This window comes from Anomaloglossus baeobatrachus, chromosome 10, assembly GCF_048569485.1.
Source record: "Anomaloglossus baeobatrachus isolate aAnoBae1 chromosome 10, aAnoBae1.hap1, whole genome shotgun sequence".
NCBI lineage: Eukaryota > Metazoa > Chordata > Amphibia > Anura > Aromobatidae > Anomaloglossus > Anomaloglossus baeobatrachus.
Window position 1 is genome coordinate 43,543,094 of NC_134362.1, and position 144,179 is coordinate 43,687,272.

A 144,179-nucleotide genomic window follows, 5' to 3' on the forward strand; every position below is an offset into this window, starting at 1 on the left:
CCATGAAAAGCTCCGGTTGATCCGAAACACCCAGGTGGCAAAATAGTGGCCTTAAAATACTACTTTGTGATCAATGCAGTTGATAGAAGTCAGCAACCAACTGATTACCATACTTATCTCATTACAGAACCAATATCACGGATCCGATCTCATCTTTGCAGAATTAGCGTGTTGAGGCGTTGATGGCAGTAAGACCTGACTCGCGATTGTTCTTCCGGCACATCTGAAAGGTCATGGCCATGTGCTTGTTTATCAGGTTCTTCCTCACAAGCTATTTTTTCTTCTATGAACTTCGCTTTAAGCACTTAAAAAAGGAATGTTCCATCTTCAAATAAGGTAAAAGACCCCCCCCAGACATTATATCTCCTCCAATAAACCTTACAATTGGCATGACCAGGTGCAATCTTCCAGGCGTCCTCCTGAGTCCATCACACTTATAAGCAGCTGTATTCCATGCCCCACTCCGTGTTCAAGATACTTGGTGCAACCATCCATTTGACTGTAAAGTTGCAATAAATACCATGAAATCCAAGGTATCGAAACTCCTTCTCTATGGAAAAATTATCTTTATTGATCCCAGCATATACTGAAGAAAAATACAAAAGCAAGCAATGTTTCGGCCAATGCAGGGCCTTCATCAAGCTATTAAAAGTGTAAGCCTGATGAAGGCCCTACATTGGCCGAAACGTTGCGTGTTTTTGTATTTTTCTTTCGTGTATGCTGGGATCAATAAAGATAATTTTTGAAATCAACACCTGTGCTTATTATAGTTACACATCTGGTGTGAACTGTTGCCTAGATTGATGTACAGAACATCACCACTGGACTTTACCAGTGTGATGGACTCAATAAACACCATGAAATCCAAGAGACCAAAACTCTTTCTCTATAGAAAAATTATCTTTATTGATCCAAGGATACACTGAAGAAAAATACAAAAGAAGCAATGTTTCGGCCAATGCAGGGCCTTCATCAAGCCATTAAAAGTGTAAGCCTGATGAAGGCCCTACATTGGCTGAAACGTTGCATGTTTTTGTATTTTTCTTTGGTGTATGCTGGGAATCAATAAAGATAATTTTTTAATTCAACACCTGTGCTTTTTATAGTTACACATCTGGTGTGAACTGTTGCCTAGATTGATGTACAGAGCATCACCATGAAATCCAAGAGACCAAAACTCCTTCTCTATAGAAAAGTTATCTTTATTGATCCCAACATACACCAAAGAAAAATACAAAGCTAAACAACGTTTCGGCCAATGCAGGGCCTTCATCAAGTCTACACTTTTAATGGCTGAGTCAATCACACTTATAAGCAGCTGTATTCCATGCACCACTCAGTGTTCAAGATACTTGGTACAACCATCCATGCTCAAGTTATACATCCCAGCAGGTGTACTTGGGTTCCATCATTTTTTTTATAGGTATAACTGATTTTGAACTATTAGCTACTAATTTGTATTATTTGCATAATAATGTTTTGATTTTTGTAGCTTTCTATGAAGATGTTGCCGTTTACTGGATTTTGATTATCATGTGATGGGGGCATCCGGGAGTTTGTTTGTATTTTATCATGTAATTATACTAACGAAGTGGATATATGCAGAGGTAAACTATGTGGCATCTCACAGACCTGCTGTTGGATGACATTTGTGGAGTTTTTTGTGCCTACGTGAGTGATTATTAAGTGCACCTTTAGGCACCATGTGTCAGGGGCGGACATATCATTGGTGCAACCTGTGCAGCCGCACAAGAGGTTGGGAGCCCATTTCTCCCTCCAAAGCAAGTGACATTGTGAATTTTGTTGAGTTATTGGACTGAGAAGGGCCCATATACTTGTTCTTGCACAGGGGCCCTCTTCTGTCTGTGTCTGCCAGTGCCGTTCGTAAATGTGGTTTTACTGTGAAAAGAAAGTTATGGCAATCCAACGAGGATTAAGCTGCGTTTACACCTTACACAGACACATAAATGTTTCAAAAGAACTCCAGGTTTTGAAACTTGCGCTCTTTATTCATTAAGATTCATCCAAGATCAGCATTGCCCAAGTTTCAGTAGTTATCCACGCGTTTCGGATGTCGCTCCATCCTTAATCATGATAACAAAGAAAAGTAATGGCAGTTTCTGTTCTGGTTTAATAAATATTATATATATATATAAATATATATATACACACAGTCATATGAAAAAGTTTGGGCACCCCTATTAATGTTAACCTTTTTTCTTTATAACAATTTGGGTTTTTGCAACAGCTATTTCAGTTTCATATATCTAATAACTGATGGACTGAGTAATATTTCTGGATTGAAATGAGGTTTATTCTACTAACAGAAAATGAGCAATCTGCATTTAAACAAAATTTTACCGGTGCAAAAGTATGGGCACCTCAACATAAAAGTGACATTAATATTTTGTAGATGCTCCTTTTGCAAAAAATAACAGCCTCTAGTCGCTTCCTGTAGCTTTTAATGAGTTCCTGGATCCTGGATGAAGGTATATTTGACCATTCCTGTTTACAAAACAATTCCAGTTCAGTTAAGTTTGATGGTCGCCAAGCATGGACCGCACGCTTCAAATCATCCCACAGATGTTCATTGATATTCAGGTCTGGGGACTGGGATGGCCTTTCCAGAACATTGTAATTGTTCCTCTGCATGAATGCCTGAGTAGATTTGGAGCGGTGTTTTGGATCATTGACTTGCTGAAATATCCATCCCCTGCGTAACTTCAACTTCGTCACTGATTCTTGCACATTATTATCAAGAATCTGCTGATACTGAGTTGAATCCATGCGACCCTCAACTTTAACAAGATTCCCGGTGACGGCATTGGCCACACAGCCCCAAAGCATGATGGAACCTCCACCAAATTTTACTGTGGGTAGCAAGTGCTTTGCATGGAATGCCGTGTTTTTTTGCCTCCATATATAACGCCTTTTTGTATGACCAAACAACTCAATCTTTGTTTCATCAGTCCACAGGACCTTCTTCCAAAATGTAACTGGCTTGTCCAAATGTGCTTTTGCATATCTCAGGCGACTCTGTTTGTGGCGTGCTTGCAGAAATGGCTTCTTTCGCATCACTCTCCCATACAGCTTCTCCTTGTGCAAAGTGCGCTGTATTGTTGACCGATGCACATTGACACTATCTGCAGCAAGATGATGCTGCAGGTCTTTGGAGGTGGTCTGTGGATTGTCCTTGACTGTTCTCACCATTCTTCTTCTCTGCCTTTCTGATATTTTTCTTGGCCTGCCACTTCTGGGCTTAACAAGAACTGTACCTGTGTTCTTCCATTTCCTTACTATGTTCCTCATAGTGGAAACTGACAGTTTAAATCTCTGAGACAACTTTTTGTATCCTTCCCCTGAACAACTATGTTGAATAATCTTTATTTTCAGATCACTCGAGAGTTGTTTTGAGGAGCCCATGATGTCACTCTTCATAGGAGATTCAATAGGAGAACAACTTGCAAGTGGCCACCTTAAATACCTTTTCTCATGATTTGATACACCTGCCTATGAAGTTCAAAGCTCAATGAGGTTACAAAACCAATTTAGTGCTTTAGTAAGTCAGTAAAAAGTAGTTAGGAGTGTTCAAATCAAGAAATTGATAAGGGTGCCCATACTTTTGCACCAGTCAAATTTTGTTTAAATGCGGATTGCACATTTTCTGTTAGTACAATAAACCTCATTTCAATCCAGAAATATTACTCAGTCCATCAGTTATTAGATATATGAAACTGAAATAGCAAAAACCCAAATTGTTATAAAGAAAAAAGGTTAACATTAATATAGGTGCCCAAACATTTTCATATGACTGTATAGTGTATATAATATACTGTATGTTACACCTATACAACTAAAAGTCCAAAATTAGTATGAAGGAGTGGAAACAAATACATACAGATGGAAAGAGAAAATGAGCACTTTTCATGCTTGATCAAGGCTCCATTATTTTAATCCAAAACGCCACTTGGGTTGATTAACATCCATTTTGTCGCCATTTTTTTTGTATTTGTAAACAAATACACAGATTCAAAGTTTGAAAAAAACACAACCTCAACTGCACCCTTTCTGTTTTCAGAATTCCGCTTCTCTGTTCCAGTCTTTAGAGCAAGAGGAACAGAATTTGTGCAGAGGACGGATCTGGTACATAATGTCTGCACCCAAGTTACCCCATTGATGATCATGGTTTTCGTACCATTGTTCATCATTTTGCCAGCAAACATAGCAATGCGCATTAAAGGGAACCTGTCAGGTCCAATATGCACCCAGAACCACGAGCAGTTCCCCTATCTATAGGATAGGGTATAATTTGTGGATCACTGGAGGTCTGACTGGTGGAACCTTTCAGTTTTCACGAGAACAGGGAGGGTCTGCTGTCCTTAGGTGAAAGAAGCGGAGGTGTGCATGCGCGGCTTCTGCTCCGTTTACTATCCATGGGACTGACGGAAATTGAATTCAGCAGCCCCTTAGACAATGAATGAGTCAGAGGTCATGGGATCACTAAAACTCCAAGTGGTCGGACCCCAGAGATCAGTAAAATTATCATCAATCCATTGGAAGTCCAAGTAGTTGGACCCCCAGAGATCAGTAAAATTATCATTAATCCATTGGGAGTAAAGTGGTGAAATCCCCAGAGATCAGTAAAATTATCATCAATCCATTGGGAGTCCAAGTAGTTGGACCCCCAGAGATCAGTAAAATTATCATCAATCCATTGGGAGTCCAAGTGGTTGGACCCCCAGAGATCAGTAAAATTATCATCAATTGATTGGGAGTCCAAGTGGTTGGACCCCCAGAGATCAGTAAAATTATCATCAATCCATTGGGAGTCCAAGTGGTTGGACCCCCAGAGATCAGTAAAATTATCATCAATCCATTGGGAGTCCATGTGGTCGGACCCCCAGAGATCAGTAAAATTATCATCAATCCATTGGGAGTCCATGTGGTTGGACCCCCAGAGATCAGTAAAATTATAATCAATCCATTGGGAGTCCAAGTAGTTGGAACCCCAGAGATGAGTAAAATTATCATCGATCCATTGGGAGTCCAAGTGGTCGGATCCCCAGAGATCAGTAACATTATAAAATTATCATCATACATCTTTTTTTTTGGGGGGGGAGAATAACCCTTTAATCCATGATAACTGTCATGGAGCTATAAAAATGTAAAGGATGATCATCACTCCACCCCAATTAACGTGGTGCACGTGGAACAAGATCCAAAGTAGTACTACTAGGGATCGATTAAAAACAGAACCTAAAGATAAAACATGATGGCAATAAAAGATGATTCACCTGGAATGTACATCTCCCCTCTGTCCTCATCGGAGACATCACTCCACTTTCTCTTCCAACTTCCCAAGCTTGACTTCTTCACCAAAAATGCCCGGGGCATTTTGCCTATTTTCTATTTCTGGAGATGATGGATTCTAATTTTCTTGAAATATCATTAAGTGTAATGTTTTCCGAAAGCAAATAAAAAAATTGATGGGCATAGAATAAAATATCGGGACAAATTAGCAAAGATTATTATTAGGGTTGCCCAGGAATCTCATTCAAGACGGTATCCGGTTGAAAATGTAGGGTCTTCTTTGGCCAGAGTTTCTTGATGATCGTAGAACTTCACCGTGTCTATGTCCAAAGATGGAGAACCGACTCAAGAAAATGACAAGTCCATGGATGACAGATTTGAAGTCTCTCTGTATGACCTGAAAATAAGACTATGGAGTTTTAAAGAGTCGTGAAGTAACGTATTTGTCCTTTTTTATTTCCAGGAGGTCTACTCAGGTGGGCATCCAAAACACCTGAGAGTCTTCAGAATGATTACTCTTCCAAAGCTGGAATATCCATGGATGAAGCACGAGTGTCTTCTGTAAGGGAACCAGTTGTGAAATAACGGTGGGGGGAGGATCCACTGTATTATTATTTTTTTTCATCATCTTCTTTCAACCTGCTGAACCGGTTTTAGAACCGCTTGGAGTGAGGTGGAAACGCTTCAGGGAGGAGATGAAGATTGGTAAGGTGGGGACATGGCTTCTGGGTGGGAGAAAGAAAGGACCCACACCCTGACCTGCACATACATTGCCACATGAAAATCAGGTAGCTCTTGTTAGGAGTATGTGCATGAGCCTGTTAGAAGGGTGTGTGTATTTTTGTGGTGTGAAAACAGTGACACACAGTTGCGCAGTATTTGTATGTAGGACATGTAACTGTCATTTCTAAATGCTCTATAGTCGTCTGACATAAAGACATGAGCCTGCAGCCCATTCTGGTACCGGTGTCCCATCTATTCCAAAAGTATAAAAGTGCGCCATTCCTCTTCCATATAGAGGCCTGAAGACCACTAAGGCGCATTCAATACTTCCACCCAATTAAATCACCTCGCCCCTTGTTATTTCTCTGCCTGTCCCAATCCCATCCTGGCCCCGATTACCCAGTAACTTTACTAAAAAATATTAACAATGACTTACAAAGCTGTTGAAAACATTTCCCTTCCATTAATATTGAGCAAAAAGATGACGTGACTCATAGCGCTTAGTTTTCCTGTGGAAGATCTAAACCTTTCGGAATGCACACTGACGAAGGTCCACCACAAGACCAAAACGTTTGTGCTGTTCTGGTTTGGATTACCCACAATAAATTCCAATTTTTTTCAACTTGATTTGAGCTCCAAGTTCTAGTTTACTGTGCTATGGGATTGGATCCTACTTGCGCACCCTGTTTCCCCATGTTGGCACTCCATGGCAGCTGGAAAATGGCAGTTCAAACTCTCTCAGCTGTCAGTCAAATTCTGGCATCCTATGCAACACTTATGAGTTCTCGCGACATAATTACGTCTCGGCTCAACACACATCATGAAACCCTGTAATCACAAGAGACATCAAGGATGCCCAGCATTAGAGTGCCAGCTAAGTAAGCCCACACTGCCCTGGTCCGGCTGCCATGGAATATTAACATAGATGCCGGTTCAGGGTCCTACAAATCTTTTAACTCAACTCTACCCTCATCTAATCTCCAGCTATCTCCTCACGTGTAATCAGAAGTTCTCAAAAGACAACCATCTCTGCTCTTCACGCAACCATTTCCAACATTTCTGCCTTGAACTCCACATGCATTGGACCTTGCTATCCTATTACATCAAATACTCCCCTACCGTAGAACATTCAAAAGAAACCTGTAAACCCACATCTTCAGCCGACCTACAGCCTAAAATATCCCTGCTGCCACCACACTGCCATATGAACGAGTTCTTCTCTGACCTACTATTTCCTTCCTTTTCTCTTGTAGATTGTGATTCCTCATGGGCGGGGTCCTTCCTCATGGGCGGGTTCTTCCTCATGGGCAGTGTGACGCCCTGGACTAGCCAGGTAGTTACAGGTAGACCCCCGCATTACACCTGTCCCACAAAAAGGTGTCGTCAGCCAAACTTTAAACCCTAGTCATTCCCCTCAGGGCTGGATGGACACACCAGGGGGCGGAGCCAGGCAGTTGGCCATGCCCACCGAGGAGTTCAGAGAGCATTAGGTGGGAAAAACGTCACTTGTAGTAGTTGTTGTTAGTTAGTCAGTAGTCAGTGGTTAGTAGTGGAAGCAGGCCTGTGCCCAGGTCTGCGGCAGTCTGACAGGTGCCAGGGTTGGAGCCCTGGTACCTTGGCTAGGAGGCAAATGGTGGCCTTATCGTGCAGGAGTTGGGAAGACGGCTCGGTGGAACCGTGGTGGACCGGGACATGGTAGTGGCCCGCCGGTACCAACCCGGGGATCTGACTCGGAACCGGAGCACAAAGGGGGGTACTCAGACCCTGAAACGAGGTCCAGAACCCACTGGACTGAGTTAATTAACTCATTGCGGTCTGGACTATAGGTCCTTTCCCACCCAAGTCCCGACTGAAGACAACAGCCCAACGAGGGGGATAGAAAGCCACCGCACAGGCAGAGAGATCCCACGGGCCAGCGTCTGCGGGCAAAATGGCTCTCCCGACATCTACCAAGCTGGGGAGCAGACTCCTGATGCTGAAGCGCAGGCAGCCCCAGTACACAACACGGTGCAGGAGAAAGGCCAAGACCACCGAACCGGGTGGGGGACCAGACGCAGTTGGCTGCGGGCACCGACCACCATCAACTTGGTTTACCAGAGACTTGTGTGTGTCAATAACTGTGAGTTCAACAGTGCCATCCGGCCGCACACCGCACTGCACCGCCCAGCTCTCCCTAACGGGTCCTGGGGCCATCATCCCTACCCACGGAGGGGGTTAACATCATGCTGCTCTACCATCTCCCCCGGGTGCCCAGTAATCGCAGCGGGGGTGTCCAACTTCACCACAACCTGTGGGTGGCGTCACGAACTCAAACACGGCTCCGGCCGTGCACCTACCTACCCCCCTCCAAAAGCGCCAGCACCCCTTTCAGAGCGAAGTGACCCCGTGTCCGGAGGTTCTCGAGCCACCCACCAACGAGCCCGGATCCGAGCGGCTCGGCTGCAGCCGAGCGCGGGGCGGTACAGCAGGGTCCTTCCTCATGGGCAGGGTCCTTACTCATGAGCGGGGTCCTTTCTCTTGGCCAGGTGTCGCGGGCGGAGGGGCCACACTCGCTATGCTCGGGTCCGCGGCTGCTGCTGCTGCTCGGTGGCTCGAGCGGTGGGCCAGACCCAGGGACTCGAGCAGCGCTCCTCGCCCACGAGTGAAAAGGGGGTGGTTTGTTTGGGGAGATACAGTGCCTACAAGTAGTATTCAACCCCCTGCAGATTTAGCAGGTTTACACATTCGGAATTAACTTGGCATTGTGATATTTGGACTGTAGATCAGCCTGGAAGTGTGAAATGCACTGCAGCTAAAAAGAATGTTATTTCTTTTTTTATTCTTTTTTAAATTGTGAAAGGTTTATTCAGAGGGTCATTTATTATTCAACCCCTCAAACCACAAGAATTCTGTTTGGTTCCCCTAAAGTATTAAGAAGTATTTCAGGCACAAAGAACAATGAGCTTCACATGTTTGGATTAATTATCTCTTTTTCCAGCCTTTTCTGACTAATTAAGACCCTCCCCAAACTTGTGAACAGCACTCATTCTTGGTCAACATGGGAAAGACAAAGGAGCATTCCAAGGCCATCAGAGACAAGATCGTGGAGGGTCACAAGGCTGGCAAGGGGTACAAAATCCTTTCCAAGGAGTTGGGCCTACCTGTCTCCACTGTTGGGAGCATCATCCGGAAGTGGAAGGCTTATGGAACTACTGTTAGCCTTCCACGGCCTGGACAGCCTTTGAACGTTTCCACCCGTGCCGAGGCCAGGCTTGTCCGAAGAGTCAAGGCTAACCCAAGGACAACAAGGAAGGAGCCCAGGGAAGATCTCATGGCAGTGGGGACATTGGTTTCAGTCAATACCATAAGTAACGTACTCCACCGCAATGGTCTCCGTTCCAGACGAGCCCGTAAGGTACCTTTACTTTCAAAGCGTCATGTCAAGGCTCCTCTACAGTTTGCTCATGATCACTTGGAGGACTCTGAGACAGACTGGTTCAAGGTTCTCTGGTCTGATGAGACCAAGATCAAGATCTTTGGTGCCAACCACACACGTGATGTTTGGAGACTGGATGGCACTGCATACGACCCCAAGAATACCATCCCTACAGTCAAGCATGGTGGTGGCAGCATCATGCTGTGGGGCTGTTTCTCAGCCAAGGGGCCTGGCCATCTGGTCCGCATCCATGGGAAGATGGATAGCACGGCCTACCTGGAGATTTTGGCCAAGAACCTCCGCTCCTCCATCAAGGATCTTAAGATGGGTCGTCATTTCATCTTCCAACAAGACAACGACCCAAAGCACACAGCCAAGAAAACCAAGGCCTGGTTCAAGAGGGAAAAAATCAAGGTGTTGCAGTGGCCTAGTCAGTTTCCTGACCTTAACCCAATTGAAAACTTGTGGAAGGAGCTCAAGATTAAAGTCCACATGAGACACCAAAGAACCTAGATAACTTGGAGAAGATCTGCATGGAGGAGTGGGCCAAGATAACTCCAGAGACCTGTGCCGGCCTGATCAGATCTTATAAAAGACGATTATTAGCTGTAATTGCAAACAAGGGTTATTCCACAAATTATTAAACCTAGGGGTTGAATAATAATTGACCCACACTTTTATGTTGAAAATTTATTAAAATTTAACTGAGCAACATAACTTGTTGGTTTGTAAGATTTATGCATCTGTTAATAAATCCTGCTCTTGTTTGAAGTTTGCAGGCTCTAACTTATTTGCATCTTATCAAACCTGCTAAATCTGCAGGGGGTTGAATACTACTTGTAGACACTGTAGTTCGTGACGCCACCCACGGGTCGTGGTGATGATGGGCACCACCGCTGCTGGTGACGGGGATCCCGGGAGCGATGGCAGGGAGCAGCTAGGATGTTGTCCCCTCCGTGGGTATGTGTTGGTAATCCCGGGTCCCGGTTGTGGAACGGGGAGGCTGGATGGCTGGGTTGCAGGGGCAGCGCGGCGCGGTGCCGGATGGCACTGTGGTACTCACTCAGACACAGATGCACAGAGTCTCTGGTAAACCAAACGGCTGGATGGACGGGTCCCGCAGCCGGCTGCGGTGTTTGCGCTCTCCCCGGACAGTGTGATGGTGGCTGTCTTTCCCTGCACCTTGTTAGAATGTTCTGACTCCTGTGGTTGCCTACAGGTAGTCCGCTCCCCGGCGTATAGGTACCGGAGGAGCTCGTTTGCCGGCAGGCTCTGGCCCTTGGATCTCTAGCCTATGGCGGTGGCTGTGTATCCTCACGGTGTGGACTGTTGCCTTTTGTCGGGTCTTGGTTGTTAGGAAACCCCTGGGGTTCCGGTAACTTTTGGATTTGACTGTTGTAGGCGGCTCCAAGCCTAGTCGGGGTCCGATGGCCCTGCCTTTGTGCTTAGCTTTACTCCGCTCCCCAGCTCGGTACCGGCAGGCAACCGCCCGACCCCGGTCCTACGGTTCCACAGAGATCCACTAACTCCTGCAGACGGCCACCACCGTCTGCCAACCTTGCTGTTTGTGTCTGGGCCCCTACCCAGACACCGACAGTTTCTGACCTCTCACTTTCAACTCCAAACTGAATCTGTCTCTTTTCCCGCCTCCAGGCCTGTGAACTCCTCGGTGGGTGGGGCCAACCGCCTGGCTCCGCCCCATCTGGTGTGGACATCAGACCCTGGAGGGAGGCAACAAGGGTTTTTGTCTGACTGGTGTGACTATCCAGGGGAGGGGGTGTGTTGGTTGTTAGGTCTGTGACTACCTGGCTAGTCCAGGGCGTCACATTCCCCCTTGGTGAAATGCAGACTGTCCGCGGGCTGCCTGTCCATCACCGGTTTTATTTTTCTGAAAAAGATAAATAACAAAGAACAGTATGCATTTTCAAATCTTCCCTTACGGGAGGCATGGCACTTTAACGTTGCAAACATATGTAAAAACACTTTTAATAATAACGGACGGGTTCATGTACTTCCGCTTCCCCACCCAAGCAACCTAAACCTTGATGCTGCCCCTAAGAAATGGGCAGCACCCCTCTTCCCCAGTCCGGAAGCAGGAACTCGGTTCCAGGTCACCCAAGCGGGAACGAGTACGGTGTCTCGCACCCGGCTGTCACTTCAGGGGACCCCACGTCCAGGGGGACCCCTGACCCCCAGAGGGTGGCCACCGGTCCTGGTGGTGGCCGGACCCCAGCCTACTCTGCTGCGGGTCCTTCCTCCAATCTGCCTCTCCGGAGGCGGCAACGGAAAACAGCCCACAACTTATTTACAAAGCCACAAGTTCGTGGTTGGCCTGCAAGTTCTCGGCCTTGTTCATGAGTAGTCTCTCATGTGGGCTGTTTTAAAGTAAACAGACTGATGGTCCCAACGGGGACAACACTTTCCTTCCACAGACGGTATAATCAACTTGTTGGTAATCAGGTTACAAACTCAGATGATTGGTGTTCATTCATTCAATTGAAACAAGGTGCTGAGGGTCCCAACGGGGACAACTGTAGTGCAACGGTGGACCGCTGCCATTATTTGAGGTCGCCGTCGTCGTACACTTCCTCCGGATCAACCTTGGGACTGTACAACGGAGGAGGCGACCGGGGCTGCTCGGTATCACTGCGGCCCACCCTTCTCTGAACGTCCAGGGCGAACCAGCCTCTCTCTCCCAGGTGGCATGTGTAGGTGACTAACTCACCCGCACCTAGGTCACGTTCCGGATGTCCCAGGGGGAGCTGGCTGTGCACATCTCGCCGTGAGAAGAACGCCTCGACCTCCAGGCTTGGCTCATAAATAAACCACCATCCACGCCGGGGGCAGAACTGCCGGACTTGGCCTTCGAAGGTCGGGCCCCGTGCTTCGGGAGGGGCTTTTCGGAGAGCGCCCTTTGCCTTGATAGTGCGTGCCAACGTAGCAGCCTTTTCCTTCTCCCGAGCCTCTATCTCCTGGCCCATCGGGTTCGGCTGCCGCTCCCAACATGGCGGCTCCTTTAGCGCGGGGGTCGGGCCCAGCAGGCACCCCCCGATGCGGGCCACGACCGGCACCATCTGGGTTGGGGAGCACCGCTGTGTCGCGGCCTGCTTTGCTGCCCTGCAGCGGCAACCCTCCGCAGCCTCAGCCGAGGCCTGGAGCTTGGGGGGCGGTCAGTGTCACCTTTCGGGCCTGAGGAGGGCCTTCGTCCACTTCTGTGCTGGCCGGGTGGACTGCCGGGGTTTCTTCAGGTGTGGCCGCCTCCGAGTCGGATGGCTCCCTTTGGGGAGCAGGCACCTTCCAAGGGAGCAGGGTCGGTGCTGGCCGGGCAAGCTGTTGTTCGCGGGCAGCGCCTGCGGGTGGATCTTCGCGGGTGGGGATGATGTCATCTGTTGCCGGGTTCGGGAGCAACGGGCTGACCGGCGGGGTGGCGACGACCAATGCGGGCAGCGGGGGACGCAGCAGGCTGAGCGAGGGCAGACCGGGCCCCTCAGCCGCAGCGACCGGTCCCTCCGGGACACAGGGACGTGGGTCACTCACCTGCTCCTCCAACTCTGCTTCCGCCTCACGGGCCCGCACGGCCACCACCACTTCCACCATTCCAGCTTCCCATTCTGTACGAGGAGCTGGAGTCGGGTCTGCAGCCTGCGGTGAACCAAACGGCTGGATGGACGGGTCCCGCAGCCGGCTGCGGTGTTTGCGCTCTCCCCGGACAGTGTGATGGTGGCTGTGTTTCCCTGCACCTTGTTAGAATGTTCTGACTCCTGTGGTTGCCCACCGGTAGTCCGCTCCCCGGCGTATAGGTACCGGAGGAGCCCGTTTGCCCGCAGGCTCTGGCCCTTGGATCTCTAGCCTATGGCGGTGGCTGTGTATCCTCACGGTGTGGACTGTTGCCTTCTGTCGGGTCTTGGTTGTTAGGAAACCCCTGGGGTTCCGGTAACTTTCGGATTTGACCGTTGTAGGCGGCTCCAAGCCTAGTCGGGGTCCGATAGCCCTGCCTTTGTGCTTAGCTTCACTCCGCTTCCCGGCTCGGTACCGGCGGGCAACCGCCCGACCCCGGTCCTACAGTTCCACAGAGATCCACTAACTCCTGCAGACGGCCACCACCGTCTGCCAACCTTGCTGTTTGTGTCTGGGCCCCTACCCAAACACCGACAGTTTCTGACCTCTCACTTTCAACTCCAAACTGAATCTGTCTCTTTTCCCACCTCCAGGCCTGTGAACTCCTCGGTGGGTGGGGCCAACCGCCTGGCTCCGCCCCAACCGGTGTGGACATCAGACCCTGGAGGGAGGCAACAAGGATTTTTGTCTGACTGGTGTGACTATCCAGGGGAGGGGGTGTGTTGGTTGTTATGTCTGTGACTACCTGGCTAGTCCAGGGCGTCACATTGGCACCATCCTTTCTGTTTATTGTACATGTCTTCTGCCTTAAATTATATACTTATGCTACACATTTGTTTTGTACGTACTCTTTCAATGTTGTCTTTTTTCACATGTACAGAATCCTGAATTAAAAGCACCTTAAAACTAATGATTATATTAAGTCTTACATTCAAAATTCTTATATGCATCAATATACAATTAATTCAACTGTCTACTTGTATGTCACTTATTTGCTAGTGGCAGTGCAGGGTATTGCATCGCTGTCCTTTTGAAGGAATAGGGACAACCCCTCAATATCCTGTATATCGTGACTAACCATACAACTGCAGGTAGATGGCACAATGTAAACACTGAAGAAGCTTAAAACAGCGCCATCCATTAGCTGACCAACAGGGTGCAGAGAGTCACACCCCAAATGGTCTAATATTGATGGAACCTTCTAACAATAGGCTATCAATATTTGAAACCACTTTATGTCTGGGCCATATTACACCTACAGGAGCTTCAATTACCTCTCATCCAACATACAGTACATAGTCATTAATCCTGGGTCCCTTCCAGGTATATATGTCCTTAATCCTGGGCTACTTTCAGGTATACATGTTCCCCATCCAGGGCCCCTTTCTTTTATATATGTCCCCCACATCATGGGTCCATTCCAGGTATATATGACCCACATCCTGGACGCCTTCCTGGTATATATGACCCACATCCTGGACCCTTCAAGACATATATGACCCACATCCTGGACCCCTTCCAGGTATATATGTCCCGCATCTTGGGCCACTTCCTGATATATATGCACCGCATCCTGGGCCCCTTCCAGGTATATATGACCCACATCTCTGACTCCATCCAGGTTTATATGTCCCCCCCTTCCTGGTATATATGTCCCACATCCTGGGCCCCTTCCAGGTATATATGTCCCCTATCCTTTGCTCCTTCCTGGTATATGTTCTCCATCCTGGGTCCTTTTCTAGTATATTGTCCCCTATCCTGGGCCCCTTTGAGGTTTATATTTTTCCCCATATCTGATAGGCCAGCTGCATGTATTGCACCCTAATACCTTTCAGCTGAATGTGTGTCCTCGGACGCACATCCAACTAAAATAGATGCTGGCATCAGCGGGCCTCCTTCCAGCACCAGCTCAGTCACACCCGCTGACTAGGACTGATACTGTCACCAAACAGTTACTACATAATGGTAATATAAGTTCTACGCAGTGCTCTGAAGACGATATATGTGTTTACTGTACAGATACTTACCAACATTCTCGATGGTTGCAGTCAGCAATTTTCCCTTATCTTTTCCATTATGCCCAGACCACCACGACTGTCTTCCAAGAAAAACATATCTATGCAAATTATAACACAGACATCTTTAGTTTATTACTTTTCCAGCATAATCCTCACATTCCCCACCTTTACACAAACCATATAGTACTATAATCATTTCCCTAGACAGTAATAATGCCTCTTATGTGCCTTTATATAGTAATTGTATACCATATAATAACAGTGTCCTCGCTGTGCCCCTACACAATAATATTTCCTCTGCACTTCCTTGTAAAAACTAATGCTCTACTGTGTCTCCTTACAGTTATACAGTATAAAATAATACTAATATCCCCCTCTGCTGCCTTATAATAATTCAGAGAAGTACGGTACATAGAGATAACGGGACCCCATAGCAAAAGTCCTATCTTTACGCATTAGTGTAGTCACAGAAGGACACACTTTTTAAGATAAGAAAAGTAATATGCATTGTGGCACTTACACAGTTATTTTCAACTACTGAAGCCCTTAGTGTTCTCATCCACTATGATACCCCTTTCATGGCCCGCATAGAGTATGATGCCTCAATAAAAGCCCCCATACAGAATTATGTTACCGCATTCCTCCACCTACACAGCATGATGGCCACAGAAACCACACACAGATGTATGGTGACTTCAGTTCTCCACACAGTATGATGGTCACCCCAAACCTCCACATAGTATGATGGTCACCCAAACACCCGCACAGTATGATGGTCACAGCAGCCTCCCACACAGTGTGGTATCCACTATTGCATCCCCACTTACAGTATTATAGTCACTACTGCCCCCTCCACAATATGATGTCCACCCTAGACCCACACACAGTATAATGCTTACTACTGCCGCAACACAGTATGATGGTCCGACACAGCACCGTATATAGTATGATGGTCCCTCACAGCTCCATTTCACTATTATGGTCCCCCTCACAGCCCCCCCATATAATATGATGGTCCACTCACAGCCCCCCATACAGTATAATGGTTGAACCTACACATTATGATGGTCCCTCACAGCCACAATACAGTATTTTGGTCCCCCTCACAGCCCCTATGTAATATGATGGTCCACTCACAGCAATTCATATAGTATAATGATTGAACCCACACATTATGATGGTCCGTCACAGCCCAAATACAGTATTTTGGTATCCTCACAGCCACAATACAGTATTTCCGTCCCCATCACAGCCCCCAATATAATATGATGGTCCACTTACAGCCCTCTGTATAGTATAATGGTTGAACCCACACATTATGACGGTCCCTCATAGCCCAAATACAGTATTTTGGTATCCACACAGTCACAATACAGTATTTCTGCCCCCAATATAATATGATGGTCCACTTACAGCCCTCCGTATAGTATTATGGTTGAACCCACACATTATGATGGTCCCTCACAGCCCAAATACAGTATAATGGTACCCTCACGGCTACAATACAGTATTTTGGTTCCCCTCACACCTATATAGTATGTTGCTCTCATCTATACAGAAGGATAATCCCCACTGATCCAATATAGTATGATGGATCCCCACATCCCCCGATATACTATGATGGGCCTCCATTTTCCCAATTCAGACATCATTGCGTCTTCTGTCAACCCCTGCGTGACGTAGGCCTCAGGCTAGAAGTATAATGTGAAGAAAAAACAAAAAGCCAGCACTAAATGTGCACTTCAGCACCAAAAATTCCAAACTGTACTTATTATAAAAATTTTGAAATTTTTGGCAAAAAATTGCAATTTCTTGAGCTGCCTCGCCACGTCACGGCAAATCTAATTTGGAGCAGTCCTACACTAAAATATTTTTATAAAATGTGCCATACGGCCTCACATATGAATAGTAGAACTGCTCTTAGCAGCACTCACCTGGTCTATTTCAATCTCGTACCCATGACTGAGTCATGGCTGTGGGCGGGACAGGTCCAAGCAAATGCTGCATGAAGTAAATAGCCTGTGGACAGGGCCTGATGACTGAATGTGAACAGCCACCAACCGCCAAAATCTAGACAGGTGGAATACATCCCAAATTGGGGTGCATAGCAAGGTGGGGGTCAGCCACCGACCAATTCAATGAAAAAAAAACAAAAAGCCAGCACTAAATGTGCACTTCAGCACCAACAATTGGCTGACCCCCACCTTGCTATGCACCCCAATTTGGGATGTATTCCACCTGTCTAGATTTTGGCGGTTGGTGACTGTTCACATTCAGTCATCAGGCCCTATCCACAGGCTATTTACTTCATGCAGCATTTGCTTGGACCTGTCCCGCCCACAGCCATGACTCAGTCATAGGTACGGGATTGAAATAGACCAGGTGAGTGCTGCTTAGGGCAGTTCTACTATTGATATGTGAGGCCGTATGGCACATTTTATTAAAATATTTTAGTGTAGGACTGTCCCAAATGAGATTTGCTGTGACGTGGCGGGGTAGCTCAAGAAATTGCAATTTTTTGCCAAAAATCTCAAAATTTTTATAATAAGTACAGTTTGGAATTTTTAGTGCTGGAGTGCACATTTAGTGCTGGCTTTTTGTTTTTTCTTCCTAGAAGTATAATGCGACCTGCGGCAGTATGTGGCTGAGCAAGTGCTGGTGCTCCACTACAGCAATAGTACCGTTATCCTGAACATGTCGATCCTGTTAACAGTGATGCAATTGATGCGGCCCACAGCTGGACCAGCCTATCTGGCATTTGCCAGATTTGCCCGTTAGCCTGTCCAGCCCTTATTCTACCAATAGGACCTGCATCCATCTTGAGAATGGGGCTATTTTCAGTGGAAAGCTGGTCAGAACAAAGGAGAATTCCGACCACCTCTCCTCTGATAGTCTCCGGCCCTGGTCTCGAGAAAGATGAAGTTCCTATTGTTGGGGCCCATATATACTATAGGTTTATCACATTTTTTAATTGCTGATGTATAAAAAATGGATGAAAAATCATCCATTTATTTTGTGGATCAAAATTGGAAGTTTTTTTATTTGATCGTGTGAACTTAGCCTAACAGGTGTTGTTTTATGTTATATTTTATATGATCGCTGTATGTTGTTCAGCGTGTTATCATTATGAAATGCAAGGCAGGACATTTATAATTCGAAGAACAGAATCTCCAGGAACAAGTACAAACTTGGGAATATAATGAGTCACTGCAATAAAACCATATCTCACCTAAAATAATACATCAGATCAAAGTAGTTATCTGTCACCTACTGCCAGAATAAACAGCGGGGCACCTACACTGTATACTAATAGGCAAAACTCAATCACAGCCGGCACCTGGCATCAGAGACAATATGCAATGTCTCTGCCTAATTAACATATTGCCGCATAAAGAAAAAAATATACAGTATATATATATATAATAATACAGTAATAAAAGAAAGTGAGCAGCATTAAAAATATGTTATCGCTAGAGAAGTAACAAAAAATGAAGATTAAGTGTAGAATCATGCATATCTTCAGGGAGGATAGTGTACAAATGGGAAGCGTCAGCATCAGAATTATCATAATTGCATTGGTGCCTTTTTTTAGCTAGTTTTTGGTATTTTTCCATTTGCTTTTTATTTTAATTAGCGCCTTTATTAAAGCTTATTTTATATATTTTTGCCTCTTTTCTTTTGTTTAATTTTTATGTCTGTTTTGAGGTTTCCAGAATGTTTTTTTTGCTGATTCATCAATTGCTACTTTTTAACAGTTGCAAAATTTGATGTTATTTTATGTACACCAGTTATTTTGGGGTCATTTTTGGAAAGCGGTATAGACAAATTTAAAAGGGTTGTTCACTACTTTTACATTGATGGGCTATCTTTAGGAAAGGTCATCAAGGTCTGATCGGCCCAAGTCCAACACCCGGCACTGCCGCCGATCAACTGTTCTCCATGCCAGCGGCTCAGTTCCAGAGCTGTCCTGTCAACTGATAGTTCCCGCGGCCGCGTGCTGCGCATCTTCCACCCATTCAAATCAATAGGAGGTGGATCTGCAGTACCCAGCAGCGGCTGCTATCAGAAGATGGGGCAGCTCCGGAACTGAGCATTTCCAGTGTGCCGCCCCATGCTCGGCAGCAGCCGAGCCGCTCGGATCCGGACCTTCAGTGGGTGGCTCGAGGGTCTCCGGACCCGGGGGTCCTGCGGTCACATCGATCTAAAGGGGTTTGGTGGTTTGGGGACGTAGAGGTACGGCCGGAGCCATGTTTGAGTTTGTGACGCCACCCACGGGATGTGGTGAAGGTGGGCACCACCGCTGCAGTTATGGGGCACCCAGGGGAGATGTTATGCAGCAAGTTGTTAACCCCTCCGTTGGCAGGGATGGTGGCACCGGGACCCGTTGGGGGTGTTTGGCGGTGCAGGGAGATGGGTGGCCGGAGGGCACTGATGTACTCACTATTAGTAAACACACGAGTCTCTGGTAAACCAAGGTGATGGTGGTCGGTGCCCGCAGCCGGCTGCAGTGTGGTCCCCCACCCGGTTGGTGGTCTCTGCCTTTCTGCTGCACCTGTTTGTGATGGTGGACTCCCTTCGCTTGCAACTTCAGGAGTCCGCTCCCCGGCTTGTGGTTGCCTAAGGATCCCTTTGCCAGCAGACGCTGGCCCTTGGGATCTCTCTGCCGTGGCGGTGGCTTTCTATCCCCCTCGTTGGGCTGTTGCCTTCAGTCGGGACAGGACCTATAGTCCTGGCCGCAATCAGTTAATTAGCTAGCCCCCAGTAGCTTCTGGACCTAGATTCAGGGTCTGAGTACCCCCGTTTGTGCTCCATTTTCCGAGTCGGTTCCCTGGGTCGGTACCGGCGGGCCACTACCCTGTCCTGGTCCACCTCTGTTCCACCGAGCTGTCTTCCCGGCTCCTGCAGACAGAGGCCTCCGTCTGCCTCCTAGCCAGCAGTACCAGGGATCCTACCCTGGCACCGGTTCAGTTTACTTCAGGCCTGTCACACACAGGCCTGACCTCCACTTCTGCTCAACACTCAAACTGATCTGAACTTTCCCACCCCAGGCTGTCTGAGACTCCTCGGTGAGCGTCTTCCAACCGCCTGGTTCCGCCCCCTGGTGTGTCCATCAAGCACTGAGGGGGGTGACTAGGGTTTTAATGTTTGTCTGCTGTCACCTTCTTAGGGGACTGGTGTAGTGCGGGGCCCTATCTGTGACTACTTGGCCAAGCCAGGGCGTCACGCCAGCAGTACCAGGAACTGATTGACCAGGGTGTAGGGTGCTGCACCCTGGCCGATCAGACATTGATAACCTATCCCAAGAATACACCATCAATGTAAATGTAGTATACAACGTCTTTAAAGGGAACCTGTCACCACTTTTTTGGCCTATTAGCTGCGGCCACCACCACATTCTAACATGCTGTATATAAGAGCCCGGGGGTATAGCATAAAAAACACTTTAAAATACTTACCTAACGGTCGCGCGGTGGGACTTATGAGTGTCTCCGTTGTCCGGTGCCGGCGCCTCCCCTTTCTGCCATCTTTGTCCTCTTTCTGAAGCCTGTGTGAATGACGCGTCTACGTCATACACACTCATCGGTCCTGCGCAGGCGCACTACAATACTTTGATCTGCCCTTCTCAGGACCTGAATGCTGGCGAGTGTGGATGACGTCGGACCCGTCATGCACCAAGGATAGAGAAGGAGAACAAAGATGGCCAAAAGAGGCGGCACCAGGACCGGACAACGGAGACGCCCTTAAGGCCCACCGCGCGACCGTTAGGTAAGTATTATAAAGTGTTTTTTATGTTATACCTCCAACCTGGGCTCTTATATACAGCATGCTAGAATGCTGTATATAAGGCCCCGGTGGTGATGGCCGCAGCTTATAGGCCGAAAAAGTGGTGACAGGTTCCCTTCAAGGAGCCATTTTTGTTTTGCGCTGTTTTGAAGCATTTGGCATAAAAAACATCAATAAGTGTCACAAGACAAAAAAAAAGAGAAGTGATTTAAACCCCCTCTCACAAATGATGAATCTGGCCTTAAGAATTGAGGAAAGAAGCAGTCACTCATGCAGATATAAGTAAAAGACAATATTGTACCCCTATCACGAGTTAACCAGCCAATTTTCCATCTTTGTACGTTCGTTGTTTCTTCTCCTCCATCCATAACTTCTTTTTTTTTATTTTGACTTAAACCATTCATTTTACCATGTATCAATGTACTGTAAAATGGTAAAAGATAAAATTCCAAGTGCTGTGAAATGACGAATGGAGTTTTTGTGTTTTTGGTTTTACAACATTAATCCTGCGCAAAAAAAAAAAATAAGACCTGTCAATATAATTCTCCAGATCACTATGAATAAGGCAAAACAAAATCTGTAAGGTTTTAACAACATAAAAATGTCAGAACTCTGTACAAAAAAATATAGCTTGTGGTGGCATTTTTTTGAAACTCCTGATTTTTTTGTTCTGACAGTGGAGCAGAATGAAGGCTTAGTTTTTTGTTTTTTTTCTTGGATGCTGAGTTGACATTATTTTTATACCATTGTGAGGTACATTCCATGGTTTGAAAGTTTTAAATTAAATTTTTGAAGGAAGCGCAGCGACCTAAAAAAGTAATTCTGGATTTTACGTATGGTTTAGTTTAACGTATGTCTTAAATAATTACCGTATATATTTTAATAGATAGGACATCTATGGACATGTTGATGCCCTTTATGTTTATTTTGTATTTCTTTTATTTTGAAATGGGGACAATTTAAGCTTTCATATATATTTTTTAAGTATTCACTTTATTTTTTAGATGGCTTAGTGGCCTTCAACCTGTGATCAGTTGATCGTTATTATACATGTTGCAATACCATAGTGTTGCATAGGGGTGTAGCGATCATGGTCGCAGACCGGGCCCTTGTGGGAGAGTGGACCATCAATGCCAGGGTCTATTTCAGCTGGATGTGCATCTGAGGTCGCACATTCAGCTGAAATGCATTGCGGTGCAGAGACCCACCGAGTCCCTGCACTGTAAAACATGCCGCCAGCCAATCTGATGTCTGGCAGTCACTGCTGGCTTCTGCACAGGCTATGGAAGAGGACAACGTGCGTTATGGGAACAGGGAATGAGAATAGAATTGTTTAATTTTTTATGTTTTAAAGAAGAGCGGTAGAATGGGGGACATGTATGTAAAGTGGCTTGCTTGATTGTGACCTTTTTTTTGTGTTTTGCTCTGCATTGCTCTTTTGCAGAGACAATCACCTTTGTTACTTCTGGAGTGCAGTCTGTGAAATTGTGGCACCCCTGAGGCTCTGGTCGCCACAGGGTACTGCACCTCAATTAAGGTGCGGTATCGATCTCAGGTAAGAAGGGGGTTAATCACCGGTGTTCCACATTCACACACTACATATAGCTCAGGAGCCTTCCCACAGACTGGGATGGCTCAAGGTAGGCAGGGGGGTGGCCATACGATCATGGACTTCCCAGTCACTGAAGCCAGTCACCTTGGGGGGCGGGTTCCTCTTAGGGTAGAAGTAGGCACAACACACGCACAACAAGAGCAGACCCGTCAGGACCATAGTTCTGGCAAGGCATCTCTGGAGAACTTGGACTTTACTGGGCCCGGGGGCTTGGAGCGGGAGCTCAGCTAGGGTACCTAACTGAGGATCTGAGGAGGGGGACACCCTAGAAATAGGACTCTCACTCCTTCTCTCTCTCAACACACCGGTGGTGACCCCTTACCGGATCTGGGATTGACCGGAGCCCATCACGGCAGTGACCAGTGTGAACGGGCTGGCAGCTGAAGTTGTGAGTAAAAACTACACCCTGAACCAGCAAAGACTGTGTTGGCTCATCCTTACCAGCGCTGCTGGCCAGCGCTTAGGCGCCAACGGTCATTACAGCCCTCATCGTGCACCCAGGGCCCGCTCCGCCTGTGGGGAGCGATACCATACCGGCTGCCATAACACCTGCCCCGGAGAGGAACCCTGCAGCGGTGGCTCTTTGGCCGCACACCACAGGTGACATCACAACAAACTTTCCCCAATCACCCCGCTTTACCCACTGTTTACTGCACACCTCGGGGCAACGGAATCAGACAAGACCACCCTGTAAAAACGCCAGACCCGACCCGAAAAGGCCCGTGAGGCGCTGCAAAATCTCTGTTTGCAATCCAACTGGACGTTTCTTCCTAATCTCCTCAGAGGGCATATGTTTTCACCAAATGTGCTATGATGGCCTGCAGCATCTCCGGAACTTGTCTGTCATCGAGCACATCTGAGGCTTCAATGGTCGGTCATTACACAGGAAGCTGCCAGCAGCGGATCTTGATTATTTGGCCAAGTGCCCTCAGAGAACCATTAATAACCCCATTGATAGCACTGAGGCTGTAAGTGTGGGGATTTCTGCTTGTGATGCTTATTTTGAATAAATTAAGATGTTTTAAAAATGTTATTTCCATTTTTTCCTCATTTGCATATTATTAACATGTCTATCCATCCTATGATTTCCGTCATTGCACGACTTTTCCTTCTTGATGTTACACTTTCAATGTTAAGGAGTATAAAACAGTGATGTTAGCAAAACTGTATTAAAGCAGCAAAAGCTATTTGTATGAACGCAATACAATCTGCATACAGTGTTAAATAAAACCTTTTGACCTCATTAGGCTGGTGTACTTACACTGAAAATCCATGTCAGAATGTTTTCCTGCCTTATATTCAAATGAACAGGCCTGATCAGGATTTTTGAGTGTATGTAGTACTATGCAAAAAGTTTTAGGTAGGTATGGAAAAAAAATACTACAATTTAAGAATGCTTTAAAAAAATAGTTTATTTTTATCAATTACAAAAAAATGCAAAATTAATGAACAAAAGAGAAAGGTAATTGAAGGCCATAATTGGTGACTGGCCTTTGCCGTTCTTTAATATACTTGGATACAAGTTTTGAAGGAACTCGGCAGGAGGTTGTTCCAAACATCTTGGAAAACTAACCACAGATCTTCTGTAGATATCTGCTTCCTGAATTCCTTCGGTCTCTTCATGTGATCCCACCGAGACTTAATATTGTGAGATCAGGGCTCTGTGGGGGCCGGATCATCACTTCCAAGACGTCTTGCTCTTCTTTGAACTGAAGCAACACACTCCTCTACAGTTTATAATAGTCTCCAGATCTCACCTGCAACAACAAATACACATGGAAAATTAGCATCTCCCAAGAGAGAAACAACCAAGTATCGGGTTTCTTTGTTTGGGATAGCTTGGAAGCCATTAAAAGGGCTTCCACTGAGCAAGCCCCTTCATCTATCAGGTCTGAGAGGAATACTGGCCTTCACATGATGACCCATATACACAGATCTGGACTTACACAAGGCCCCATGTGTTGGATCCACGGAGTGGCTGCTGTCAGGTCTGAGAGGAATACTGGCCTTCACTAGTTGACCCCTATACACAGATCTGGACTTACACGGGGCCCCATGTGTTGGATCCACGGAGTGGCTGCTGTCCGGTCTGAGAGGAATACTGGCCTTCACTAGTTGACCCCTATACACAGATCTGGACTTACACGGGGCCCCATGTGTTGGATCCACAGAGTGGCTGCTGCCAGGTCTGAGAGGAATACTGGCCTTCACTTGTTGACCCCTAAACACAGATCTGGACTTACACGGGGCCCCATGTGTTGGATCCACGGAGTGGCTGCTGTCCGGTCTGAGAGGAATACTGACCTTCACATGTTGACCCCTATACACAGATCTGGACTTACACAGGGCCCCATGTGTTGGATCCACGGAGTGGCTGCTGTCAGGTCTGAGAGGAATACTGACCTTCACATGTTGACCCCTATACACAGATCTGGACTTACACAGGGACCCACGGAGTGGCTGCTGGTCGGTGGAATGGGCTGGCAAAGAAGGGCCATATTAGCTAGCACAAAACCAGACTAGTCAGAAAACAAAACAGACTTGTCACGGAAAGATGAAAACAATCTGAGGTTAACAACTGAATAACACAAAAGATGAGGCAGCAGAAGTATAGAAACAGAACCAAGGTAAGGCATAACCTAAAACTGGCAACTAGAAGCAGGGAGATAGAGGTTTATATAGTGTGAGGCTGCCCAGGACTCACAGAAGGGAGATAAGAAATTTATGCTCAGGAATTAGCCCCAAGCTCTTTGCTTGGATAGCACCACATGTCCCAGATTATCAAACAGGGCTGCTGCATTCCCGCACCGTGTTGCTGACAATCAAGGCGCGGCGCTGCCTGATGACAGATGGAGCAAGCATAGACATGGATGTGACACAGACAAATTTCACTTCAGAATTTAAATTACTCTTCCTTTAAAGACTATGTACGCTGATATTTTATATTGTTCATTTGCTTCCTAAATATAGAGTTAAGCAACTTTCTATATAATCATTATGAATGTTCTACCATTGTACTGACACAGAGTGCTTTTCATTTATCTGAGCTCCTGCTCCGTTATGATGGCTCTTGACTATTCCCCTTTCTGTCAAGTTAGGCACGAGGGAAGCACCAAGAGATCGGTGAAAAGGAAGCCCTATGTCTAAGGAAGGAAGAGATGGTGACCCCTGACCAAGCCTATCACTGGGCCCTGGCTTTCCTCACCACCCTAGATAGGTTCCGCACCTAAGCACCGAGCAGGATACCTGACCCTGGCTGACCCTGAAGCAGGCCCTAGGTAGGGAGTGGATGGGATGAGTGCTTAGTCAACCCCACTAAGCTCTAAAGAAGACACAGGGATAACAAACAGGGGGAAAGTAAACAAGTAACTTATCTCCAGATGACTCAGGGAGAGGTACAGCAAATAACAGCAAAGTTTCTCCAGATGTATACAAGTCAACTGCTTGCACTGAAGACTTGTTAGGGTAATAGACCTATCACCAGCACAGAGTAAAGGAAAATGAGGGTATATGAAGACACCAAGGGAAGTGCTGATGAAAAGCAGCTGAAAGGGCGAGGAACTCTGCAGGTTCCTAAAGGGATAAAAAACAGGCAGAGGAGATACATAGGATACCAAATAGACCAAGCAGGAATAATATAAGGTCAGAGAGCAGTTTGCACACCCAAACGTTGTGACTTTCTATAGCCGGACACCACAGGACAACGTGTGACCTGTGACACTGAGGTGGTTGTACACAGAACTCCAAAGCTCAAGGAAGGCAGAAAGTATCTATGGTTTCAGGGAGGGCAGAGAAAGCAGACTATTGAAAAGGGGAAAGTGCAGGAAGTGGAAATATGGAAAGTACTGGAGTTTAATGAGGACAGCAGTAACCTGGATACACACAGATCTCCCATACAGCCTATATTACTGGTAGAGACTGAGATGTGCCATCCAACCTATATTACTGGAAGAGACCCACAGACCTCACATCCAGCCTATATTACTGGGAGAGACACACAGACCTCACATCCAGCCTATATTACTGGGGAAGACACACAGAGCTCATATCCAGCCTATATTACTGGGAGAGACACACAGACCTCACATCCAGCCTATATTACTGGGAGACACACACAGAGCTCACATCCAGCTTATATTACTGGGAGAGACACAGATCTCACATCCAGCCTATATTACTGGGGAGAGACACACAGAGCTCACATTCAGCACATATTATTGGGAGAGACACAATGAGCTCACATCCAGCCTATAATACTGGGAGAGACACAGATCTCAAATCCAGCCTATATTACTGGGAGGGACACACAGAGCTCACATCCAGCCTATATTACTGGGAGAGACACAGATCTCAAATCCAGCCTATATTACTGGGAGAGATACACCGATCTCACATCCAGCCTATATTACTGGGAGAGACACACAGAGCACACATCCAGCCTATATTACTGGGAGAGACACAGATCTCAAATCCAGCCTATTTTACTGGGAGAGACACAGATCCCACATCCAGCCTATATTACTGGGAGAGACATAGATCTCACAACCAGCCTATATTACTGGGAGAGACACTCCCACAAGAGGAAAATCTGAAACTGGGATCAGGCTAAAAACCTGCATATCAGAGGGTCAGAAACTGATGGAAGCACTGATCTTTGCAAACTTAGTAGTTATCCTTAGTTAATAAATATATATACAGTATATATATAATACTTTTTTTCCTTTAAGCTGCAAATCAGAGTATGTGAAATAAACTGAAGTGTGCAGGGTGTATTTCAAAACATATTGGGCCGAGCTGTTATAATTACAGGGTGGTGATAATTAACAGAATAACTGGTTTCATTTGACTGCTCCTGTATGAACATGAAACTGGGAACAGTTATTAGCTCCTGTTATTGTTTGCGGATAACTAGTATCAGTTACCTGCTCTCCACCCTTTCCGAGTACTAGTTACTCTGACATGTCAAATGCTACTTTGCTCTACCTGCTTCAGCTTTACGGCTCACTCACATCTGCGTTTTAAAAATGGCGAGCGCAATGGTGAAAGCACCAAATTACATTTGCACCAATGTGTTCATCTGCCAGTCTTTCTTTTGATGCAATCGGGCTGAGCAAAAATTGCAGCATATTGAGTATGGCCGAGCATATTGGCGAAGACCCGCCAATGCAAGTCAACGGGTGCAAGAAAAAAAAAAAATCGGACAGCACACGGATCATGCCTGTGGCATTTGATTCTTATGCACACATTTAAAAAGATATATATATATATATATATATATATATATATATATATATATATATATATAATGTGTGTGAGTATATAGTTACAGAGTTATAGATAGATGACAGAAAGATATACATATTACATATTGTAAACTTACACCCGTAGTGCCTTTCATGTGGAACTAAAGGGTGTTTAGCCTGGTTTAAACTAATAAATGAATAATTTAAAAAAAAAATTGATAACCAACCAAGATAAAGCAGACAGCTGGGGGCTGGTATTATCAACCTGGGAAGGTCAATGGTTATTTGGGCCCTTCCCAGCCTAAAAATAGCAGCCTGCAGCCACCCTAAAGTAGTGCATCACAATAGATGCTGCAATTCTGGCACGTTTCTTTGGCTCTTTCCAATTGCCTTGGTGAGGTGGCAATCGCGGTAATGGTTTTTGTGGTTGATGTCAGCTGTGTAGTGTCAGCTGGCATCAAGCCCATGGGTTACTAATGGAGTGGCGTCTATCAGACACCCCCATTACTAACCCAGTATTGAGTGAATGTTTTGAGTACACAGGACAGATACGCAGTGGATTTTCTAAGCAGGAGACCAATATTTTCGATAAGATCATTTAATCCTTCATCAACGCTTTATAGAAAAAATCTGCAGTGGAAATTGACAAGTGCTGTGGAATTTCAATCGGTAGCATGACAATTTATGCAGCAGATTTTCACTGTGGATTCTACCCTTTGCAATATCGGTTGCATTTCCACAATAATAATAGCCACAAAACCCTCACAAATTGGTATGGATTTTGCTGAGGTAGATTTTGTTGCTTTGGACCAGTCTTAAGCGGGCTGCACATGCTGCGACATCGCTAGCCATGTCGCAAGCGATAGCACCCGCCCAGGTCGGTGGCGCGTCATGGGGTGAACGCTGCTGTAGCGAACAATCTCGCTACGGCAACGTCACTCGCAATTACCTCTTCACTGACGTCGCTGTGGCCACCGAACAATCTGTCCTTTAAGGGGGCGGTTCATGTGGAGTCACAGCGACGTCACTAAGCGGCCGCCCAATAGAAGCGGAGGGGCGGAGATGAGTGACCGGAATATCCCGCCCACCTTCTTCCTTCCTCATTGCTGGCGGCCGCAGGTACGATGTTGTTCCTCGTTCCTGCGGTGTCACACATAGCGATGTGTGCTGCCGCAGGAGCAACGAACAACCTGCGTCCTGCAACAGCAACGATATTTGGGATTAGAACGACGCGTCAACGATCAACGATAAGGTGAGTAATTTTGATCGTTATCGGTCGTTCATGCGTTTCACATGCAACGACGTCACTAACGAGGCCGGATGTGCGTCACGAATTCCGTGACCCCGATGACATCTCGTTAGTGATGTCGTTGCGTGTAAAGCCCCCTTTACATGGACATAACCAGAGTCGTACCGACCCACCGTGCAAGCGGAGGATCTCCTGGTAGGCCCCTTAGCCAGGATTGAACCTCCTGCACAAACAACCAGTCTTTGCATCCATATAATAAATGAGGTACTATTATTTGGACACATAGCATTGCCTGCAACTAGCCAGGCTATCTTCCAGAGCACCACCATTTCTACATGCATCGCCTAGTAGACTGATGAAAATTGATTCTTTTTTTTTCATGCACGTCTGAATGGGGCCTGACCCTGACATAATAACAGCATGGGTGAAAAATGGAGACAGATACCTTTCCTGCCATTAAACATGCCACAGACACCGGAATGAAGAAGACGAGATGAGTCAGTTACTTCTAGCGCTATACACACCCTATTAAGAAGGATTTAGTGAGACAGACAGGACTGCCAAAATTTCTCAGGTCTCCACATTAAAGAAGCCCTAAAAGGAGGGGGATGTTTGTAGAATAATTTGTGATATTCGCCCTTTATTAAAGGGATCCATGTTGTCCGATCTGTGGAGCGGAGCAGATTATCATATTGGGTTATAAAAAAAAATCTGAATTCCTTTTTGGTAATTCCAGGTTAAGGAGTCCAGTGGGCGGGTCTACTCTCTGACGTCTATCTCTGTGGGCATACAAGGAGGCAGTCAGTCAAATAGGACCGCCCACTGGACTCCTAAAGGCCCCGTCACATGCAGCAATATCGCTAGCGAGCGTACCCGCCCCCTTCATTTGTGCATCACAGGCAAATAGCTGGCCGTGGCGCACAATATCGTTCGGAGCCGTCACACGGACTTACCTGCCTAACAATGTTGCTGTGGCCGGCGAACCGCCTCCTTTCTAAGGGGGTGGTTCATGCGGCGTCACAGCGACGTCAAGCAGCCGCCCAATAGAAGCGGAGGGGCGGAGATGAGCGGCCGTAACATCCCGCCCACCTCCTTCCTTCCTCATTGCCGGTGGCTGCAGGTAAGCTGTAGTTCGTTGTTCCCGCGGTGTCACATGGAGCGATGTGTGCTGCCTCGGGAACGACGAACAACCTGCGTCCTCAACAATCAACGATTTTTTGAAAAGGAACAACATGTCAATGATGGACGATTTGGTGAGTTTTTTCCATCGTTAATGGTCGCTCATTGGTGTCACACGCAACGACGTCGCTATCGATGCCGGATGTGCATCACAGAATCCGTGACCCTGGCGATATATCGTTAGATACGTCGTTGCGTGTGACGGGGCCTTTAGACTAAAGTGAGTAGCACACAACTATTTATCAATTTGATCAGCTTCCCTTTATGTTTAGCATAAATAAATTAACAGCTAAAAAGTTTTCAGCTCTTAGCACCATGGATCCTCCATCTTTGCTTCCCTCAGTCATATTTGTGATAGACACAACTGAAAGTATATTTTACCATAAAAGATCAAAAATCCAATTATATAATCAATTCCTCTCTCAGAATAGACGTCTAATAAGGTTGGAAAATCAAGAATGATGTTAGTTTATCTTTTGATCAGGGCATTTATTTAGACATTTTTTTTCTTGTAGCTGTTTATCTCTTGACACAACAAAGGCTTGGACATATTAAATTCCATCATGCTCCATCAACATTTTCTCTTTCAGACGTTACGTTGCTGGTTCTCAGGTCCCATTACGCTACTGTGTCTAGTTCTGCTTATTGTGTCTTAGTACCAGCCTCGTGATCCTAATGTGACGCCCTGGCAAAACCAGGTAGTCACACAATAGGCCCCGCATAACACCTTCCCTCACCTAGGTCACATACAGCCGACCTGAAACCCTAGTCACCCCCCTCAGGGCACACCAGTGGGCGGGACCAGGCGGTTAGGGAACGCCCACCTAGGGGTCTAGACAGCTCGGGGCAGGAAAACAGTCAGTTCAAGAAAAGAGTTCTAGTCTGTAGTTCAAGTGGAGAGGAGTGTGGGCTGGGGCTAGGTGTAGCTCCAGCAGAGGAGAAGTCCAAGTTGAGCGGTGCCAGGGTCGGAGCCCTGGTACCTTGCCTAGGTGGCAGACAGTGGTCTCCGTCAACAGAAGACGGGAAGACGGCTCGGCAGATCCGAGGAGGACCGGAGCAGAGTTGAGCCCGCCGGTACCAACACCGGAGACCCGACCGGAAACCGTGCACAGAGGGGGTACTCGGACCCTGAACCAGGACCGGAACCAACGACCTAGCTAATCAACCGATTGAGGGCAGGATTACAGGTCCTGTCCCAACCTAAGTCCCAAAAGCAGACAACCACCCACAGATAGGGATAGGGCAACCGCCAGGGCCCATAGATCCCACGGATCAGCGTCAGCGGGCACGGCTCCTCAGGCACACAGCAAGCCGGGAGCGGACTCCCGTGTTCCACACCGGGAAGTTCAAACACACAACCACAACAAGTGCAGAGGAAGAGACGGCGACCACCAGCCCGGGTGTGGGACCAGAGTACAACCGGCCGCGGCGGCCGGCCACCAGCACCTTGGTTTACTAAAAGACTCGTGTGATTGATTTACTTTTGAGTAACCAAACATCCCCTGCTACGTCCGAGCGTGCAGGCCCCTGCCATCGCCATCCCCTGCACAGAGACACTGGGCCCTGGGGCAACCATCCCTACCCAAGGAGGGGTTAACATCCAGCTGCCATTACATCTCCCCCGGGTACCCCACAACAGCAGTGGTGGTGTCCCACTTCACCACACACCGTGGGTGGCCTCACAAATCAAATACGGTCAAGGCCATACAACTACGTCCCCCTTTTCATTCGGCGTGTCTGCGTCACCCCCGGGTCCAGAGGATCCTTCGGGCCACGCAGCGGGTCCGGATCCGAGCAGCGCTGGCTGCTGGCACGGGGGCGGCACACTAACCTGTGTCTTGTCCTAGAGCTTGTTCGCTGCCACCACCTCCATACTGCCACGTCTGAGCCACCACCTCCGTACTGCCACGTCTGAGCCACCACCTCCGTGCTGACAAATCCGAGTTACCATCTCCATGCTGTCATGTTCGAGCACACCAGTACCGGATGTTAAGAGACTTTTCCAGTCCGTAAGAGCTGACCTCCACTAGTTCCTGGCAGTCGTGCATTATAGGGGTTCGCTACTGGCTTACTCCTCCAGGGGAGTCCGGTGTACGGCCCCGTGCGTCCACTCCCGGAGGCTCGCTGCCCCTTGGCGATCGTAACAGATTAATTTAGATTTTTTACTTATAGTCATTTATCTCTTGGCACAACAAAGGATTGGACATGTTAAAATCCAACATGCTCCATCGACATTTTCCCCTCTAGTCTTAGGGGTTTGTAGACATCGACAGTATCTCCTTCGGGTTCACCATTAATTCCATTATGTCATTTATATTATGCTACCAAAGCCAATTAACCTGTCACGGATGTGTCACGGGTGACAAACGTCATGTGGTTTCTGGCAATAGAAGGTCACAGTGTTTGGCTGCGCATAATGCTCCCTGACTTTCTATTATTCCTGCTGTCAGTATTCATTGTACTAAACAGCTTTCCTGCTGTATTTTCTGCTATTCCCTTTGAGGACCCAGGGGAGATAAACTTCTGTTCAGCTGCTGATTATCAGTATTCCCCTTGTGCTTAAAAACTACCTTCTACTCTGGACTTGTGCTGATGATATTATTTTGTTCATACAAGCTCTAGTTGCAAGCAGGTGGCTTGTACTCCTCCGTTCTATCGTTTCTGAAAACTTTGCTGAACTTCTACCTGAGTCATCTGTGAATGAGTAGTACATGCTTTTCCCCCGTGTGTCCTCCTTGTGTCTTCCTTTAGCGTTTAGTGGGGTTGACGAAGAGCTCATTCATCCTACCTGTTCCCTACTTAGGGCCCAGCACTAGGGATACTTAGGGTCCGGTATCCGGCTCGGTACATAGGAACAGAACCTATCTATGGTGGTGAGGGACTCTAGGGACCAGCAGTAGGTTTGGTCAGGGGTCACCATCTCCTCCTTACCTAGACGCAGGGATTTCCGCTCAATTGGTACTTGCCTGTACCTGGTGTTACACAACTGTAGTGTCGGGATTGTGAACCATACCAATATTTGCTCAAAAGTGGAAATAATTTGGATTAATACTAAAGTGAGAGCCTGGTTTCCCCTGTCGGGTTATTCATGGTTCGAGTACAGACTGGGATATCCAGACCTGGATACAGTCAGGGCCAGAAATATTTGGACAGTGACACAAGTTTTGTTATTTTAGCTGTTTACAAAAACATGTTCAGAAATACAATTATATATATAATATGGGTTGAAAGTGCACACTCCCAGCTGCAATATGAGAGTTTTCACATCCAAATCGGAGAAAGGGTTTAGGAATCATAGCTCTGTAATGCATAGCCTCCTCTTTTTAAAGGGACCAAAAGTAATTGGACAAGGGACTCTAAGGGCTGCAATTAACTCTGAAGGCATCTCCCTCGTTAACCTGTAATCAATTAAGTAGTTAAAAGGTCTGGGGTTGATTACAGGTGTGTGGTTTTGCATTTGGAAGCTGTTGCTGTGACTAGACAACATGCGGTCTAAGGAACTCTCAATTGAGGTGAAGCAGAACATCCTGAGGCTGAAAAAAAAGAAAAAATCCATCAGAGAGATAGCAGACATGCTTGGAGTAGCAAAATCAACAGTCGGGTACATTCTGAGAAAAAAGGAATTGACTGGTGAGCTTGGGAACTCAAAAAGGCCTGGGCGTCCACGGATGACAACAGTGGTGGATGATCGCCGCATACTTTCTTTGGTGAAGAAGAACCCGTTCACAACATCAACTGAAGTCCAGAACACTCTCAGTGAAGTAGGTGTATCTGTCTCTAAGTCAACAGTAAAGAGAAGACTCCATGAAAGTAAATACAAAGGGTTCACATCTAGATGCAAACCATTCATCAATTCCAAAAATAGACAGGCCAGAGTTACATTTGCTGAAAAACACCTCATGAAGCCAGCTCAGTTCTGGAAAAGTATTCTATGGACAGATGAGACAAAGATCAACCTGTACCAGAATAATGGGAAGAAAAAAGTTTGGAGAAGAAAGGGAACGGCACATGATCCAAGGCACACCACATCCTCTGTAAAACATGGTGGAGGCAACGTGATGTCATGGGCATGCATGGCTTTCAATGGCACTGGGTCACTTGTGTTTATTGATGACATAACAGCAGACAAGAGTAGCCGGATGAATTCTGAAGTGTACCGGGATATACTTTCAGCCCAGATTCAGCCAAATGCCGCAAAGTTGATCGGACGGCACTTCATAGTACAGATGGACAATGACCCCAAGCATACAGCCAAAGCTACCCAGCAGTTCATGAGTGCAAAAAAGTGGAACATTCTGCAATGGCCAAGTCAATCACCAGATCTTAACCCAATTGAGCATGCATTTCACTTGCTCAAATCCAGACTTAAGACGGAAAGACCCACAAACAAGCAAGACCTGAAGGCTGCGGCTGTAAAGGCCTGGCAAAGCATTAAGAAGGAGGAAACCCAGCGTTTGGTGATGTCCATGGGTTCCAGACTTAAGGCAGTGATTGCCTCCAAAGGATTCGCAACAAAATATTGAAAATAAAAATATTTTGTTTGGGTTTGGTTTATTTGTCCAATTACTTTTGACCTCCTAAAATGTGGAGTGTTTGTAAAGAAATGTGTACAATTCCTACAATTTCTATCAGATATTTTTGTTCAAACCTTCAAATTAAACGTTACAATCTGCACTTGAATTCTGTTGTAGAGGTTTCATTTCAAATCCAATGTGGTGGCATGCAGAGCCCAACTCGCGAAAATTGTGTCACTGTCCAAATCTTTCTGGACCTAACTGTATATTACGCTCATGGTTTCGGGTTAAGACACCTGGACATTTCGATTCATTCTCAACATTTCGATTCGTTCTTGACATTCCAAGTCATTCTCAACATTCTGATTCATTCTCGACATTCCGATTCATTCTCGACATTCCCATTCATTTTTGACATTCCAATTCATTCTCCACATTCCGATTCATTCCCAACATTCCGATTCATTCTCGACATTCCGATTCATTCTTCACATTTCGATTCATTCTCGACATTTCGATTCATTGTCGACATTTCGATTCATTCTCAACATTCCGATTCATTCTCGACATTCCGATTCATTCTCGACATTCCCATTCATTTTTGACATTCCAATTCATTCTCGACATTCCGATTCGTGCTCGACATTCCGATTCGTGCTCGACATTCCGATTCGTGCTCGACATTCCGATTCGTGCTCGACATTCCGATTCATTCTCGACATTCCGATTCATTCTCGACATTCCGATTCATTCTCGACATTCCGATTAATTCTCGAAATTCCGATTCATTCTCGAAATTCAGATTGATTCTAGACATTCAGATTCATTGTAGACATTCAGATTCATTGTAGACATTCAGATTCATTCTCGGCATTCCGATTCATTCTCGGCATTCCGATTCATTCTCGGACCATGAATGTCGGACGTGTGAATCTGGCCTTAATGTATATACTCTCCATGCATTATATATACCACTACCTTTAAAAAAAAACAACCTGACACAGATTGGTAAGATTATTATGTCATGAAAACTAAAAACATCTCGAGGCGATATGCGGGTGAGAACGGGCTACTCCTATTCTCACACAGATCAGACACGACATTAAGAAAGACGGCTGGGAAAGAAGGATGAGGCAGTGAGCCAGTTACTTCTACATATATGTTATACAATGGAAATGAGGGAGGAGGCAGGTACATATAGAACTGAAAAGCTGAGAGATTTCAGGATAACAAGAAGGTGAGGTTGGTAAGGGTGGGAGCGGTAGCCCAAGGAGGGATAGGTGTGGTAACTTGCGGAGGATGGAGCCGGTAATACCAGGCTCGAGTATTAGGGAGGAAGATATGCATTAAAGGGAAAACAATGGAAGAATAGGAAGAGTCTTAGGGGTACTTTACACGTTGCGACATTGCATCCGAAATATCGTCGGGGTCACGTCGTTACTGACGCACATCCGGCGCCGGTAATGACATCGCAACGTGTAAAGCCTAGATGTGCCGATAAACGATCGCAAAAGCGTTGAAAATCGGTGATCTGTGTAGCGTCGGTCATTTTCATAATGTCGGGTCGACCGCAGGTACGATGTTGTTTGTCGCTCCTGCAGCAGCACACATCGCTGTGTGTAAACCCGCAGGTGCGACAAACATCTACTTACCTGCGTCCCGGCGGCAATGCGGAAGGGAGAAGGTGGGCGGGATGTTATGTCCCGCTCATCTCCGCCCCTCCGCTTCTATTGGCCGGCCGATTAGTGACGTTGCGGTGACGTCACTGTGACGCCGAACGCACCGCCCCCTTGAAGGAGGGATTGTTCGGCAGTCACAGCGACGTCGCAGAGGAGGTATGTGCGTGTGACGCTGCCGTAGCGATAATGTTCGCTACGGCAGCAATCACCACATATCGCATGTGAGATGGGGGCCGGTACTATCACGCTCGGCATCGCTAGCCGATGCTAGCAATGTCACAACGAGCAAAGTACCCCTTAGTATGTTTCTTGCACCTGATGTCAGCGGTCTGGTGGAGTATCTCATAATGATTCACATGGTAAAAGTACGGTCAGGATTCAGTTTTGAAGGAAAGCTCATAATCAATTTCCAAATTATCCGATGACTATGCAAAATTCTTGCCCAAAAGGTTGAAATTATTTTTAAACTTGCTGAAAAAAAAAAAAATCATCATTCTCGACAGCACATATGCTGCCGAGAACTATAAACTGTTTGCAATCGTTCTGCGTGCATCGAAGTGCAGTCGGACTGTCTAAGCAGACTATTAAAGGGAACCTTTCACCAGATTTGGTGACTATAAGCTGAGGCCACCACCGCTGAGCTCTTATATACAGGATTCCAGAATACTGTACATAAAAGCCTAGGCAGCGCGGTAAAATGTGAAAAACACTTTTATAATACTCACCTAAGGGTAGTCCGTTATGATGGGTGTCGCTGCTCTCCGGTCCGGCGCCTCCTCTCTGCTGTAATCTCCGTCCGCCTTCTACCCAGCCCAGTGTGCATGACGCGTCTACGTTATTCACACAGGCCGACACTGCGGTCCTGCTGAGGGCAGATCAAAGTATTGTAATGCGCAGGCGCGAGGAAAGGTTAAAGAATGCCTGCACATGCGCATTACAATACAGTGGAACCTTGGTTTACGAGAACAATCCGTTCTGGGACTGTGCTTGTTAACCAAGTTACTCGTTCAGCAAAGCAAGATTTCCTATAGGAAATCATTGCAATGCAGACAATTCGTTCCACAACTTGTTCAATGTCCCATCCTGGTCCCCTATTGTGCCATTCCACATGTCGCGGGCGGAGGAGGGGACGCCGCGCTCTCCCTACTGCTGCTCGGGTCCGGCTGGCACCGCGGCTGCTGCTGCCGCTGCTCGGTGGCTCGAGCGATGGGTCGGATCCTGGGGACTCGAGCGGCGCTCCTCGCCCGTGAGTGAAAAGGGGATTGGTTTTGGGATTGTTGGGGTGAGTTTATTATTGTCCGTGACACCACCCACGGTTGTGGTGATTTGTTGACACCACCGCTGCTCTGTATGGGGATCCCGGGAAGGATGGTATGGAGCAGCTAGTTGTTGTGTTGCCCCTCCGTGGGTAGGGGTTGGTGATCCCGGGGCCCAGTGATGAGGTGTGTGATGCAGGGCTTGGTGGGCGCAGGGTCGCGGGGGGGGGCAGCGCTGTGCCTTGCGGCACTGTGGTACTCACTCAGCCTGAGACGATGACACAGTTCTCGGTAAAACACTCGGCTAGGAAGACGGTTCCCACGGACGGCTGCACTTGCTTTCCCCTGTAGGTGACGGTGACGGTCACTCTTCCTTGCACCTAATGTTTCTGTGTTGGTAGCGATGGGTTCCCACCGGTAACCCGCTCCCCGGCTTCAATCTGGGCCGGAGGAGCCCTACTTTGCCCGCGGGCGCTGGCCCTGAGAAACTGGTGCCTTGGCGGTGGCGGTGTCTTTCCTCAATGGTTGGACTGTTGCCTTCAATCGGGACTTGGTTGTTAGGAGACAGACGTCCCCTTCACTGACGGATTTGGCAAATTATGGCGACTCCTAGCCTTGCCGGGATCCGAGAGGTCCCTGCCCTGGTGCTGACTGTCCTTTGTATACTGCTCCAGACCGCTGGACCACTACCCGTCCGCGGTCCTTCCAGCAACCTCCGAGCAGTCCCACTCCAGACAATCACCGCCGTCTGCTGACCTTGCTGACACTGTCCAGGCATACAGCCACGGACCAACTTCAGGCTTTACTCCTCTACCACTTCACTTCCTTCTACTTTCACTTCCCTCACTCAACTCTACTCTGGCTTCAACTGCCACCTCTCTCATCTGCCTGGTTCTTCCCGCCTCCAGGGCTGTGAACTCCTCGGTGGGCGGAGCCAACCGCCTGGCCCACCCCCTGGTGTGAACACCAGCCCCTGGAGGAAGGCAACAAGGATTTGGGTTAGCTTCGATGTTCCTAACTGGGGTGTAGGGTGTGGTGGTGTTGTGACCTGTGACCCCTGGCTTGCCCAGGGTGTCACACACACACGCACAAACACGCACAACACACACACATTATGCTCACCTTACCTTCCGTTCCATCGCCGGCCTCCTGGTTCTTGTAGTTCGCATGTACAGGATGTGTATCGGATAACCATCACGACGAGGGAGGAACGTCCGCTGCCAGAGCGCTGACGTCAAAGCAATGAGCCGCTTACCTCTGATTTGTCAGTGCACTACCTTTGAGTAGCGGCTGACAGCGGAAGTTCCTCCCTCGTCGTGATGATTACCCCTGTACCGGCGAACTACAAGAACCGTGAGGCCGGCGATGGAATGGAAGGTAAGGGGAGTATATGTGTGTGTGCGAGCGTGTTTTGTGTGTGTTTGTGCAGACTGTAAGAGCAGGTCAGAGCGTGGTGGAAGTACGGAACCGGAAGTGTGTGCGGTGAGTATTTTGCTCGTACGGCAAAGATTGGTCGTAAAGTGAGTTACAAATTTACAGAAAGCTTTACTCGTTAAGCGGAATACTCCCTAACTGGGTTACTTGTTAACCGAGGTTCCACTGTACTTTGATCTGCCTTGAGAAGGGCAGATATCTAATTAACTCCATAGCACTTTACATACATCAGCAACACTGACCCCATTGGGGCTCACAATCTAAGATCCCTATCAGTATGTCTTTGGCGTGTGGGAGGAAGAACATACAAACCTCTTGCAGATAGTTTCCTTGGTGGGATTTGAACCCCAGTGCTGCATAACTGCAGTGCTAAGTGTACCGCCCCGCGGGCTCGGCTGCGACCGCCGAGCCGCTCGGATCTGTGCTCGTACTGCGGGTGGTGCTCGAGCCTCTCACGGTCCCGGGGGTCACGTCGCTCTGCAAGGGAGTTGGCGCTACACGTGGGGATTTGAGTGAGGAGTCCCACGGCCGGGGCCACGGTGGTTTGGTTTGGGATGTTAGTTTGTGACACCACCCACGGGTCGTGGTGATTGTAGACATCACCGCTGCGGTGAAGGTATAGGGGGCTCCCGGGAGCGGTGTAATGGCGCAGCTTGGTGTTGACCCCTCCGTGGGTAGGGGGTGTTGGTCCCGGGACCCGGTAGGCAAGGGCCGGGGTTCAGGGTGAAGTGTTGCGGTGCAGTGCGGTGCGGTGCCTGATGGCACTGGTGTAATAACTCTGACACAAGACACTGGAGTCTCTGGTAAACCAAACGGAGTGATGAACGGGGCCCGCAGCCGGCTGCAGCTTCTTCCAGACTAGGTAGGTGGTTTCCACCTTTCTCCTGCACCTCTGTGTGTAAATGTTTTGACTCCTATGCCTAGACACCGGTAGTCCGCTCCCTGACTTGTATATGCCGGAGGAGCCTGTTTGCCCGCAGACACTGGCCCTTTGGGTCTCTATGCCTTGGCGGTGGCTTTACCCTGTATGGTTGGGCTGTTGTCTTCTAACGGGACTTGTGTGGGATAGGTCCTTAAGTCCAGTCCGCAATCAGTTGATTCGACTCGGCCCTGTCGGTTCAGGGCTTTGTACTGGGTCTGAGTACCCTGCCTGGTGCTCCGGTATCCAGTTGGCTCCCCGGTTCGGTTCCGGCGGGCCACTACCCTGTCCCGGTCTCTTACGGTTCCACCGGTCGTCTTCCCGATCTTCCCGATCTCCTGCAGGCGGCCACCACCGTCTGCCTCCTTGCCAATGGTGACTGGGCCCCGACACAGCCACCTGGTAGTCTCTTGGCAGCCTGGACAACTTGTCTGCTCTACACCTCCTCCAGACTACTCTCTGCTAGATCTTGAACTTGACTACCTGTTTTCCCGCCTCCAGGCCTGTGAACTCCTCGGTGGGCAGAGCCAACCGCCTGGCTCCGCCCCCCCCTGGTGTGGACATCAAACCTGGAGGGTGGTGAGAAGGCTTTTAGTTTGACTGGTGTTACCTAACCGGGAGTGGTGTGTGGTGTGTGTGTGACTACCTGGGACGACCCGACTAGTCCGGGGCGTCACACTAAGCACTGAGCCACCGTGCCGACCGAGGGACCTTTGGCTTTAGGTTACCACTCATGTGCTACACAATCTTGAAAAAGATACTAGTCTCTGACGGGGTTGTCCAGACATTCCCAAAACTGCAGCCACAAATGGAGAAACAGCGGCAGCATCCAGTACAGATCGACAGTGTAAGGGATGAATACTGTTGTTGGTACTCCGTCTCAAGAAAAGACATTTTATTGAATTCCCCAACTTCCACCACTTAAAGGGCATCTGTCTATAAGATCAAAACTCCTAAGCGGTCTATATGGGCATGTAGGTCATAGGAAGCTGAATAAAATGTTATTTTAATATCTGCAATCCAATGACTTATTCCAGAGAAATCCATGCTTTTTTTCTTAATAAGTAAGTAAGCTGTTAAGATCTATGGGCTCGACATAGATCTCTCCGAGAATCAGCCCCCAGAGCTTATTTTCAATAAAAAGGGGGAGTTACCAATGTGAGACATGTAATGACTGACAGTTTGCTTGCCTGATCTCACTGCAGTGCTGTGTGTGATTACAACTAACAGTATAGAAGAGCCGGGCTTTGTATTATTACAAACACATTTGCAGCTACAGTTGTCCTCTCATAATACTTCAGCTTCCATCCCGAAGATAGCCAGTGTGAGAGGAAGGGCAGTACAGCAGAGCAGACAACAATGTGAGAAGACTGTACAGCTGTGTTTGTAATGTGACAAGTTTCAACTCTGCCTTACTGTGTTACTTATAATCAGGCACAGCTCTGCATCAGAGGTGAAGCACTGTGAAAGGAGGGTAAAATCATCCAGTAATGGCATATCACACACAGTCACAATCCTCCAGCAGTCCTTTTCCAGGCAAATTGGCGTTTCTCAATGGCTCTCCGGGGTGCTGCCTGTAGCCATAGCTTCTCCCCCAGAGGATGAATCTTCCTGGTTGTCTCTTATCCTCAGACAGACTGAATAATCCCGCAGGTAAGCAGAGAGTTTGGGTGGGTCCCAGGCCCCGTCCCCCACACCTAGGGACAAAAGAACTACAGGGGGTGATTATCCTGCAAATAGGACAAATAATACATAGAATGGACATAGCACCACGCCTAAAATACGAACCTACACAAAATGATACACAGCCCACAATATGACACCATCACAAGGGGTAACATACTTATGTTGCGGACGGGGGCCAGACCACTGTAAGGGTACGCTCGGATCCGGGTTCGTTACTGTGGCTCGAGTTTTAGCCGGACTCGGGCTCGTGCAGCCGTCCGTCCTCACAACCGTAGGAAGGGGGTATTTACAGGGGAATAGTTTGTCAGTGACGCCACCCGTGGGTTGCGGTGAGAGTTGGTAGCACCGCCGCTGCCTGGTGATGGGACGCCCGGGGCTGCAGGATAGAATCCCCTCCACGGGTAGGGGAGGTGTAGTCCCGGGGCCCAGGTGAACGGGAGTAATAGCTGCGGAGAGTGTCATGCAGGGTTGGACCGGGGATGGATGGTGTTCTCCCGGTTCCAAAGAATTGCACACAGAGTCCAATGGTAAACCAAATTGCCAGTGACCGGTTGTCTCCGGCGGGTGTATTCGGGTCCCACACCCTGGTGTAGCAAACAGGGGTCCCTTCCTCCTGCATTCAGTGTTTGTGTCTTCAATGGGACAACTCCGCTTGAAATGGGGAAGTCCACTCCCGGTACTTTGTATGTTGGGAGCTGTGGCCCGCAAAATCTGACCCTTGGGATATCTGTGGGTTCTGGCGGACACCCTATCCCCCACGTTGGGCTTCCGTTTCGCTCTCTGGGCTTACTGTGGAACAAGGCCTGAAACCTTGTCCCCGGCTGGTCAATTGACAAGGGGCTTGAAACCTTCCTCGCCCTAGGGTCCAGGCACCCAGACTGTGCACAGCCTCCGGACCGGATTCCCGCTGTCAGCACCGGCGGGCTACAACCCTGCCCCGGTCCACTTAAGGTCTCCCGCCACCGGATCTCTGTCGCCTGTGGTCCTGCTTGCCGTCTGCCACCTAGTCAGTAGTCCGGTAGTCCAGGGGCCCCAACCCCTGACTCCGCTGTCACTCCACACTCCTCCACTGTCAATACTCAAACTCAGACTGTCTTGTTCCCTCCCAGAACACCTCAGGACCCCTAGGTGGGCGCTCCCATCCGCCTGGTCCCACACACTGGTGTGTCCCTATTGTCATGGGGGGTGACTAGGCTTTACTGGCTGGTGTTGTGCACCTGGGTGTGGGTTTTGTGTTGGTATGCCAAGGAGGATGGAGTCTTGTACCTGAGAGATTTATACAACCTCTGTGACAACCTGGTTTTGCCAGGGCGTCACACTTTCCTGTCTTGGGTCTTTGGGAACTTGCAGAGTCACTCCTTCGAAGGGTTAGGACAACTGTGGGGACATTGCGGGCAGCAGCTGCCATGGGGAAGGGTGACCTGCATAATATAGGCACCTGTAGGGGGCACACTATTATGGGGTCCACTATCTGTCCTCCCTGGGCCAAGCAAAGAAAGGTGGGGGACGTCCATAACACCTTAAAAAAAGCAAGAGTGAAAAATAAAAAAGGTCAAAAAGAAATAACTGACGGAAACCCAAAAAACATCATGTCTGCCTACTACAGACAATGGGCTAAAATTGAGCAGAAAAGTATCCAGGCAGCGTGTACAGGTCACCGGGATGGTGGAGCCGACACTTTTTCTTTACCTAGAGTAAGCCTCCTAGTGACAGGGCCTAAACCCGCGGTCCTGTAACCCGAAATGTTTTTCACTATATTCAATGATAAAATGAATAGTGTAACGACAACTTGTCCTGGAACAATACAAGCTTTCGTCCAGCTAATGATGGAGAAATATGAAGAAGTGATCGATTTTTGGAAGAAGGGAGGGGAGAAGGGTGAAACATAAGTGCAAAAAATAAAAATGGCCACGTCCTTTGTGGGTTAACCCCTTCACGACCGATGATGTATATGTATGTCATTGGCTATCTCTCTGCCTTTGATGCGGGCTCACATCCTGAGCCCGCATCTTTCCATGCACATGATGGCTGATTTAACAGTTGTAGGCAGATCAGAGATCCACCCATAACTGTTAACCAGTTAAATCCTGCTGTCAATCTCTGACAGCGCATCTAACACACGCAGACAGGAAGTGCGTCACTGATCCTGTTTATCGGCGCCCCATCACATGATCGCAGGGCACTGATGGGTTGTTATGACAGCTGTGGGTCAGCCAATGGCCCCTGTGTATGTCCTGACGATCCTCCTGTAAACGCCGGCTGCAAGCAACATTCATAGGAGATCATGATTTCTGCTGTACAGAGCGGTGCTGTTGCTGACCCCCCTGCTCTGTACAGCACAAGCGATTGGACGATTGCAGCCTCAAGTCCCCAGAGGGGACTGTTAAATACTAAAAAAAAGTATAAAAAATATTAAAAAAATAAAATAACACAAAACTTCAAATTCCCCACTTTTGTCCCATTAAAAATAAAACAATAAAAAAATATACACATATTTGGTATCGCTGCGTTTACAAATGCCCGATCTATCAAACTATAAAATCAATTAATCTGATCGGTAAAGGGCATATCGATAAAAAAAAATCAAACCACCAGAATTACGTTTTTTTTGGTCGGCGCAACTTTGCACTAAAATGCAATAACAGGCAATCAATTCATCACATCTATCCAAACTGGTATAAATATAACAGTCAGCTCAAGACGCAAAAAATAAGCCATCACTGAGCCTCAGATCCCGAAAAATGAGAACGCTACGGGTCTCGGAAAATGGCGACAAAAGCGCAATTCTTCTTTTTAACAAAACTCTGAATTTTTTTTAACCCCTTAGAGAAAAGTAAACCTATACAAGTTTGGTGTCTACGAACTCGTACTGACTTGAGGCATCACAGCGACACATCCGTTTTACCATATAGTGAACACGGTTGAGAAGAACCAAAAACATTGGCGCAATTGCACTTTATTTGCAATTTCACTGCACTTGTGATTTTTCCCCCGTTTTCCATTACACTATATGGTAAAATGAACGGTGTCATTCAAAAGTACAACTCGTCCCGCAAAAAACACAGCGACACATCCGTTTTACCATATAGTGAACACGGTTGAGAAAAACCCAAAACATTGGCGCAGTTGCACTTTTTTTGCAATTTCACAGCACTTGTGATTTTTCCCCCCCCCCGTTTTCCATTACACTATATGGCAAAATGAACGGTGTCATTCAAAAGTACAACTCGTCCCGCAAAAAACAGACCCTCATACGGCAAGATTGATGGAAAAATAAAAAAAAAGTTATGGCTCTAGGAAGAAGAGGAGTGAAAAATTAAAATGGAAAATCGCACGGGGGTGAAAGGGTTAAATTATTCCTTTTGCAAATGATTCCTTCTGATTTGCTGCCCTGTCTGCGGTAAGACGACAAGTTAAGCACACACTTACCACCAGATGGCGCTATCACAAAAGTAAAAAAAAAACCCCAATGTATTATTACTATTTCACCGCTACAGTAATATGAAATGTTATGTGTAGAAACGGAATACGGCAGCCTCGCATCAATTTGATTAACCATTGATTATTTTACACATACGCATGCGCAGTAGTACACTTCTAAATTGACGTTGAACGGTCCTACGCCCCCGCTTGGCCTGTCTTCCGTAACTGCCTGTCCGTAATAAGAAAAATATTGCTTACCTAAAGAGACAGCTGGTTTGAAGCGTAAATGATTAAAGAAAAACACCGGAAAACGATTTCTTAGCCTTTGAGACAATATTAAGCTGCTTCGTTTAACTCTGTGGGTTTTATTACTTTCAGGCGCGCTAAAGACAGCCCTAGAGCTTTGAGAAAGAGGCGGAGCCGGGGGGGGGAATACTGCCGGAAGAGGCGGGGCCTGCGCTCAAAACAGAAGGAAAGAGGTAGACGGTTCAACATGGCGGAGGTGAGGGCTGCAGCGGTGTGTAGTGCGTAATGGGCTTTATGAATGGCAGGTTTCGGGTTATGGACAGTAGAAATATGAGAGCAGGGCGAGTGTTATATGTAAGCGGTACAGCTATATAGTAGTGTATGAATGAATGCTATAGTACTACGGTATATACACTGCATGTGTGTGTGTGTGTATATATATATACGCGCTATGTAGGGTCACCTATGTATGTCTCATAGATACACCTTAGTATTTTGAGTGTGCAGCTCCGCCGCAGGTTTATGCGTCTCCATGGTAACCGTCTGTAAACAAACCCTTATCTTGTGGTTATGCTGCTAAATGTAAATGAGCAATTAGATGACCCATAAGGGAATATGAGCTCAGGATCTGACCACACTGGGTCCGTTACCGTGGAGACACATCGGTCTGCCTAGATGCTGCTGACAATATGGAGGGAGATTTATTTTTTTCAATAAAACTGTTAATAGGTTTTTTTTTTTGTTTTTTTTATGTATAAAAAAAAATGATGGCCAATGTGCACTCAAAAAGGTTATTTGTAAAGTAATTTTATTTTTTATTTTTTGCTTCTTTCAGGCAGAGATTGTAGAAGGATGCCGACTTCCTGTCCTCCGCAAGAACCAAGACAATGAAGTGGAGTGGCGTAAGTGTCAGCGCACATTTAGGCTTTAGGTTAAAAAAAAAAATAATAATTCTGGGAAAAAGCTATTTAAAATATAGCAAACCTCCTACTTGCACAATAATATTGCTTTTTTGGGGGGGGGGGGGTTCTTACTGGCTCTGGACATCTTTTGAAAAGTGGCGTAACTAAGCGCACAGAAAAGTCATAAGTGGCATAAAATATGACCGGTGACCGATGTAGATTTCTCGCGGTGGCAGGCGGCAATGAATTTGACCCCATTTTATTCCAGCACACACTTAATCATGATTGACGTGCAGAACGTGCTGTGCTGTGTTTTTTTTGCTGTGTATTTTTTGCTGTGTATGTGCACACAATGTCGTCTTAGGTGGTTTCTAGTTGGAATCTGCCTGAAAAATCATATCAGAAAATGAACATGGTGCACAGGAATGTAAAAAATAATAGCATTGCCAAGCTTTGATTAGTCTTTTGTTACTTCTTTTAACCACTTCAAGCACCAGAAACTGTGGAATAAGTTTTTTGTTTTTTTTTTTTAAAAACTATCCTGTTCATTCTTTGCTAGTTATAGTTTGAATGCTATAATAATGATGTGGGGCCGGAGCTGCCTGCTTTTTCCTGAAACTATTTCACCTAGAAAAACCCAAGTGTGTTTGCCAGTGCCTAAAATATCGCATGTGCACATATACTTAGGCAACAATTGGCATGTGTTCTTAGAGGTTGTTCTTGTTAGTTTACACATGGCAAACTTGTTGCAGATATTTCTCTGATTACCGTATTTTTCGGACCATAAGATGCACTTTTTTCCCCCCAAATGTTGGGGGAAAGTTGGGGGTGCGTCTTATGGTCTGACTATAGGGCTGTAGCCGGGAATGAGGGTGCTGCGGTGGAGCGGGCCATCGGGGGCACGAGCAGGCTGTAGCAGTTCCTGCCGTGACCACGTAGGCCCGCTCATTTCATATGCACGCCCATCCTCCCGCCCATCTCTCAGCGCTGAAGCCGTCACTGACAGGTGGGCGGGGGGTGCGCGCATAATTAACAGCCGGCCGTGATCACCCCTGGCTACTACAGCCTGGAGTGATCATGTGCGGCTGTATTCACTGCCCTCCGCGCGGGGAGCAGTGAATAAGTACAGCATACTCACCGGACACTTCCGTGCAGCACCGCGATCTCCTCCAGTCTGCCGGTCAGCTGATCTGTGTAGAAAGCAGTGAGCACAGCGATGACGTCATCGTCCGGCCGCGCTGATAACTCGAGTCCCCGGCTTTTGCGGCCTAGTCTCTTTTTCTTCCCGCCCCCAGCCCTGCCAGTCAGGTGAAGGGCGGGACGCTGTACAGGACGGCAGCACTGAGGGCTGGAGCATGCTTTGCATACTCCACCCCCCTCACTGTGCACAGTGGGGCACCAGTTCCCGCACTTTCTGGGTCACGCCCACGGCTCCCTCCTCTCCTCAGGACGCCGGCAGCCATTCCTGTCAGCTCCCCTGACGCTGCAGAGGGGAGACAAGCTCTGGGGGACCCAGGCAGGGATGCTGGTGGCCACACAACCGCTTTAAGCGGGCGGTAATCAGCACCTGAGGTGCTGGCCCCACTTGTGCTGAAGTGTAATTATAGATTATATGTTTATAGGCTATACTTTACACTGTATGGTGCACGGTGGATTTCTGGCTATATACCCTATTGTGTTGCTCAGGGGAGACAACAGCATGGCACCCACAAGAGGCAGGGGTGCCAAAACACAGGCTTACTATGCTGCCTGCGCCGCATGTACGACCTCGCTACCGGCAGGTTCCACTGACCCTCATTGTGTGCACTGCTCGGCCCCTGTGGCACTTGCTCAGCCAGAGCCTCTGCTAAGGGGGGCCCAGGGGGAACCACCAGCTAACACTGTCCAGGTGACAGGGACGGAGTTTGCAGTTTTTACTGACAGACTTTCTGAAACTATAGCTAAGATTCTAGAAGCTTTGCAGTTCAGACCGGTATCTCAGACCATGGGCACTGTGGAATCATTGCCCCCTGGTTCCCCTCAGTTGGAACAACAATGTTCCCCCGGGGTGTCTCATAGATCCCAGGGTGAGGTCTCTGACACGGACCGCAGCCCCAGACCGCCTAAGCGAGCTCGCTGGGAAATCCCCTCGACCTCATCACATTGTTCAGGGTCTCAGAAGGGGGACTCTCTGTATGATGAAGCGGAGGTAGCTGATCAGGATTCGGATCCTGAGGCCGCTCTCAACCTTGATACTCCTGATGGTGACGCCATAGTGAATGATCTTATCGCGTCCATACATCAAATGTTGGATATTTCTCCCTCGGCTCCTCCAGTGGAGGAGTCAGCCTCTCAGCAGGAGAAATTCCGTTTCAGGTTCCCCAAGCGTACGAGTATGTTTCTGGATCACTCCGACTTCAGAGAGACAGTCCAGAAACACCGAGTTTGTCCAGATAAGCGTTTTTTCCAAGCGCCTTAAGGATACACGTTATCCCTTCCCCCCGGACGTGGTCTAGGGCGGGACTCAGTGTCCCAAGGTGGATCCTCTAATCTCCAGACTGGCGGCTAGATCCATAGTTGCTGTTGAAGATGGGGCTTCACTCAAGGATGCCACTGACAGACAGATGGAGCTCTGGTTGAAATCCATCTATCAAGCTATCGGCGCGTCTTTTGCTCCAGCATTCGCAGCCGTATGGGCACTCCAAGCTATTGCAGCGGGTCAAGCGCAAATTGACGCACTCACACGTACGTCTGCGCCGCAAGTGGCGTCCATAACTTCTCAAACGTCGGCATTTGCGTCCTACGCTATTAATGCTGTCCTGGACTCTGCGAGCCTACGGCGGTTGCAGCCGACAATTCGGTGGCAATACGCAGAGCCTTGTGGCTACGGGAATGGAAGGCAGATTCGGCTTCCAAAAAGTGCTTAACCGGTTTGCCATTTTCTGGCGACCGTTTGTTTGGTGAGAGGCTGGATGAAATCATCAAACAATCCATGGGAAAGGAAACATCCTTACCCCAGGCCAAACCAAAATTACCCCAACAGAGGAGGGGACAGTTGAGGTTTCGGTCCTTTCGGGGTGCGGGCAGGTCCCAATTCTCCTCATACAAAAGGCCTCAGAAGGATCAGAGGAACTCCGATCCATGGCGGTCTAAGTCAGAGACATTCTGTCTCACGGTTACAGAATAGAGTTCGGCTCTCGTCCTCCGACTCGATTTTTCAGAACATCTCCGCCTCCCGAGCGAGCCGATGCTCTTCTGCAGGCGCTGGGAACTCTGAAGACAGAAGGAGTGGTGGTCCCTGTTCCTCTTCAGCAACAGGGTCACGGTTTTTACTCCAGCCTGTTTGTGGTTCCAAAGAAGGACGGGTCTTTCCGTCCTGTCCTGGACCTAAAACTGCTCAACAAACACGTAAAGACCAGGCGGTTCCGGATGGAATCCCTCCACTCCGTCATCGCCTCAATGTCCCAAGGAGATTTCCTTGCATTGATCGATATCAAAGATGCTTATCTCCACGTACCGATTGCTCCAGAGCATCAGCGCTTCCTGCGCTTCGCCATAGGAGACGAACACCTGCAGTTCGTGGCACTGCCGTTCGGCCTGGCGACAGCCCCACGGGTTTTCACCAAGGCCATGGCTGCAGTAGTTGCGGTCCTCCACTCTCAGGGTCACTCAGTGATCCCTTACTTAGACGATCTGCTGGTCAAGGCTCCCTCTCAAGAGGCATGCCAACACAGCCTCACCGCGACTCTGGAGACTCTCCAGAGTTTCGGGTGGATCATCAATTTTCCAAAGTCAAATCTGACACCGGCCCAATCGCTGGCATATCTTGGCATGGAGTTTCATACCCCCTCAGCGATAGTGAAGCTTCCGCTGAACAAGCAGCGCTCACTGCAGACGGGGGTGCAATCTCTCCTTCAAGGTCAATCACACCCCTTGAGGCGCCTCATGCACTTCCTGGGGAAGATGGTGGCAGCAATGGAGGCAGTCCCGTTCGCGCAGTTTCTCCTGCGTCCTCTTCATTGGGACATCCTACGCAAATGGGACAGGAAGCAGACGTCCCTCGACAGGAACGTCTCCCTCTCTCAGGCAACCAAAGCTTCCCTTCGGTGGTGGCTTCATCCCACTTCATTATCGAAGGGGAAATCCTTCCTACCCCCATCCTGGGCGGTGGTCACGACGGACGCGAGTCTGTCAGGGTGGGGAGCAGTTTTTTCTCCACCACAGGGCTCAGGGTACGTGGACTCGGCAAGAGTTCTCACTTCAGATCAATGCTCTGGAGATCAGGGCAGTGTATCTAGCCCTAAAAGCGTTCCAGCAGTGGCTGGAAGGCCAGCAGATCCGAATTCAGTCGGACAACTCCACAGCGGTGGCTTACATCAACCACCAATGAGGAACACGCAGTCGGCAAGCCTTCCAGGAGGTCCGGCGGATTTTGATGTGGGTGGAAGCCACGGCCTCCACCATCTCCGCAGTTCACATCCCGGGCGTGGAAAACTGGGAAGCAGATTTTCTCAGTCGCCAGGGCATGGACGCAGGGGAATGGTCCCTTTACCCGGACGTGTTTCAGGAGATCTGTTGCCGCTGGGGGATGCCGGACGTCGACCTAATGGCGTCCCGGCACAACAACAAGGTCACGGCATTCATGGCACGTTCTCACGATCACAGAGCTCTGGCGGCAGAAGCCTTAGTTCAGGATTGGTCGCAGTTTCAACTCCCTTATGTGTTTCCTCCGCTGGCACTGTTGCCCAGAGTGTTACGCAAGATCAGGACCGACTGCCGCCGCGCCATCCTCGTCGCTCCAGACTGGCCGAGGAGGTCGTGGTACCCGGATTGGTGGCATCTCACGGTCGGCCAACCGTGGGCACTACCAGACCGACCAGACTTGCTGTCTCAAGGGCCGCTTTTCCATCTGAATTCTGCAGCCCTCAACCTGACTGTGTGGCCATTGAGTCCTGGATCTTAGCGTCTTCAGGATTATCTCAAGAGGTCATTGCCACTATGAGACAGGCTAGGAAACCAACGTCCGCCAAGATCTACCACAGGATGTGGAAAATATTCCTGTCATGGTGCTCTGATCAGGGTCTTTCTCCCTGGCCATTTGCCTTGCCCACTTTTCTGTCCTTTCTTCAGTCCGGATTGGAAAAGGGTTTGTCGCTTGGCTCCCTTAAGGGACAAGTCTCTGCGCTCTCTGTGTTTTTTTTTTTTTTTTTTTTTTTTTTCAGAAGCGCTTGGCCAGACTTCCACAGGTACGCACGTTCCTGCAGGGGGTTTGTCACATCGTCCCTCCTTACAAACGTCCGTTGGAACCCTGGGATCTGAACAGGGTGCTGATGGTTCTTCAGAAACCACCGTTCGAGCCAATAAGGGATATTTCTCTCGCACGCCTTTCGCAGAAAGTGGTTTTCCTAGTAGCAGTCACTTCACTTCGGAGAGTGTCTGAGCTAGCAGCATTGTCATGCAAAGCCCCTTTCCTGGTGTTTCACCAGGACAAGGTGGTTCTGCGCCCGGTTCCGGAATTTTTACCTAAGGTGGTATCCCCTTTTCATCTCAATCAGGATATCTCCTTACCCTCTTTTTGCCCTCATCCAATTCACCAATGTGAAAAGGATTTGCACTTGTTAGATCTGGTGAGAGCACTCAAACTCTACATTTCTCGTACGGCGCCCCTGCGCCGCTCGGATGCACTCTTTGTCCTTGTCGCTGGCCAGCGTAAAGGGTCACAGGCTTCCAAATCAACCCTGGCTCGTTGGATCAAGGAACCAATTCTCGAAGCTTACCGTTCTGCTGGGCTTCCGGTTCCCTCAGGGCTGAAGGCCCATTCTACCAGAGCCGTGGGTGCGTCCTGGGCTTTGAGGCACCAGGCTACGGCTCAACAGGTGTGTCAGGCGGCTACCTGGTCGAGCCTGCACACTTTCACGAAACACTATCAGGTGCATACCTATGCTTCGGCGGATGCCAGCCTAGGTAGGCGAGTCCTTCAGGCGGCGGTTGCCCACCTGTAGGACGGAGCCGTTACGGCTCTATTATGAGGTATTATTTACCCACCCAGGGACTGCTTTTGGACGTCCCAATTGTCTGGGTCTCCCAATGGAGCGACACAGAAGAAGGGAATTTCTTTGTCGCTCCTAATTGGGAGACCCAGACAATTGGGTGTATAGCTATGCCTCCGGAGGCCACACAAAGTATTACACTAAAAGTGTAAAGCCCCTCCCCTTCAGCCTATACACCCCCCGTACTGCTACGGGCTCATCAGTTTTTATGCTTTGTGCGAAGGAGGTCAGACATCCACGCATAGCTCCACAGCTTAGTCAGCAGCAGCTGCTGACTATGTCGGATGGAAGAAAAGAGGGCCCATAATAGGGCCCCCAGCATGCTCCCTTCTCACCCCACTCTTGTCGGCGGTGTTGTTAAGGTTGAGGTATCCATTGCGGGTACGGAGGCTGGAGCCCACATGCTGCTTTCCTTCCCCATCCCTCAATTAGGGCTCTGGGTGAAGTGGGATCCCATCGGTCTCCAGGCACAGGAGACCGTGCTCCATCCACAGCTCCTGAGGACCCTGCTGGATAGGAGCCGAGTATCGTTCAGGGACATGGCCCTGCTACTTGGAGGTACCCTGTGTCCCCGTGGGGACCGCGCACAGCAACACTCCAGCATTGCTGGGTGTGCTAGTGCACCGGGGACAGCAGCGCTGGCTGCATTTGTGCCACTATACACTTCAGCATCGCTGAGTGTATTTGTGTAGGGGGACTGCCGCGCTGACCGCCGCTGCCATGGGTATCACTGTGGCGCGACTGGGACTGTTGGTGCGCCGGGGACTTCCGCGCCGACCGCGCTTATACGGCGGCCGCGCTTATAACTCGAGTCCCCGGCTTTTGCGGCCTAGTCGCTCTTTCTTCCCGCCCCCAGCCCTGCCAGTCAGGGGAAGGGCGGGACGCGGTACAGGTCGACAGCACTGAGGGCTGGAGCATGCTTTGCATACTCCACCCCCCTCACTCTGCACAGTGGGGCACCAGTTCCCGCACTTTTCTGGGTCACGCCCACGGCTCCCTCCTCTCCCCAGGACGCTGGCAGCCATTCCTCTCCGCTCTGCTAACGCTGGAGAGGAGAGACAAACTCAAAGAGACCCAGGCAGGAATTCTGGTGCCCACACAACCGCTTTGCGCAGGCGGTAAGCAGCACCTGTGGTGCTGGCCCCACTAGTGCAGAAGTGTATTTATAGTTTATATGATTATAGTCTATACTTTACACTGTATGGTGCACTGTTGATTTGTGGCTATTTACCCTCCTGTATTGCTCAGAGGAGACAACAGCATGTCGTCCACAAATAGCAAGGGTGCCAAGGCACAGACTTACTTGCTGCCTGTGCAGCATGTACGGCTATACTGCCGGCAGGTTCCACTGACCCTCATTGTGTTCAATGCTCGGCCCCTGTGGCACTTTCTCAGCCGGAGCCTCTGCTAGGGGTGGCCCAGGGAGAACCACCTGTTAACACTGTCCAGGTGACAGGGACGGAGTTTGCAGTTTTTACTGAAAGACTTTCTGAGACTATGGCTAAGATATTAGAAGCCTTGCAGTCCAGGCCGGCATCTCAAGCCAGGGGCACTGTGGTATCATTGTCCCCTGGTTCCCCTCAGTTGGAACAGCAATGTCTTCCCGGGGTGTCTCATGGATCCCAGGGTGAGGTCTCTGACACGGACCGCAGCCCCAGACCGACTAAGCGAGCTCGCTATGAAATTCCCTCGACATCATCACAATGTTCAGGGTCTCAGCGAGAGGACTCTCTGTATGATGAAGCGGAGGTAGCTGATCAGGATTCTGATCCTGAAGCCGCTCTCAACCTTGATACTCCTGATGGGGACGCCATAGTGAATGATCTTATTGCGTCCATCAATGAAATGTTGGATATTTCTCCCTCAGCTCCTCCAGTGGAGGAGTCAGCTTCTCAGCAGGAGAAATTCCGTTTCAGGTTTCCCAAGCGTACAAAGAGTATGTTTCTGGACCACTCTGACTTCAGAGAGGCAGTCCAGAAACACCGAGCTTATCCAGATAAGCGTTTTTCCAAGCGCCTTAAGGATACACGTTACCCTTTTCCCCCTGACGTGGTCAAGGGCTGGACTCAGTGTCCCAAGGTGGATCCTCCAATCTCCAGACTGGCGGCTAGATCCATAGTTGCAGTGGAAGATGGAGCTTCACTCAAGGATGCCACTGACAGACAGATGGAGCTCTGGTTGAAATCCATCTATGAAGCTTTCGGCGCGTCTTTTGCTCCAGCATTCGCAGCCGTATGGGCACTCCAAGCTATCTCAGCTGGTCAGGCGCAAATTGACGCACTCACACGTACGTCTGCGCCGCAGGTGGCGTCCATAACCTCTCAAACGTCGGCATTTGCGTCCTACGCTATTAATGCTGTCCTGGACTCTGCGACCCGTACGGCGGTTGCAGCCGCCAATTCGGTGGTAATACGCAGGGCTTTGTGGCTGCGGGAATGGAAGGCAGATTCGGCTTCCAAAAAGTGCTTAACTGGATTGCCATTTTCTGGCGACCGTTTGATTGGTGAGAGATTGGATGAAATCATCAAACAATCCAAGGGAAAGGAAACATCCTTACCCCAGGCCAAACCAAAAACACCCCAACAGAGGAGGGGACAGTCGAGGTTTCGGTCCTTTCGGGGTGCGGGCAGGTCACAATTCTCCTCGTCCAAAAGGCCTCAGAAGGATCAGAGGAACGCCGACGCATGGCGGTCTGAATCATGCCCTAAAAAGACCGCCGGAGGTGCCGCTACCAAGGCGGCTTCCTTATGACTTACGGCCTCCTCACACCGCATCCTCGGTCGGTGGCAGGCTCTCCCGCTTTTGCGACACCTGGCTGCCACAAGTAAAAGACCGTTGGGTGAGAGACATTTTGTCTCACGGTTACAGGATAGAGTTCAGCTCTCGTCCTCCGACTCGATTCTTCAGAACATCTCCGCCTCCCGAGCGAGCCGAGGCTCTTCTGCAGGCGGTGGGCATTCTGAAGGCAGAAGGAGTGGTGGTCCCGGTTCCTCTTCAGCAACAGGGTCACGGTTTCTACTCCAACCTGTTTGTGGTTCCAAAGAAGGACGGGTCCTTCCGTCCTGTTTTGGACCTAAAACTGCTCAACAAACACGTAAGGACCAGGCGGTTCCGGATGGAATCCCTCCGCTCCGTCATCGCCTCAATGTCCCAAGGAGATTTCCTAGCATCGATCGATATCAGGATGCTTATCTCCACGTACCAATTGCTCCAGAGCATCAGCGCTTCTTGCGCGTCGCCATAGGAGACGAACACCTTCAGTTCGCGGCACTGCCGTTCGGCCTGGCGACAGCCCCAAGGGTTTTCACCAAGGTCATGGCTACAGTAGTTGCGGTCCTCCACTCTCAGGGTCACTCAGTGATACCTTACTTAGACGATCTGCTGGTCAAGGCACCCTCTCAAGAGGCATGCCAACACAGCCTCAACGTTACTCTGGAGATTCTCCAGAGTTTCGGGTGGATCATCAATTTTCCAAAGTCAAATCTGACACCGGTCCAATCACTGACATATCTTGGCATGGAGTTTCATACTCTTCCAGCGATAGTGAAGCTTCCGCTGGACAAACAGCGTTCACTACAGACAGGGGTACAATCTCTCCTTCAAGGTCGGTCACACCCCTTGAGGCACCTCATGCACTTCCTGGGGAAGATGGTGGCAGCAATGGAAGCAGTCCCTTTCGCGCAGTTTCACCTGCGTCCTCTTCAATGGGACATCCTACGCAAGTGGGACAGGAGGCCGACGTCCCTAGACAGGAACGTCTCCCTCTCTCAAGCAACCAAAGCTTCCCTTCGGTGGTGGCTTCTTCCCACCTCATTATCGGAAGGGAAATCCTTCCTACCCCCATCCTGGGCGGTGGTCACGACGTACGCGAGCCTGTCAGGGTGGGGTGCAGTTTTTCTCCACCACAGGGCTCAGGGTACGTGGACTCAGCAAGAGTCCTCACTTCAGATCAATGTTCTGGAGATCAGGGCAATGTATCTTGCCCTAAAAGCGTTCCAGCAGTGGCTGGAAGGCAAGCAGATCCGAATTCAGTCGGACAACTCCACAGCGGTGGCTTACATCAACCACCAAGGTGGGACACGCAGTCGGCAAGCCTTCCAGGAAGTCCGGAGGATTCTGCTGTGGGTGGAAGCCACAGCATCCACCATATCCGCAGTTCACATCCCGGGCGTAGAAAACTGGGAAGCAGACTTTCTCAGTCGCCAGGGCATGGACGCAGGGGAATGGTCCCTTCACCCGGACGTGTTTCAGGAGATCTGTTGCCGCTGGGGGATGCCGGACGTCGACCTAATGGCGTCACGGCACAACAACAAGGTCCCAACATTCATGGCTCGATCTCAAGATCACAGAGCTCTGGCGGCAGACGCCTTAGTTCAGGATTGGTCGCAGTTTCAGCTTCCTTATGTGTTTCCTCCTCTGGCTCTGTTGCCCAGAGTGTTACGCAAGATAAGGGCCGACTGCCGCCGCGCCATCCTCGTCGCTCCAGACTGGCCGAGGAGGTCGTGGTACCCGGATCTGTGGCATCTCACGGTCGGCCAACCGTGGGCACTGCCAGACCGACCAGATTTGCTGTCTCAAGGGCCGTTTTTCCATCTGAATTCTGCGGCCCTCAACCTGACTGTGTGGCCATTGAGTCCTGGTTCCTAGCGTCTTCAGGATTATCTCAAGAGGTCATTGCCACTATGAGACAGGCTAGGAAACCAACGTCCGCCAAGATCTACCACAGGACGTGGAAAATATTCCTGTCATGGTGCTCTGCTCAGGCGTTTTCTCCCTGGCCATTTGCCTTGCCCACTTTTCATCTCAATCAGGACATCTCCTTACCCTCGTTTTTTCCTCATCCAGTTCACCAATGTGAAAAGGATTTGCACTTGTTAGATCTGGTGAGAGCACTCAGACTCTACATTTCTCGTACGGCGCCTCTGCGCCGCTCGGATGCACTCTTTGTCCTTGTCGCTGGCCAGCGTAAAGGGACACAAGCTTCCAAATCAACCCTGGCTCGGTGGATCAAGGAACCAATTCTCGAAGCTTACCGTTCCTCGGGGCTTCCGGTTCCCTCAGGACTGAAGGCCCATTCTACCAGGGCCGTGGGAGCGTCCTGGGCCTTGCGACACCAGGCTACGGCTCAGCAGGTGTGTCAGGCAGCTACCTGGTCGAGCCTGCACACTTTCACGAAACACTATCAGGTGCATACCTATGCTTCGGCAGATGCCAGCCTAGGTAGGCGAGTCCTTCAGGCGGCAGTTGCCCACCTGTAGGACGGAGCCGTTACGGCTCTATTATGAGGTATTATTTACCCACCCAGGGACTGCTTTTGGACGTCCCAATTGTCTGGGTCTCCCAATTAGGAGCGACAAAGAAGAAGGGAATTTTGTTTACTTACCCTAAATTCCTTTTCTTCTAGCTCCAATTGGGAGACCCAGCACCCGCCCCTGTTTTTGTATACACATGTTGTTCATGTTAAATGGTTTCAGTTCTCCGATATTCCTTCGGATTGAATTTACTTTAAACCAGTTATAATTTCTTCGGCGCTCCATTGGGAGACCCAGACGATTGACGATTGGGTGTATAGCACTGCCCTCCGGAGGCCACACAAAGCAATTACACTAAAAAGTGTAAGGCCCCTCCCCTTCTGGCTATACACCCCCAGTGGGATCACTGGCTCACCAGTTTTCTGCTTTGTGCGAAGGAGGTCAGACATCCATGCATAAGCTCCACTGTTCAGTCAGCAGTAGCTGCTGACTATATCGGATGGAAGAAAAGAGGGCCCATACTAGGGCCCCCAGCATGCTCCCTTCTCACCCCACTTGCGGTTTGTAAGGTTGAGGTACCTATTGCTGGTACGGAGGCTGGAGCCCACATGCTGTTTTCCTTCCCCATCCCCCTGAGGGGCTCTGAGGAAGTGGGATCTTTCCGGCCACCAAGCCCTGAGGCCGGGCTTCATCCACAGACCCATAGAACCTGCTGGATGTGGAGCGGGAGTGCCGTTCAGGGACAAGGCCCTGCAACTTTCAGGTACTCTGTGTCCCCGTATGGCAGGCCACGCACACTCCAGGCTTGCTGGGTGTGCTAGTGCGCCGGGGACTGTAGCGCTGTGCGCTGGGCTTATAGTCCCTGCAGATTACTGGGGGACTTTACGTGTGGGGACCGCCGCGCCGACCGCCCCTGGAGCGGCGGCGCAGCTGTGACTTGTAGTGCGCCGGGGACGCGCCGACCGCGCTTTTACGGCGGCGGCGTTTCTAACTTTAGTCCCCGGCTTTTGCGGCCTAGCGCCGCTTCGTTCCCGCCCCCCACCCTGTCACTCAGGGACAGGGAGAGACGCTGTTCTATAGCAGCGCCGAGGGCTGGAGCCTTATGTGCATTCTCCAGCCCCCTTTACTAGACACAGTGGGCGCCGGGTTCCCGCTCTTGTCTCGGGCACGCCCTCGGCCCGCCCCTCTCCTCTGGACGCCGGCAGCCATTCCGGCACGCAGAGCGGGAAAACGGAGACACTGAGCTACCAGCAGGATTCCGGCGCCACACACCCGCTTTTGTGCGGGCGGTAAGCGGCAACTAAAGTGCTGACCCACTAATGCCGAAGTGTCCTGTTGTACTTTTGTACGGTCGCTATTCAGGATGCAGACCTAGAAACAGCAGCAAAAGATCAGGGGTGCTAAAGCACAGACTCTATATGCTGCTTGTCTTGCATGTGCTGCAGTGTCATGTGTCCTTTATGCTTGTATGCTTTACATTGCACTGTAAGGGCTATTCTTGGCTGTCTACCCGCCTAGATGGCTAGACAGCGGCAGCAAACAGCAATGGTGCTAAGGCACAAGCTTTCAATGCTGCTTGGATTGCATGTACTGCAGAGTTTATTTTCATGCTTGTACATTCACTGCATGTCGCTATTCTTGGCTAATGCTCCTTGATGACTAGACAACAGCAGCAGAAAAGCAAGGGCGCTAAGGCACAAGCTTTCAATGCTGCTTGGATTGCATGTGCTGCAGTGGTTATTTTCATGCTTGTATGCTATACATTCACTGTATGTCGCTTTTCCTGGCTAATGCTCCTGAATAACTAGACAACGGCAGCAGAAAAGCAAAGGTGCCAAGGCACAGGCTTTCTATGCTCCTTGTACTGCATGTGCTGAAGTGTTTATTGTACTTCATGCTTGTATGCTATACATTGCACTGTACGGTCGCTATTCTTGGCTAATGCTCCTTGATGACTAGACAACAGCAGCAGAAAAGCATGGGTGCCAAGGCACAGGCTTTCTATGCTGCTTGTACTGCATGCGACTGTTCCAGGACCCCCAGTGTGAGCAAATACTCAACGGGGTCTCTGCTACAGGTGGCCAAAAGAACCACCTGTGATCCCTGTCCAGGGACAGGGACGGAGTTGCAGTTTCCGCTGATATATTGTCTGTGGCTATGACTAACATCTTACAGACTTTGCAGTCCAGACAGACCTTGGGCAATGTTGATTCAATGCCCCTGGCCACCCTGATTTCGAAACAAATCATGGCTCCAGGAGGGTCCCATGCATCCCAGGGTGCAGGCTCTGACACGGACGACAGTCCCAGACGGCCTAAGCGAGCTCCCTAAGAACGGCCCTCGACTTCATCACAGTACTCTCTGTATGATGAGGCAGACGTAGCTGTTCAGGACTCTGATCCTGAGACCGCTCTCAATCCGGATACACCGGATGGTGACGCTATAGTGAATAATCTTATAGCGTCCATCAATGGAAGGTTGGGTATTTCTCCCTCAACTCCTCCAGTGGAGGGGTCAGCTTCACAGCAGAAGAAATCCCTATTTCGGTATCTCAAGCGTATATTGAGTACTTTTCTGGTCACTCTGACTCCAGAGAAGCAGTCCAGGAACACCACGCTTATCCCGATAAGCGTTTCTCCAACCGTATTGAAGATACGCGTTGTCTCTTCCCCCCTGACGTGTTCAAGCACTCCAAGGGTGGATCCCCCAATCTCCAGGCTTGCGGCTAGATCTATAGTTGCAGTGGAAGATGGGACTTCACATAAAGATGCCATTGCCAGACAGATAGCCCTATCGGCGGGTCGGTTGCCCCGGCATTCGCAGCCATAGAGGCACTCCAAGCTATTTCAGCTAGTATTGCGCAGAGGGACGCGGTCACATGTACATCTTGGCCGCAGTAGCGTCCTTCACCTCGCAATGTCGGCATTGCGACTCAAGCTGTTTATGCTGTCCTGGACTCTACGAGCCGTACGTCAGTGGCGTCCGCCAACTCCGTGTTGTTACGCTCCTAGTGTTAAGGGATTGGAGCAGATGCTGCTTCCACAAAAGTGCTTAACCAGATTGCCTTTATCTGGTGACAGACTGTTTCGTGAGCGGTTGGATTAAATCATTCAACTGTCCAAGGGTACGGATTCTTCCTTACCCCAGCTATCAAACAAGACCCATCAGGAGAAGGGACAGTCGAGGTTTCGGTCCTTCCCAGGCTCGGGCACGTCCCAATTGCCCTCGTCTAACAGGACTCAAAAGGCTCAGAGGGGCGCAGGTTCCTGGCGGGCTCAATCACGCCCGGAGAAGGCAGCCGGAGGAACCGCTACCAAGGCGGTTTCCTCATGACTTTCAGCCCTCTCTCTCCACGTCCGCGGTCGGTGGCAGACTCCCCCGCTTTAGCGACATTTAACTGCCACAGGTCAATGGCCGGTGGGTGAGACAGTTTGTCGCAAAAACTTCCTCACCGGCCGAGCCGAGGCTCTTCTGCAGGCAGTAGGAGTCGTAATCCCGGTTCCTCCTCAGGAACAAGAGACACTTTTTACTCCGATCTGGTCGGGGTGACAAAATAGGACGACTCCTTCCGTTCCGTTCTGGACCTTAAACTGCTCAACAAGCACGTGAAAACCAGGCGGTTCCGGATGGAATCCCTCCGCTCCGTCATTGCCTCAATGTCTCAAGGAGATTTCCTAGCATCAATAGACATCAGGATGCTTATCTCCACGTGCCGATTGCTCCAGAGCACCGGCGTTTGCTACGATTCGTTATTGAAGACGAGCATCTTCGGTTCGTAGCTCTACCCTTCGGTCTGGCGACAGCCCCACGGGTTTTCACCAAGTTCATGGCAGCAGTGGGACCACTCCCGCACTCTCAGGGTCACCCTGTGATCCCTTACTTAGACCATCTACTTGTCAAGGCACTCTTTTAAGAGGCATGCCAACACAGCCTGAACATGGCGCTGGAGACTTCCCAGAGTTTCGGGTGGGTCCTCAACTTTTCAAAGTTAAACCCAATCGCTGGCATATCTTAGCTTGGGGTTTCACACTCTCTCAGCGATGGTGAAGCTTCCACTGGACAAACAGCGGTCACTACAGACGGGGGTGCAGTCTCTCCTTCAAGGAGACACCTCATCCAGAGGCAGTCCCTTTCACGCAGTTTCATCTGCGTCCACTTCAATAGAACATTCTTCGCTAATGGGAGGGGAAGTCGATGTCCCTACACAGGAACGTCCCCCTTTCTCAGACGATCAAGGACTCTCTTCAGAGGAGTCCACTCTTCAGATCAATTGTCTGGAGCTCTGGGCAGTGCATATGGCCCTGCAAGACTTCCTGCAGTGGCTGGAAGGCAAACAGATCCGAATTCAGTCGGACAATCCACAGCGGTGGCATACATCAACCACCAAGGCGGACTACGCAGTCGGCGAGCCTCCCAGGAAGTCCGCCGGATTCTGCTAGGGGTGGAAGACAGAGCATACACCATATCCGCAGTTCACATCCCGGGCGTAGAAAACTGGGAAGCAGACTTCCTCAGTCACCAGGGCGTGGACGCAGGAGAATGGTCTCTGCACCCGGACGGGTTTCACGAATCGGCACAACAGCAAGGTCCCGGTTTTCATGACGATCAAAGAGCTCTGGCGACAGGCATCTCACGGTCGGTCAACCGTGGGCACTACCAGACCGGCCAGACTTACTGTCCCAAGGGCCGTTTTTCCATCTGAATTCTACGGCCCTGAACCTACTGTGTGGCCATTGCGTCCTAGATCCTAGTGTCCTCAGGATTATCCCACGGGGTCGTTGCCACCATGAGACAGGCTATGAAGTCCACGTCTGCTAAGATCTACCACGGAAGTGGAAGATTTTCTTTTACTGGTGCTCTGTACAAGGAGTGTCCCCCTGGCCATTGGCATTGCCTACTTTTCTTTCCTTCCTGCAATCTGGGTTGGAAAAGGGCTTGTCGCTCGGCTCCCTTAAAGGGCAAGTCTCGGCGCTATTGGTGTTTTTTTCAGAACCGTCTAGCACGACGTCCGCAGGTACGCACGTTCCTGCAGGGGGTTTGGTCATATCGTCCCCCCGTACGAGCGGCCGTTAGATCCATGGGATCTGAACAGGGTACTAGTTGCTCTCCAGAAGCCGCCTTTCGAGTCTCTGACGGATGTTTCACTCTCTCGACTATCACGGAAAGTGGCCTTTCTGGTAGCGATCACGTCTCTTCGGAGAGTGTCTGAGCTAGCAGCGCTGTCATCCAAGGCTCCCTTCCTGGTGGTCCACCAGGACAAGGTAGTGCTGCGCCCCATTCAGGAGTTTCTCCCTAAGGTAGTATCCTCGTTTCATATTAATCAGGATATCTCCTTACCTTCTTTCTGTCCTCATCCGGTTCACCGGTATGAAAAGGATTTACATTTGTTAGATCTGGTGAGAGCACTCAGAATCTACATTTCCCGCACGGCGCCCCTGCGCCGCTCTGATGCACTCTTTGTCCTTGTCGCTGGCCAGCGCAAGGGGTCGCAGGCTTCCAAAGCCACCCTGGCTCGATGGATCAAAGAACCAATTCTTGAAGCCTACCGTTCTGCTGGGCTTCCGGTTCCATCAGGGCTGAAGGCCCATTCTACCAGAGCCGTGGGTGCGTCCTGGGCATTACGACACCAGGCTACGGCTCAACAGGTGTGCCAGGCAGCTACCTGGTCGAGTCTGCACACTTTCACCAAACATTATCCGGTGCATACCTATGCTTCGGCGGATGCCAGCCTAGGTAGAAGAGTCCTGCAGGCGGCAGTTGCCTCCCCGTAGGGGAGGGCTGTCTTTGCAGCTCTAACATGAGGTATTTCTTTACCCACCCAGGGACAGCTTTTGGACGTCCCAATCGTCTGGGTCTCCCAATGGAGCGCCGAAGAAGAAGGGAATTTTGTTACTTACCGTAAATTCCTTTTCTTCTAGCTCCTATTGGGAGACCCAGCACCCGCCCTGTTGTCCTTCGGGATTTTTGGTGGTTTTTCGGGTACACATGTTGTTCATGTTGAATGGTTTTTCAGTTCTCCGACGTTACTTCGGAGTGAATTTGTTTAAACCAGTTATTGGCTTTCCTCCTTCTTGCTTTTGCACTAAAACTGGTGAGCCAGTGATCCCACTGGGGGTGTATAGCCAGAAGGGGAGGGGCCTTACACTTTTTAGTGTAATTGCTTTGTGTGGCCTCCGGAGGCAGTGCTATACACCCAATCGTCAATCGTCTGGGTCTCCCAATAGGAGCTAGAAGAAAAGGAATTTACGGTAAGTAACAAAATTCCCTTCTTTTTCCTCCTTCTGGCTTTTGCACCAAGACTGATGAGCCCGTAGCAGTACGGGGGGTGTATAGGCTGAAGGGGAGGGGCTTTACACTTTTAGTGTAATACTTTGTGTGGCCTCCGGAGGCATAGCTATACACCCAATTGTCTGGGTCTCCCAATTGGAGCTAGAAGAAAAGGAATTTACGGTAAGTAAACAAAATTCCCTTCTTTGTTTACTTACCGTAAATTCCTTTTCTTCTAGCTCCAATTGGGAGACCCAGCACCCGCCCCTGTTTTTTTGTGTACACATGTTGTTCATGTTGAATGGTTTCAGTTCTCCGATATTCCTTCGGATTGAATTTACTTTAAACCAGTTTATAATTTTTTTCCTCCTTCTTGCTTTTGCACCAAAACTGAGGAGCCCGTGGGAGCACGGGGGGTGTATACGCAGAAGGGGAGGGGCTTTACACTTTTGGTGTAATACTTTGTGCGGCCTCCGGAGGCATAGCCTATACACCCAATTGTCTGGGTCTCCCAATTGGAGCTAGAAGAAAAGGAATTTACGGTAAGTAAACAAAATTCCCTTCTTTATTGCGATTACATTTTTTTGTACTTAAGTATATATTAAAGGCAAGAATTTAATCTAAATTGCAAAAGTGGGGAAAATGCAATGCAAAAACGTAGTAGTTCATGGGAACAGGCGGACAATTTTTATGTTTCTGATGAGTAACAACAGAAAAAACCCAACTTTTTAAAATAGTTTAATAAATACTTTTTAAACTATCAGCGACTCCTGCTCTGGTTAAAATAGGACAAACAGTCCAGCGGTACAGACGGCATCACTGGCTCGTGCAGCAGGACCCTATGAATTGCATCTTATTAATGCTATGATCACTATTTGTAGAACAGATCGGCTTTTTCATTGAGAGGTGGCAGCATAGGATTAATATATTTCTGCTTCCGTTTATTTTCAGCACTGGCAGAAATCCTGAGCGTCAAAGACCTGACTGCAAAGAAGCTGTTCTATGTCCATTATATTGACTGTAAGTAGGAAATGCATTGTATAGTAACGAATAGGAATTAAATCCAATCACAATCTACTAAAATGCTTGGAAAAATGGTCATACACCAACCGTCCAATGTATAGGGGGTTCCCGGACTTACCCAGAGGCCGGTGACAAGCAGTGGGAAGCAGCATTCGGTGTGTTAGATTTCAGCGCACTCGATCACCCCAGATAAGCCGCCTCATTGTGTCTGGCGGTGGCTTTTTTTTGTTTTTTTTTTTTGCTTTTTTTTCCTTCTCCCTTTGCCCATCATGTGTATGGGAAAGCATGGGTGACTTCAGCTAATGGAGTGTCCAGCTACTTTTAAGGAATTTGGCCGCCTTAAGAATTTTAACTCTTTCATTCTTCTTGTAGTCAATAAGCGATTGGATGAGTGGGTCACCTATGATCGCTTAGACCTGAAGAAAATTCAATTTCCGAAAAAGGAAGCCAAGACTCCAACAAAGAATGGCCTGTCTGGATCCAGGCCCAGCTCCCCAGAGAGGGAAGTGGTAAGTAACCGCTCTCCCTGTAGCTAGGGCTGTAAGTGAAAAGAAGTGACGGGTGGACCCAGCACCACCTATGATTAAGGACTTGGTTTTTATTTGTCTGAAACGCATAAGGTGCGCTTATGCATCTTCTCAAGTTTTGGATCTGTTGGATTTTTAATACCTAATTTTTGATATTTTAATATACTGGATTGTGGTCCTGGAAGACCACGAGCACCTGCAAGTCCTGGAGCGCAGTCCCTATGCTAAGCTGAAGTCTCATTACTTTTTTTCTTAGCTGTCATTGCTTAACCCCTTCACGACCTTTGACGGATCTATCAGTCATGGAGCGTGTCACGTTAAGCCCCACCCCCTGCCGCGGGCAGGATGCGGCGATCGGCGCACATATCAGCTGTTTTCAACAGCTGACATGTGTGCCTGCATGTTACGAGTGGAATCGCATTCCACCCGTAACATTAACACCTTACATCTCGCTGCCAAAGTCTGGCAGCCAGATGTATATACGCGCGGTGAAGATTTTCACTTACCGCCGCCCCCACCGGAAGTCACGTGAGTGATCACGTGACTTTCGGTGGTTGCCATGTTAGCACAGGGTCATGTGATGACGCCTGCAGCTATGACGTTTCACTTTCGTTTTCACTCGGCCGGGAGGCCAGTGAAGCAGGAAGTGACCGTATCTGCTGTTTACAGCTGTATAGCTGTGACCAGCAGATAGATCAGAGCGATCGGATTGCTGATCGCTATAGCCCCCTAGGGGGACTAGTAAAATAAAAAAAGTTAAAAAAAAGGTTTAAAAAATAAAAAAAAAACAAAAAACCTAAAAGTTCAAATCAACCCCCTTTCACACCATTGAAAATTAAAGGGTAAAAAAATATAAAATATACACCTATTTGGTATCACCGCGTTCAGAAATGCCCGATCTATCAAAATATAAAATCAATTAATCTGATCAGTAAACGGCGTAGTGGCAAAAAAATTCCAAACGCCAAAATTACGTTTTTTGGTCGCCGCAAGTTTTACGCAAAATGCAATAACAGGCGATCAAAACGTAGCATCTGCGCAAAAATGGTACCATTAAAAATGTCAGCTCGAGACGCAAAAAATAAGTCACTGAGCCATAGATCCCAAAAAATGAGAACGCTACGGGTTTTGGAAAATGGCGCAAAACGTGCGCCTTGTTTTTTGGACAAGCTTGTGAATTTTTTTTAACCCCTTAAATACAAGTAAACCTATTCATGTTTGGTGTCTACAAACTCGCACTGACCTGAGGCATCACATAGATACCTCAGTTTTACCATATAGTGAACACTGTGAATTAAATATCCCAAAAACTATTGTACGATGACACTTTTTTCTTCGGCGCTCCATTGGGAGACCCAGACGATTGGGTGTATAGCTACTGCCTCCGGAGGCCACACAAAGCATTACACTAAAAAGTGTAAGGCCCCTCCCCTTCTGGCTATACACCCCCCGTGGGATTACGGGCTGCTCAGTTTTCAAGCTTTGTGCGAAGGAGGTCAGACATCCACGCATAGCTCCACTGTTTTAGTCAGCAGTAGCTGCTGACTATATCGGATGGAAGAAAAGAAGGCCCATATAGGGCCCCCAGCATGCTCCCTTCTCACCCCATTCCTATTGGCGGTGTTTGTTAAGGTTGAGGTACTCATTGCGGGTACGGAGGCTGGAGCCCACATGCTGCTTTCCTTCCCCATCCCCCTGAGGGGCTCTGAGGAAGTGGGATCTTACCGGCCCCCAAGCCCTGAGGCCGGGCTCCATCCACAGACCCATAGAACCTGCTGGATACGGAGCTGGGTACCGTTCAGGGACAAGGCCCTGCAACATTCAGGTACTCTGTGTCCCCGTATGGACAGGCCGCGCACACTCCAGACTTGCTGGGTGTGCTAGTGCGCCGGGGACAGTAGCGCTGCGCGCTGGGGTTACAGTCACTGCAGCTTCTCTGAGGGACTTTATGTGTTGGGGACTGCCGCGCCGGCCGCCCCTAGAGCGGCGGCGCGGCTGAGACTTGTGGTGCGCCGGGGACTTCGCGCCGACCGTGCTTTTACGACGGCGGCGCTTATAAATCTAGTCCCCGGCTTTTGCGGCCTAGCTCCGCTTCGTTCCCGCCCCCACCCTGTCAATCAGGGCAAGGGAGAGACGCTGTACGATAGTCAGCGCCGAGGGCTGGAGTCTTATTTACATACTCCAGCCCTCTCACTGAGCACAGTGGGACGCAGGTTTCCCGCACTTTGTCTGCACACGCCCAGGGCCCGCCCCTCTCCACAGGACGCCGGCAGCCATTCCTACATGCAGTCTGGCTGGAGAACGGACACAGGCTCTGGGAGACCCAGACAAGGGATTTCTGGCGACCACACACCCGCGTTAAGCGGGCGGTAAGCAGCACATTAGTGCTGGCCCCACTAGTGCCACAGTGTTATTTTGGTGTACTTTTTTCTCTGTACCATATCTATATATATATTGCACTGTAAGGTCGCTTCTTGGCTGTATACCCTATATTGCTCTGAGGAGACAACAACATGTCATCCGCAAAACGCAAGGGTGCCAAGACACAGGCTGTAGACGCTGCTTGTGCCGCTTGTGGGGCTGATTTACCGGCAGGTTCCAATGACCCCCATTGTGTGCAATGTTCGGTCCCTGTGCCACTTCGTCAGCCGGACTCTATGGTGGTAGTGGCCCAGGCAGAGTCACCGGTGAACCCTGTCCCGGTGACGGGGACAGAGTTTGCAGTTTTTGCTGACAAGATGTCTGTGACTATGACAAAAATCCTAGAGACCTTGCAGTCCAGACCAGTTACTCAGACCATGGACACGGCTGTGTCAATGTTCCCCGGTCCCCCTCAGTTGGAGTTAATACGTGCTTCAAGGGGGTCCCAGGCATCTCAGGCTGAAGGCTCTGACTCGGATGACAGTCCCAGGCAGCCTAAGCGAGCTCGCTGGGAGAGACCCTCCACGTCCTCACGCTGGTCAGGGTCTCAGCGAGAAGAGTCTCTGTATGATGAGACAGAGGAGGGTGATCAGGAGTCTAATCCTGAGACCGCTCTCAATCTGGATACTCCTGATGGTGACGCCATGGTAAATGACCTTATAGCGGCCATCAATAGACTGTTGGATATTTCTCCCCCTGCCCCTTCAGCAGAGGAGGCAGCGGCACAGCAGGAGAAGTTCCATTTCAGGTATCCCAAGCGTAAACTGAGTACTTTTCTGGACCACGCTGACTTCAGAGAATCAGTCCAGAAACACCACGCTTATCCAGACAAGCGTTTCTCCAAACGTCTTAAGGATACACGTTATCCCTTTCCCCCTGACGTGGTCAAACGCTGGACCCAGTGTCCAAAGGTGGATCCCCCAATCTCCAGGCTTGCGGCTAGATCCATAGTTGCAGTGGAGGATGGGGCTTCACTTAAAGATGCCAATGACAGACAGATGGACCTTTGGTTGAAATCTGTCTATGAAGCTATCGGCGCGTCGTTTGCTCCAGCATTCGCGGCCGTGTGGGCACTCCGAGCTATTTCAGCTGGTCTGGCACAGGTGGACTCTATCATACGTCCAGCAGTGCCGCAAGTGGAGTCCTTAACTTCGCAAATGTCTGCGTTTGCGACCTACGCTATCAACGCTGTCCTAGACTCTACGAGCCGTACCTCAATGGCGTCCGCCAACTCTGTGGTTTTGCGCAGAGCCTTGTGGTTAAAGGAATGGAAAGCGGATTCTGCTTCCAAAAAATGTTTAACCAGCTTGCCATTATCTGTAGACAGACTGTTTGGTGAGCAATTGGCTGAAATCATTAAACAGTCCAAGGGTAAAGACTCCTCCTTACCCCAGCCCAGATCAAGCAAACCTCAACAAAGGAGGTGGCAGTCGAGGTTTCGGTCCTTTCGAGGCTCGGGCAAGGCCCAATTCTCCTCGTCCAAAGGGACTCAGAAGGAGCAAAGGAGCTCAGATTCCTGGCGGGCTCACTCACGCCCCAAGAAAGCAACCGGAGGAACCGCTTCCAAGGCGGCTGCCTCATGACTTTCGGCCTCCTCCCTCCGCATCCTCGGTCGGTGGCAGGCTCTCCCGCTTTTGCGACATTTGGCTGCCACAGGTCAAGGACCGGTGGGTAACAGACATTTTGTCTCACGGGTACAGGATAGAGTTCAGTTCTCGTCCTCCGCCTCGGTTCTTCAGAACTTCCCCACATCCCGACCGAGCAGATGCCCTTCTGCAGGCGGTGGGCTCACTAAGAGCAGAAGGAGTGGTGATCCCTGTTCCTCTTCAGGAACAAGGGCAAGGTTTTTACTCCAATCTCTTTGTGGTTCCAAAAAAGGACGGCTCGTTCCGTCCTGTTCTGGACCTAAAACTGCTCAACAAGCATGTGAACGCCAAGTGGTTCCGGATGGAATCCCTCCGCTCCGTCATTGCCTCAATGTCTCAAGGAGATTTCCTTGCATCAATAGACATCAAAGATGCTTATCTCCACGTGCCGATTGCTACAGAGCACCAACGTTTTCTACGTTTCGTGATAGGAGACGACCATCTTCAGTTCGTAGCTCTGCCATTTGGTCTGGCGACAGCCCCACGGGTTTTCACCAAGGTCATGGCGGCAGTGGTAGCAGTCTTGCACTCTCAGGGACACTCGGTGATCCCTTACTTGGACGATCTGCTTGTCAAAGCACCCTCTCAAGAGGCATGCCAACTCAGCCTGAAGGTTGCGCTGGAGACTCTCCAGACTTTCGGGTGGATCATCGACTTTTCAAAGTCAAATCTGTCACCGACTCAATCACTAACGTATCTTGGCATGGAGTTTCATACTCTCTCAGCGATAGTGAAGCTTCCGCTGGACAAGCAGCGGTCACTACAGACAGGGGTGCAGTCTCTCCTTCATGGTCAGTCGCACCCCTTAAGGCGCCTCATGCACTTCCTAGGGAAGATGGTGGCAGCAATGGAGGCAGTCCCGTTTGCGCAGTTTCATCTGCGCCCACTTCAATGGGACATTCTCCGCCAATGGGACGGGAAGTCAACTTCCCTGGACAGGAAAGTCTCCCTTTCCCAGACGGCCAAGGACTCTCTGCAAGGGTGGCTTCTTCCCACCTCATTATCACAGGGAAGGTCCTTCCTACCCCCATCCTGGGCAGTGGTCACGACAGACGCGAGTCTGTCAGGGTGGGGAGCAGTTTTTCTCCACCACAGGGCTCAGGGGACGTGGACTCAGCAGGAGTCCATCCTTCAGATCAATGTTCTGGAAATCAGGGCAGTGTATCTTGCCCTACAAGCCTTCCAGCAGTGGCTGGAAGGAAAGCAGATCCGAATTCAGTCGGACAGCTCCACAGCGGTGGCATACATCAACCACCAAGGAGGGATACGCAGTCGACAAGCCTTCCAGGAAGTCCGGCGGATTCTAATGTGGGTGGAGGACAGAGCATCCACCATATCAGCGGTTCACATCCCGGGCGTAGAAAACTGGGAAGCAGACTTCCTCAGTCGCCAGGGTATGCACGCAGGGGAATGGTCCCTTCACCCGGAAGTGTTTCAGGAAATCGGTCGCCGCTGGGGGGTGCCGGACGTCGACCTAATGGCGTCTCGGCACAACAACAAGGTCCCGGCCTTCATGGCGCGGTCTCGCGATCAAAGAGCTCTGGCGGCAGACGCCTTAGTGCAAGATTGGTCGCAGTTCCGGCTCCCGTATGTGTTTCCACCTCTGGCACTCTTGCCCAGAGTGCTACGCAAGATCAGATCCGATTGCAGCCGCGTCATACTCGTCGCCCCAGACTGGCCGAGGAGGTCGTGGTACCCGGATCTGTGGCATCTCACGGTCGGCCAACCGTGGGCACTACCAGACCGGCCAGACTTACTGTCCCAAGGGCCGTTTTTCCATCGGAATTCTGCGGCCCTGAACCTGACTGTGTGGCCATTGAGTCCTGGATCCTAGCGTCTTCAGGATTATCCCAAGGGGTCGTTGCCACCATGAGACAGGCTAGGAAGTCCACTTCTGCTAAGATCTACCACAGAACGTGGAGGATTTTCTTATCCTGGTGCTCTGCACAAGGAGTATCCCCCTGGCCATTCGCGTTACCTACTTTTCTTTTTCGCTCCTAATTGGGAGACCCAGACAATTGTATAGCTATTGCCTCCGGAGGCCACACAAAGTATTACACTTAAAAGTGTAAGGCCCCTCCCCTTCTGGCTATACACCCCCAGTGGGATCACTGGCTCACCAGTTTTGTGCTTTGTGCGAAGGAGGCAACACATCCACGCATAGCTCCACTGTTTAGTCAGCAGCAGCTGCTGACTATGTCGGATGGAAGAAAAGAGGGCCCATACTTGGGCCCCCAGCATGCTCCCTTCTCACCCCACTTCATGTCGGAGGTGTTTGTTAAGGTTGAGGTACCCATTGCGGGTACGGAGGCTGGAGCCCACATGCTGCTTCCTTCCCCATCCCTTTTTACAGGGCTCTGGGTGAAGTGGGATTCTATCGGTCTCCAGGCACTGAGGCCGTGCTCCATCCACAGCCCCTGGTATCTGCTGGACATGGAGCGGAGTATCTTCAGGGACATGGCCCTGCTACATGGAGGTACTCTGTGTCCCTGTGGGGACCGCGCAGACACACGGCAGCACTGCTGGGTGTGTTAGTGCGCCAGGGACAGCGGCGCTGTCCGCACTAGTGCCATCGCACACCACAGCGTTGCTGGGTGTGTTAGTGTATTGGGTGACTACCGCGCTAACCGCCGCTGCCGTTTTTATTTAAGGCGCCGCTGGGATTTGTGGTGCGCCGGGGACTTCCGCGCCGGCCAGCACTGATATGCCGGCCGCGCTTATTAACTCGAGTCCCCGGCTTCTGGGCCTAGTCTCCCTTCGTTACCGCCCACAGGCCTGACAGTCAGGGTAGGGGCGTGACGCTGCATAGCACAGCAGCGCTGAGAGCTGGAGTATGTTTTGCATACTCCACCCCTCTCACTGTGTGCACTGTGAAACCGGATTCCCGCACTTTCTCAGGCACGCCCACGGCTTCCTTCTCTACACAGGACGCCGGCAGCCATTAGTGTCAGTTTCTGTACGATACAGAGACAAGTGTGGAAGACCCTGGCATTCTGATAGTCACACAATCGCTGCAACAGGCGTTAAGCAGCACCTGTGGTGCTAACCCCACTAGTGCAGAAGTGCACTTATAGATATGCTTGTACTATATACATTGCACTGTTTGGTCGCACGTTGTATATACCCTCCTGGATTGTGCGGAGGAGTTATCAGCATATTCTCTGTGTAAAACAAAGGTGCAGAACCACATGTTTTTCTATGCAGCCGGTACAGCATGTACGGCTATACGGCCGGCAGGTTACATAGACCCCCATTGTATCCAACTCAGCCGGAGTCTCTGCTAATGGCCAGAGGATGAGGACGGTGTCTGCAGTATTTACTGACAGTTTTTCTGAGACTATGGCTATGATACTAGAAGCCTAGCAGTCCGGACATGTCTCTCACAACATGGGCACTGTTGAATCATTGATCCATGGCCTCCCTCAGTGTGAACAACTAACAGCTCCGGGAATGTCACACGCATCCCAGAGTCACGGCTCTGCACAGACGTCAGTCCCAGACAGCCTAAGCGGGCTCACTATGAGCGGCCCTCGGTTTCATCAGGGTCCTAGCAGAAGGACTCTCTGTGTAATGAGGCAGAAGTAGCGGCTCAGGATTCTGATCCTGAGACCGCTCTCAATCTGGATACACCTAATGGTGACGCCATAGTGAATAATCTTATAGCGTCCATCAATAGAATGTTGGTTATTTCTCACCCAGCTCCTCCAGTGGAGGAGTCAGCTTCACGTATTTTTCTGGACCACTCTGCCTTCAGAGAGGCAGTCCAGGAACACCACACTTATCCAGATATGCGCTTCTCCAAACGGCTTAGGATACACGTTATCCCTGCCCCCTGACGTGGTCAAGGACTGGACCCAGTGTCCCAAGCGGCATCCTCCAATCTCCAGGCTTGTAGCTAGATCCATAGTTGCAGTGGGAGATGGAGCTGCACTTAAAGATGCCACTGACAGACAGATGGATCTCTGGTCTAAATCCATCTATGAGGCTGTCGGCGCACCGTTGGCTCCAGCATTCTCACCCTTGGGGCACTCCAAGCTATTTCAGCTTGTCTTACACAGATTGACACGGTTACACGTACATCTGTGCCGCAGGTGGCATCCTTAACCTCTCAAATGTCTGCATTTGTTTCTTACGCGATTCAGGTTGCCCTAGACTCTGCGAACCGTGCGGCAGTAGCCTCCGCTACTCCGTGTTTTTAAGCAGAGCCTGGTCTGCTCGTTAAGTGAATGGAAGGCAGATTCTGCTTCCAAAAAAGGGTGCTTAACCAGTTGCCTTTTTCTGCTGACCGACTGTTTGGTGAGCGTTTGGATGTAACCATTAAACAGTCCAGGGGTAAGGATTCATCCTTTCCTCAGCCCGGACACAACAAACCCCAACAGAGCAGGAGGCAGTCGGGGTTTCGGTCTTTTCGAGGCTCGGGCAGGTCCCATTTTTCCTCGTCCAATGTGGACTCAAAAGGATCAGAGGAGCTCAGATTCTTGGCGGGCTCAGTCACGCCCAAAAAAGAGACAGTCTGAAAACCCGCTTCCAAGGCGGCTTCCTCATGACTTGCGGCCTCCTCTCTCCGCATCCTCGGTCGGTAGCAGGCTCTCCCGCCTTGGCGATATTTAGCTGCCATAGGTCAATGACCGTTGGGTGTGAGACATTCTGTCTCACGGGTACAGGATAGAGCTCACTTCTCGTCCTCCAACTCGATTCTTCAGAACTTCTCCACCTCCCGGCCGAGCCGCTGCTCTTCTGCAAACAGGGTGCACTCTATAGGCAGAATGAGTGATGACCCCCGTTCCTCTTCAGGAACAAGGGCACGGTTTTTACCCCAAATTATTTGCGGTGCCTATAAGAGCGGGCCGTTCCGTCCCGTTCTGGATCTAAAACTGCTCAGCAAGCTCGTGGACACCAGGCGGTTCCGGATGGAATCCCTCCGCCATGTCATCGCCTCAATGTCCCAAGGAGATTTCCTAGCATCATTAGGCATCAAGGATGCTTATCCACACGTGCCGATTGATCCAGAGCACTAGCGTTTCTACGCTTCGTTATAGGAGACGAACACCTTCTGTTCGTAGCTCTACCTTCCGGCTAGCGACAGTCCCACTGGTCTTCGCCAAGGTCAGGGCAGCAGTAGTCACAGTCCTGCACTCTCAGGGTCACTCTGTGATCCCATATTTAGACGATCTACTTGTCAAGGCACTCTCTTAGGAAACATGCCGACACTGCCCGAACGTTGCGCTGGAGACTCTCTAGAGTTTTGGGTGGATCATCAACTTTTTAAAGTCAGATCCGACCCCGACCCTATCGCTAACATATCTAGGCATGGAGTTTCATACTCTCTCAGCGATAGTGAAGCTTCCGCTAGACAAACAGCATTCACTACGGGCTGCAATCTCTTCTTTAAGAACCAGTCGCACACATTAAGACGCCTCATGCACTTCCTACGTAAGATGGTAGCAATGGAGGCAGTTCTTTTCGCGCAGTTTCATCTGCGTCCACTACAATGTGACATTCTCCGCCAATGGGACGGGGAGTCGACCTCCCTCAACAGAGTCGTCTTTCTTTCTCAGGCGGCCAAGGAATCTCTACGGTGGTGGCTTCTTCCCACCTCATGGTCAAAAAGAAGGTCCTTCCTATCCCCATCCTGGGCGATAGTTACGACAGACGCGAGTCTATCAGGGTGGGGAGCAGTTTTTCTCCACCACAGCGCTCAGGGTACGTGGACTCAGCAAGAGTCCACCCTTCAGATCAATGTTCTTGAACACAGAGCAGTGTATCTTGCCCTACAAACCTTCCAACAGCAGCTGGAAAGCAAGCAAATCCGACTTCAGTCGGACAACTCCACAGCGGTGGCATACATCAACCACCAAGGAAGAACGCGCAACCGGCAAGCCTTCCAGGAAGTCCGGCAGGTTCTGATGTGGGTGGAAGACACGGCATCCACCATATCCACAGTTCACATCCCAGGCGTGGAAAACTAGGAAGCTGACTTCCTAAGTCGCCGGGGTGTGGCCGAAAGGGTATGGTCTCTTCACCCGGACGGGTTTCAGGAGATCTGGCGCCGCTGACAGAGGCCGGACGTCGATCTAATGGCGTCACGGCACAACAACAATGTGCCAGCTTCATAGCACGGTTTCACAATCATCGAGCTCTGGCGGCAGACGCCTTAGTTCAGCATTGGTCGCAGTTCCAGCTACCTTATGTGCCACCTCTGGCATTGTTGCCCAGAGTGCTGCGTTAGATCAGGACCGACTGCGGCCGCGCCATCCTCGTCGCTACAGATTGGCCGAGGATGTTGTGGTTCCCGGTTCTGTGGTGCCTCACGGTAGGCTAACCGGGGGCACTACCAGACCAGTCAGACTGGCTGTCTCAAGGGCCATTCTTCCATTTGAATTCTTCGGCCCTCAACCTGATGGTGTGGCTTTGAGTCCTGGAACCTAGTGTCGTCAGGATTACCTCAGGACGTGGTTGCCACCATGAGACAGGCTAGCATACCAACGTCCGCCAAGTTTGACCACAGGACGTGGAAGATATTCTTATCTCGGTGCTCGGCGCAGGGTGTTTCTCCCTGGCCGGTTGCATCGTCTATGTTTCCTTCCTTCCTGCAATCTAGGTTGGAAAAAGGGTTGTCGCTCAGTTCCCTTTAGGGACAAGTCTCAGCGCTATCTGTATTTTTTCAGAAACGACTTCCTCAGGTACGCACGTTCCTACGGGGAGTTTGTCTTCTCAGCACTCCGTACAGGCGGCCGTTAGAGCCCTGGGATCTGAACAAGGTTCTAATTGCTCTCCAGATGCCGCCTTTCGAGCCTTTGAAAGAGGTCTCCCTTCCCGCTTTTCTCGGGAAGTGGCCTTCTAGTAACGGTCTCGTCTCTTAGGAGAGTTTCCGAGCTAGCAACGCTCTCATACAAATCTCCCTTCCTGGTCCTTCACCAGGACAGGGTAGTTCTGCGTCCGATTCCGGAATTTCTCCCTAAGGTGGTATCCCACTTTCATATCAATCAGGATATCACCTCACCTTCTTTGTGTCCTCGTCCAGTCCATCAATTTCAGAAGGATTTGCATCTGTTGGTTCTGGTGAGAGCACTCAGGTTCTACTTCCCGCATGGCGCTCCTGCGCCACCCGGATGCACTCTTTGTCCTTGTCGCTGGTCGGCGTAAACAGTCGCAAGCTTCTGAATCCACCCTGGCTCGGGGGATCGAGGAACCAATTCTTGAAACCTACAGTTCTACTGGGCTTCTGGTTCTCTCAAGGCTGAAGGCCCATTCTACCAGAGCCGTGGGTGCATCCTGGGCATTACGGCACCAGGCTACGGCTCAACAGGTGTGTCAGGCACCTACCTGATTGAGTCTGCATACTTTTACCAAGCATTTTCAGGTGCATACCTACGCTTCGGCAGACGCCAGCCTAGGTAGATAAGTCCTTCAGGCGGCGATTGCCCACCTGTAGGAAAGGGCTGTTTTACCGCCCTATCACGAGGTATTCTTTTACCCACCCAGGGACTGCTTTTGGACGTCCCAATTGTCTGGGTCTCCCAATTAGGAGCGAAAAAGAAGAAGGGAATTTTGTTTACTTACCGTAAATTCCTTTTCTTCTAGCTCCAATTGGGAGACCCAGCACCCGCCCTGTTTTCTCGGGGTTTTTCTGTTTTTTTCGGGTACACATGTTGTTCATGTGGTATGGTTCAGTTCTCCGATGTTTCCTCGGATTGAATTGGTCTTTAAACCAGTTATTGGCTTTCCTCCTTCTTGCTTTGGCACTAAAACTGGTGAGCCAGTGATCCCACTGGGGGTGTATAGCCAGAAGGGGAGGGGCCTTACACTTTTAAGTGTAATACTTTGTGTGGCCTCCGGAGGCAATAGCTATACAATTGTCTGGGTCTCCCAATTGGAGCTAGAAGAAAAGGAATTTACGGTAAGTAAACAAAATTCCCTTCTTCTTTCCTTCCTGCAATCTGGGTTGGAAAAGGGCTTGTCGCTCGGCTCCCTTAAAGGGCAAGTCTCGGCACTATCCGTGTTTTTTCAGAAGCGTCTAGCACGACTTTCTCAGGTGCGCACGTTCCTGCAGGGGGTTTGTCATATCGTCCCTCCGTACAGGCGGCCGTTAGATCCATGGGATCTAAACAGGGTACTAGTTGCTCTCCAGAAGCCGCCCTTCGAGCCTCTGAGGGATGTTTCACTTTCTCGACTCTCACAGAAGGTGGCCTTTCTGGTAGCGGTCACGGCTCTTCGGAGAGTGTCTGAGCTAGCAGCGCTGTCATCCAAGGCTCCCTTCCTGGTGTTCCACCAGGACAAGGTAGTGCTGCGCCCCATTCAGGAGTTTCTCCCTAAGGTGGTATCCTCTTTTCATCTTAATCAGGATATCTCCTTGCCTTCCTTTTGTCCTCATCCAGTTCATCGGTATGAAAAGGATTTACATTTGTTAGATCTGGTGAGAGCACTCAGAATCTACATTTCCCGCACGGCGCCCCTGCGCCGCTCGGATGCACTCTTTGTCCTTGTCGCTGGTAAGCGCAAAGGGTCGCAGGCTTCCAAGCCACCCTGGCTCGATGGATCAAAGAACCAATTCTTGAAGCCTACCGTTCTGCTGGGCTTCCGGTTCCATCAGGGCTGAAGGCCCACTCAACCAGAGCCGTGGGTGCGTCCTGGGCATTACGACACCAGGCTACGGCTCAACAGGTGTGCCAGGCAGCTACCTGGTCGAGTCTGCACACTTTCACCAAACATTATCAGGTGCATACCTATGCTTCGGCGGACGCCAGCTTAGGTAGAAGAGTCCTGCAGGCGGCAGTTGCCTCCCCGTAGGGGAGGGCTGTCTTTGCAGCTCTACTATGAGGTATTTCTTTACCCACCCAGGGACTGCTTTTGGACGTCCCAATCGTCTGGGTCTCCCAATGGAGCGCCGAAGAAGAAGGGAATTTTGTTACTTACCGTAAATTCCTTTTCTTCTAGCTCCTATTGGGAGACCCAGCACCCGCCCTGTTGTCCTTCGGGATTTTTGGTTTTTTTTCGGGTACACATGTTGTTCATGTTGAACGGTTTTCAGTTCTCCGAAGTTACTTCGGAGTGAATTTGTTTAAACCAGTTATTGGCTTTCCTCCTTCTTGCTTTAGCACTAAAACTGAGCAGCCCGTGATCCCACGGGGGGTGTATAGCCAGAAGGGGAGGGGCCTTACACTTTTTAGTGTAATGCTTTGTGTGGCCTCCGGAGGCAGTAGCTATACACCCAATCGTCTGGGTCTCCCAATAGGAGCTAGAAGAAAAGGAATTTACGGTAAGTAACAAAATTCCCTTCTTTTTGCAATTTTTCTGCACTTGGAATTTTTTTGCCGTTTTCCAGTACACTATGTGGTAAAACGTATGGTTTCATTTAAAAGTACAACTTGTCCCGCAAAAAACAAGCCCTCATATGGCAAGATTGACAGAAAATTAAAATGTTACGGCTCTCGGAAGAAGGGGAGCAAAAAACAAAAACGGAAAGTTCCCGGGGGCTGAAGGGGTTAAAGGATATAAGAGCCCAGGCTGCTGTGTAGAATATAAACTAATGGTTGCGCGGTTGGCCTTATGGGCGTCTCCATTCTCCGGTGCCAGCGCCTGCCTCTTTCAGCCATCTTCGTCCTCCTTCTCTAGCTGCGGTGCATGACGCGTTTGACGTCATCCACACTCGCCGGCATTCCGGTCCTGAGCAGGGGCACTTTGATCTGCTCTGAGCAGGGCAGATCAAAGTATTGTAGTGCGCATGCGCGGGACCGGTGAGTGTGTATGACGTAGACGCGTCATGCACACAGGAGTCAGAAGGAGGACCAAGATGGCCGAAAGAGGCTGCGCTGGCACCGGACAACTGAGACGCCCATCTGGTAAACCGAGCGACCGTTAGGTGAGTATTATAAAGTGTTTTTTATGTTCTCACAGCGGCCTGGGCTCTTATATACAGCATGTTAGAATGCTGTATATAAGAGCCCGTTGGTGGTGGCCGCAGCTTATAAGCCAAAAAAGTGGTGACAGGTTCCCTTTTAAATTAGTTTGCTAAAAGCTTAATTATTGTATAAGTTAAGGACATTATTACTTTACCCTTTTGTTTTTGACATGACCTGATCAGGACGGGTTTCCAGCCTCTGGATGTAAACAAGAAGTTCTTCTATCACTGACAGCCAGCAGAGATCTTGAAACGGTGAGGACCTGAAACTCCGTGTATCAGAAAGCTGCACTTCATTTCATTATACATTGCTTAAAGGGGTTGTCCAGTGAGAGCTAGTTATCAGCTATGTACATGATAGGTGATACTGTCCTGATTGGTGGGGGTCCGACCACTGGGACTGGCACTGATTGACAAAACGGTACACGTTTATTCTCTCTAGAATGGACTGGACCGTCTCTGAATTCCCTTCCCATGGGGCTGCTGAGCGTTGTGTTCGATTCTTACCTGCAACCTCATAGGGAATGAATGGAGCAGTAGTCGAGCGTTCTCACTTCCACTCCACTTTAAGTAGGATTAAAGTGCACCTTTATTCTGGTCAGACCCCTGACGATCAGCAAGTTATCACCGGACAACCTCTTTAGGCTTTATTTCCAGTCATCCAATCACCAGTGTTAATTTTGCTTTTCACTTTATCCTAAGTTATTTGATGTTTAACCTCCTTATATGCAGCATTCAATAGGAACCCCTGGGCTATGTCTGTAAGCCCGTCCGAGGGACCACAGCAGGATTGTGGAGTCCTGATGGGTCACCATAGTAGCCAGGGGGTCTGCCATGGTTGCTTCTTATCTATTTCACTGATATAATTGGGTGCTCTGGAGAAATATATCCACTAAAACAAAAAAAGTAGCTCCGGCACACCTTAAAAGAATTAGGCAGAAAGTCTTGGGTGGTACTAAAACGTGGTTTTATTCAAACAATGTTTCAATGTTAATGAAATGTTTTAATGTTAATGTTTTAGTCTGATAGAACCCCTGAAAAAGGTCCTATCAGGACCGAAACGTCGGGACAGACTTTTCTTTTTGTTTCAATAAAACCACGTTTTAGCACCACCCAAGACTTTCTGCCTAATTCTTCTAAGGTGTGCCGGAGCTACTTTTTTGTTTTGGTAACTCGAGAGCGGCGGCAGCTAGCAGCTATAGACATAGAAGTGGTGTCTAGGTATAGTAAAGTAGCCATGCACTACGCAATGAAACCACCTATAGCGCCACCTGGTGTAAAACAACGGAGTTAGCATTTTTAGCTTGAAGACGGAACGAGATGGAGGAAAAAAAGTGAATTTAAAAATTGTAGGGTATCATCAATTCAATACGGATCGACACCTTGCATACAGAAATCCTATGATGTGAAACACCTGCCCCCCCCCCCCACCCCCAAAAAAAAACCCAAAACAAAACATTGAATGCTGGTCACGCATATGGCGCTCATTTAACTTTGATGCTCAAAGTGGCCCCCGTCAGCTGCAATGCACATCTGGACTCTGCACAGCATACTGTATCTTGCTGCACGTTGTGCAATATGGTAGGTGACACATTTGCACAAGCATCTGTGATACGTCGTCCTAGGTCCTGCAATGTTGGTGGAGGGGTCGCATACACCTGCTGTTTGATGTGACCTCACAGAAAGAAGTCCAATGGGGTCAGGTGAGCGGAGACCACTCCACGCAGCCACCATACCCAATGACTTGTAGGAAGGTCTCCATGAGGTATCGCTTCACGTCCACAGCCTTGTGAGTTTTAGGGGGGCTTTGCACACTACGACATCGCAAAAGCGTCGTTATCGTATCATCGGTGTAGGGTCTGACATTTCCATAATGCCGGTGCAGCGACAGGTACGATGTTGTTCCTCCTTCCTGCGGCAGCACACATCGCTGTGTGTGAAGCCGCAGGAGCGAGGAACATCTCCTTACCTGCGTCCCGTCTGCAATGCGGAAGGAAGGAGGTGGGCGGGATGTTTACATCCTGCTCATCTCCGCCCCTCCGCTGCTATTGGCCGCCGGCCGTGTGACGTCGCTGTGACGCCACACGACCCGCCCCCTTAGGAAGGAGGCGGATCGCCGGCCAGAGAGACGTCGCAGGGCAGGTAAGTGCATGTGAAGCTGGCATAGCGATAACGTTCGCTACGCCAGCAATCACAAGATATCGCTGCTGAGACGGGGGCGGGGACTATCGCGCTCGACATCGCAGCATCGGCCTGCGATGTCGCAGCGTGCAAAGTACCCCTTACACGTTCATATCATAGCATTTCTGTATGCAAGGTGTCGATTCGTATTGAGTTGCTGATGCCCTACAACTTTGTAATTCTCTTTTTTTTTTTCTCTTGTTCTGTTTTTGAGATAAAAAATGCTAACCCCGTTTTCCACGAGGCGGCGCTATAGGTGGTTTCATTGCGTAGCGCATAGCTACTTTACTATACCTAGACACCACTTCTATGCCTATAGCTTCCGCCGTTCTCAAGTTTATGGCGGTGGATACAGTGTATACACACACGCACCCACACCCCTCTTATTTGATAGTTTAAATCCCTGCACCCTGTGGGGTTATGAGCCCAGTTGTGGGACCGGCTCAGTGACTTCCACATATCGCTCTGCCGCTCCTGCTCGATATCATGCCCCATGCAGGTAGGGCAGCTGGACTGACGCAGCGGGTTCCCTTTGATGTATCCGTTGCGTTTCTTTCCGGTGTGTCTGGTTACCTTCTGGCTGCCGGGATGATCTCATCTATAAAGCACAACCTAATGACACAGGCAGATTCTATCAATATTCTGTCCCTGACACTATGAAATGCTGTACGTGTCTCTCTCCCATGCCACGTAGTAATGGTAAGGTACGAGCCATGCATCTGGCCCTCCCACACCCGTGGGTAGGGGGTTATAAGCCTGTGTCATTCCTTTTCCACAGAGGAAGATTCCTGAACTCCTTCTACCTCCAGCTGCAGCCCCTGCGGGAGGAGGAAAATCTCTCCCTGCTCCAGTAAGACTTTGTCTCCCATACTTCCATTCATGTCTGTCCCCCTGACTGAAGTATTCTCCATACGGCATATATTGCCATATACGTTTTTTCATTATATCTTTGCATGTCCCATTACCTTTCTAGCAGAAGCGGAAAGTAGAAGTCGTGTCACCAGCAACACCAGTTCCACCAGCACCGGAAACCACACAAGCCTCTGTATTCCCGCAGGTAAGGGACTTCGGAGAAGGGTAGCATTTCGGTTTTTCTTGTTTGGGGGGTCTGACCTTCAGGGCTTCCACTGATCTCAAGAAACGTGGCTTTGAAGAGCATGTGCACTGCCTCTCCATTCATTCCTATGGGAGAGCCAAAAATCAGCTGAGTGAAGCACCGCAATCTCCGACGGTCCCATTAAGAATGAATAGCGCGGCAGTGTGCATAATGGACCTCTGCGTCATTCAGGCCGCAGGGCTCTTCAGAAGCACCTGTTCTCAAAATAGTGGGGTCAGACTCCCAGCGATCAGAAAGAAGTTATCCCCTATTCTGTATAGATGGTGGATAACTTCCAAACTTGAGAATAGCCCCGTAATGTAGCCTTGCTGTTTCTCTCTAGAATGGAGCGGCCCGCAGGCCAAGTGCGCCCGCTGTACCTCCAGGACGCAAGCGAAAATCGAATTGTCTGAGTGCAGATGAGGTGAGCACCGTGTGTGGATAAAAACTCTGTGGTCGTATAAGCCGGTTATTAAATTTATCTTTTTTCTATCGCTTCATTGGGGGACACAGCAAAAACATGGTCTCCTGTGTCCCCCAATGAAGGCTCCGAGAAAGATTTTACGGTGAGTACCCAAAATGTACTTTTGTCTTTGCCATCTTCAGGATTCACAGGACAGCTCTGATGGAATCCCTTCTGCACCTCGGATGACCGGTAGCTTGGTGTCTGACCGGAGCCATGATGACATCATTACTCGCATGAAGAACATTGAGTGCATCGAACTAGGACGTCACCGGCTCAAGCCTTGGTATTTCTCACCGTACCCACAAGAGCTGACTGTGTTACCCGTCCTTTATTTATGTGAATTCTGCCTCAAGTATCTAAAGAGTCTGAAGTGTCTACAAAGACACCTGGTACGTAAGACGCTGCAGAAAGTATTGAAATAAGTGGATTTCTGACTAAGACTCGCAGAATAACACGGTATTGTCTTTATATCTCTTTATTACTTACAGACTAAATGTAACTTGCGACATCCCCCGGGAAATGAAATCTATAGAAAGGGGACAATATCGTTCTTTGAAATAGATGGACGCAAGAACAAGGTACAAGAAGTTTCGTGACTTACTGTTAGAGACCTACCATACATCAGAGATACATTACAGGGACTGTACTGAGTATAAATATCAATAGGATAGGGGATAACTTATTGATGGCTGCGGGTCCCACTGATGGGATCCCCATTTCATTGATTTTTCTTTTTCTTCAGCGCTCTATTGGGAGACCCAGACGATTGGGGTATAGCTACTGCCCTCTGGAGGCCACACAAAGCACTACACTAAAAGTGCAAGGCCCCTCCCTCTCTGGCTATACCCCCCCGTGGTATCACGGGTACTCCAGTTTTAGCTTTGTGTGCGAAGGAGGTCAGACATTCCATGCATAGCTCCACAGATTTTAGTCAGCAGTAGCTGCTGACTAGTTCGGATGGAAGAAAAGAGGACACATATAGTGTTCCCAGCATGCTCCCTTCTCACCCCTGGATGGTGTTGTAAGGTTGAGGTACCTATTGCTGGTACAGGGCTGGAGCCTGACATGCTGTTTTCCTTCCACATCCCCTTGGGGGTTCTGTGGAAGTGGGATCCTGCCGGCCTCAAAGCTCTGTCGCCGGGCTCCATCCACAGACCCATCAGAACCTGATGGATACGGAGCAGGAGTACCATCAGGGACCGGGCCCTGCATCATACAGGTACTCTGTGTCCCCGGCAGGCACAGACACACTCCGGGCTGGCTGGGTGTTGTAGTGCGCCGGGGACCGTACACTGAGCTGGTGTTCCTACAGTCATCTGGGGGACTTTGTGTTCTGGGAACGCAGCGCCGACCCTCACTGGACCGGGCGGCGCTGCTGTGACTTGTGGTGCGCCGGGGATACGCCGACCGCGCTTTTACGGCGGCGGCGTTTATAACTCTAGTCCCCGGCTTTTGGGCCTAGGACGCCGGCAGCTCCGATCGTTCCCGCCCCCACCCTGTCAATCAGGGTAGGGGAGAGACGCTGTTTCACGGCAGCGAGGAGGGCTGGAGCCTGATTTACATGCTCCAGCCCTCACACTAGGCACAGAGGGAGCAGGCTTCCCGCTCTTGGTCAGGAACGCCCAGGGCCCGCCCCCCTTCTTCCCTCAGGACGCCGGCAGCCATTACATGCATGGCTGGCTGGAAGAAGGACGCAAGGCTCTGGGAGACCTAGACTGAGGGGCTTTGGAAGACCACACACCCGCTCTTTAGCGGGCGGTAAGCGGCTTTTCAGCTGGCCCCTCTAGTGCCTCAGTGTATGTTAGTGTATTGTGTCACTGGACATAGAGATTTATTGATTTCTTGCACTGTGAGGTCGCTTCCTGGCTGAATACCCCAGATCGCTCTGAGGAAGCAGCAGCATGTCATCCACAAGACGCAAGGCTGCCAAGGCTAGGGCTGTGTGCACTGTGTGTGCTGCTTGTGGGACTGCTCTACCAGCAGGTTCCAAAGACCCCCATTGTGTGCAATGCTCAGATCCGGTGCTGCTTCGCCAGCCGGAGTCAGGAGAGATAGTGACCCAGGCTGAGACGCCTGTAAGTCCTGCCCCGGTGTCAGGGTCAGACTTTGCAGTTTTTGCGGTTAATATGTCGGTGACTATGGCAAAAATCCTGGAAACTTTGCAATCCATGCCTGGGGCTCAGTCTATGGACACGGCGAGGTCTATGTCCTCTAACCCTCCGCAGTTGGATTTAATCCAGACTGCAAGGGGGTCCCCGGCCTCTCAGGATGAGTATGATGACTCAGATGATTGCCCCAGCCACCCCAAGCGGGCTCGCTGGGAAAGACCCTCAACGTCATCACACTGCTCAGGGTCTCAGCGCAATCAGTCTCCCTGTGATGTGTCTGAAGAGAGTGATCAGGAGTCTAATCCTGGAACCCCTCTCAATCTGGATACCCCGGATGGGGACGCCATGGTAAACGATCTTATCTCAGCCATCAATAGGCTGTTAGATATTTCTCCCCCAGCCCCTTCAGCAGAAGAGGCAGCGGCAGAGCAGGAGAAATTTCGTTTCCTCTATCCCAAGCGTAAATTAAGTGCTCTGTTGGATCACTCTGACTTCAGAGAATCAATCCAGAAACACGATGCTCATCCAGAAAAGCGTTTCTCTAAACGTTCTAAGGATACACGTTATCCTTTCCCCCCTGAGGTGGTCAAGCGCTGGACCCAGTGTCCAAAGGTGGATCCCCCGATTTCCAAACTTGCAGCTAGATCCATAGTTGCAGTGGAAGATGGCGCTTCACTTAAAGATGCCAATGACAGACAGATGGACCTTTGGTTAAAATCTGTCTATGAAGCTATCGGCGCGTCGTTTGCTCCAGCATTCGCAGCCGTATGGGCGCTACAAGCTATTTCAGCTGGTTTAGCGAAAGTGGATGCTATCTTACATCCAGCGGTGCCGCAAGTGGCGTCCCTTACCTCGCAGATGTCCGCGTTTGCGTCTTACGCTATCAATGCGGTCCTAGAATCTACCAGCCGCACCTCAATGGCGTCTGCCAATTCGGTAGTTTTGCGCAGGGCATTGTGGTTAAAGGACTGGAAAGCAGATGCTGGTTCCAAAAAATGTTTAACCAGCTTGCCTTTGTCTAGAGAAAGACTGTTTGGCGAGCCATTGGCTGACATCATTAAACAGTCCAAGGGTAAAGACTCCTCTTTACCCCAGCCCAGATCAAGCAAACCTCAGCAGAGAAAGTGGCAGCAGAAGTTTCAGTCCTTTCGAGGTTCGGGCAAAACACAATTCTCCTCGTCCAAAGGGACTCAGAGGACGCAAAGAAACTCAGATTCCTGGAGGGCTCATTCACGCCCCAAGAAAGCAAATGGAGGAACCGCTTCCAAAGCGGCTACCTCATGACTTCCAGTCCCCTCCCTCCGCATCTCCGGTCGGGGGCAGGCTCTCCCGCTTTTACGACACTTGGATGTCACAGGTCAAAGACCGGTGGGTGACGGACATTTTGTCGCGCGGGTACAGAATCGAGTTCAGTTCTCGTCCTGCAGCTCGGTTCTTCAGAACCTCCCCACACCCAGACCGTGTAGATGTCCTGCGGCAGGCGGTGGACTCCCTAAGAGCGGAGGGAGTAGTGGTTCCTGTACCGTTTCAGGAACAAGGGAGAGGGTTTTACTCCAATCTCTTTGTGGTGCCAAAAAAGGACGGCTCATTCCGTCCTGTTCTGGACCTAAAACTGCTCAACAAACATGTACACGCCAGACGGTTCCGGATGGAAACCCTCCGTTCTGTCATTGCCTCAATGTCTCAAGGAGACTTCCTTGCCTCAATAGACATCAAGGATGCTTATCTCCACGTGCCAATTGCTACAGAACATCAACGTTTTCTACGTTTTGTGATAGGAGACGACCATTTTCAGTTCGTAGCTCTGCCATTTGGTCTGGCGACAGCCCCACGGGTCTTCACCAAGGTCATGGCGGCGGTGGTAGCAGTCTTGCACTCTCAGGGACACTCGGTGATCCCTTACCTAGACGATCTACTTGTCAAGGCACCCTCTCAAGAGGCATGCCAACTCAGTCTACAGGCTACGCTGGAGACTCTCCAGACTTTTGGATGGATCATCAACTTTCCAAAGTCAAATCTGTCACCGACACAGTCACTAACGTATCTTGGCATGGAGTTTCATACTCGAGCAGCGAGAGTGAAGCTTCCGCTAAACAAGCAGCGGTCCCTACAGACAGGGGTGCAATCGCTCCTTCAGGGCCAGTCGCACCCCTTACGGCGCCTCATGCACTTCCTAGGGAAGATGGTGGCAGCCATGGAAGCAGTTCCCTTTGCGCAGTTTCATCTGCGTCCACTTCAATGGGACATTCTCCGCCAATGGGACGGGAAGACGACTTCCCTAGACAGGAAAGTCTCTCTTTCCCAGACGGCCAAGGACTCTCTGCAATGGTGGCTCCTTCCCACCTCATTGTCTCAGGGAAGATCCTTCCTGCCCCCATCCTGGGCAGTAGTCACGACAGATGCGAGTCTGTCGGGGTGGGGAGCAGTGTTTCTACACCACAGGGCTCAGGGGACGTGGACTCAGCAGGAGTCCACCCTTCAGATCAATGTTCTGGAAATCAGGGCAGTGTATCTTGCCCTACTGGCCTTCCAACAGTGGCTGGAAGGAAAGCAGATCCGAATCCAATCGGACAACTCCACAGCGGTGGCATACATCAACCACCAAGGAGGGACGCGCAGCCGGCAAGCCTTTCAGGAAGTCCGGCGCATTCTGAATTGGGTGGAGGACACAGCATCCACCATATCCGCGGTTCACATCCCGGGCGTAGAAAACTGGGAAGCAGACTTCCTCAGTCGCCAGGGCATGGACGCAGGGGAATGGTCCCTTCACCCGGACGTGTTTCAGGAAATCTGTCGCCGATGGGGAGTGCCGGACGTCGACCTAATGGCGTCTCGGCACAACAACAAGGTCCCGGCATTCATGGCGCGGTCGCGAGATCAAAGAGCGCTGGCGGCAGACGCCTTGGTGCAAGATTGGTCGCACTTCCGCCTCCCATATGTATTCCCGCCTCTGGCACTCTTGCCCAGAGTACTACGCAAGATCAGATCCGATTGCAGCCGCATCATACTCGTCGCCCCAGACTGGCCGAGGAGATCGTGGTATCCGGATCTGTGGCATCTCACGGTCGGCCGACCGTGGTCGCTTCCAGACCGTCCAGACCTGCTGTCTCAAGGGCCGTTTTTCCATCAGAATTCTGCGGCCCTGAACCTGACTGTGTGGCCATTGAGTCCTGGATCCTATCGTCAACAGGATTATCCCAGGGAGTGGTAGCCACAATGAGACAAGCTAGGAAGTCAACTTCTGCTAAGATCTACCACAGAACGTGGAGGATATTCTTATCCTGGTGCTCTGCTCAGGGAGTGTCTCCCTGGCCATTTGCATTGCCCACTTTTCTATCTTTCCTGCAATCAGGGTTGGAAAAGGGCTTGTCGCTCGGCTCCCTTAAAGGGCAAGTCTCGGCACTATCCGTGTTTTTTCAGAAGCGTCTAGCACGTCTTCCTAAGGTGCGCACGTTCCTGCAGGGGGTCTGTCATATTGTGCCCCCGTACAAGCGGCCGTTGGATCCATGGGATCTGAACAGGGTACTAGTGGCTCTCCAGAAGCCGCCCTTCGAGCCTCTCAAAGAAGTTTCTTTTTCTCGCCTGTCACAGAAAGTGGCGTTTCTTGTTGCGATCACATCGCTTCGGCGAGTGTCTGAGCTGGCTGCTCTGTCATCCAAGGCTCCCTTCTTGGTGTTCCACCAGGACAAGGTTGTGCTGCGCCCCATTCCGGAGTTTCTCCCTAAGGTCGTATCCTCGTTTCATCTTAATCAGGATATATCATTGCCTTCCTTTTATCCTCATCCGGTTCACCGGTATGAAAGGGACTTGCGTTTGCTAGATCTGGTGAGAGCACTCAGGATCTACATTTCCCGCACGGCGCCCATGCGCCGTTCCGATGCACTTTTTGTCCTTGTCGCCGGTCCGCGCAAGGGGTTGCAGGCTTCTAAAGCCACCTTGGCTCGATGGATCAAAGAACCAATTATAGAGGCCTACCGTTCTGCTGGGCTTCCGGTTCCTTCAGGGCTAAAAGCCCACTCAACCAGAGCCGTAGGTGCGTCCTGGGCATTACGGCACCAGGCTTCGGCTCAACAGGTGTGTCAGGCGGCTACCTGGTCGAGTCTGCACACGTTCACCAAGCATTATCAGGTGCATACCTATGCTTCGGCGGATGCCAGCTTAGGTAGAAGAGTCCTGCAGGCGGCAGTGACATCCCCGTAGGGGGGGGCTGTTTTGCAGCTCTAACATGAGGTATTTCTTTACCCACCCAGGGACAGCTTTTGGACGTCCCAATCGTCTGGGTCTCCCAATAGAGCGCTGAAGAAGAAGGGAATTTTGTTACTTACCGTAAATTCCTTTTCTTCTAGCTCTTATTGGGAGACCCAGCACCCGCCCTGTTGTCCTTCGGGATTGTTTTTTGCTGTTTGCGGGTACACATGTTGTTCATGTTGAACGGTTTTTCAGTTCTCCGATGTTACTCGGAGTTAATTTGTTTAAACCAGTTGTTGGCTTCCTCCTTCTTGCTTTGGCACTAAAACTGGAGTACCCGTGATACCACGGGGGGGTATAGCCAGAGAGGGAGGGGCCTTGCACTTTTAGTGTAGTGCTTTGTGTGGCCTCCAGAGGGCAGTAGCTATACCCCAATCGTCTGGGTCTCCCAATAAGAGCTAGAAGAAAAGGAATTTACGGTAAGTAACAAAATTCCCTTCTTTTCCCTCCCCTTTTTTTTTTTGTTTTTGTCATCAAATTGTCTCATTTTATTTATGTATATATATCTCTATATCTCTCTCTGTCTGTCCTAACGTCGATCTAATGGCGTCTCGGCACAACAACAAGGGCCCGATTTTCATGGCGCGGTCTCACGATCAAAGAGCTCTGGCGGCAGACGCCTTAGTTCAGGATTGGTCGCAGGTCCAGCTACCCTATGTGTTTCCCCCTCTGGCACTGTTGCCAGAGGGCTACGCAAGATCAGCTCCGATTGCCGCCGCGCCATCCTCGTCGCCCCAGACTGGCCGAGGAGGTCGTGGTACCCGCATCTGTGGCATCTCACGGTCGGCCAACCGTGGGCACTACCAGACCGGCCAGACTTTCTGTCCCAAGGGCCGTTTTTTCCATCTGAATTCTACGGCCCTGAACCTAACTGTGTGGCCATTGAGTCCTGGATCCTAGCGTCTTCAGGATTATCTCAAGACGTCATTGCCACCATGAGACGGGCTAGGAAGCCGACGTCTGCCAAGATCTACCACAAGACGTGGAAGATATTCTTATCTTAGTGCTCTGCTCAGGGAGTGTCTCCCTGGACATTTGCATTGCCTACTTTTCCTTCCTCCCTGCAATCTGGTTTGGGAAAAGGTTTGTCGCTCGGCTCCCTTAACGGACGAGTCCCAGCGCTGTCTGTATTCTTTCAGAAGCGCATAGTACGACTTCCTCAGGTACGCACGTTCCTGCAGGGGGTTTGTCACATTGTCCCTCCGTACAAGAGGCCGTTAGACCCATGGGATCTGAACAGGGTACTAATTGCTCTCCAGGAGCCGCCCTTTGAGCCTCTGAGGGATGTTTCACTTTCTCGACTTTCACAGAAAGTGGCCTTTTTGGTAGCGGTCACGTCTCTTCAGAGAGTGTCCGAGCTAGCAGCGCGGTCATCCAAAGCTCCCTTCCTGGTGTTTCACCAAGACAAGGTAGTGCTGCGCCTGATTCCGGGGTTTCTCCCTAAGGTGGTATCCCCCTTTCATCTCAGTCAGGATATCTCCTTACCTTCCTTTTGTCCTCATCCAGTTCATCGATATGAATTGGATTTGCATTTGTTGGATCTGATGAGAGCGCTCAGAATCTACTTTTCCCGCACGGCGCCCCTGCGCCGCTCGGATGCACTCTTTGTACTTGTCGCTGGTCAGCGCAAAGGGTCGCAGGCTTCCAAATCCACCCTGGCTCGATGGATCAAGGAACCAATTCTTGAAGCCTACCGTTCTGCTGGGCTTCCGGTTCCATCAGGGCTGAAGGCCCATTCTACCAGAGCCGTGGGTGCGTCCTGGGCATTACGGCACCAGGCTACGGCTCAGCAGGTGTGCCAGGCGGCTACCTGGGCGAGTCTGCACACCTTCACCAAGCGTTATCAGGTGCATGCCTACGCTTAGGCGGATGCCAGCCTAAGTAGAAGAGTACTGCAGGCGGCGGTTGCCTCCATGTAGGGAAGGGCTGTTTTTACAGTCCAAACTTGAGGTATTAATTTACCCACCCAGGGACTGCTTTTGGACGTCCCAATCGTCTGGGTCTCCCAATGGAGCGCCGAAGAAGAAGGGAATTTTGTTACTTACCGTAAATTCCTTTTCTTCTAGCTCCAATTGGGAGACCCAGCACCCGCCCCTGTTCCTTCGGGATTTTTGGTTGTTCGGGTACACATGTTGTTCATGTTGAATGGTTTCAGTTCCCCGATGTTCCTTCGGATTGAATTGTTTAACCAGTTATTGGCTTTCCTCCTTCTTGCTTTTGCACTAAAACTGAAGCAGCCCGTGATCCCACGGGGGGTGTATATGCAGAAGGGGAGGGGCCTTACACTTTTTAGTGTAATACTCTGTGTGGCCTCCGGAGGCAGTAGCTATACACCCAATCGTCTGGGTCTCCCAATTGGAGCTAGAAGAAAAGGAATTTACGGTAAGTAACAAAATTCCCTTCTTTTGTTTTTCAGAGCTACTCTCAGAATCTCTGCCTTTTGGCAAAATGCTTTTTGGACCACAAGACACTATACTACGACACCGATCCCTTTCTCTTTTACATTATGACAGAATATGACTCCAAGGGCTTTCACATTGTCGGCTACTTTTCAAAGGTGGGTTTCTTTTGTTAGTAGTACCCAATAGTAAATGAACAGACCAATCCGCATTTAATTCTTGATCAAATACTGCATGTGGCGTAAATGTAAGGGGTACTTTGCACGCAGCTACATCGCAAGCCGATGCTAGTGATGTCGATGCGATATCTTGTGATAGCTGCCGTAGCCAACATTATCGCTACGGCAGCTTCACAGGCACTTACCTGCCCTGCAACGTCGCTCTGGCCGGCGAACCGCCTCCTTTCTAAGGGGGCGGGTCGTGTAGCGTCACAGCGACGGCAGGCGGCCAATAGAAGCAGAGATGAGCGGGACGTAAACATCCCGCCCACCTCCTTCCTTCCGCATAGCCGGTGGAGGCAGGTAAGGAGAATTTCCTCGCTCCTGCGGCTTCACACACACCGATGTGTGCTGCCGCAGGAGCGAGGAACAACATCGTACCTGCGGTCGACCCGACATTATGGAAATGACCGACGCTACACAGATCGCCGATTTTACGACGCTTTTGCAATCGTTTATCGGCGCATCTAGGCTTTACACGTTGCGAGATCGTTACTGGCGCCGGATGTGCGTCACTTTCGATTTGACCCCGACGATATCGCAGTAGCGATGTCTTACTCCCCTGCCCCGTCTTATACTCACCTGTTAAAGTCTTCTTCTGACTCCAGCATTGCCCTGGTTGGTCTTCGGCACTTTGTGACCTGCCGGCAGCTCCAACGTTTCATGGAGCGCGCCAGAGGTCAGAACTCATTACAAGTCTATGAGAGCATCGTTTTGGCTCTCATAGACTTGCATTGAGAGCTTGTGATGTAACTTCTGATTTCTGGCCACTCAGAAGTTAATCATAAGATGGTGCCGAGGCAATCCCCCTGAGAAAGGATGAAAATACTGGAGGGTGAGTAGAAAATGCTGGAGGGTGAGCTGGGGGCAGGGGACTTGGATTTAAAGCACCACGCCGGGTTTGGGGGAAAAAAAACTAGTGCTTTAAAGGGAATCTGTCACTAGGTTTTTGCTACACCGTCTGGGAGCAGCATAACATGGGGGCAACGACCCTGATTCCAGCGATGTGTCACTTACTGAGCTGTTTGCTGTCATTTTGATAAAACCAAATGTTTTCTCTGCTACAGATCTAGCAGTTATACAGAACTCATGAATATGCTGGACTACCTGGCAGCTGGCCAAGTAGTCCTCCAATGATAATCTCCTGCTGATTAAACGGATTTTCTCAAAACTACACTAAACAGCTCAGTAAGTGACACATTGCTGGAATCAGGGTCTCTGCCCCTATGTTATGCTGCTCTCAGATGAGGGAGCTAAAACCTGGTGATGGATTCCCTTTCATGAAGCTTCTGTATCTTTTGTGTTCCTTTATATAATTTTGTAGCCTCTTGAGGTCTAGAGTAGCGCAGTTTGCAATTTCTTTCTCTAAATGGAGGAGAAAGTAACCTGACAAAGCCATTGAAATTCGTAATCTGTATAAAAACTGGTTGTTCAGGTGTTTAAATAAAGAAAAAAAGTGTAAGGCCTTGTTCAGACGGATGTATAGTGTATAGTCCTTGAGCGTGTGGTTACTTATACTGCTCAGCATGCTGTATACTACCATCATTATCTGCCATTGAATAAGTGTTTGTTTATTTATTTTTTCTTTGTCGCTCCTAATTGGGAGACCCAGACAATTGGGTGTATAGCTACTGCCTCCGGAGGCCACACAAAGCATTACACTTAAAAGTGTAAGGCCCCTCCCCTTCTGCCTATACACCCCCCGTGGGATCACGGGTTCCTCAGTTTTCAAGCTTTGTGCGAAGGAGGTCAGACATCCACGCATAGCTCCACTGTTTTAGTCAGCAGCAGCTGCTGACTATGTCGGATGGAAGAAAAGAGGACCCATACTTGGGCCCCCAGCATGCTCCCTTCTCACCCCACTTTGTGTCGGCGGTGTTTGTTAAGGTTGAGGTACCCATTGCGGGTACAGAGGCTGGAGCCCACATGCTGCATCCTTCCCCATCCCCCTTTGGGCTCTGGGTGAAGTGGGATTTACCGGTCTCCAGGCACAGAGACCGTGCTCCGTCCACAGCCCCTGGGGAATCTGCTGGATATGGAGCGGAGTTTCGTCAGGGACAGGGCCCTGCTACGCCAAGGTACTCTGTGTCCCCGTACAGACCGCGCACACACTGCAGCATGGCTGGGTGTGTTAGTGCGCCGGGGACAATAGCGCTGCTGCGCTTGTGCCACACTTCCACAGCTTGCTAAGGGAGTTAGTGTGTGGGGAACTGCCGCGCCGGCCCCTGCTGACAGTTTTTACTGCGACGCGGCTGGGACTTGTGGTGCGCCGGGGACTTCCGCGCTGGCCGTGCAGATTTGTCGGCCGCGCTTTTTACTAGAGTCCCCGGCTTTTGCGGCCTAGTTCCGTTTCGTTCCCGCCCCCAGGCCTGCCAGTCAGGGGAAGGGCGGGACGCTATACAGAAAGTCAGCGCCGAGGGCTGGAATCTGCTTTACATACTCCAGCCCTCACATTGAACACAGTGGGAAGCCAGCTTCCCGCACTTTGTCTGAGGCACGCCCACGGTCCGCCCCTCTTCACAGAACGCCGGCAGCCATTCCTGATGTGCAGGCTGAGCTGGAAAGGGGAGACAAGTTCTGGGAGACCCAGGCACGGGATTCTGGCGACTACACACCCGCTCTTAGCGGGCGGTAAGCGGCACCCTCCGGTGCTGACCCCACTAGTGAAAGTGTTCATTTGTATTTTTATGCATGCATGCTATACATTGCACTAAGTCGCTGGTGATTCTTGGCTATATACCCTCCTGGAGGAGAATATAGCATGTCGTCCGCAAAAAAACAGGGGTGCCAAGGCACAGGCTTCTATGCTGCTTGCACCGCTTGTGCGGCTGTTCTACAGGCAGGTTCCACTGACCCCCATTGTGTGCAGTGTTCGGTCCCTGTGCTCCCTGCTCGGCCAGGGCCTCTGCTGGAGGTGTCCCAGAGAGATCCACCTGTGAATACTGTCCAGGTGACGGGGACAGAGTTTGCAATTTTTGCGGATAGATTATCTGTGACTATGTCTCAGATTCTAGAAACTTTGCAGTCTAGACCAGTAACTCAGGCATGGGCGCTGTTGGTTCATTGCTCCCTGGCCCCCCTCAGTTGGAACAGCTCCGGGGGTGTCCCTTGCATCCCAGTGTGACGGTTCGGACACGGACGACAGTCCCAGACAGCCTAAGAGAGCTCGCTATGAGCGGCCCTCTACATCATCTCACTGGTCAGGCTCTCAGCAGGAGGTTTCTCTGTGTGATGAGACGGCAATAGCTGATCAGGATTCTGACCCTGAGACCGCTCTCAATCTAGATACTCCTGATGGTGACGCCATAGTGAACAATCTATCGCGTCCATCAATAAAATGTTGGATATTTCTCCCCCAGCTCCTCAAGTGGAGGAGTCAGCTTCACAGCAGGAGAAATTCCATTTCAGATTTCCCAAGCGGAAATTAAGTACTTTTCTGGACCATTCTGACTTTAGAGAGTCAGTCCAGAAACACCACGCTTATCCAGATAAGCGTTTCTCCAAACGGCTTAAGGATACACGTTATCCCTTTCCTCCTGACGTGGTCAAGAGCTGGACCCAGTGTCCCAAGGTGGATCCCCCTATCTCCAGGCTTTCGGCTAGATCCATAGTTGCAATGGAGGATGGGGTTGCACTTAAAGATGCCACTGACAGACAGATGGAGCTCTGGTTGAAATCCATCTATGAGGCTATCGGCGCGTCGTTTGCTCCTGCATTCGCAGCCGTATGGGCACTCCAAGCTATTTCAGCTGGTCTTGCACAGATTGACACGGTCACACGTACATCTGTTCCGCAGGGGGCATCCTTAACCTCTCAAATGTCTGCATTTGCGTCTTGCGCGATTAATGCTGTCCTGGACTCTACGAGCCGTACGGCAATGGCATCTGCCTACTCCGTGGTTTTACGCAGAGCCTTGTGGTTAAGGGAATGGAAAGCAGATTCTGCTTCCAAGAAATGTTTAACCAGTTTGCCATTTTCGGGTGACCGGCTGTTTGGTGAGCGCTTGGATGAAATCATTTAACAGTCCAAGGGTAAGGATTCATCCTTACCTCAGCCCAGACAAACCAAACCCCAACAGAGGAGGGGACAGTCGGGGTTTCGGTCCTTTCGAGGTTCGGGCAGGTCCCAATTCTCCTCGTCCAAAAGGACTCAAAAGAATCAGAGGAGTTCAGATTCTTGGCGGGCTCAGTCACGCCCAAAAAAGGACAGCCGGAAGACCCGCTACCAAGGCGGCTTCCTCATGACTTCCGGCCTCCTCCCTCCGCATCCTCGGTCGGTGGCAGGCTCTCCCGCTTTGGCGACATTTGGCTGCCACAGGTCTGAGACCGTTGGGTGCGAGACATTCTGTCTCACGGGTACAGGATAGAGTTCAGTTCTCGTTCTCCAACTCGATTCTTCAGAACGTCTCCGCCTCCCGACCGAGCCGATGCTCTCCTACAGGCGGTATGCACTCTAAAGGCGGAAGGAGTGGTGATCCCTGTTCCTCTTCAAGAGCAAGGTCACGGTTTTTACTCCAATTTGTTTGTGGTACCAAAAAAGGACGAGTCTTTCCGTCCCGTTCTGGACCTAAAACTTCTCAACATCCACGTGAGAACCAGACGGTTCCGGATGGAATCCCTCCGATCCGTCATCACCGCAATGTCTCAAGGAGATTTCCTAGCATCGATAGACATCAAGGATGCTTATCTCCACGTACCGATGGCTCCAGAGCATCAGCGTTTTCTACGCTTCGTTATAGGAGACGAACACCTTCAGTTCGTAGCTCTGCCTTTCGGGCTGGCGACAGCCCCACGGGTCTTCACCAAAGTCAGGGCAGCTGTAGTTGCAGTCCTACACTCTCAGGGACACTCCGTGATCCCTTACTTAGACGATCTGCTGGTCAAGGCGCCTTCTCAAGAGGCATGCCAACACAGCCTGAACGGGGCGCTGGAGACCCTCCAGGGTTTCGGGTGGATCATCAACTTTTCCAAGTCGAATCTAACCCCGACCCAGTCGATAACATATCTTGGCATGGAGTTTCATACTCTCTCAGCGGTAGTGAAGCTTCCGCTTGTCAAATAGCGTTCATTGCAGACAGGGGTGCAATCTCTCCTTCAAGGTCAGTCACACCCCTTGAGACGCCTCATGCACTTCCTAGGGAAGATGGTGGCAGCAATAGAGGCAGTCCCTTTCGCGCAGTTTTCATCTGCGTCCACTACAATGGGACATTCGCCGCCAATGGGACGGGAGGTCGACGTCCCTCGACAGCAACGTCTCTCCCTCTCAGACGGCCAAGGATTCTCTTCGATGGTGGCTGCTTCCCACCTCATTGTCGAAAGGGAAATCCTTCCTACCTCCATCCTGGGCGGTAGTGACGACAGATGCGAGTCTGTCAGGGTGGGGAGCAGTCTTTCTCCACCACAGGGCTCAAGGTACGCGGACTCAGCAAGAGTCCACTCTTCAGATCAATGTTCTGGAGATCAGAGCAGTGTATCTTGCCCTACCAGCCTTCCAGCAGTGGCTGGAAGGCAAGCAGATCCGTATTCAGTCGGACAACTCCACAGCGGTGACATACATCAACCACCAAGGAGGAACTCGCAGTCGGCAAGCCTTCCAGGAAGTCCGGCGGATTCTGACGTGGGTGGAAGCCACGGCCTCCACCATATCCGCAGTTCACATCCCAGGCGTGGACAACTGGGAAGCAGGCTTCCTCAGTCGCCAGGGTATGGACGCAGGGGAATGGTCTCTCCACACGGACGTGTTTTAAGAGATCGGTCGCCGCTGGGAGATGCCGGACGTCGACCTAATGGCGTCCCGGCACAACAACAAGGTCCCAGTTTTCATGGCACGGTCTCACGATCACCGAGCTCTGGCGGCAGATGCCTTAGTTCAAGATTGGTCGCAGTTCCGGCTTCCTTATGTGTTTCCACCTCTGGCTCTGTTGCCCAGAGTGCGGCGCAAGATCAGGTCCGACTGCCGCCGCACCATCCTCGTCGCTCCAGACTGGCCAAGGAGGTCGTGGTACCCGGATCTGTGGCACCTCGCGGTAGGCCAACGGTGGGCACTACCAGACCGACCAGACTTGCTGTCTCAAGGGACGTTTTTCCATCAGAATTCTGCGGCCCTGAACCTGACTGTATGGCCATTGAGTCCTGGATCCTAGCGGGTTCAGGATTGTCTCAAGAGGTCATTGCCACCATGAGACAGGCCAGAGAACCTACCTGCGCCAAGATATACCACAGGACGTGGAAAATATTCTTGTCTTGGTGCTCTGCTCAGGGGGTCTCTCCCTGGCTATTTAGTTTGCCTACTTTCTTTCCTTCCCGCAATCCGGGTTGGAAAAAGGTTTGTCGCTCAGCTCCCTTAAAGGGCAAGTCTCAGCGCTATCTGTATTTTTTCAGAAGCGCCCAGCACGACTTCCTCAGGTACGCACGTTCCTGCAAGGGGTCTGTCATATCGTCCCTCCTTACAAGCGGCCGTTAGAGCCCTGGAATCGGAACAGGGTTCTAATTGTTCTTCAGAAGCCGCCTTTCGAGCCTATGAGGGATGTTTCCCTTTCTCGCCTTTCACAGAAAGTGGCCTTTCTAGTAGCGGTCACGTCTCTCCGGAGAGTGTCCGAGCTAGCAGCGCTGTCATGCAAATCTCCCTTCCTGGTGATTCACCAGGACAAGGTGGTTTTGCGCCCTATTCCGGAGTTTCTCCCTAAGGTGGTATCCCCGTTTCATCTTAATCAGGATATCTCCTTGCCTGCCTTGTGCCCTCATCCAGTTCATCAATTGAAAAGGATTTGCATTTGTTGGATCTCGTGAGAGCGCTCAGGATCTACATTTCCCGCACGGCGCCCCTGCGCCGCTCGGATGCACTTTTTGTCCTTGTCGCTGGTCAGCGCAAAGGGTCGCAAGCTTCCAAATCCACCCTAGCTCGGTGGATCAAGGAACCAATTCTTGAAGCCTACCGTTCTGCTGGGCTTCCGGTTCCCTCAGGGCTGAAGGCCCATTCTACCAGAGCCGTGGGTGCGTCCCGGGCATTACGACACCAGGCTACGGCTCAGCAGGTGTGCCAGGCGGCTACCTGGTCGAGTCTGCACACTTTTACCAAACACTATCAAGTGCATACCTACGCTTCGGCGGACGCCAGCCTAGGTAGACAAGTCCTTCAGGCGGCGACGGCCCACCTGTAGGGTAGGGCTGTTTTTACGATCCTATCACGAGGGGTTATTATACCCACCCAGGGACTGCTTTTGGACGTCCCAATTGTCTGGGTCTCCCAATTAGGAGCGACAAAGAAGAAGGGAATTTTGTTTACTTACCGTAAATTCCTTTTCTTCTAGCTCCAATTGGGAGACCCAGCACCCGTCCTGTTTGCTTAGGGATTTTTGTTTGTTCGGGTACACATGTTGTTCATGTTGAATGGTTTCGGTTCTCCGATGTTCCTTCGGATTGAATTTGTTCTTAAACCAGTTATTGGCTTTCCTCCTTCTTGCTTTGGCACTAAAACTGAGGAACCCGTGATCCCACGGGGGGTGTATAGGCAGAAGGGGAGGGGCCTTACACTTTTTAGTGTAATGCTTTGTGTGGCCTCCGGAGGCAGTAGCTATACACCCAATTGTCTGGGTCTCCCAATTGGAGCTAGAAGAAAAGGAATTTACGGTAAGTAAACAAAATTCCCTTCTTTCAAACAATCTGGATTATCCGTTTAAAAAAAACAAACACGATGTTTTTACGGTAGATTTGTCGATTTTATTGACAAAATTAGGGAATGTAGAGATGTTGCATGCATTTGCGCTGCACAATGGTGCCCGTTATATGTGCAGTTAATACTGCCATCTGGACCCCGCCTGATAGAAAGTGATTGCCTTGTACCAGAATCAGATAATTTCTTCTCTGCCAGTCATTGCCTGATGCTTTCTGTGAGGCAAATCCCGGGATATGAAGATGAATTATGACTTCCAGTCATAATCGCTCATCACTCCCTGGCAGTGCCCCCTCCCTTCTTGTTCTCAATGTCCGGCATCTGTGAAGGTGTTACACCTCCATGGCCATCTCCTGTGATATGGAGATGAGATGATGTGGGAACAATGGACACAGGAGGACTCCCTGCCGTGACCCTGTGGTAGGAGCTGCTATCTAATTAGCAAGCTTGGAAGTATCCAGACAGAACGACTCCAGTAAAAAATGGTTCATATCTCGCAAGCCATATTTCCGATAAATATGGCAACCATAAAAATGGTGTCTCCGCATGCGGACGATGCTGGCACACCCTTTTTATGGGAGCGGGAGCTTGGGAAATACCCCAGGCGTGATATCAGCCAATGTGGAACTAGTAGACGAGTCATGAGTCCTCTCATTCTGTAGCTAAATTCATAACTGTCACAATGAGAGCATTGGCGTCCGCCTACGACGCTCCCAGGCCAAGTTATGGCCATATCCATGTTGTGGATTTTGTCCATAACTCCAGCCAGGGGTGGAGCAGTGCTCCCTCTGAGGTCACTAAGGTAGGAGGGGACCTGGATTTGCCCAGGTTGATAACCCTACTTCGGCCATTTTCCAGGGTTCTTTCGCTGGGGGTCACGTGTGAGAAACATCTGTGGGAGTTCCTGGAAACCTGGTCTACAGCGCCCCCCTGTGGCCAGACGCACAAGGTAACTGCTGGAACTGTGTATGCCTGTTTGTAACCCATGCTTTGATTGTAACTGTACTCTGACATATGTATATTCTGTAGATTCCCTATTGTATATATTGTAGTTTCTAGTGTGCTTTAGGCTGATTAAATTATATAATTAATCTTGGGCTGTTCTGTTATCTCGATCTTGAATCCCACGTCTGTGTGTTCGGCTAATAGTTACCGTGAAGCGGTTGGTGGCAGCGAGTTGTGCCAAGGATTATTGTGGGGAGGCCAGTGAGATTCGGGGAGGTTTTATATATTCCGCCCGCGGAGGTCGGGGGAATATATACCCTACTCTCACCGGGGACCCTTCAATAATCGGCATAAGTAGTATAGCGGCCTCCTTGCTTATTGTCGGGCAATTCCATAATTGGCCTGACTATAAGAGGGGCGCTAGAGAGCGCGTCACGTGCTCTGTCTGTCGGTCGGGAGGTATAAAGGAGGGGTGACCCCCACTTGTTACCCCCCGATTGTAACGTACTGGTAGCCAGCGCGGGGGATTTCTGAGTGACCCCCCCGGTGGTTCGTGACATATTGGTGGCAAGCGGTGGGATCGAGATAATAGTGTGTGTGAGTGTGAGACCCATACTCCCAGACACTAAAGACTGCCTGCAGCAGCTGTGGCTGCTGGGGTCTTCAGACTAGCTCAACACTAGAGTGTCAGAGTGCAGATACGGTAAGGTGTGTGGAGGCATCAGGTGTCAGTTCTGTGTCAGTGACCAAAGTCTGCAAGAATGGCTGAGAGCACCAGGAGCAAAGCCAAAGGAATGGCCGATGCTCAGGCCAGAGACGATGAGGAGGTTGTCCACGAGCCCTCCAAGAGCCCGACGCCAGAGAACAGCTCTGCAGAGGACATCGCACAACCTGGCACTGCTGGACAAAATGAGGAGGAGCTCGCCCAAGGGTCCTCAACGAGCCAGATGCCAGCCCTCCGCTCTGCAATGGACAGTGAATCACCAGGCTCCGCAGCGGGCCGCAGATCACCACGTGCCATTCCACCGAGCCTGGGAGGCTCGGATAGCCTTCTTCAAATGGCTATGGCCCTTCTCCAGGCTGGAGACCAGGAGGGCTACAAGGAACTCCTGGCAGAGCGCAGGGCAGAGCGGCAGGCGGCGCGTGACGCTGAGGCTGCGGAGCGGCAAGCAGCGCGTGAGGCTGCGGAGCGGCAAGCAGCACGTGAAGAGCGACGGCAACAGGCAGACCGTGACCACCAGCTGCAGCTAGCTCAGCTCCGGCCCTCATCAGCCACACGTGACCTTCAAGACACCAAACTTCCAAAGGTCCGTGTTGAGGACTTCCCAGTGCTGGAGAAGGATGGAGACTTGGACTCTTTCTTGACTGCTTTTGAACGGACTTGCCTGCAGCACCATCTGGACAAGGACCAGTGGGCCAAATACCTGACCCCCCGTTTAAGGGGTAAGGCCCTGGATATCCTTGGGGACTTGCCTGCTGAGGCAGATCAGGGCTACGACACCATCAAGCGGGCCCTGATCCAACAGTACAACCTCACTCCAGAGTCCTACCGCAAGAAGTTCCGGAGCCTACAGAAGGGACCAAAGGACTCCTGGGCTGACCACCGGCGGGCACTTGCCCGAGCTGCCGACCACTGGACCCAAGGCCTGCAGCTTTCCACCGGACCGGAGATCCTGGACTTGTTCATCACGGAGCAACTCTTGTGGAACTGCCCTGAGGATCTCCGCCAGTTCATCCGAGACCAGAAGCCAAAGGGATCCACGGCTACAGCTGCCCTGGCTGATGACTACACCAACAATCGGGCCCCGGAGGCCAGGAGAGCGGCCACCAGCAGCACCTGGAGAGGGGGTAAGATGAATTCTGCGACTGCCCCACCTGCCCCTAGACTGCAGGGGGTGTCCCCCTCAACTCCCCTCTCCAGGCCCGTGGCAGAGCCAAGACGGTGCCACCAGTGCAACCTACCTGGACACTTCAAGGCCATGTGCCCTCAGCGTCCCAAGGCCCCGGCTCCGTCCCCGTCCCAAGGGCCGCCCAAGGTGTATTGTGTGGGTGGGGGTGGTGGTAGGTCCCTGGACAGCTTCCAACCTGTCACCGTCGGCCGGTCTGTGACCATAGGACTGCGAGACAGCGCCTCGGAGGTGACTCTGGTGCGGCCTGAGATGGTGTCCCCCCAAGACTTGATCCCTGGAAAAACCCTCGCTGTCTCCGGGATTGGAGGCATTGACCCGGCGCTGCCTGTTGCTGACATTTATGTGGACTGGGGCGCAGGGCGAGGGGTGAGGGAGGTGGGGGTAACTGATCGGATCCCCGCAAACGTGCTACTTGGGACAGATTTGGGGCAGATAACCTCCCAGTTTGGGCCCCCACCAAGGGCTGAACCTTCAGCCAGTACGGACATGACTCCTGACAATGTTAATGTGTTATCTATGAATGATGTGAGAGAGGGGGGAGTGAACTCTGATATTTCTGCTTGCATAGACACCATAGACACACACACAGCTGCAGCTGTGACAGGGGAGGGGGTCAGAGAAAGGTGTGACAATGCCTCTACAAGTAATCAGCCTGTGAGCTGGGATCTGTTGCCCTCTGCAGGGATAAGCAGAGAGCAGGGTGCTGCAGGGGGAGGACCAGTGTGTGGGGTGGGGGCTACCACAGCAAATGTGGGGTCCCCAGAGATTTCACAGCGGGGTTCTGTTGCTGCAGGGGGGGAACAGGCAGGTGAGATTGGGGCCGGTCCCGGAGCGGAAGTGCTCCCAGGTAAGATCTCGGTGCATGGTTCCCCCCACAACCGGGGTGTCAGGAAGCCAGGTAGGTCTGCCTGAACCGGCGACTTGGTCAGGAACGGAGGAGGAGCAGGCACGACCCACGGTCGCAGCGGCTGTGGCCGCTGTCACCCGCAGTGGGAGTGTTGGAAGCCAAGGGGCCTCCCGGAGGTCCGATAGCTCTTCCCCTTCTGACCAAGTGGCAGCCGAGTCAGGTGGAGGCCAGGACACAGGTCCCGGGGTACTGACCGAAGATGTGACAGTCTCGTCGATTCTGGCCACATCTAGTCAGGGGTTTCAGGCAGCGTTAGAAGCTGACGACAGCCTGAAAGCTCTTAAGGAGCAGGCGGCACAGCCTCCCTCGGACTCGGACCCGGAGCGAGTGGTCTGGGACCAAGGACGGCTGTACCGGGTCACGGTCCAGCAGGGTTCACCGGAGGCGTGGCCCAGGGACCGACAGTTGGTGGTACCCTATCCGTTCCGGACGGAGTTGTTGCGGATCGCACATGAGATTCCGATGGCCGGACACCTAGGGATCGCTAAGACCAAGGCCAGGTTAAACCAGCATTTCTACTGGCCAAAAATGGGGGCCGATGTGGCTGCCTACTGCCGTTCGTGTGAAACCTGTCAGAGAGTGGGGAAGGCGGGGCCACGCCCCAAAGCCCCACTAGTATCTCTGCCCATCATCGATGAGCCTTTCAGGAGGGTGGCTGTGGATCTGGTCGGCCCGCTGGCCATCCCCAGCAGCTCCGGGAAACGCTTCATACTGACGGTAGTGGACTATGCCACCCGGTACCCAGAAGCAGTGGCCTTGTCGTCCATTCGGGCTGACAAGGTGGCCACCGCATTGCTGGAGATTTTCTCCCGAGTGGGTTTTCCCCAGGAAATGCTCACTGACCGGGGGACCCAATTCATGTCCCAGCTGATGGAGGCCCTCTGTAAGCAAGTCCAGGTGCGACATCTGGTGGCCAGCCCGTACCATCCACAGACTAATGGCCTGTGCGAGCGGTTCAATGGCACCTTAAAGCAGATGCTTAAGATGTTGGTCGACTCCCATGGGCGTGACTGGGAGCGGTATCTCCCACACCTGTTATTTGCTTACCGGGAGGTTCCACAGGCCTCAACAGGATTCTCACCGTTTGAGCTCCTGTACGGGCGACGTGTGCGGGGCCCCCTGGCTCTGGTGAAAGAGGCTTGGGAAGGGGATTTGGCCACCCCTGGAGTGTCGGTTATCGAGTATGTCATGCGCTTCCGGGACAAAATGCAGGCCGTGACGCAACTGGTACACGACAATATGGCTCAAGCCCAGGCCGATCAGAAGCGTTGGTACGACCAGAACGCTTGTGAGAGGACCTACCAAGTGGGTCAAGAGGTGTGGGTACTGGTCCCCGTACCACAGGACAAGCTTCAGGCAGCCTGGGAAGGCCCATACCTCGTGTACCAGCAGCTCAACCCTGTGACGTACCTGGTCACCCTGGACCCTGCCCGTGGAAGGCGGAAGCCCTTCCATGTGAACATGATGAAGGCACATCATGAGCGGGAGGCATGTGCGCTCCCCGTGTGCAACCTGCCCGAGGAGGGAGAAGCGGAAACCCTCTTGGATATGCTAGCCCAGGTTAGGGCAGGCGGATCCCTTGAGGATGTGGAGGTTGGCCACCAGCTCTTGGAGGACCAACGGTCCCAGCTGTGGGCCACCCTCCTCCCCTTCCGGGGGTTGTTTACCAACCAGCCCGGAAGGACTGACTTGGCTGTCCATCACGTGGACACTGGGGATCATCCCCCGATCCGGCGTTCAGCATATCGGGTCTCCCTGGAGGTGCAGCAACACATGCGCCAGGAGATTGACGAGATGCTGAAGCTGGGGGTGATCCAGGCATCCAACAGCGCTTGGGCCTCGCCTGTAGTCCTCGTCCCTAAGAAGGACCGAACCACTCGGTTCTGCGTGGACTACAGGGGGCTCAATGCTGTCACGGTCGCCGATGCGTACCCAATGCCACGCATCGATGACCTGCTCGATCAGTTGGCCGGGGCTCAGTACCTGACCATCATGGACCTGAGCCGGGGATATTGGCAGATCCCCCTGACTCGCAAGGCCAGGGAACGCTCTGCCTTTATTACCCCATTTGGACTATACGAGTCCACGGTGATGCCATTCGGGATGAGGAATGCCCCTGCCACTTTCCAGCGGATGGTCAACACCCTGCTCAAGGGACTTGAAGGGTACGCGGCCGCGTACCTGGATGACATTGCCGTCTTCAGTCCCACCTGGGAGGACCACCTAGAGCATCTAGCACAGGTGCTCAGGCGGATCCACCGGGCAGGTTTGACCATCAAGCCGGGAAAGTGTCAGCTGGCCATGAGCGAGGTCCAGTACCTCGGTCACCGGGTAGGCGGGAGAACACTGAAGCCCGAGCCTGAGAAAGTGGAGGCCATCGCATCCTGGCCCATCCCCAGGACCAAGAAGCAGGTGATGTCCTTCTTGGGGACCGCCGGGTACTATAGGAGGTTTGTTCCACGCTATAGTAGCCTGGCAAAGCCCTTGACGGACCTCACCAAGAAGAAGCTGCCCTCTGCAGTCGATTGGACAATGGACTGCGAGACAGCCTTCCAGGCCCTAAAGGACGCCCTGTCCAGCCCGCCCGTGCTACAGGCAGCCGACTTCACGCGGCCGTTTGTAGTACAGACCGACGCCAGTGACTTCGGCCTCGGTGCGGTGCTCAGCCAGGTGGACTCTGCGAGCCAAGAGCACCCAGTCTTGTACCTGAGCAGGAAGCTGTTACCAAGGGAAGTGGCCTATTCCACGATGGAGAAGGAGTGCCTGGCCATAGTGTGGGCCCTGCAGCGTCTGCAACCCTATCTATACGGGCGCCACTTCATCGTGGAGACGGACCACAATCCCCTCAGCTGGTTGCACACCGTCTCTGGGACGAATGGGCGATTGTTGCGATGGAGCCTTGCGCTCCAGCAATACAACTTCACCATTCGCCACAAAAGGGGCCGTGACCACGGTAACGCAGACGGGCTGTCCCAACAAGGAGAGGTCGCGGACGGGCGCACGGGGGAACACCGGAGTGTGCTGCCCCCTAGCGCCCTCAAAAGGGGGGAGGTGTGAGGCAAATCCCGGGATATGAAGATGAATTATGACTTCCAGTCATAATCGCTCATCACTCCCTGGCAGTGCCCCCCCTCCCTTCTTGTTCTCAATGTCCAGCATCTGTGAAGGTGTTACACCTCCATGGCCATCTCCTGTGATATGGAGATGAGATGATGTGGGAACAATGGACACAGGAGGACTCCCTGCCGTGACCCTGTGGTAGGAGCTGCTATCTAATTAGCAAGCTTGGAAGTATCCAGACAGAACGACTCCAGTAAAAAATGGTTCATATCTCGCAAGCCATATTTCCGATAAATATGGCAACCATAAAAATGGTGTCTCCGCATGCGGACGATGCTGGCACACCCTTTTTATGGGAGCGGGAGCTTGGGAAATACCCCAGGCGTGATATCAGCCAATGTGGAACTAGTAGACGAGTCATGAGTCCTCTCATTCTGTAGCTAAATTCATAACTGTCACAATGAGAGCATTGGCGTCCGCCTACGACGCTCCCAGGCCAAGTTATGGCCATATCCATGTTGTGGATTTTGTCCATAACTCCAGCCAGGGGTGGAGCAGTGCTCCCTCTGAGGTCACTAAGGTAGGAGGGGACCTGGATTTGCCCAGGTTGATAACCCTACTTCGGCCATTTTCCAGGGTTCTTTCGCTGGGGGTCACGTGTGAGAAACATCTGTGGGAGTTCCTGGAAACCTGGTCTACAGCGCCCCCCTGTGGCCAGACGCACAAGGTAACTGCTGGAACTGTGTATGCCTGTTTGTAACCCATGCTTTGATTGTAACTGTACTCTGACATATGTATATTCTGTAGATTCCCTATTGTATATATTGTAGTTTCTAGTGTGCTTTAGGCTGATTAAATTATATAATTAATCTTGGGCTGTTCTGTTATCTCGATCTTGAATCCCACGTCTGTGTGTTCGGCTAATAGTTACCGTGAAGCGGTTGGTGGCAGCGAGTTGTGCCAAGGATTATTGTGGGGAGGCCAGTGAGATTCGGGGAGGTTTTATATATTCCGCCCGCGGAGGTCGGGGGAATATATACCCTACTCTCACCGGGGACCCTTCAATAATCGGCATAAGTAGTATAGCGGCCTCCTTGCTTATTGTCGGGCAATTCCATAATTGGCCTGACTATAAGAGGGGCGCTAGAGAGCGCGTCACGTGCTCTGTCTGTCGGTCGGGAGGTATAAAGGAGGGGTGACCCCCACTTGTTACCCCCCGATTGTAACGTACTGGTAGCCAGCGCGGGGGATTTCTGAGTGACCCCCCCCGGTGGTTCGTGACACTTTCTTAGTGCCGCTGCCAGTTCAGTAAGACTTTGCTGTCATATCCTAGCAATGCGTGTGATAATGCTGCTTTAGGCTGTGTCCATGGGGGAAAGTGTCCTGCGGTTATATCCGCAGGAGCTCCCAGAAAACCGCAGCACAGCTTTGTCTGTTTCCATGCTGCGGTTTAGTTTTGGAATGTCCTGCGGATATGGTGTGGGCATTCTGCATTGAGGATACAGTAGCATGGCTTTGGCACTGCATCCTCAATGCAGAACAAGTGCTGGAGTGATCGGGGCGTTCATACCTCCATCACGCAGCACTTCTCTCCCGTCTCCGGCCGTGTTTACCCTGTGAAGGAGGAGGTGGGCGGGCCTGAACTAGCTCCGGCTGTCACATGACCGGAGCTCGTGCAGGCCCCGCCCACCTCCTCCTTCCTGCTTTTGTGCACTGAGGGAAAATGACCGGGTGTCTGGGACCAAGGCAGGGGATTTCCGCAGGTAATGCCACAGGAATAATTGACATGCAGTTATGTGCGGCTGCGGGACAGCTGCAGTATATTCCGCAACCGCACATTCCGCAACGTGGACACAGCACTCCCCATGTCCCATAGGACAACATGAGGAGTGTCTGTACATGCTGAAACCTGCGGATTTATCTGGAAAATCCAGATAAATCTGCAGGTTTTCCGTGGAACAATCCGCAGAAGTAAGATCCCGTGGGCACAGGGCCTTAGGCTGCTTTCACACTTGCGTTGTTTTGCATCAGTTGCAATCCGTCGCCTTGGGGAAATACAGTATCTTGCAAAATATTTTGCAGGATTCCGTTTTTCCCCCATAGACTTGGATGGACGACGGATTGCGACTGATGCCCTTGCTTTGCATCCGCCGCATGACGGATCAGTCATGGAACGACTGACCGTCGGGCGGCAGGAACGCAGCATGTAGTGTTTTTTGAGTGGCGGAATCCTTTTGTTTTCACTGCGCATGTTCAGCTCTTTTGTTTAATCATTGAAATCAATGTCTCTCGGCGGCTGAACGATCGCCCGGCGTCCGCCTTTTGGGAATGATCAGCCGGGGGTTGCCTTTTGGGAACGATCAGCCGGGGGTTGCCTTTTGGGAACGATCAGCCGGGGGTTGCCTTTTGGGAACGATCAGCCGGGGGTTGCCTTTTGGGAACGATCAGCCGGGGGTTGCCTTTTGGGAACGATCAGCCGGGGGTTGCCTTTTGGGAACGATCAGCCGGGGGCCGCCTTTTGGGAACGATCAGCCGGGGGCCGCCTTTTGGGAACGATCAGCCGGGGGCCGCCTTTTGGGAACGATCAGCCGGGGGCCGCCTTTTGGGAACGATCAGCCGGGGGCCGCCTTTTGGGAACGATCAGCCGGGGGCCGCCTTTTGGGAACGATCAGCCGGGGGCCGCCTTTTGGGAACGATCAGCCGGGGGCCGCCTTTTGGGAACGATCAGCCGGGGGCCGCCTTTTGGGAACGATCAGCCGGGGGCCGCCTTTTGGGAACGATCAGCCGGGGGCCGCCTTTTGGGAACGATCAGCCGGGGGCCGCCTTTTGGGAACGATCAGCCGGGGGCCGCCTTTTGGGAACGATCAGCCGGGGGCCGCCTTTTGGGAACGATCAGCCGGGGGCCGCCTTTTGGGAACGATCAGCCGGGGGCCGCCTTTTGGGAACGATCAGCCGGGGGCCGCCTTTTGGGAACGATCAGCCGGGGGCCGCCTTTTGGGAACGATCAGCCGATCGCCCGGCGGCCGCCTTTTGGGAACGATCGCCCGGCGGCCGCCTTTTGGGAACGATCAGCCGATCGCCCGGCGGCCGCCTTTTGGGAACGATCAGCTGATCGTTCACAAAAGCCGGCCATTGTTAAAGCAGTCAAAAAAACCCCCAAAACAGATCGTTTTTTGCAGCATCAGTTGTGCCACTATCTACAACGCATCCCTTGCATCAGTCACACAACTGATTGTGACGGATGCAAAAAAAACGCAAGTGTGAAAGCAGCCTTACATGGGAACTTTTTTTTTTCTTAGATATACAAATGTAGTTGTGGTTGGACATAAAAATTGGCAAAAATAATTCACAAGACCCTGGTCCAGCGTGCACAGCCGTACTTGGTGGAGTCAGACCAGGGTCATGTAAACGTTCCCAGCCGGCACATGAACCTCCTGAGCATCTCCAGGATTTACAAAAGGCCCCTTGTGATGCCATGAATCTTGTCTGACTGCCATTGAGTACTGATGTGAATGCTGGTCTGGGGTCCTATGAATCTTTTTAGATGTAGGGCCTCTTGTGTAAGTGTGCTGAGTCTTATTTTATTTCTTCTCTCCCCGTGCAGGAAAAGGAGTCAACGGAGGATTATAATGTCGCTTGTATCCTGACACTACCACCTTATCAGAGAAGAGGATATGGAAAACTTCTGATTGAGTTCAGTAAGTCAGCATTTATAATTTCTGATACAAATATCTGATTTCTTTTCAATTCCATCATACGTCTTTGTCCTCCAATTTAGGTTATGAATTATCTAAAGTGGAGGGGAAGACGGGGACTCCTGAAAAGCCGCTGTCCGATTTGGGCCTCCTCTCCTACCGCAGCTACTGGTCACAAACCATTTTAGAAATTCTAATGGAGCTGAAGACTGAAACCGGGGAGAGGCCGCAGATCACTATTAAGTGAGATATAATACATGTTTGGTAGGAAAATTATTACAAAGAAACATGTTACGCTTTGGTCACCCCTTCATTCGGACGTTACGGTGGTCTGTTCCTTATCTAGAAACAAATGTAATTACTGTCCAAAATGGATTCATTACATAACTGATTATCATGGGGTCCAACTGGAATTCAATATGGAATTTTTTTAGAATTGAAGAAGGGAATTTTGTTACTTACCGTAAATTCCTTTTCTTCTAGCTCTTATTGGGAGACCCAGACGATTGGGGTATAGCTACTGCCCTCCGGAGGCCACACAAAGCACTACACTAAAAAGTGCAAGGCCCCTCCCCCTCTGGCTATACCCCCCCGTGGTATCACGGGTTCTCCAGTTTTAGTGCCAAAGCAAGAAGGAGGAAGCCAATAACTGGTTTAAACAAATTAACTCCGAATAACGTCGGAGAACTGAAAAACCGTTCAACATGAACAACATGTGTACCCGCAAACAACCAAGAAATCCCGAAGGACAACAGGGCGGGTGCTGGGTCTCCCAATAAGAGCTAGAAGAAAAGGAATTTACGGTAAGTAACAAAATTCCCTTCTTCTTCAGCGCTCTATTGGGAGACCCAGACGATTGGGACGTCCAAAAGCTGTCCCTGGGTGGGTAAAGAGATACCTCATGTTAGAGCTGCAAAACAGCCCTCCCCTACGGGGATGTCACTGCCGCCTGCAGGACTCTTCTACCTAAGCTGGCATCCGCCGAAGCATAGGTATGCACCTGATAATGTTTGGTGAAAGTGTGCAGACTCGACCAGGTAGCTGCCTGGCACACCTGTTGAGCCGAAGCCTGGTGTCGTAGCGCCCAGGACGCACTCACGGCTCTGGTTGAATGGGCTTTCAGCCCTGAAAGAACCGGAAGCCCTGCAAAACGGTAGGCTTCCAGAATTGGTTCTTTGATCCATCGAGCCAGGGTGGCTTTAGAAGCCTGCAACCTCTTGCGCGTACCAGCGACAAGGGCATCGGAACGGCGTACGGGCGCCGTGCGGGAAATGTAGATTCTGAGTGCTCTCACCAGAACTAGCAAACGTAAATCATTCTCATACCGGTGAACCGGATGAGTGCAAAAGGACGGTAAGGAGATATCCTGATTAAGATGAAACGAGGATACTACCTTAGGGAGAAACTCCGGAATGATGCGCAGCACTACCTTGTCCTGGTGAAACACCAGGAAGGGAGCCTTGGATGACAGAGCTGCCAGCTCAGACACTCGCCGAAGCGATGTGATCGCAACGAGAAACGCCACCTTCTGTGACAGGCGAGAAAAGGAAACTTCCTTCAGAGGCTCGAAAGGCGGCTTCTGGAGAGCAACTAGAACCCTGTTCAGATCCCATGGATCCAACGGCCGCTTGTACGGGGGTACGATATGACAAACCCCCTGCGGGAACGTGCGCACCTTAGAAAGACGTGCTAGACGCTTCTGAAAAAACACGGATAGTGCTGAGACTTGCCCTTTGAGGGAGTCTAGCGACAAGCCCTTTTCTAACTCCTATTGTAGGAAGGAAAGAAAGATAGGCAATGCAAATGGCCAGGGAGACACTCCCTGAGTAGAGCACCAGATTAAGAAAACCTTCCACGTTCTGTGGTAGATCTTAGCAGACGTGGGCTTCCTAGCCTGTCTCATGGTGGCAACGACCCCTTGGGATAATCCTGAAGACGCTAGGATCCAGGACACACAAGCCACACAGTCAGGTTCAGGGCCGCAGAATTCCGATGGAGAAAACGGCCCTTGAGACAGTAAGTCTGGTCGGTCTGGTAGTGACCCCGGTCGGCCGACCGTGAGATGCCACAGATCCGGGTACCACGATCTCCTCGGCCAGTCTGGTGCGACGAGTATGACGCGGCTGCAATCGGATCTGATTTTTTGCGCAGTACTCTGGGCAAGAGTGCCAGAGGTGGAAACACATATGTGAGCCGGAACTGCGACCAATCTTGCACTAAGGCGTCTGCCGCCAGAGCTCTGTGATCGCGCGATCGTGCCATAAATGCCGGGACCTTGTTGGTGTGCCGAGACGCCATTAGGTCGACGTCCGGCCCCCCCCAGCGGCAACAGATTTCCTGAAACACGTCCGGGTGAAGGGACCATTCCCCCGCGTCCATGCCCTGGCGACTGAGGAAGTCTGCTTCCCAGTTTTCTACGCCCGGGATGTGAACTGCGGATATGGTGGATGCTGTGTCCTCCACCCACATGAGGATTCGCCGGACTTCCTGGAAGGCTGCTGACTGCGTGTCCCTCCTTGGTGGTTGATGTATGCCACCGCTGTGGAGATGTCCGACTGGATTCGGATCTGCTCCCTTCTAGCCACTTTTGGAAAGCTAATAGGGTAAGATACCCTGCCCCGATTTCCAGCACATCGAACTGAAGGGTGGACTCCTGCTGAGTCCACGTCCCCTGAGCCATGTGGCGGAGACAAACTGCTCCCCACCCTGACAGACTCGTATCTGTCGTGACCACTGCCCAGGATGGGGGCTATGGCAATGAGGTGGGAATAAGCCCCTATTGCAGAGAGTCCTCGGCCGTCAGGGAAAGGGAGACTTCCCGTCCAGGGAGGTTGACTGCCCATCCCATTGGCGGAGAATGTCCCATTGCCGTTGGCGCAAATGAAACTGCGCAAAGAGAACTGCCTCGATGGCTGCCACCATCTTCCTTAGGAAGTGCATGAGGCGCCTTAAGGGGTGCGACTGGCCTTGAAGGAGAGACTGCACCTCTGTCCGCAGTGAACGCTGCTGGTTCAGCGGAAGCTTCACTATGGCTGATAGAGTATGAAACTCCATGCCGATATACGTTAGTGATTGAGTCGGAGACAGATTTGACCTTGCCAAATTGATGATCCACCCGAAAATCTGGAGAGTCTCCAGCGTAACATTCAGGCTGCGTTGGCATGCCTCGAGGGAGGTTGCTTTGACGAGTAGATCGTCCAAGTACGGAATCACCGGGTGTCCGTGAGAGTGCAAGACTGCTACCACTGCTGCCATGACCTTGGTGCCCACCCGTGGGGCTGTCCCAGACTGAATGGCAGAGCTACGAACAGAAGATGTTCGTCTCCTATCACAAAACGTAGAAAACGTTGGTGCTCCGTAGCAATTGGCACGTGGAGATAGGCATCTTTGATGTCTGTTGAGGCAAGGAAGTCTCCTCGAGACATTGAGGCAATGACGGATCGGAGGGATCCCATCCGGAACCGCCTGGCGTTCGCATGCTCGTTGAGCAGTTTCAGAACCAGAACAGGACGGAAGGAACCGTCCATTTTTGGAGCCACAAAGAGATTGGAGTACAAACCCTCGCCCTCGTTCCTGAGGGGGGACAGGGATCACCACTCCTTCTGCTCTTAGAGCGTCCACCGCCTGCAGCAGGGCATCTGCTCGGTGGGGAGGTGGGGCCGTTCTGAAGAATGGAGTCGGAGGACGAGAACAGAACACTGTCCTGTGCACGTGAGCACAATGTCCGTCACCCACCGGTCTGTGACCTGTGGCAGCTAAATGTCGCCAAAGGCGGGGGAGTCTGCCATCAACCGCGGATGCGGAGAGAGAGAGAGAGAGCTGAGAGTCCTGAGGAGACCGCCTTGGTAGCGGTTCCTCCGACTGCCTTCCTTGGGCGAGATTGAGCCCGGCCGGAATCTGAGCCCGTCTGAGGTTTTGTAGCCCTTTTGCACGAGGACAATTGGGACCTGCCGGAGCTTGGGAAGGACCGAAACCTCGACTGTACTTTTAGGACAGCATTAACAGGGTAAGTCGCAGTGCAGACATTGCGGGGTTACGGACGCCTCTGCGGTACAGATGTCCCTGCTCAAGGTCAGCTGCGCAAGAACAGCAGAAAAGGTTAGGTTGCCAATACGGCTGTGGATGCCGGAGCAACCGACACGCCGATAGCCTCCTAGACAGATTTCAACCAGAGTCCATCTGTCTGTGAATGGCATCTTGAAGTGAAGCCCCATCTCCAGTGCAACTATGGCTCTATATGCAAGCCTGGAGATTGGAGAATCCACCTTTGGACCCTGGGTCCAGCGCTGACCACGTCAGGGGAAAAAAGGGATAACGTGTATCCTAAAAACGTTTGGAGAAGACGCTTATCTGGTAAGCGTGGTGTTCCTGGACTGCTTCTCTGAAGTCAGCGTGGCCAGAAAAAAACTCAATATCTGCGTGAGACACTGAAAAGGAACTTCTCCTGTTCGTCTCCTATCTCCACTGGGGGAGCTGAGGGAGAAAGATCCAACCTTCCATTGATGGACGGTATAGGATCATTCCGTATGGCGTTACCACCCGGTGTATCCGGATTGAGAGCGATGTCAGTATCAAAGCCCTGAAGAGCTGCCTTTTGTTCAAGTAGATTGCCCATGGGTGCAAGTCTCTATATTATGACTACTCCGTCCCTGTCCATGGACAGGGTTGACAGGAGGTTTCTTTGGCCACAACTAGTAGAGCCCCGGCAGACGAAGTGCTAGAGACCCCGGCAGACGACGTGCTACAGGGGAGCATGCACACAATGGGACGGTGTCATGAACAGCATCCCATGTAGTAAAAACAGCACTGAAATCTGTGTTGCTTTTTTGCCGCTGCCGACTAGCTATCTAGAAGTATATAGCCAAGATTGGTGACCGTACATTGCAATGTATAGCATACAGGCATAAAGTACAAATGACCACTGCAGCACAAGCAATACAAGCAGCATAGAAGCCTGTGCCCTGGCACCCCTGCTCTTCTGCTGCTGTATACTAGTCATCTAGGGGAATATAGCCCAGAAGAGTGACCCTACAGTGCAATGTATAGCATACAAGCACAAGTACAAATGAACACTGCAGCACATGCAATCCAAGCAGCATAGAAGCCTGTGCCCTGGCACCTCTGCTCTTCTGCTGCTGTAGACTGGTCATCTAGGGGAATATAGCCCAGAAGGGTGACCATACAGTGCAATGTATAGCATACAAGCACAAGTACAAATGCACACTGCAGCCCATGCAATACAAGCAGCATAGAAAAAAACCTGTGCCCCAGCACCCTTGGTTTTCTGCTGCTGTAGTCTAGCCATTCCAGGAGAATATAGCTAAGACTAGCGACTGTACAGTGCAATGTATCATATCAGCATAAACACAAATGAACACCTCAGTCGTGCAAAACAAGCAGCCTAGAAAGCCTGTGCTTTAGCACACCTGCTTTCCTGCTGCTGATGTGTCGCTCCCCCAGCGGGCATATAGCGACCTATGTAGTTAAAAACAACACATGTATACACTGCAGTTATATCGTGGTCAGCACTATGTGTGCCTCTTACCGCCCGCCCATAAGCGGGTGTATGATCGCCACTGTCCTGCCTTGGTGCCCCGAGCTCTGCAGTAATGGCTGCCGGCTTCTTCCCCAGCTCGTGTGAGTAGGGGCGGGCCGTGGGCGTGCCCCCAAGGCAGAGCGGGAATCCGGCGTCCGACAGAGTGCAGTGAGAGGGCTGGAGCATGTAAAAAGGCTCCAGCCCTCGGCGCTGCTGATTGCTCAGCGCCTGTCCCCTTCCCTGAGTGACAGGGAGGGGGCGGGAACGAAGCGGCACTAGGCCGCAGAAGCCGGGGACTGGAGTTATAAGCGCCGCCGCCGTAAAAGCGCGGTCGGCGCCCAGTCCCCGGCGAACTACAAGTCCCAGCCGCGCCGCCGCTCCCGGAGCGTCCGGCGCGGTAGTTCCCAAAACACAAAGTCACTCAGCAAAGCTGCAGTGACTGTAACCCTTTACTGTCCCCGGCGCACTAGCACACCCAGCAAGTCTGGAGTGTGCTGTGCCTGTGTGTACGGGGACACAGAGTACCTGTAATGGTGCAGGGCCATGTCCCTGAACGGTACTCCAGCTCCGTATCCAGCAGGTTCAAATGGGTCTGTGGATGGAGCCCGGCGTCAGAGCTGAGAGGCCGGCAGGATCCCACTTCCTCAGAGCCCCTCAGGGGGATGTGGAAGGAAAGCAGCATGTGGGCTCCAGCCTCCGTACCAGCAATAGGTACCTCAACCTTACAACACCATCCAGGGGTGAGAAGGGAGCATGCTGGGGACACTATATGTGTCCTCTTTTCTTCCATCCGAAATAGTCAGCAGCTACTGCTGACTAAAATCTGTGGAGCTATGCATGGATGTCTGACCTCCTTCGCACACAAAGCTAAAACTGGAGAACCCGTGATACCACGGGGGGGTATAGCCAGAGGGGGAGGGGCCTTGCACTTTTTAGTGTAGTGCTTTGTGTGGCCTCCGGAGGGCAGTAGCTATACCCCAATCGTCTGGGTCTCCCAATAGAGCGCTGAAGAAAACATTTTTTACACTTTTTTTTTTCTTCTGTTCTAAAAATGGACACATAATGGAATCCAAATAGACCACATAAGTCAGTGGGGCCCTTTTGCATCAGTTACGTAAAGGATCCATTTATTTATTTTCTTAGGGTATGTGCACACATTTAGGACTCGTGTCCTGGACTAAGCTGGTCCTGATCTGTGGGGCCGCGAGTCTCCTCCACAAGAGACCGCAGCTGCTCGTACCCACAATCAGGGTTCAGTGCCCTGCGGTCTCTCCTGCTTCTGTTCTCCCTATGGAGGACACTTGCGACTCTGCAGCAAACCATTGACATGCTTGTGCCTCGGAAAGCCGCACCGCAGGTCAGTGTTTGCTGCGGGAAAAACAAGAAGAGCATGGGATGTCTAGAAAGCCCATCCACTGTGCTTGTACTGTACAACACAGCGTTTTGGACGCAGCTAAGGCTAAGTTCACATTTCTGTTGTTTGCATCAGTCACATGCGTCGCTTGACGCATGTGACTGATGCGCTATACAACGGATGACAAAGAACAGAATTCTTTGTCGGACTCCGTTGTGTGCAAGGGGCGGAGCGCGAGGGGGCGGAATTCGGTGGAGCCGAGTGGGGCCGTGGCACTGAGGACGTCAGTGCCGTGGGGACTGCAGGGCTGGGGACAGGCGAGTGTGTGTCTGTGAGTGTTTGTGTGAGTACATGCTGAGTGCGGGAGGGGGCGGAGTCGAGCGGGGAAGTGTCAGGCTCCCTGCACAGCCAGGGTAAATATCGGATATAAGCAAAGCACTTTTTGCTTGGTTACCCGATATTTATCTTGGTTACCAGCGTACACCGCTTAGCGCTGGCTCCCTGCACACCTAACCAGCGTAAATATCGGGTAACTAGGCAAAGCGCATTGCTTAGTAACCCGATGTGTATCCTGGTTCCGTGTCCAGCATGCGCAGCGAACTCCTACGGATCGCGCTGCTCAAAAAATGTTACATGCTGCGTTCCGCCCGGCGGTCAGTCGTTCCACGACTGATTAGTTGGGCGGAGGGTGCAACGCAGCATCATCAGTCACAATCCGCCGCTCATACAAGTCTATGGGAACAACGGAATCTGCCAAACGGATTGCGTTGTTTACCAGAGCGGCGGATTGTGACTGATACAATTTAGCGGAAATGTGAACCTAGCCTAAAGCATGATGCTTCCAAAATACTGTGAACGCTGATCGTGTGCACCGTACCTTCAGCAGTGATGTCTGAGCAGAAGTCTGAATGTAGCCTTAACATGTTGGTATTGTGTATTTGTCATGGATAACAGGAGTAATATTTTCCAATATATGAAAAACTGAGCCGCACTTTAGATTGTACTTATACAATGTTTTATCTATGCAGTGAAATCAGTGAGATCACCAGCATTAAAAAGGAAGATGTCATCTCCACATTGCAGTATCTGAACCTCATCAACTACTACAAGGTAACGATCACAGGGGGCTTCTCCACAACTAGAACCCACAGTGTTTTTAAAGAGGTTATCCAGGTTTGACACAGTCTGCAATCATGCTCTGTAGACTGTTGAATCATGAGTGTACATTCTGTAAAGCAAGTAGGTTGCACCGGCAATAGGGCATCCCGACGGCGTGCACACCATCACGATTCAGAAGTAGGTGCAGACGTCTGAATCATGAGTGTGCATGCTGTTAAGTAAGCAGATGGACACGTGATCATACGTATACTACTAGCATATTTGGTGTCACACGCTGACTAGAAATACACGGCTTCTCTTAATAAACTTTGAGAGAAGCAAAACATACCTAGTCGACATGTCTTGAAGTATGCAAATCACATACATGACCACCCACTTGCTTCGGCAATACCAGGGAATCCTGACAATGTGCATAGCGTCATGATTCTGTAGAATGTGTAGACGTTTGTGTCAAACCTAAACAACTCTATAGCCAATTGTCCATTTTGGAAAAACTGCTTTCTATGTGTATTAGGACACGTGGAGGAAATAAATAGGTGTTCTGTTCAAGACAAAGTAGAGATTGCGAATTTGGGAACTTTTCTCATTCATTCACTTTAAAAGGACTGTCTGCACAGAACGACTGTTCAAACCAAGGACCAACATATGGTGCGGCCAAACACTGAAGTGCACCTTCCTACCTGCTTGTGTCCCCTGAAGCTCCATGCCTATCTTTGGTTAACGGCTCTGGCTTCATAGAGCGGCGTAATTGAAAACAAGTAGGTAGGAAGCTGCACTTATATGTTTGGCCGCACCATGATGCACAAGCGCCTGTATTTGGTTTGAACAGTCATTCTGTGATGACAGTCCCTTTAACCCTAGAACGCATACCTGGGGCCTCTCAGGCCTGCTAGGTCACTTGTTTTCTATGGTCGCGAGTTCTAGGGTTAATAGGCATATGCTGTGCTTTATTAGGTTGTTTGGTTCGGGGGAAGCCTATATACTCCATGAGACCTTCTTGGTCAACACCTTTTAACCCACTCCGTCATCAAGGAGATAGATAGATAGATATACACACATCCTTGGCCATGTCTGTCCCATTAATGTGGGCTCTCGTTATTCCTTGTACACATGTCTGCAGCTAACAGGCGTGGGAGGATAGGAGATCCACCTGCTCCTGTCAAACTGATAGTGTGATTTAACATGCTCCAGAGGTCATCGCAATGTTCCCCATTGTGATGATGGAGTGGCAATGGATTGCCATGACAGTGTGTGCCCAATTGATGACCCGTCTCGACTCGCTTCTTGAGAATGCTGGGGAGCGCCGGCACTCACAGGAGAACAGCATTTCTGCTGATCAGAGGGATGCTCTCATGGCAATATTGTTGAAAGATGGTGTTATGGTGGAAGGGGAGGGGAGGGGATTGGAGGGGATTATTACTCACTGGTCTTTAAAAAAAACAAAAACAAAACGTTTTTCAACCATGTAACTTGCCTATATGACATTGGCCTTTTATTTTTTTTTGCAGGGCCAGTATATCCTGACCCTCTCTGAAGACATTGTTGAAGGTCACGAAAGAGCGATGCTAAAAAGGATTTTGAGGATAGATTCCAAATGCCTGCACTTCTCACCGAAGGACTGGAGCAAACGAGGGAAGTGGTGACCGAAGACGGCGAAGCCTCGAGCTGTGATGTGAAACTGTTCCGAGCCGGATGGACTCCGCTGCTTTTGCACAAGAGAACTCAAGAGACTACTTCACTTCTGAATGTCCGGTCTTCAGTTTTGGGCATATTTATGAATACATTTGTATTTTCTGGAAGCTGCAGACTTTATTATAGAAGTAGTTGCTCAGTACAGACTAGGACCAGTGCTGGTAAATAACTTGCGCTCATCGGGAGCAGTGGACGGTGATTGTAGGCGCTCAGAGACACGGGCAGAGGATATCCTACTGCTAAAGCACAATTATAAACTGACAGATGAATTATCTGACCATGTTATAAGCAGAGCTAGAGTCTCGTGGGACCATTTAGTAACATACACGAACATAGCTGTATATAGGAAAGGGTCAGCTTATGACTAGCACCTGGCTTGTTGAGGCTCCTGTAAGCTGCTGAACTGGGAAATACGACAGTCATAGGTGAACATTTCAAGAGTATAATTGCCAAAAAGTCTGTCCTTGTGATCAACTATTTCTGTTGCTGTTCAGGGAAATGTTTTGCAGCAGACTGAAAGCAAGAAATCAGTGCAACGTGTACATATTCACGTGTTGTTTCATAGCAGATGTATAAAGTGTTTTCATAAAGAGATAGGAGTCTATTTCCACCTATTTATTATTTTCTAGGCCCTATCTTTAGCGTTGGATGATACTTGTCCTGATGAGGTCAGTCTACTTTTATGAGTAGATTAGCGATTTGTCATCAGTTAGTCCCTGATCTTATTGCGATCTTTCCTTCCCATTGAGTGCACTACTAATTAATAAAAATGGCACCACGTGGTTTGTATTTTGACGTTTCAGGGTTTTGTCCCCCCCCCCCCCCCAGTGTGTGAGAGGTGGTAAACATTTCCCATTACATTGGGACTCTGACAGTATCGTTCTGCACATTTTATCCTGAAACAAGGAAGAAGCATACACCAGGTTAGGCCTATAGGGTGCTTTACACACTGCGACATCGCTAGCAATGTGACACGCCAGATCGCAGATGCGATCTGGCGTGTCACATCGCTAACGATGTCGCAGCGTGTAAAGCACCCTTAAGACACACGGCGTGAAAATTGGAGAGAGTAGAATGCGATAAAACCATCGCATTCCACTCGGACCAATATTAGCCTGTGTGTCAGCACCCATGAGCGATTATTTTCTCAGACCGAGAAAACAATCGCAGCATGTTGCGGGTGTAATGCAATCCTTGTTTCTTCGGCGCTCCATTGGGAGACCCAGACGATTGGGTGTATAGCACTGCCTCCGGAGGCCACACAAAGCAATTACACTAAAAAGTGTAAGGCCCCTCCCCTTCTGGCTATACACCCCCAGTGGGATCACTGGCTCACCAGTTTTTCTGCTTTGTGCGAAGGAGGTCAGACATCCACGCATAGCTCCACTGTTTAGTCAGCAGTAGCTGCTGACTATGTCGGATGGAAGAAAAGAGGGCCCATATACGGCCCCCAGCATGCTCCCTTCTTACCCCACTTGTGGTTCGTAAGGTTGAGGTACCCATTGCGGGTACGGAGGCTGGAGCCCACATGCTGCTTTCCTTCCCCATCCCCCTGAGGGGCTCTGAGGAAGTGGGATCTTACCGGCCTCCAAGCCCTGAGGCCGGGCTCCGTCCACAGACCCATTGAACCTGCTGGATAAGGAGCCGGGGTACCGTTCAGGGACAAGGCCCTGCAACTTTCAGGTACTCTGTGTCCCCGTTCAGGCGGGCACGCACACACCAGACTTGCTGGGTGTGTTAGTGCGCCGGGGACAGTAACGCTGGGGTTTGAGTCACAGCAGCTTAGCTGTGTGACTTCATGTGCTGGGAACTACCGCGCCGGCCACTCTCGGAGCGGCGGCGCGGCTGGGACTTGTAGTGCGCCGGGGACTTAGCGCCGACCGCGCTTTTACGGCGGCGGCGCTTATAAATTTAGTCCCCGGCTTTTGCGGCCTAGCTCCGCTTCGTTCCCGCCCCCTCCCTGTCAATCAGGGAAGGGGAGAGACGCTGTACGTTTACTCAGCGCCGAGGGCTGGAGCCTTATTTACATGCTCCAGCCCTCTCACTTGGCACAGTGGGACACAGGTTTCCCGCTTTTGGTCTGAGCACGCCCAGGGCCCGCCCCCCCCTCCACAGGACGCCGGCAGCCATTCCTGCATGCAGTTCTGGCTGGAGGACGGACACAGGCTCTGGGAGACCCAAGACTAGGGATTTCTGGACCACACACCCGCGTTTAGCGGGCGGTAAGCAGCACTTTAGTGCTGGCCCCTCTTGTGCCACAGTGTGTATTGGTGTACTTTTTCCTGTACCAGATATCTATAGATATATACTGCACTGTACGGTCGCTTCTTGGCTGTATACCCTATATTGCTCTGGGACGACAACAACATGTCATCCACAAAACGCAAGGGTGCCAAGGCACGGGCTGTATACACTGCTTGTACAGCATGTGGGGCTAATCTACCAGCAGGCTCCAACGACTCTCATTGTGTGCAATGTTCAGTCCCAGTGGCACTTCGTCAGCCAGAGCCTATGGTGGTAGTAGCCCAGGCAGAGTCGCCTGTGAACCCTGCCCCGGTGACGGGGACAGAATTTGCAGTCTTTGCTGATAAAATGTCTGTGACTATGACAAAAATCCTGGAGACCTTGCAGTCCAGGCCAGTTGCTCAGACCATGGACACTACTGTCCCTATGTTCACCGGTCCCCCTCAGTTGGAACTAATCCGTACTTCACGGGGGTCCCAGGCATCACTGGCTGAGGGCTCTGACTCCGATGACAGTCCCAGGCCGCCTAAGCGAGCTCGCTGGGAGAGACCCTCCACGTCATCACGCGGGTCAGGGTCTCAGCGAGAAGGGTCTCTATATGATGAGACAGAGGTGGGTGATCAGGAGTCTAGCCCTGACACCGCACTCAATTTGGATACGCCAGATGGTGACGCCATGGTAAATGACCTTATAGCGGCCATCAATAGGCTGTTGGATATTTCTCCCCCAGCCCCTTCAGCAGAGGAGGCAGCTGCCCAGCAGGAGAAATTCCATTTCCTGTATCCCAAGCGTAAATTGAGCACCTTTCTGGACCACTCTGACTTCAGAGCATCAATCCAGAAACACCATGCTAATCCGGACAAGCGTTTTTCCAAACGTCTTAAGGATACACGTTATCCCTTTCCCCCTGACGTGGTCAAACGCTGGACCCAGTGTCCAAAAGTGGACCCTCCAATATCCAGGCTTGCAGCTAGATCCATAGTTGCAGTGGAGGATGGGGCTTCACTTAAAGATGCCAATGACAGACAGATGGACCTTTGGTTGAAATCTGTCTATGAAGCTATTGGCGCGTCGTTTGCTCCAGCATTCGCGGCCGTGTGGGCGCTCCAAGCTATTTCAGCTGGTTTGGCACAGGTGGACTCTTTCATACGTCCAGCAGTGCTGCAAGTGGCGTCATTAACTACGCAAATGACTGCGTTTGCGACATACGCTATTAATGCGGTACTGGACTCTACGAGCCGTACCGCAATGGCTTCCGCCAACTCTGTAGTTTTGCGCAGAGCCTTGTGGTTAAAGGAATGGAAAGCAGATTCTGCTTCTAAAAAATGTTTAACCAGCTTGCCATTATCTGGAGACAGACTGTTTGGTGAGCAATTGGCGGAAATCATTAAACAGTCCAAAGGTAAGGACTCTTCCTTACCCCAGCCCAGATCAAGCAAACCTCAACAGAGGAAGTGGCAGTCAAAGTTTCGGTCCTTTCGAGGCTCGGGCAAGCCCCAGTTCGCCTCGTCCAAGGGGACTCAGAAAGAGCAAAGGAGCTCTGATTCCTGGCGGGCTCACTCACGCCCCAAGAAAGCAGCCGGAGGTACTGCTTCCAAGGCGGCTGCCTCATGACTTTCGGCCGCCTCCCTCCGCATCCTCGGTCGGTGGCAGGCTCTCCCGCTTTTGCGACATTTGGCTGCCACAGGTCAAAGACCGGTGGGTAACAGACATTTTGTCTCACGGGTACAGGATAGAGTTCAGTTCTCGTCCTCCGCCTCGGTTCTTCAGAACTTCCCCACATCCCGACCGAGCAGATGCCCTTCTGCAGGCGGTGAATTCTCTAAGAGCAGAAGGAGTGGTGGTCCCTGTTCCTCTTCAGGAACAAGGACAAGGTTTTTACTCCAATCTCTTTGTGGTGCCAAAAAAGGACGGCTCATTCCGTCCTGTTCTGGACCTAAAACTGCTCAACAAGCATGTGAACGCCAGGCGGTTCCAGATGGAATCCCTCCGCTCAGTCATTGCCTCAATGTCTCAAGGAGATTTCCTAGCATCAATAGACATCAAAGATGCTTATCTCCACGTGCCGATTGCTACAGAGCACCAACGTTTTCTACGCTTCGTGATAGGAGACGACCATCTTCAGTTCGTAGCTCTGCCATTTGGTCTGGCGACAGCCCCACGGGTGTTCACCAAGGTCATGGCGGCAGTGGTAGCAGTCTTGCACTCTCAGGGACACTGTGATCCCTTACTTGGACGATCTACTTGTCAAGGCACCCTCTCAGGAGGCATGCCAACTCAGCCTGAATGTTGCACTGGAGACTCTCCAGACGTTCGGGTGGATCATCAACTTCTCAAAGTCAAATCTGTCACCGACCCAATCGCTAACGTATCTTGGCATGGAGTTTCATACTCTCTCAGCGATAGTGAAGCTTCCGCTGGACAAGCAGAGGTCACTACAGACTGGGGTGCAGGCTCTCCTTCAAAGTCAGTCGCACTCCTTAAGACGCCTCATGCACTTCCTCGGGAAGATGGTGGCGGCAATGGAGGCGGTTCCGTTTGCGCAGTTTCATCTGCGCCCACTTCAATGGGACATTCTCCGCCAATGGGACGGGAAGTCAACATCCCTGGACAGGAAAGTCTCCCTTTCCCAGACGGCCAAAGACTCTCTGCAGTGGTGGCTTCTTCCCACCTCATTATCACAGGGAAGATCCTTCCTACCTCCGTCCTGGGCGGTGGTCACGACGGACGCGAGTCTCTCAGGGTGGGGAGCAGTTTTTCTCCACCACAGGGCTCAGGGTACGTGGACTCAGCAGGAGTCCACCCTTCCGATCAATGTTCTGGAGATCAGAGCAGTGTATCTTGCCCTACTAGCCTTCCAGCAGTGGCTGGAAGGAAAGCAGATCCGAATTCAGTCGGACAACTCCACAGCGGTGGCATACATCAACCACCAAGGGGGGACTCGCAGTCGGCAAGCCTTCCAGGAAGTCCGGCGGATCCTGATGTGGGTGGAAGCCACGGCCTCCACCATATCCGCAGTTCACATCCCCGGCGTAGAAAACTGGGAAGCAGACTTCCTCAGTCGCCAGGGCATGGACGCAGGGGAATGGTCCCTTCACCCGGAAGTGTTTCAGGAAATCTGTCGCCGCTGGGGAAGGCCGGACGTCGATCTAATGGCGTCCCGGCACAACAACAAGGTCCCGACCTTCATGGCACGGTCTCGCGATCACAGAGCTCTGGCGGCAGACGCCTTAGTGCAAGATTGGTCGCAGTTCCGGCTCCCTTATGTGTTTCCACCTCTGGCACTCTTGCCCAGGGTGCTACGCAAGATCAGATCCGACTGCAGCCGCGTCATACTCGTCGCCCCAGACTGGCCAAGGAGGGCGTGGTATCCGGATCTGTGGCGTCTCACGGTCGGCCAACCGTGGGCACTACCAGACCGACCAGACTTACTGTCCCAAGGGCCGTTTTTCCATCGGAATTCCGCGGCCCTGAACCTGACTGTGTGGCCATTGAGTCCTGGATCCTAGCGTCTTCAGGATTATCCCAAGGGGTCGTTGCCACCATGAGACAGGCTAGGAAGCCCACGTCCGCTAAGATCTACCACAGAACGTGGAGGATATTCTTATCCTGGTGCTCTGCTCAGGGAGTGTCTCCCTGGCCATTTGCATTGCCTACCTTTCTTTCTTTCCTACAATCTGGGTTAGAAAAAGGTTTGTCGCTCGGCTCCCTTAAGGGGCAAGTCTCGGCGCTATCCGTCTTTTTTCAGAAGCGTCTAGCACGACTCTCTAAGGTGCGCACGTTCCTGCAGGGGGTTTGTCATATCGTACCCCCGTACAAGCGACCATTAGATCCATGGGACCTGAACAGGGTGCTAGTTGCCCTCCAGAAGCCGCCCTTCGAGCCTCTGAGGGAGGTTTCACTTTCTAGACTGTCACAGAAAGTGGCTTTTCTGGTAGCGATCACATCTCTTCGGAGAGTGTCTGAGCTAGCAGCGCTGTCATCCAAGGCTCCCTTCCTGGTCTTCCACCAGGACAAGGTAGTGCTGCGCCCCATTCAGGAGTTTCTCCCGAAGGTGGTATCCTCTTTTCATCTTAATCAGGATATCTCTTTGCCTTCTTTTTGTCCTCATGCAGTTCATCGGTATGAGAAGGATTTACATTTGTTAGATCTGGTGCGAGCACTCAGAATCTACATTTCTTCGGCGCTCCATTGGGAGACCCAGACGATTGGGTGTATAGCACTGCCCTCCGGAGGCCACACAAAGCAATTACACTAAAAAGTGTAAGGCCCCTCCCCTTCTGGCTATACACCCCCAGTGGGATCACTGGCTCACCAGTTTTCTGCTTTGTGCGAAGGAGGTCAGACATCCATGCATAAGCTCCACTGTTTAGTCAGCAGTAGCTGCTGACTATATCGGATGGAAGAAAAGAGGGCCCATACTAGGGCCCCCAGCATGCTCCCTTCTCACCCCACTTGCGGTTTGTAAGGTTGAGGTACCTATTGCTGATACGGAGGCTGGAGCCCACATGCTGTTTTCCTTCCCCATCCCCCTGAGGGGCTCTGAGGAAGTGGGATCTTTCCGGCCACCAAGCCCTGAGGCCGGGCTCCATCCACAGACCCATAGAACCTGCTGGATGTGGAGCGGGAGTGCCGTTCAGGGACAAGGCCCTGCAACTTTCAGGTACTCTGTGTCCCCGTATGGCAGGCCACGCACACTCCAGGCTTGCTGGGTGTGCTAGTGCGCCGGGGACTGTAGCGCTGTGCGCTGGGCTTATAGTCCCTGCAGATTACTGGGGGACTTTACGTGTGGGGACCGCCGCGCCGACCGCCCCTGGAGCGGCGGCGCAGCTACGACTTGTAGTGCGCCGGGGACGCGCCGACCGCGCTTTTACGGCGGCGGCGCTTCTAACTTTAGTCCCCGGCTTTTGCGGCCTAGCGCCGCTTCGTTCCCGCCCCCACCCTGTCACTCAGGGAAAGGTAGAGACGCTGTTCTATAGCAGCGCCGAGGGCTGGAGCCTTATTTGCATTCTCCAGCCCCCTTCACTAGACACAGTGGGCGCCGGGTTCCCGCTCTTGTCTCGGGCACGCCCTCGGCCCGCCCCTCTCCTCTGGACGCCGGCAGCCATTCCGGCACGCAGAGCGGGAAAACGGAGACAAGCGCTGAGCTGCCAGCACAGGATTCCGGCGCCACACACCCGCTTTTGTGCGGGCGGTAAGCGGCAACTAAAGTGCTGACCCACTAATGCCGAAGTGTCCTGTTGTACTTTTGTACGGTCGCTATTCAGGATGCAGACCTAGAAACAGCAGCAAAAGATCAGGGGTGCTAAAGCACAGACTCTATATGCTGCTTGTCTTGCATGTGCTGCAGTGTCATGTGTCCTTTATGCTTGTATGCTTTACATTGCACTGTAAGGGCTATTCTTGGCTGTCTACCCGCCTAGATGGCTAGACAGCGGCAGCAAACAGCAATGGTGCTAAGGCACAAGCTTTCAATGCTGCTTGGATTGCATGTACTGCAGAGTTTGTTTTCATGCTTGTACATTCACTGCATGTCGCTATTCTTGGCTAATGCTCCTTGATGACTAGACAACAGCAGCAGAAAAGCAAGGGTGCTAAGGCACAAGCTTTCAATGCTGCTTGGATTGCATGTGCTGCAGTGGTTATTTTCATGCTTGTATGCTATACATTCACTGTATGTCGCTTTTCTTGGCTAATGCTCCTGAATAACTAGACAACGGCAGCAGAAAAACAAAGGTGCCAAGGCACAGGCTTTCTATGCTCCTTGTACTGCATGTGCTGAAGTGTTTATTGTACTTCATGCTTGTATGCTATACATTGCACTGTACGGTCGCTATTCTTGGCTAATGCTCCTAGATGGCTAGACAGCAACAGCGAAAAAAAAAAAAAAAAAAAAAACAAAACAGCATGGGTGCCAAGGCACAGGCTTTCTATGCTGCTTGTACTGCATGCGATACTGTTCCAGGACCCCCAGTGTCTGCAATTACTCAACGGGGTCTCTGCTACAGGTGGCCAAAAGAACCACCTGTGATCCCTGTCCAGGGACAGGGACGGAGTTGCAGTTTCCGCTGATATATTGTCTGTGACTATGACTAACATCTTACAGACTTTGCAGTCCAGACAGACCTTGGGCAATGTTGATTCAATGCCCCTGGCCACCCTGATTTCGAAACAAATCATGGCTCCAGGAGGGTCCCATGCATCCCAGGGTGCAGGCTCTGACACGGACGACAGTCCCAGACGGCCTAAGCGAGCTCCCTAAGAACGGCCCTCGACTTCATCACAGTACTCTCTGTATGATGATGCAGACGTAGCTGTTCAGGACTCTGATCCTGAGACCGCTCTCAATCCGGATACACCGGATGGTGACGCTATAGTGAATAATCTTATAGCGTCCATCAATGGAAGGTTGGGTATTTCTCCCTCAACTCCTCCAGTGGAGGGGTCAGCTTCACAGCAGAAGAAATCCCTATTTCGGTATCTCAAGCGTATATTGAGTACTTTTCTGGTCACTCTGACTCCAGAGAAGCAGTCCAGGAACACCACGCTTATCCCGATAAGCGTTTTCTCCAACCGTATTGAGGATACGCGTTGTCTCTTCCCCCCTGACGTGCTCAAGCGCTCCAAGGGTGGATCCCCCAATCTCCAGGCTTGCGGCTAGATCTATAGTTGCAGTGGAAGATGGGACTTCACTTAAAGATGCCATTGACAGACAGATAGCCCTCTGGTTGCAATCTGTCTATGAAGCTATCGGCGGGTCGGTTGCCCCGGCATTCGCAGCCATAGAGGCACTCCAAGCTATTTCAGCTAGTATTGCGCAGAGGGACGCGGTCACATGTACATCTTGGCCGCAGTAGCGTCCTTCACCTCGCAATGTCGGCATTGCGACTCAAGCTGTTTATGCTGTCCTGGACTCTACGAGCCGTACGTCAGTGGCGTCCGCCAACTCCGTGTTGTTACGCTCCTAGTGTTAAGGGATTGGAGCAGATGCTGCTTCCACAAAAGTGCTTAACCAGATTGCCTTTATCTGGTGACAGACTGTTTCGTGAGCGGTTGGATTAAATCATTCAACGGTCCAAGGGTACGGATTCTTCCTTACCCCAGCTATCAAACAAGACCCATCAGGAGAAGGGACAGTCGAGGTTTCGGTCCTTCCCAGGCTCGGGCACGTCCCTATTGCCCTCGTCCAACAGGACTCAAAAGGCTCAGAGGGGCGCAGGTTCCTGGCAGGCTCAATCGCGCCCGGTGAAGGCAGCCGGAGGAACCGCTACCAAGGCGGTTTCCTCATGACTTTCAGCCCTCTCTCTCCGCGTCCGCGGTCGGTGGCAGACTCCCCCGCTTTAGCGACATTTAACTGCCACAGGTCAATGGCCGGTGGGTGAGAGACAGTTTGTCGCAAAAACTTCCTCACCGGCCGAGCCGAGGCTCTTCTGCAGGCAGTAGGAGTCGTAATCCCGGTTCCTCCTCAGGAACAAGAGACACTTTTTACTCCGATCTGGTCGGGGTGACAAAATAGGACGACTCCTTCCGTTCCGTTCTGGACCTTAAACTGCTCAACAAGCACGTGAAAACCAGGCGGTTCCGGAGGAATCCCTCCGCTCCGTCATTCCCTCAATGTCTCAGGGAGATTTCCTAGCATCAATTGACATCAGGATGCTTATCTCCACGTGCCGATTGCTCCAGAGCACCGGCGTTTGCTACGATTCGTTATTGAAGACGAGCATCTTCGGTTCGTAGCCCTACCCTTCGGTCTGGCGACAGCCCCACGGGTTTTCACCAAGTTCATGGCAGCAGTGGGACCACTCCCGCACTCTCAGGGTCACCCTGTGATCCCTTACTTAGACCATCTACCTGTCAAGGCACTCTTTTAAGAGGCATGCCAACACAGCCTGAACATGGCGCTGGAGACTTCCCAGAGTTTCGGGTGGGTCCTCAACTTTTCAAAGTTAAACCCAATCGCTGGCATATCTTAGCTTGGGGTTTCACACTCTCTCAGCGATGGTGAAGCTTCCACTGGACAAACAGCGGTCACTACAGACGGGGGTGCAGTCTCTCCTTCAAGGAGACACCTCATCCAGAGGCAGTCCCTTTCACGCAGTTTCATCTGCGTCCACTTCAATAGAACATTCTTCGCTAATGGGAGGGGAAGTCGATGTCCCTACACAGGAACGTCCCCCTTTCTCAGACGTTCAAGGACTCTCTTCAGAGGAGTCCACTCTTCAGATCAATTGTCTGGAGCTCTGGGCAGTGTATATTGCCCTGCAAGACTTCCTGCAGTGGCTGGAAGGCAAACAGATCCGAATTCAGTCGGACAATCCACAGCGGTGGCATACATCAACCACCAAGGCGGACTATGCAGTCGGCGAGCCTCCCAGGAAGTCCGCCGGATTCTGCTAGGGGTGGAAGACAGAGCATACACCATATCCGCAGTTCACATCCCGGGCGTAGAAAACTGGGAAGCAGACTTCCTCAGTCACCAGGGCGTGGACGCAGGAGAATGGTCTCTGCACCCGGACGGGTTTCACGAATCGGCACAACAGCAAGGTCCCGGTTTTCATGACGATCAAAGAGCTCTGGCGACAGGCATCTCACGGTCGGTCAACCGTGGGCACTACCAGACCGGCCAGACTTACTGTCCCAAGGGCCGTTTTTCCATCTGAATTCTACGGCCCTGAACCTACTGTGTGGCCATTGCGTCCTAGATCCTAGTGTCCTCAGGATTATCTCAAGGGGTCGTTGCCACCATGAGACAGGCTATGACGCCCACGTCTGCTAAGATCTACCACGGAAGTGGAAGATTTTCTTTTACTGGTGCTCTGTACAAGGAGTGTCCCCCTGGCCATTGGCATTGCCTACTTTTCTTTCCTTCCTGCAATCTGGGTTGGAAAAGGGCTTGTCGCTCGGCTCCCTTAAAGGGCAAGTCTCGGCGCTATTAGTGTTTTTTCAGAAGCGTCTAGCACGACGTCCGCAGGTACGCACGTTCCTGCAGGGGGTTTGTCATATCGTCCCCCCGTACGAGCGGCCGTTAGATCCATGGGATCTGAACAGGGCACTAGTTGCTCTCCAGAAGCCGCCTTTCGAGTCTCTGACGGATGTTTCACTCTCTCGACTATCACGGAAAGTGGCCTTTCTGGTAGCGATCACGTCTCTTCGGAGAGTGTCTGAGCTAGCAGCGCTGTCATCCAAGGCTCCCTTCCTGGTGGTCCACCAGGACAAGGTAGTGCTGCGCCCCATTCAGGAGTTTCTCCCTAAGGTAGTATCCTCGTTTCATATTAATCAGGATATCTCCTTACCTTCCTTTTGTCCTCATCCGGTTCACCGGTATGAAAAGGATTTACATTTGTTAGATCCGGTGAGAGCACTCAGAATCTACATTTCCCGCACGGCGCCCCTGCGCCGCTCTGATGCACTCTTTATCCTTGTCGCTGGTAAGCGCAAAGGGTCGCAGGCTTCCAAAGCCACCCTGGCTCGATGGATCAAAGAACCAATTCTTGAAGCCTACCGTTCTGCTGGGCTTCCGGTTCCATCAGGGCTGAAGGCCCATTCTACCAGAGCCGTGGGTGCGTCCTGGGCATTACGACACCAGGCTACGGCTCAACAGGTGTGCCAGGCAGCCACCTGGTCGAGTCTGCACACTTTCACCAAACATTATCAGGTGCATACCTATGCTTCGGCGGACGCCAGCCTAGGTAGAAGAGTCCTGCAGGCGGCAGTTGCCTCCCCGTAGGGGAGGGCTGTCTTTGCAGCTCTAACATGAGGTATTTCTTTACCCACCCAGGGACAGCTTTTGGACGTCCCAATCGTCTGGGTCTCCCAATGGAGCGCCGAAGAAGAAGGGAATTTTGTTACTTACCGTAAATTCCTTTTCTTCTAGCTCCTATTGGGAGACCCAGCACCCGCCCTGTTGTCCTTCGGGATTTTTGGTTGTTTTTCGGGTACACATGTTGTTCATGTTGAATGGTTTTCAGTTCTCCGACGTATCTTCGGAGTGAATTTGTTTAAACCAGTTATTGGCTTTCCTCCTTCTTGCTTTTGCACTAAAACTGGTGAGCCAGTGATCCCACTGGGGGTGTATAGCCAGAAGGGGAGGGGCCTTACACTTTTTAGTGTAATTGCTTTGTGTGGCCTCCGGAGGCAGTGCTATACACCCAATCGTCTGGGTCTCCCAATAGGAGCTAGAAGAAAAGGAATTTACGGTAAGTAACAAAATTCCCTTCTTCTCTCGCACCCATTCAAGTTTATGGGGCAAGAGAAAAATTGCACTGCACTCGCAGTACACCGGTGTACCGCAAGTGTAGTGCAAGAATGGCAATAGGTGGCTACGGAGGAGAGAGGGAGATAAATCCCTCCCTCGTCTCCGCCGCCACCTGCAGCTGTGGTCCGATCGCATGATCGGACCTCAGTCGCAGTGATGCTCGGCTCCCGCTGTGCTGCCAGCGGGAGCGGAGTGTCATGCAAGGATTGCAGTAATCCCCCGTATGACCCTGGATTAAAGGCCCCGTCACACGCAGCGATATCGCTAGTGAGCGTACCCGACCCAGTCGTTTGTGCGTCACTGGCAAATCGCTGCCCGTGGCGCACAAAATTATTAGGAGCCGTCGCACGTACTTACCTGCCTAGCGTCGTCGCTGTTGCCAGCGAACTGCCTCCTTTCTAAGGGGACGATTCGTGCGGCGTCACTAAGCGGCCGCCCAATAGAAGCGGAGGGGCGGAGATGAGCAGCCGTAACATCCCGCCCACTTTCTTCCTTCCTCATTGCTGGCGGCCACAGGTAAGCTGCAGTTCGTCGTTCCCGAGGTGTCACACGTAGCGATGTGTCCTGCCGCGGTAACGACGAACAACCTGCGTCCTCCTACAATCAACAATTTCTTTATCGTTCCTTTGGGAGACCCAGACCATGGGTGTTTAGCTTCTGCCTCCGGAGGACACACAAAGTACTACACTTAAAAGTGTAGCCCCTCCCTCTGAGCTTATACACCCCCTGGTAGCCAGTCCTAGCCAGTTTATTGCTTTGTGTCAAGAGGCATACATCCACACATGCATTCTCATCTGATTTGTTTGACTTTTGGAAAGAGTTTGAAGAAAAGCGGGTCCATGTCTGGACTCCCGGCATGTCCCTTCTCACCCCACTGTGTCGGCGGTGTTGTTAAGGTTGATTTACAAGGCTGAAGCCTTACATGCCACGCTCCTTCACCATCCTTTCTGGGCTCTGGCTTGAAGTGGGAGCCAGCACGGTCTCCATGCCTGGCAGGAGTCCGGTCTCCATCCACAGCCCCTTGAGGATTCTGTTGGACCGGAGCACTCATCCCCAGGGACATGGCCCTGCGTCTCAGCAGCTAAGTACCTGAGACGTTTATGTTGGGGGGGTCCCGGTTCTTTATTGTATGGGGAGAGTATGCTGTATGTGATTTGTTTTTAACTTTTCCGGCGGGTTCTCTAGCTTTTGCCTGAGAACCGCGCCGATGGTGCCTGCTTGTCGGCCTCGCCGCTTAAATTTAGGCCCCGGCTTCGCCGGAGGCCTAGTTTCGTTTTCCTGCCCTCGCATGTCACTCATGCAGAGGGACAGGTTCGGCTCCTCCCGGCGGCCGTTGTACACAGGGGAGGGACACTCCCCACTGCTGGGGCGTCCCTCCTTCCCGGCAGGTCTCTATAGCCCTCCAGTTCCCGCTCTTTTATAGGAACGCCCCTAGTCCCGCCCCCTCCATTTCTCAGGCAGAGTTCACTCTGCTCTGGGACATCCTGCATTCTGCATCTCTGCTGAGGTGCTGCGCTCTGGGGGACCGGGCTTCGGGATCTGGAGGGCACACAACACCACGCTCAGCGGTCTGGTAAGCCACAGCCGGTCTGCGGTTGTGGACCTCTGTATATTCTCCCTGGGGTTCATTCTCTGCAAAGCCCCCACTCCAGCAGCATGTCTCACACAAGGAGCAAGGCTCCAAAGCTTTATTCTGCATGCACTGCATGTAAGCTCCTGCTGCCTGAGCCGAGCATTTATCCACACTGTGATGGTTGCTCTAACTTGGCGGTGCCACAGCCTGGAGTCTCACCCCCAGTGGTCTCTCAGGCTGCTGCTGCTGCACCTGTGACTGAACCCCCGGCCTGGGTAGAGTCCTTTTCTAGGTCCATATCCCAGTCATTTGCGGAGTCCATGGGACTTTTGTCCAGGACTTTGATGAATATGCATCAGCCCCCCTCACAGGGTGCCTCTAATACTCTTGACAGAGGACTCCTATCCTCTGACCTCCGTCCATCAGAGCTCACGGAGGATTCATCATCTGATCCCAGACCCCGTCCTTCTAAGAGAAGGCGCAGGGTTTCCTCCCCCTCCCCATCCCACGGCTCTGTCTCTAGAGCTGACTCTCAAGATGAGGAGGATGCTCTCACTAGGGGCTCGGAGGCTATGTATCCCATCGATTTCTCTGAGGGTGACTCAGACCTTAGTGATTTGATTGCCTCTATTAATTCTGTGCTGGATCTCAATCCGCCAGTGTCAGAGGAGCAACTCTCTCTTTGGCAGAAAAACATCAGTTTACCTCGCCTAAGAGAGTGAAGAGTGTGTTCTTTAACCACTCCAGTTTTCAGACCGCTGTGACCAAACCCAGGGCCTGCCCTGACAAACGCTTTCCAAAGTGTGGTTCTGATGACTGGTTTCCATTTCCACCTGAGGTGGTCAAGGAGTGGTCTCACTCCCCAGAGGTAGACCCTCCGGTGTCTAGGCTCTCAGCCCGGACCGTTGTGTCGGTGGCTGACGGCACCTCACATAAGGATTCCACTGACAGTCAGATTGACCTTCTGGCCAAATCTGTGTACGAAGCTGCGGGGGCCGCGTTTTCCCCGACTTTTGCAGCAGTGTGGGCTCTCAAAGCCATCTCTGCTTCTCTAGAGGAGATGCATTGCTTCTCTAGAGGAGATGCATTCCCTCTCCAAGGAATATATGCCTGAGATGGTTACCTTAACTGCTCAGGCTTCAGTTTTTTCATCTTATGCCATGTCTGTCATGCTAGAGGCTGCTCACCGCACTGCAGTGGCTTCAGCTAATTCTCTTGTTATCCGCAGGATTTTGTGGCTTCGAGAGTGGAAGGCAGATGCTTCGTCCAAGAAGTTTCTTGCTGGGCTCCCTTTTGCTGGTTCACGGCTGTTTGGTGAACAGCTGGATGAAATCATTAAAGAAGCTACTGGCGGGAAGAGTACCTCCATGCCACAAACCAAGACCAGGAAACCCGCCCAGGGTAGGAATCAATTGAGGTTTCGTTCCTCCAACTGGTCATCCTCTAAGCCTTCCGCCTCGTCCGCTAACTCAGCCAAGGATCAGAAATCCAACTGGCGCCCAAAAGCGTGTCCACAGAAGACTGCAGGAGGTTCTGCCACTAAGGCAGCTTCCTCATGACTCTCGGCCCGCTCCAGCCACGTCCTTAGTCGGTGGCAGGCTCTCCCACTTTGGCGATGCTTGGTTAAAGCAAGTCTCCGATCAGTGGGTGAGAGACATCATATCTCACGGCTACAGGATAGAATTCTCTTCCAGCCCTCCAAACAGATTTTTTTCTCTCAACTCCCCCCTGCTCCAAGGCCGCCGCCTTCTCGCAGGCCGTGGCGTCCTTGCAGGCAAACGGAGTGATTGTCCCAGTTCCCGCTCAGGAACGGTTCAGAGGTTTTAACTCAAATCTCTTCCTAGTTCCAAAAAAGGACGGTTCCTTCCGGCCCATCCTGGATCTCAAGCTTCTCAACAAGCATGTCCGGGTGCGGCATTTTCGCATGGAGTCTCTGCGATCAGTCATTGCCTCTATGACCCAAGGGGAGTTCCTGGCGTCCATCGACATCAGAGATGCCTATCTACATGTGCCAATCGCAGTGTCACATCAGCGTTGGTTACGTTTTGCGATAGGAGAGGATAATTTCCAATTCGTGGCTCTCCCCTTCGGGTTAGCCACGGCCCCTCGGGTATTCACCAAGGTCATGGCGGCAGTGATTGCGGTCCTGCACCTCCAGGGGTTAGCAGTGCTTCCTTATCTGGACGACCTTCTGGTCAAGGGTCCATCCAGCACAGACTGTCAGCGGAGTGTTTTGCTCGCTCTCGCCACCCTAGCCCAATTCGGGTGGATTGTCAATCTTCCCAAATCCACTCTGACTCCGACCCAGAGTCTCACGTACCTAGGGATGCAGTTCGAGACTTTGCCGGCACTTGTGAAGTTGCCCTTAATCAAACAGCAGTCTCTCCGGCTAGCGGTGCGCTCTCTCCTGAGGCCCCGCCGTTATTCCCTCAGGCGTCTGATGCAGGTGCTGGGTCAAATGGTGGTGTCCATGGAGGCGGTTCCCTTTGCCCAGTTCCATCTGCGTCCTCTGCAGCTGGACATTCTCCGCTGTTGGGTCAGGCGGTCTTCCTCCTTACAGAGGTTGGTGGCTCTATCGCCACGGACCAGGACCTCTCTTCAGTGGTGGCTTCGACCCCTCTCCCTGTTCCAAGGGCGCTCCTTCCTGGCTCCGTCCTGGGTGATTCTCACCACGGATGCCAGCCTATCCGGCTGGGGAGCGGTACATCTCCACCACAGAGCTCAGGGCACTTGGACTCCGTCCGAGTCAGCCCTTTCAATCAATGGGCTGGAAACCAGAGCTGTGCTTCTAGCTCTCCTAGCCTTTCACCACCTGTTGGCGGGCAGGCACATTCGAGTCCAGTCAGACAACGCGACAGCGGTTGCCTACATCAATCACCAAGGCGGGACACGCAGCCGCCTGGCAATGTTGGAGGTCCAACGCATTCTTCAATGGGCGGAGGACTCCAAGTCCACCATATCCGCAGTCCACATCCCTGGCGTAGAAAACTGGGAGGCAGATTATCTCAGCCGTCAATCCGTGGACGGTGGCGAGTGGTCTCTGCACCCGGCAGTGTTTCAGTCAATCGGCTGCAAGTGGGGCTCTCCGGACGTGGACCTAATGGCATCCCGTCACAACAACAAGGTTCCGGTTTACGTGGCTCGCTCCCACGATCCTCAGGCCTTCGCCGCGGACGCTCTGGTTCAAGACTGGTCCCAGTTTCGTCTGTCCTACGTGTTTCCCCCTCTAGCTCTCTTGCCCAGAGTCCTGCGCAAGATCAGAATAGAGGGCCGTCGAGTCATCCTCATTGCACCGGACTGGCCCAGGCAAGCTTGGTATCCGGACCTGCTCCAACTGTCCGTGGAGATGCCGTGGCATTTTCCGGACCGTCCAGACCTGCTCTCGCAAGGTCCGTTTTTCCGCCCGAATTCTGCGGCACTCAAATTGACGGCGTGGCTCTTGAGTCCTGGATTTTGACGGCTTCTGGTATTCCTCCTGAAGTCATCTCCACTATGACTCGGGCCCGTAAGTCTTCCTCCGTCAAGACCTATTACAGGACTTGGAAAATTTTCCTGTCCTGGTGTCGCTCTTCCGGCCATTCTCCTTGGCCATTTTCGTTGCTGACCCTTCTGTCTTTTTTACAGTCCGGTCTGCAGCTAGGACTGTCTCTCAGCTCTATCAGTGCTGTTCCAGCGGCGTATCGCCCGGCTGGCTCAGATCCGCACCTTCATGCAAGGTGCGTCTCACATCATTCCGTCTTATCGGCGGTCCTTGGATCCCTGGGACCTTAACTTGGTCCTCACGGTATTGCAGAAACCCCCTTTTGAGCCTCTTAGGGAGGTTTCTTTGTATCGTCTTTCTCAAAAGGTGGCCTTTCTAGTTGCCAAAGCTCTCAGGAGAGTCTCTGATTTGGCTCGGAGTCACCTTTTTTGGTTTTTCACCAAGACAACGTAGTTCTCCGTCCGACCCCGGACTTTCTTCCTAAGTAGGTCTCTCCATTCCACCTTAACCAGGATATTGCCTTGCCTTCCTTCTGTCCGGCCCCTGTTCATCGCTTTGAGAAAGCGCTGCATACTCTAGATCTGGTGCGGGCGCTCCGGATCTATGTGTCTCGCACCGCTGCGCTTAGGCGGTGCACCTCTCTTTTTGTGCTAACCACAGGGCGGCGCAAGGGTCTCTCTGCTTCTAAGCCGACCTTGGCCCGTTGGATTAGATCGACCATTTCCGATGCCTACCAGAGTACTCAGGTGCCTCCCCCGCCGGGGATCAAAGCACACTCGACCAGAGCTGTCGGTGCCTCTTGGGCTTTTAGGCACCAGGCTACGGCTCAACAAGTCTGTCAGGCTGCCACTTGGACTAGCCTGCATACCTTTTCGAAGCACTACCAAGTGCATGCTCATGCTTCGGCAGATGCGAGCTTGGGCAGACGCATCCTTCAGGCGGCTGTCGCCCACTTGTGAAGTTAGGCTCCGCCTACTTCTTAGTTTTTTCTGTTTATTCCCACCCAGGGACAGCTTTGGAACGTCCCATGGTCTGGGTCTCCCAAAGCAACGATAAAGAAAAAGAGAATTTTGTTACTTACCGTAAATTCTTTTTCTTATAGTTCTGTCTTGGGAGACCCAGCACCCTCCCTGTTGCCTGTTGGCAATTTTCTTGTTCCGTGTGTTATCACCGGCTGTTGTCATGGACAGAGTCTCCGGTTGTTCCGGTTCTTACTCGGTTCTACCTGTGGGTGGCTATTCTCCTTCATCTTTTGCACTAAACTGGCTAGGACTGGCTACCAGGGGGTGTATAAGCTCAGAGGGAGGAGCTACACTTTTAAGTGTAGTACTTTGTGTGTCCTCCGGAGGCAGAAGCTCTACACCAATGGTCAGGGTCTCCCAATACGGAACTATAAGAAAAAGAATTTACGGTAAGTAACAAAATTCTTTTTTTTTTTTTAAAACTAAATGACATGTCAACGATGAACGATTTAGTGAGTATTTTCCATAGTTAACGGCCGTTCGTTAGTGTCACACGCAACAATGTTACTCACTATGCCGGATGTGCGTCACGGAATCCGTGACCCCGGTGGTATCGTTAGATACGTCGTTGCGTGTGATGGGGCCTTAAGAGTTGCTGTTCTTCTAGATAAGGAAGTCCATTTACACTGTATGGGTCTGAACACAACTATACACAGAAGTAGTCTCTGGATGTATTACACTTACAAACTGTCCTTTGTAAACCTGCTTGTTATGCATTGCAATGGGTAAACGTCACATTTTTTTTTTTTACATGGTGTGTAGAGGATATCCATTAAAATTCTATCCACTTTTGCTATAGCTTCTAAAATATCACTGGAGCTGAGCCAATTCAGTTTCTCCCTCTCTCAAAACTATCATACTCATGTATCCTATCAAGCTATTCTTTTAAAGCACCACTTCAGTTTCATTATTATTTTTACAACTGCAGTGGTGCTTCTAATTTAAAAGGTACCTGCCATAATCTTCATCTATTAGTGACCTGCAAGTAACTCTAGTATTTCATGGAGTGCACTGGAGGTCGCTAATCAATACAAGTCTATGGGAGCCTTGTTCTTGCACACATAGACTTGTATTGAACACTTGTGATGTAACCTCTGACTTATGGCCAATCAGAAGTTGTGGTCACAAGATGGCACTGCAAGACTGATGGAACGAGAATGAGTTTAAAATGCCGGTGGGTGAGTACAACACTAGGGGTAGAAACCTTAGATTACAAACACTGCTCTAGCGCTGATAATATAAAAGCTGGAGTGGACATTTAAAAATAAACATAAATTGCCACACTTTACCTATAATTACTCACTGTTTGCAAAAGTACCTTTTGCAATCATCCAATATTAACCTTTGTAAATCCAGAAGAATAAAGCAATGTCTTATTACAGCGCACTGGCCCACATTTACCTATGCTACATACTAGATGGCCTTAAAAGGGATCCGTTCAGGGCCTGTATTACCTAAGGCCAAGAGTGTTTCTGGGTGCATATTTGTAATCCCTGTGTAGCAGTTCCAGCCTATAGTAGCATAGATAAAAGGGATTTTTTAGAAAACGTATAGTACAGACCAAAAGTTTGGACACACCTTCTCATCTCTAGAACAACTGGTAAGAGAAGACTTTGTGCAACAGGCCTTCATGATAAAATAGCTGCTAGGAAACCACTGCTAAGGACAGGCAACAAGCAGAAGAGACTTGTTTGGGCTAAAGAACACAAGGAATGGACATTAGACCAGTGGAAATCTGTGCTTTGGTCTGATGAGTCCAAATTTGAGATCTTTGGATCCAACCACCGTGTCTTCGTAGAAAAGGTGAACGGATGGACTCTACATGGCTGGTTCCCACCGTGAAGCATCGTGGAGATGGTGTGGGGGTGCTTTGCTGGTGACCCTGTTGGGGATTTATTCAAAATTGAAGGCATACAGAACCAGCATGGCTACCACAGCATCTTGCAGCGACGTGCTATTCCATCCGGATTGCGTTTAGTTGGACCATCATTTGTTTTTCAACAGGACAATGACCCTAAACATATCTCCAGTAGTGATGGGAAATCTAGTTCATTTTGGTGATTAGTTCACCATGAACTAGTTCACTGAAAAGATTAGTTCAAAAGATTAGCTCATTTAGTTCAGTATTTCTCTCCACCCTTTTCTGTGAGGAGCTGATAGGAAATGCATCATGTGACCTGTGAACTAAATGAACTATATGAGCTGCTGAACTGAATGTTCTACTGAGAATGAATCAGGACAGCCTAGTTCAGTCTGATGCACCTCACTGAGCCCAGCAGTGCCCCCTGTGTAGAGTGTAGAGTACTGACCCATAATGAATGTGTATGAGGGAGCTGAGAAGCAGTTCAGCAGCCACCATTTTGAGAACAGAACAGGAGCCAGTGGTAAAGATTTTAGCAAGACTGATCTAGGCTACAGGAGGGTGATCCTATCACACAGATGGGTGAGGAGCATGAACCACACACACAAACTTTCTCTCTCATACACACATATGAGCTGTGTCTGTCTACTGTGCAATTTCAGTTTTTATTAATATTATTTTTACTATTATATTTATATTTGATGTGTGGTCTAGTGTTTTACTACCTTCTTTTCCAGCATCAGGAGCTATAAAGAGCCAGTGTGAGAGCAGGAGCCTCCTGGAGCTGTAGAGGAATCACTCTCTGTCTCCTCACACTGCTGTTTAGTTCAGTATTTCTCTCCACCCTGTCCTATGAGCTGACAGGAAATGCATCATGTGACCTGTGAATTAAATGAACTATATGAGCTGCTGAACTGAATGTTCTACTGAGAATGACTCAGGACAGTCTAGTTCAATCTGATGCATCTCACTGAGCCCAGTAGCGCCCCTGTGGTAGTGTAGAGTACTGACCCATAATGAATGTGTATGAGGGAGCTGAGGAGCAGTTCAGCATTCACCATTTTGAGAACAGAACAGGAGCCAGTGGTAAAGTTTTTAGCAAGACTGATCTTCTAGACTACAGGAGGCTGATCCTATCACACAGACAGGTGAGGGGCATAAACCACACACCGAAAAACTCTCTCTCATACACACATATGAGCTGTGTCTCTCTACTGTGCAATTTCAGTTTTTATTAATATTATTATTACTATTATATTTGTATTTGATGTGTGCTAGTGTTTTACTACCTTCAAGTGTGAGAGCAGGAGCCTCCTGGAGCTGTAGAGGATCACTCTCTGTCTCCTCCCACTCTAGTTCATAATGAACTAATCTCTGTCAGGATGGTGAACTAGATGAACTAGTTCACTCTGAAGATTAGTTCATTTTGAACTACTCACTCACGAACTACCCATCACTAATCTCCAGGCTGTGTAAGGGCTATTTGCCTAAGAAGGAGAGTGATGGGGGCTACGCCAGATGACCTGGTCTCCACCTTCACCAGACCTGAACCCAATCGAGATGGTTTGGGGTGAGCTGAACCGCAGAGGGAAGGCAAAAGGGCCAACAAGTGCTAAGCATCTCTGGGAACTCCTTCAAGACTGTTGGAAGATCATTTCCGGTAACTACCTCTTGAAGCTCCTCAAGAGAATGCCAAGAGTGTGCAAAGCAGTAATCAAAGCAAAAGGTGGCTACTTTGAAGAACCTAGAATATAAGACATATTTTCAGTTGTTTCACACTTTAAGTATTTCATTCCACATGTGTTAATTTATAGTTTTGATGCCTTTAATGTGACTCTACAATTTTCAGAGTCCTGAAAAAGAAAACTCTTTGAATGAGGTGTGTCCAAACTTTTGGTCTGTACTGTATTTCTAAAGATCCTTTGCTATGCTAATGAATGCGCAGAGTTAGAAGCATGATCGCTCTCACCGCAGCAGACACTTTTTTTTTCTCAGTGCATATGATTAGAAGTGCCCGACTTCCGGTCATATCTTTATGGTGAACGTGTCCCGCCTTCAAACTGGTGTACTGTGCATGATCACAAGTGTAGGACTTCTGATCAGGCGCACTGACCCTAAGGCCAGAGTCACACTTGCAAGTGCCTCGCGTGTAACTCATTGAATCACCTGGCACGGACTCGCACTCGGACTCGGACTCGGACTCGCACTCTCCTGACAGGAGCGGGTCGGTTGCATGTATGTCTATGCAGCTGAGACGCTCCTGTCCGGAGAGTGTGCGTCCATGCCGGGTGATTCAATGAGAGACTAGAGCGAGTTACACGCGAGGCACTCGCAAGTGTGACTCTGGCCTATGCCTGGCGTTCTGAGGCGGTGCAACGGACACAGGTACGCACGTCACTGCTGATGATAATGCTGGGCCATGGGCATTGAACAGCAAGTTAGCACACCCATAGGTGCATACTAAGAGGGCGGACTAGTTGGAGGAACTAACGCCCTTGTGACTATTCCCTGCACTCGTTAGCATAGCAAAAGGATATTTAGAAATAGAGATCTTTAGAAAAAAATATTTCTAAATATCCTTTGCTATGCTAATGAGGGCAGAGACTAGTCACACGGGCGTTAGCACGCCCACAGATTAATTCTAAGAGGGCAGACTAGTTGGGGGAACTAACTTGCTATTCAATGCACACTGCCCAGCATTCTCAGCGGTGACGCACGTACCTCTGTCCGTTGCACCGCCTCAGAATGCTGGGCTTAGGGTCAGTGTGCCTGATCGGAAGTTCTCATACTTGTGGTCATGCGCACTACTCCAGTTTGAAGCTGGGACGTGTACACCGGGCTTCATAGTGCGTATGACAAGAAGTTGGGCACTTCTAAGCATGTGCATGGAGACAAAGAAGGGAATTTTGTTACTTACCGTAAATTCCTTTTCTTCTAGCTCCTATTGGGAGACCCAGACGATTGGGTGTATAGCACTGCCTCCGGAGGCCACACAAAGCAATTACACTAAAAAGTGTAAGGCCCCTCCCCTTCTGGCTATACACCCCCAGTGGGATCACTGGCTCACCAGTTTTAGTGCAAAAGCAAGAAGGAGGAAAGCCAATAACTGGTTTAAACAAATTCCCTCCGAAATAACCTCGGAGAACTGAAAACCATTCAACATGAACAACATGTGTACCCGAAAAACAACCAAAAATCCCGAAGGACAACAGGGCGGGTGCTGGGTCTCCCAATAGGAGCTAGAAGAAAAGGAATTTACGGTAAGTAACAAAATTCCCTTCTTCTTCGGCGCTCCATTGGGAGACCCAGACGATTGGGACGTCCAAAAGCTGTCCCTGGGTGGGTAAAGAAATACCTCATGTTAGAGCTGCAAAGACAGGCCTCCCCTACGGGTAGGCAACTGCCGCCTGCAGGACTCTTCTACCTAGGCTGGCGTCCGCCGAAGCATAGGTATGCACCTGATAATGTTTGGTGAAAGTGTGCAGACTCGACCAGGTAGCTGCCTGGCACACCTGTTGAGCCGTAGCCTGGTGACGCAATGCCCAGGACGCACCCACGGCTCTGGTAGAATGGGCCTTCAGCCCTGATGGAACCGGAAGCCCAGCAGAACGGTAGGCCTCAAGAATTGGTTCTTTGATCCATCGAGCCAGGGTGGCCTTAGAAGCCTGCGACCCCTTGCGCTTACCAGCGACAAGGACAAAGAGTGCATCCGAACGGCGCAGGGGCGCCGTGCGGGAAATGTAGATTCTGAGTGCTCGCACCAGATCTAACAAATGTAAATCCTTCTCATACCGATGAACTGCATGAGGACAAAAAGAAGGCAAAGAGATATCCTGATTAAGATGAAAAGAGGATACCACCT

At 50.8% G+C, this 144,179-nt stretch overlaps 2 protein-coding genes across 4 annotated transcripts in view; one reads left to right on the top strand and one right to left on the bottom strand.

Annotated features, from left to right (window-relative positions):
• Positions 1-5,899, bottom strand: part of OVOL1 (ovo like transcriptional repressor 1) — a 20,283-nt gene extending 14,384 nt beyond the window's left edge. The window contains exon 1 of the mRNA XM_075326411.1: positions 5,295-5,899. Coding sequence (XP_075182526.1) covers positions 5,295-5,394 — 100 coding nt within the window. The 5' untranslated portion in view covers positions 5,395-5,899. The remainder of the gene's footprint in view (positions 1-5,294) is intronic.
• Positions 5,900-45,252: 39,353 nt separating this feature from the next.
• On the top strand, positions 45,253-120,659 carry KAT5 (lysine acetyltransferase 5). Of its 3 annotated transcripts, XM_075326412.1 has the most exons (16): positions 45,253-45,293; positions 45,441-45,564; positions 46,144-46,210; positions 64,710-64,778; positions 65,154-65,290; positions 79,460-79,531; positions 82,236-82,307; positions 82,431-82,514; positions 82,897-82,977; positions 83,160-83,408; positions 83,508-83,597; positions 91,792-91,932; positions 110,090-110,183; positions 110,264-110,423; positions 118,099-118,180; positions 119,698-120,659. In XM_075326412.1, exons 2-16 carry the CDS (start codon positions 45,556-45,558, stop codon positions 119,830-119,832), a joined length of 1,542 nt encoding a protein of 513 aa, XP_075182527.1. In that variant the 5' UTR covers positions 45,253-45,293; positions 45,441-45,555; the 3' UTR covers positions 119,833-120,659. The 3 variants fall into 3 exon arrangements, with proteins under 3 accessions (XP_075182527.1, XP_075182531.1, XP_075182530.1); XM_075326415.1 differs by lacking the exon at positions 45,253-45,293 and having other exon boundaries at positions 45,457-45,564; positions 82,434-82,514; XM_075326416.1 differs by lacking the exons at positions 45,253-45,293; positions 82,236-82,307 and having other exon boundaries at positions 45,456-45,564; positions 82,434-82,514.
• Positions 120,660-144,179: the final 23,520 nt, after the last annotated feature.

Bases quoted from the DNA above. Each gene is read 5' to 3' on its own strand.
- KAT5 (XM_075326412.1), top strand. The intron at 64,779-65,153 runs GTAAGTAGGAAA...TTCTTCTTGTAG, and splicing joins CTATGTCCATTATATTGACT to TCAATAAGCGATTGGATGAG. The intron at 82,978-83,159 runs GTGAGCACCGTG...TGCCATCTTCAG, and splicing joins ATTGTCTGAGTGCAGATGAG to GATTCACAGGACAGCTCTGA.